The following is a 144,179-nucleotide window of genomic DNA, read 5'->3' as shown; positions in this document are numbered from 1 at the left end:
AAGAACGCCTACTGCGAGGACGTAGGATTACAACTCGAAGGCTCCCAAATCGCGAAAAATCCGTCATACGTTCATATTTTTAACGCTTATTTTTAACGTCTCGTTGTATGAATATGGAGAACGACTTGAAGGAAACACTGAATAGAAGGATGAGAGTAGCATGGGCAGCATCTGCACCCGTCAGGGAGGCTACGGACCAAGATCTCCGTGCCCATATTTTTAACTCGAGACTTCTTCCAGTGCTCTGTCACGCAGGTGAGATGTGGATAGACACCTGGGCCACATCTAGGAAGCTTTTACTACTCAGTACCCACAAAGCCCTTGACGGATGTCTTCTGTTAACCGGCGTTTAACCGGCGCACAATACCTGGCTGCTCTTTGCAGCTCAGACTTACGAGCAATGTCTTCTCCGCGACCAGCAGAATATATATCGAAAGTCAAGCATAGTTGGGCCGGCCACATTATGAGAAGAATCGACGATACATGGGCCGAAAGAACGCCAGAGTGGATCCTAGGAGATGCTGAACGCCCTCGAGGGAGACCGCCGACGAGATGGGGTGATGTGCCCGCTACACGGATGGACCATCTAAGAGAGCAACTGGATACGGCTTAAGGACCTCGTCAACGGCACTCACGAAACTTGAGAACATTTTCGATAACGATGGCGAGGCAACGAAACGAGTGGAAGAGATGTCCAGTGAGGACGGGTCATCTAAATAGCCAGGATCTAAATGCTAAGTCATACTGATTATGACGCGTATTATGATATATATATATATATATCTTAATATAAGGAGTCTGAACGTCCGGTATACGTCGGACCTCAAAATTCTTGTAGCACACACTCCGCTCGCCTTCATTGATCAATACAAATAAAAGGTAGTGGCATTTTCTATAAAACTAAATTTTATTTTTTCTAGCTAGGCTTTCTTGGGTTCTTCTTAGAAGTTTAGCATTAGTGAAACGATGATTGCATAGATCTCATCCTGAATGCGTCAGTACCATATCCGGAGAGTATTCAAAATTCAGTTTACACCTACACCTCTTGATACTGCCAAAATTTAGAAACATTACATTTAAAGTATGGATATTTCTCCTTTTTTCTCAATAACTACCACAGAGAGGCGGGTGTAGCGCAGCCCGTAAGAAGTTCCACTGTCTGCACTTTTGATCGGAGGTTTGAATCCGCCAAATAGTGCTCACCAAGGCTTCCATCCCTCCGGAATCGATAAATTGGTACCAGACTTGTCTAGGACGATAAGAAAAAAAAATTGACTTCACACATCGGTTAGCCCCTGCTAGCTATTGTATAGGCCAGTTACACGTTCGCAAACCTCAAACGATTCTGAATTGATGTGAACGCGGTGGCGCATCCCAAGCGGATTGATTAACGCCAGACACTCTACACTTGGACACATACTTTAATTAGCACATAATTATGTGTTGACATGAAATAACGTGAACCTCATCATCGCACCGATAATGATAAGGTCCCACGTCAGATCACATAAGCTGTTAGCTACCATTTAAAGCCTTCTCTCGAATCGTCCTTTGATCTTGCCTGTGAAATCAGGACATCAAAATTGGCATCAACAGTGTGAAGTCATGTTTTAAACACACCTGGGGACACTACCCAGTAGAAAAACAAAAAGAAAAATTTACAGCAAGAATGAAAGCTGTTTAAGGGCATCACCCCATCGTAGATTATGGAGAGAAGGGTGATTCCATCCATTTCTCTCTAACTGCCGTAAAAAAACGGCCCGGAAGGTACGGCTTCCGGAGTGCCGGCGCGCTATTTTTTACAAGGAGTTCGATTGCAGCGCGCCGGCCTCGTATACGCGCCGCATCTTCCGGGCCGTTTTTTTACGGCAGTTAGAGAGAAATGGATGGAATCACCCTTCTCTCCATAATCTACTATTTCGTATGCGGATACTCCACCTGAAATCCGTACCACCTCAGATTCGTGGGGTGATGCCTTTAAGTGTTTGCAAATGTTCCAAATGCCAGCCATTGCACTTTTCTAGGACCAGTTTTAGACGATTACGGATGCTTTTCTTCTACATGGAAAGGAAAAGCGCTGAAGAGTGAACAGCTATCTTAGCAATCTTCATGCAATTTTCATATAACTGATACAATAGAGGTTTGGTTACTTATAAATACTATATATGTATGTGATTCTTCTGTCACTAACACATATAGATCACTCAACAATATTACAGTATTGTTCATAAAAAATGGAATAATTCGTGCTATTCTCCTTTCTTCCATTAATATAAGACGAGAAACTGAATAACTATTTCAGTTTTCTATTCAAATCTTCAGTAAAATAGAGGAAATATATGTATTGAATCCCGAAAGGGCATATAGCCGGTATTCCACTGTGTTTAGTTGAGCAGATTAGCAGCTATTGTAACAGAAGTACCACAATATTCAGCATTTCTTAAGAAATGCTCCAAATTAAACTCATTTAGTTGGAATAAATTATCCACGGATACACAATGAACACCGTAGCGATGAACAAGCAATATTTTCAATATGAGTTTGTTGTTGCATTTTTTTCTACGGGATAAACCTTTGTTTTAATCCAAAAGCAAAATCTTCGGCATTCCAGCAGTTACGAGTAATCTGCAGTAATTGATTGCAGACTACTGTGCAAATCCGAGGTTATTCATCGAGATATTAGTACAAGAGCGACGAAAACGTTCGACCGAAACATCAAAGGAACTATAGTCGCTTAAAAACGACCTGAATCACAGTATAGTTGCCCAAGTGGTTGAGCTCAAAGCGGCGCGGTGGGCACAGAGGTTGAAATCGAAGTGGGACCATCGCAAAGTGCAGCGATGAGGGTGGTCATAGGAAGGGTTCCACGACGATCTTAACCGTTACGTTCCACCGTGCCGCTTCGAGCGCAGCCGCTTACGCAACTGCACCGTGCTTCATGTCGTTTTGCCTTACTGTTCATTTATTGGTACAAACAATTTGTTGTTGAAGATCTATATATCTAGATGTAAGTAATTAAAGGCAGCATACCGCAAATCTGGGGTATGCTGCCTTTAATTACATTATTACTTACATCTAGATATTTAGATCTTCAAGAGCATCCCTTACTGCCTATCGGGGCAGTCCGAATTGATTTTCGACGAATCGCAGGGCGGAGGAGGCGCAACGGGTGGAGCGTTGCAATAGATGGCGTTGTACAAAACAGCATTCTGGAGGCGGCTGTTTGCAGTGGTGCAGGGAGAGATGAGCGGAACCACCCCGGTTTCCATAATCTACGAGCCGGTATACGGATACTCCACCTGAAATCCACACCACCTCAGATTCGTGGTTTGCTGCCTTTAAATTAACATTTGATTTGTCCCATACTTCCAAGGGATGGATATTGCTACGATAAGAATCCAATATAGACAAGTTAATGTATTCAATTACACTATGTATGATAAATACCTTAACCAGAAATATGGAAAGGTGATCGAGTGCATTTGTAAAATGATATAAATAATGCTATTCTAGACAAATTCGAACTAGAAACGTAACCGCAAAAAAAAAGATTTGAAAGTCCCTTCATGGAGGATCTCATATGTACCACAAGGAAAAAATTGAGCAAATTAAAATAACTAACCTCCTAAAATATTTATAAATATACAAAATTCACTAAGAGCACAATACTACATATTTATTATTTTATTACCATCGGTAAGGCGGAGGTATTATTGTTGTTTTAACGCCCATAGGGAAATGACATAATTGTCTGAGAAGAGAATTTTCTTAAATGCATTATGAATCAGCATTTATATAATTACTAGGTTGCTAAAGCACATTCCAAATTTTTTTCTTATATATATTATAGAGGATAATGTTATGAGGGGGATTGATGAACTGATGAGATCTGCTTTATAACCTCCTTTTTAAATTTTAAGCTATTCGGCGCATAAGGTGATAAATTCTCGTTTTTGATTGTGCTATTTATTAAAGAAGAGCCTTAGAAAAACATGTCGATTATTGCAATCGCACGGTGTTTTTTTTTTTTTTTTGAAGATTTACTCTATATGTACCTAGATCACCCAACACATTTCATCGATGCTAACCTTCAAAGTTCTTGTAAAGCCGAACTTAGATGGATGTATGTACTTAGCATCTAATTTTCCTCTTCCATCTCTCCACAAAAGGGCAATCGAAATTTTCGTCGGTCGTCAAGGACACCTATTTCTTTGCAACAATTCAATACGGGAACTCTAGGTGACTGAGATAAGGCAAGTTGTAGCCACATTTCTCGGTCGCAGCACGTAATTATCACAGATTCACAGAGGAACTCGTGAAGGAACATAATTGGAATTTTTAATTTATATTTTCTATATAACTATTTATTTAATCTTTCAATAACTAGATTTCTTTACTCTGTTTTTTTTTTTCCAGAAAAAGATCTTCGATAAGAATCTTCCATATAAACGAATACGAATAATAACCAAGAATAGATGTACATGCATAACTTTATTACTATACTAATAATTACCTCATATATATTTCTTACTATCAAACATTAATTATATATTCCGAAATCAATACTATCACTTAGTGAAATAATTTGTTCTTTTCTTTAATTTCATCATATCATGAAAATAAAGATGTTGGGGTCTCTGTGGGACGACATAGGTAGAGGTCAAAATGTGGATTACGAGTATGAGCGTGGTCCGGACCCAATTCCTCCAATCTTCCTAAAAATGCTGAAAAATAGCGTTGTCTCACAGACCTCAACATCGTAAATTTTGTGATATGCTCCCTTTAAATTATTTCCTGAAACGAACACCTCTGGAATCTGACTCAGAGATATCTCCACCTTATCACTTACGTCCAAACTTCGTATTAGCAGCGGGTAACTACGAATCGATCCCTTATTCCTGCATGGGAGTTACAGTCTGATAACTGATATATCCTAGGAATCTCCAAGCTAACCATATTGCTATGATTAATGCAGTAATGATAGCAAACTAGTGAACTTCTGGAAACAACAATCCGACCAATCGATACAATCTACATCCAGACCGACATTTGTGCGCCGAAAGAGCACAATTATTGAGGAAATTTTCTATTTTCTACTGCATATGATTGAAAATATCACAATTTCGGGTTTATGCACTAATTTTCAGCGTATCCGCCAATCGTACACCATTCTCATTCTTTTGACTTCGTGGCAAAGTAATCTCCATTTTGGGACCTAGATTGTCCCATGAGGTGCCCAGTGAATCAAGTTAGGCGCAACGATCTTTTTCATAAGAAAACAAAATTCTCATTGAAGATTTTAAAAAGATCCCAAAATAAGAAGAGAATACTAATAAAGCGAATAAATTGGGAACAGTTGACGTTCACGTTGAGACGAATAAAACCTCAGGGTACGACAGTCTTGTATCCCGCTAGCTATTCGTCTGAACGGTGGTGGTCGTCTGTCTGTTGGAGTTTAGTTTTAGAAGGAAAGAAGAAAGGAAAGAGGGAATAAGAAAGTAAAAAAGAAGAAGAGAAGTGAAAGCATCCAGTGTACAATAGCCATTTTTGAACCAAAGGCTGTGGAACGCCTTTTTATCTTATCGCATTTAACGCCGTACAGTTTCAAATCGTGCGTTCCAACATGTACCTGATAAGTGACGGCATGGCGCTAGTTATTTCTTTCTGTTAACAGCAAAGTAGTCCAGCCAAAGAATAGCAGTTAGATGGATAGGTTCCACTACGAATAGGAGGAAACGAAATAGATTATCGAGTGTTCAGCAGCTCAACAACTTGCCGGTCAGAACAGGCGGCGCGGGATGGACGAACGCTGAACTCGATCGGCGCTGGCGTCGCCGACGGCCGCAGCGTTTTTTTCGCCGAAAGAACGCGAGTGTGTCTACCGAACGATGGCCGTCGCTGTGTACGCTCTCGCAACAAAAGACGAAAACTGGATTGAAAAGAGCGTTGCAGCCACGAACGAACGCTCTGCATCCGCCATATGCCGGCGAGATCGAATCGATAGTTCGCTGCATGTGTTCATGCAGTGCCGTTTGTTTGAACGTCGACAAGTACAACTGGGAGCTCAGCGTTATCTTTCGATTGTGCAGAGTGGGAAATGTGAGAATAATAACGGTTAATCACCTTGATCACCGTAGAAGAACTTAGTTAAATACCTCCGGTAAACTACAAAGGGAGAATGACGTTTGAATGAACTTACCCCGAATAATAAATTTTGGCAGCAAATCCCCGGTAATGAGCTAAGTTAAAGACTAAGGATGATGCATGCAATGGTCATCCGTTCCATGCATCATTCTTACGATTACGAGTGCGTGTAAACATTAAAATCATCACATCCTTCTGCTGTAACACAGTTCGCCGAGTTCGATCGCTCATTGAAGTCTTCCATTGGGCCATGAGATTAATTTCTAGTAAAATGTCCAGCCATACTACAACATCTGCTATTGACGCTAATTTTGGTACAAATCACACACACACACTTTTTTTCTTGGATTCTACACGAAACTGTTCTATGGTAAGCAATAAGTGAGCGTGGAACCGTTTCCTCGCCTACTCGATTGATTTTTGCAGTTCGATCTAGGAACACACGGCGATGTGGTGACGATATCACACCACCGAACAGGGATTTCCTTCAATTAGGATAATTTTACATACGTGCTTTACGTTCCGAGAAATCGATTTCGTAGTAAAAGGGGTTAGGTTTCAGACCAAGAGGTTCCGTTGGAACAAAAATTTCTCGTGTCTTTTCACTTCCGTTTTCGAGCAGCCGCTGCTTCTATGAAGGATGTTGTTTTGGTATGGTGGAATGCTTGCATGTATTGCTGATGCTGGGAAATTTCGATAGGCTCAGGAAAATTCAAGGTTTTCTTGCTCAAAAATAATTACGATTTTACCATAATCGTCTTTCATGGAAATCCTTATTCCTCATTAGAAGACCAGTTTTTAATTCATTTCGAACCGCCGTTGAAGTTTACGCGAGGATCATCACAATTATGCCATGAGTTCCTATAGGAATCCAAAAATTTCCTTACCAATTGTTTCCTTATGTTCTCGTGAACAAAAATGAGATTATCTCAAGGATATTTGATTTCTAAATTTGCTTAACCGTTTTTTTGTCCGAATTCCATGATCCGAACATAAATTCCATACGACTGATTACGAAGGCGGAGTAGAGAATTCACACCGACACGCATCGATCCAGGAATTCAGTAATCCAGCGATTGGTTAGAGCAAAATCTATAGCTTGAGATCGAGTGTTTCTCTAATCATTTTTTACATAAGTAAACAGAAATCCTTATCTGTGAATTATTTGGAACTGAAATCCATTTTTTCCAAAAGGTTTATTTCAGTTTAAATTAGTTCCTCATGGGAATTGCCCTACATATTCCAAAAGCTCCATGGGCTTCGAATAAATGGTTTCGTTCGTTCTATTCTCAACTACACTGACAAAGGAATTTCTGAAATTGAATCCTAAGCGTTAAAATTCTTAAAAAATTTTTTTTCCCCAATTTTTGGAAACAATGTGTGTTTAGCTTACATTTCGTGGTAGTCAGTCACAACCTAATATTAAGTTTCGACGTAGATGGAGCAAAAAAAAAAACAGCCGGAGTTGGGAGAGATCGCATGTTATTGCTGTACAGAAAAAAGTCTTTACTCCACGAATAAGAAGATTCTCGTTTACAGTAGTAACCTCTAAGTTATCTTCCTCAATGACAAGGGACAGATAAATTGTTAGAGTATGCGTATATTAGCTCAGCTCAATCCCTAGGGAAAAGTCCAGGCCTGGTAAAACTGGTCACAGGTCAAAAAACAACCGACGTATGCTCTTCACTATTCCCCCCCCCCCCCTTTTGTTCTTCTGAGCTTTTTTGGATGATTTTCAAATAAGAAATTCTATTCTGATTTACTAATAATCAGAAAAAATCTTTAGTGGGCAGTCTGTGATGTTCGTTCGACTAACAGTATCTCCCTTAAACAGAGTAATAAGTAGATAAATAAATTTCGGTAGGAAATTTGAAATTGAACCATGCCTAACGAAGTTAGGTGCATCTCACGACAGACATCCGCAATGACTGCTCTTATGCCTGGCAGTGGCAATCGTGTGTCAGCAGCAATGGAGAAAATCCAAATAAATATTTTAGTGCATTTTCGAGTCGAGATTAAAGGAGCGCAAAGTTTTGCGAGAAGCGACACAGCGGCTCTCTCTGATTTTGTCCGAAACGAGGTCACAGACAGTCTCATCGTCGTCGTCGTCGTCGGTGCCGGCCGGCACCACACGTACAGACGTTGACGACGCCGACAAGGTTGTGTTGCGGAGGATGATCGCTGTTTTTTTCTGTGTCTGTCAGCGAGATGCGGGCGTGAAAATGGAATAGTGCGAACTGTGAAAAACCGCGAACGTTAGACGAAATGCTTGGCGGACGAACACGCGCGTAATGAGTGCGCGTAGTTCACGGCGTGCAAGAAGTGCACTCAAGGTAGCGAAGAACTTAATTCACGGTGAACATGTGAAAAGAAAACAGTCTACGAGAAACATACCAGAATCAGGGAGCTGTGAGTTCCAGATCTGGGGGCTTCCGAACTTGAACCAATGGAATTCCTAGACAATCGCTCTACAACATAGTATAGTAGGGTCAAAACAACATGAAGCACGTACGCAATTGCGTAAATACACGGCAGCCACACTTACGATTCATGTCGTTTCTAAGTACGTAAATTTGTGTGCAGAACCGCGCACCTACCGTAGCCCGACAGAAGTTGCACAAGATGGTTTTCAACTAGGGTACCGTCTCTGACCCTAGTTGAGTTGCTATACGTAAAGTGTAGTTGGTGCGAGGGCTCAACTGCGTCCTTGTCTCTGTACGACGTGTAAGTAAATAATGTAACTAAATCAGTCGGCACTCTGAAACCTAACCATTAGTCTTATAGGATCTACGACATGTATGCTAAAGTTACGAAGAGAAAAAAGGAGTAAAGGAAGATAGAACCTCCAGAAAAAAGGGCGCAGTCCTCGCTGCCTCCCACCTCTTCCCCTCCAACTGCACTTTCCCCCTTCGGTGGCGTCGGTACACCAAGTAAACGTGTCTGTTCCCTCATCTATGCAGATGAGTGAAAGTTGTTCCAAGAAAAGTTGTCACATCGCTAGTCTTCGAGACCCAAAACGCCATTACGAAAAAGCTTAGACGCTAAGATTGAAAGGGAGGGTCGTTTCGCGCCTAATTAGACTATCCACTTCAGATTAGCCTCCCTTAAGGCTTCTCACTAAGTCTACTGTCTAAAACCAAAACTGAGTTGAATACCACAACAAACTCCTGTTATTCTCACCAGTACAACTTCCACATTTACTTTAACGTACCGTGTTTCCCCATCGAACCGGAATTAATGAAAATAATGTTTCAGAAAGCTTACAGCGAAAGCATGCAAATCCGAACACTACTCCCACGCCGAATTGGAAAAGCGCAGCTTTTCTCAGTTGGTCATTTCTGGGGAAATAGAGCACTATTTTTCACTTTCCAGCGTTCCAAACGTTGTTCACATTCAAGCTTTCTTCCTAGAACACCAGTCTATGTGGGATTTCCGATGCTAGACTCTTTCCTCTAATGAATGGAGCTTTCTTGCAGTCTACAAGTATCACAGCGAAAACACTGGACACAATTTACAATTCTACAAAATAGATGGATCGTGAGCAGTGGACCAATCAGTTCAGACAACGAAGCAGCCCTTCGCGTGGGCTGAATCACAGGAAATAAAGTGATAAGGGTGGATTAAGGATGATTTAAAATCATCGAAATAATCAACTCTTTACAATCGTAGGAATAGAATGTACTTCACGTTATGGGACCTCATCTTCCTACAAGCAGCCGCTTTGTTGAGCAAACCAGTCGATCTGCTCCTTCTTGTTTTCTGGATTTGTAGAGGGTGTTCCCATTTTCTTTGTGATAATTACAATCATCGTGAACATTATAGTACGGTCAAAACGACATGTAGGTGTAAGCGGCTGGAATTTGGGTGTGACCGTAGCGAATTGCAGAGATGGGTGGCGGTAGCGAGGGTCCCTACACGATCCCAACCGCTACGTTCCACCTCGCCGCTTCGAGCGCAGCCGCTTACGCAACTGTCCGTGCCTCGTGTCGTTTTGACCCAACTATACTAGAAAAAGAAAACTACACCGAAAATGAAGTTTTCACAAATGTTGTTTTCGACTATTGTTCAATCGTACGAAAACTCATCAACAACTGACAAATTTTTGGTTTTCAGAGTTGGTTTTTGCCTCCGAACATTTGGTTGGAGCTGTATGGAACGCATAGACACGGGCACTTGCGGTGAGCTTTTTTGCAACTATGGTTTTGCACTTTTTTCTGATTTTCATTCTCATTTTTCTTTTAACTAGTGTCCATAGCTAGTAATTACGTAAGAAGCACAATATTACAATTAAGTTAAATAGTAGTAAGTACAATCTAGTTGTTTACAAATACAAAATACAATCTATGCGCAAACCTCTAGTGTCATTTTCCTGCTGGGCGAATCCACGAACTTAGTCCAAGATGGATTCCTAAGTCGGTCATGCACTAGTTCTGTAAATGTCGAAATAAACGATCATATCGATGCATATCAGAATAAGAAAACGATTGAATACGCACACAATCACGAACAAAAAAGAAACAAGGTTGTTGTTAGTAGGCTGCATTTGTGAATATTATTGTACTTATTTTAAATTCCATAACTGTGTATATTTCCCTGTAAATGAGGACGATCTCCCTTGGAATTCAGCGAATTTGGTGATGCTAAAATGTGAAATGAAAAATAGAAGGAAAACTACAGAGGACTAAAAGGGAACGAGAAGATCACTACAAAAAAAAGGGAACATCACAATGATCCCATCCGAATAAATCGAAAGGAATTGGTTTCATTACTCCAGTAATTACTTGCAACGCACAGAAATGGGAGTATATGGCGAAAAGAAAAGGAATGAAAAATCTTTGCACAACATGAGATAAAATCTTTTAAAAAGCACTTATTTAGCAATGATTTTGATCGCTGGTAGGGAATAGCAGTGCACCGTCGTGCTAGTGCCGGAGATCAAAGAACATTCGAGAACATCAGTGAGATCGTGTGACATTGATTTTTCATCGGCACTGATTGATTTTTTTTAAAGAAAAATGACTTGAAATCCTTAATATAGTGGCCTTTTTCTGTGTTAAGAAAACAAAGAAGACAGCATTATTTCTAATTTACGGTTTACTTATAATTATGTATCCTTTTTGACCAATAACTGTTAAGAGTACTTACAAGGTATTTCGGTAACACATCCACGACTGCTTGCACTTTCCAGAGAAGACGCTGGATGTGAATGTTTTTCAAGCTTCTGTTCACGAAAATGCATAGAAACACTTTATCCACTTTTTAAATGTGTACGGCTTTCCCAGTTTTCTCACTAATTTCCAATTGTTTTCCAAGTGTTTAGTTGCTTTTACCAACGTTTTTATCATTCGTATAAGATTCTTTCGTCTGTTTATAGTATCATCGGATTGTTTCAGCTGGTATATGCTTTGTTCCTTCTGTAAAATACGTTTTTCTGAGCAACCCACAAACTATAATCGGGTCAAAACGACTTGAAGCTCGGTGCAGCTGCGTATGCGGCTGTGTTCGAAGCGGTTTGATGGGGAAGTGGTCAGAATCCAGCGGGGACCCTCGCTAGCTCCACTCATGGTGGCAGTTCGCGATGGTCCCACCTCAATCCCAATCATTAGATCCGTCACGTCGATTACGTAGCTGTTTACGTGACGGCACCGAGCTTCATTTCGTTTAACCCGGCTATACTTCTTTATACCGTCCGCTCTTTTTTTTTTGTTGCAACCTTTAGTTCCCACTCTCTGTGAAAGTTCTGTATCTTTCAGCTTTTTCTACAATTTTATCGTAACGTAACTAGTGTTATTGAGGGGAGGCTTATAGGCATACATATGTTGCACATTCTTTTTGATCCTATAACCTGTCCTGGACTGTTTCTGTTACTGTAATGAACGTGAAACCATATAGTCAGGTCAAAACGACATGAAACACGACAGGTTGTGCATTGGCGTACGCGCTTGCAACGTCTCGTGGAGGCAGCAGGTTGAACCGGGGAGGGACCATCGCAAACTGCAGCGATGAACGGAGGTACTAGGAGTCTTCACTCGATCCTAACAGCTACGCTCCAAGGCACCGCTTCGAGCGCAACCGTTTACGCAACTGCTCCGTGCTTCAAGTTGTTTTGACCCTACCATATGTTAATGCGCAAAAATGGCTAACGTCTCACAGGACTTTGTAATTACATTTTAACTCCGATTACAACAAACGTTGATCATGCGCAATTGCACCAAAAAGTAGGAAAGTTATAGAGGCGTCAGGGGCAAAAGAAGCGATAAAAGTAATAGGGAATGTTTCTGTTAAAACTATTTAATCTCATCCATGTATTGCTATATTAAAAAATGATGGAAAATTATAAAAAGCTAGAAAAAAGGCCGAAAAGTTCCTCAGATACTGTAGACAGAGCTCGAAAGAGGCGAGGGTGCGATCATTTAACTTTGGTACAACAGCGACATTCGTCAGGGAAAACCACTTATTGGTTATACAGTACCTTCCGCGTTCTTCTCCTACTATAAACAGAAAAGGGAGAGCTTCTGGAATTGGATATTTCCACAGATGGTTATAATCGACAAGATAAACTCGCGAAGCCTCTCTATCTCTCTCCTCATTCCATTGTAAGTAGTGGGTCTCGATGCAAAGTTCTTCGAAAACGAAGATAGTCAAAGCTGGTGTTAATCCACATATCCCCACCAGTGGACGTTCGAATCGGGTCGTCAGTTGTTCAGACGAGTCTATCTTCATTGTCGTATTCGTGTTGATGAGGACACCGACTCTACCAACCCCAATACCGTTCCTAGAAACAATTCTTCTCCAGTGTCACATACGACGGGTGGCATTGTTTCGTCTCGGTCATTCCGATGACGTCGTAATTAAGCTGTCTAGCTTGCATCACCACATCTTCAATGGCCATAAACCATAAATTTCTGGTAAATACAAAACGTCATCCTAGTTCTTTTCCATTTCAGTAGCCTAGATGACTCCTGCAACTAAGCCTTTCCTTGCCCCACGGTACTAGGCTTTTCTCCGAAGACTTTCTCTGATTACCGTCTCGCACGCATGATTTTAAAAACCGTGGGCAAATTGCTGGTCTCTGGTTATATGGGTTATCTGAGAGAACGTAGTGTGTTCCCGGTTTGAAAAATTTAGCTTGTTTGTGGAGGCGACTCAAAATGCCTCTCTTCTACCACCACTCACTAGATTGCAAGCTTCTGGGTGGACCGGTACAAGGGTCTCGAAGTCAAGACTGGCACAATAGAGCCAAGAGTTCCATCTCCTGAATCAACCTGCTGTCTCAAGGCAGGCACAAGTCGCTTTTGGTCCGCGGTTAGCTTCCTATTCGCTCCGCAGCCTAAGACTAACCGGCAGTGATCCCTCTAACGAAAGAGATACGTGGCGAAGAATATCGTATACGTAGAGGGAGCGAAAGACGCCAATTCATGAAACGAATTCCTAGAACCATCATCGACTGTGAACTCTTCGCTTCGCTAATCGACTTCTGGGATGATACATGATGGACACACTGTCGAGTATTATGAAGAACATATTCACGATTGAACGACGAAAGCAGGGACTTTTTTAAAGCTACCAATAGACATAGGTCTTCCGAAACCCTAGATCCAGCGTGTAGCTGCAAGCAACCACATACTAACATCCGAGCTCAATAGGCGTTGCAGAGGAGCGCTGAAACAAGATCTAGAAGAGAGAATAGCAGCAGTATTGGTTGAAGTAGCAGCGATGAACAAGGGCACTCGCTGTATCCATCGGAACTTTCCCAGTAGAACAAAAATGAGGGCTCTTATGATCTTAGATGGAACAACTACTGCATTGAGAAAGGGATGCAGAAAGTCATTCACGACTTCTACTCGGACCTCTCCGACAACCAGGTCCACTCCTCACATATCTAAGAGAACATGGACATGCCATCCTTTTTCCCGAAGTCCGAGATACATTCAGGTAAAGGATCGCACCTCACCTGGTCTCAACGGAATCAAGTCTGAACATCTGAAGAATCTACCGCTAGTCTTTTCAATACACTAGCGATAGTCTTCACTCGTTATCCGTCGGAATGGGAGCTTTCCGAGCAGTAGAAAACCAACTAGGTCGTGTTGTTGTACAAGAAAGGAGATCCACTTGACACTGGCAGCTATGTCCCATTCTGTTTAGTGTCTGTCATCCACAACCTCTTCACAATAGTAATATTAAACTGTATAGAAAAAACATTAGGTGAAGGACAGCCATGCGAACATGCAGGGTTTCGTTTCAGTGCCCTTAGCCAAATACACACCGTTTCTAACTCATAAAAGTATTGCGAGATTACAGGCTCTGTGATGTGTCTCACTTTTCCATTTGAATAAAGCCTTCGATTCAGCTGAGACTGAAGTCTTGGAGGCCTTGAACATCCAACCGTTTCTGGTCCATACGTGAAGATACTTCGTGAGTTCAATTTCACCACCAAAATTTCGTCATTTATCAATAATGCCACAATCGAAGACTCTCACTCAAAATATTCAGCGCCACCCTCGAAAACTTAATGAGAGGATTAAAATGGGGTGACGTAGGAGTTGAAATTAATAGTAGGCAGTTACACCATCTTCGTCTCGCTGATGTCATCGCTCTGATAACATCAAGCATCAATCAGGTGGAACGGATGCTGGTCGAATTTGATGAAATGTGTACAAAAATTGTTCTCCAGCTGAACCTCGTTAAGACGATGTTCATGAAAAACGGATAGGTTTGAGATGCCCTATTCACGCTCGAGGAAAGGAGCGGCTTTGGGCATATAACAGCAGCGACGGTGTAGTGAAGACGACTGACAGTATCCTCACCTATTCAACACCGCCGTTTTTCCTCGTACTACGCCCCGGAAATCTGGCCCTCTCTCTAGCAGGAGGAAAGTGCGATCAGCGTCATAGAACCCTCAATTGAAAGGGTGATGCTAGGAGTATGCCACTTTACGCAAGTGAAAGAGGGGATTTGAAGTTCAGCCCTACGTCAACGATCGAACATCAGAGATGCTGCCACATACACGAAGGAAAGTAAAATTGGGTGCGTCGGACACGTGATGCGTCTCAACGAGAACCCCTTGACTAGAACTGTAAGCGTGTGGTATACCACGTGATATCAAACCGATTGCAGGAAGAAGACCATCGTCTTGTTCGATCTCTTTACGAGGTCCTTCATAGAAAGATGTGATGCTCTTCGAGTCCCTCGCAAGAAGAAAAGCCACTGGACAATCTTTGCGCGTGATTGGGACAAATGGAAATATTACAGGGGCGCGCTAGAGCAAATCGACGAACAACGGGAGCACAGGTGATACAGGTAGACAGAGCCCGGTGCATTCCTTCAGTAAGGGCGAGTTGCGTTAATGTTTAGCAGCAAGTTCTACGCCGACTGTACGTTCCAGCTAAAGAATTTTAATTTGTGATGGAAAAGGATGTGAACAGCTACATACAATGTTGCGCGAATTGCACTTGTGTTCTCGATGATTGCACTCATTTTCCCTGTGATCGAACGTGACTAGGAGCTGCGTTTGATTTCTATAAACTACTTAATATTTAATGTAGTGATGGACTAATTTTGCACACAAAATCGAAGATAACGGAGTGTGTATCACAATCTCTACCGGAGATTCGTATAATGCAGACACACTGCATAGTGAACGGATTTTTTGATCCGCCTGTGTTTTAATGTTCAGTGATAGTGCGAAGCGCACTGCGGATGGATTCAAGGCGTAGCAAGGATGCCGGTCAACAGTTTTTGATTCGTTGTGTTCAGTAGGATGTCTTCTTTTGATTCTACTTTAACTGGCGATAGCTGGCGCGCAACCCAGCGTAACACACTGCTCTCCATTTCTTCCCATTCCATCAGCACCCACATGTCTGACCTATTAAACAGTTACATGCCAGTACGCACTAATATGTTAAAATTATGGTTGTTCAATGAATTATTCAAGATTAGATCATGTAGTAACATTCCCAATGAACAGCTAATTCTTGTGATATCCAATTGTAGTCGCAGTAATACTTGGAGAATGGAAAGGTTGAAAGTTTTATATTTATTTGAGGAATGCTGTACTTTCCTTCCAGCCTCTCTAGCTATTTAAAGTAACTTTGTGTTAAATCGAATTTAGCTGTTAATTTAATTGTTATTTAGATGGAAAGAGAAAGATGTCTGGGTCCGTTTTTTTCTACAAAATTCCGTGAGAAAGCAAGTGAAAAGTGATCAATCTCCTATAAACAGCTAGAAACAATCTCTCTTATTTGCTTTGATGTTCTTAATCCTGACAAGGGAGAATGTAGAATTGTCTGTTTCTCATCTTTCCCCATCGTTTGCACTTATCCTTGCAATTGTGTTTAGGATCTAATGCTAAGTGCATGTCGGGGAATCTCTGCAAACGTCTCCGCCAAATGTTATGGGCGGTACGACATCGTGCAGCGAGCAGACCGAGTTACCAGACAGGTTCCATAACAGGCTTGAAATTGCAGTCCTATCCCAATGAAGTCGAACTAAGCCTGTCCTGTTACTACCTAGAGGTATTCGCTTTAAGTTGTTAGATGTTACGGCGACATGGATCTCATTTTAGAAATTGTTCGCGGAGCATATTCTTAATTTCAATTATCGTTGAAAGTGAATACATCGATGGGAATCATCCAAAAAAAGAAGAACGGTTGGCTGTAAAATGGGCTGCTACAGTATAAATGCGTCCACTTGTTCCATCGCATGAGTCACTTGATTATGTTTCGCCTTCCCAGGCAAGTCCACATACTGTTTTACATCCAGTGCTTCACCAACATCAAAGATCTCCACTTTTTGCAGGGACATGATATATCTCATTCTATTCTGTACTATTCTTGCGTGCTTTCCAGTCGCACCTGAGTCGGATACTCCAAAGACCAGTGAGTTTATTATATTTATGTTTTGCATCTGTTTATGTCCATAACTTTTATCTCTATGACCTTTTGAACTTGGATCAGTTCAGGGGTTCTTGTTTGCTACAGAAACATTCCTTTCTTTTCAATAGTAATAATGCGAAGATAACAAGAAATAAGGTTTCTATACATTTAAGTTACCGACATGATTAGTTTCATCTCTTGTTAGTCTGCGAATTCCTGTCCGTGTAGTTCATGTATTTTTGTTTCGTACTCGCAGTGACTTGCGTTGCGCCCTAATGCTTTTGCGTTCCTCATCGTACGCTGTAGAACCGGCATTTCTCTTCGTGAACGGTTTCTGAAAACGTCAGTTGGTTCACAAAACAAGTTTTGGAGTTTTAATTACCCACTTTTCGCATGAGTGATCATTAGGAACGAAAGGAGTGAGAGGACTAAGAACTAGGAAGTTCTAAGAACGATTCGAACGATTAATGTGAATGTGAGTATCGAGTACTTCAACAAGTTCGCGATCAGTACTCAATCTGTTCAGTAATTTCAATCATGTTTTGAGTTTTCCTCTTCAAGGATCAGTGTTTTATGTTACACTCAAGACAATCATCATACATTTGCACTCTTTTTTTTGAGTCGTGATTATACAAAGAAAACCCCAAGAAATCATGTTCTAGGTATTATCTCTATATTTATTCCCAAGAAAAATCCGTTATTTGTGTGAAACGTTGCTGTTTTAATGTACTAGGAATGTGTGACGCAGAGCTCATAAATTGCTGTCCATCTTGCAACTTGCAGCGTCTCTTGCTGACGTTCTGCAGATATTTCCAGCGGTTTACACAGTGGTTGTCCCGGACATTCTTTTCTAAAATTTCTTTCCGAGCGCTACTTTCCACAGCAGTTTTACCTCATTTTTTGCACAATAAGAATGAGGAATGAGAATGAGGTACGAGAATAAGCGCTTCCCTTCCACCGTTGACCGTACTCTATTAACAAAGAAAGTACAAGGTTTTATTCTATGTGGGCTTGTAGGGCATGGTTTTTAGCGATGCGTTTTGGATTTTTGAGAAAATATTTAGTTGGGGGATTTTAATAGTTGCAATTAGCGCTGAGCCATCCTTCCTAAAAACTATCTATTCCTGATGACATAGAAAATACCTTTGAGGAATGAATGATCACTCAGCCCGAGACTCTATTAAAACACTTTTTGTTGGTATTCTTCACCATTAAAGTGTTGAAATGGATTTTTGCTCGAAACAATCGAAATACATAAATGAACAACGGCTTTAGAAAAATAGAACATGCACTTTTGATAGTTTGGTTTAAGGCGTGCTCTTACATTTGGACTCCTTCTTTCCAACATTGTCTCGGAACAACTGACATGGCGATGTATTATCATCTTTTTTCTAATCCAACTACTTTATTAGATGTTAGAATTACGGAATTCTGTCTTGTATGCTGTACAAGCTACAAAATGTTGGAGTTATCGGAGAATTTTGTGCAATTTTACTTCCTTCCTTGACGTTTGTAACGAACAACTACTTTTTCTAAACGATTGACTGATTTCTTTGATTAAAACTTTGAGAGGATCTGAAAATCAAGTTCATTTGCGAGGTGAGCTCAGTTCGCTCAGCTCCAAAACAATTGCTCGATTCTGCTTAATTTTTCAAATCTCACTTGTTCCGACGCATAAGAGTAGGGGAAATTTACGTCTTTTTGGGTGCTTTGTTTCTTTTTTGTTAACGCAATGGTTGTAAATAACAATCCTAGGTGAGATTTGAGGGAGGCAACTTTTTTCGACCATTCTAGTTAAGCGTCGATATCTATGATTGCCCGAGATGTGCAGCGAGTGGAAGAAAATTAATGACGTCTCGGAGTGATTCATCCCCTCCCTCACTGGTTTTCCTTGTTTTCTTCAGTTCTTACTATCTAAGACAGAGTTTTGATACAAACTGGTTTTATTCTTAATAAAGTGGACGGTGACTCCGCTAGTCTTCGCCGAACGAACAGCCTCCTCACCACTACGTCATGAATTAAACGGTTCCACACACACACTTGCATTATAATCACGGCGAGATTACGGTGTGTCCAAAAATGCACATCCGTTTCTTGTAAACTGCTAATATTGTTAGTTCGCATGTATCAAAAGAAGTCAGGGAACATTTTTTCCAGAAGTCTACTGAAACGACAGTTTACTTTCAGGTAGTTCCCAGCCTCTTATAACCGACGAGAAAATGAAAGGATTTGGAGCGGTACGTTACTGTTTCCCATTTTTACTGTTATGGCTTAGAAGCTTATGTCGTATCGCCAATAAACAGTTTGGTTATTTAGTTTCAATAATGCTGAGTCGGGTATTCTGGAGTTATGACAGCTCGAGCAAAAATAATACTTTAATAAGACACAGATATGCTGAAGATTCTAGAACGACTACAGTAGAGTAAGATATGAAGTTTCGATTGAAAATATTGTTACTGGTGTTTGAACAGCATTATCTCTTTCATTTTTTCTGCAACAAAACGTTTTTTCTTTCTTTCTTGAAAAAAGCATTCTTGTTTCTTAGGATTGATTTGAAATAATATACTATAATCACAATGTTAGTGATAGAGAAACTACTATACCACATTTCACTATGGCATTATTCAGATTTCATGCAAAAAATCAGTAGTCCCTGAAGATCCACCCTATCTGACGATTAGTATTTTTCAGCTCGTGCAGATAATTAATGAGCTTTCTCAGCCGGAACCCAACGGCGTATCAAATGTTAGTTAATTTTATTCTTCAACTGAACGATACTGCTCGTTTTTTATTCCTTTAATTTTACTGTAAAAGAAGAAGAAGCAGATGGTTTCTCTTCAGAATTCCTTGAATGAATCGACGCATCCAGTGATTGACTTGAACGAGTATATAATGAAACAAGACGCAGCTCCTAAGGTAGGTTTTCTTAACAAGATGGGAAGGAAATTATGCTAGGTAGAACCTTAGTTCCCAGAAGATTATGACACAATTTATCAATCAGTTACTAGTGATTTGTTATGTAGTAGAATAGTTACTGTTACCAACTGCTAGTCGATATGCATTCATTTGATTTTTTTTTCTGAACAGTTGAGGTTTCCATCGACAAATATGAAGTTTGGGGTGTATAGTTGGGTCAAAACGACATGAAACACAGACAGTTGCGTAAGCGGCTGCGCACGAAGCGGTGCGGTGGAGCGTAGCGGTTGGGATCGTGTAAGTATCATCGCTAATCCCACACATCTCTGCAGTTCGCCAAGCTCCCACCTCGATTTCAACCGCTGTCTCCACCGCACCGATTCGAGCGCAACCGCTTTCGCAACTGTCCGTGCTTCATGTCGTCTTGACCCGACTGTAGACTACTAGTTTGAGCGTGGCTCCTCTCAATTCCCTCTAATCGTCCTAAAAGGCGGTGGGAACGGTATTTGTTTTTACGAGGTACGTTAGAATGCGCCTCTCTTGTGTACGCGCTGGTTCGTCAGCACCTTATTCATTGGTTTTAGTTGAATAGGATAGTGAGGAGACCTTATTAATTCTCGACCTCGCTCGTGGACGCGACGCGTACCTAATAGTGGAGCGTTTTCACGTGCCTCGTAGGAACAAACGACGTTTCCCATGCCGTTTTTTTAGAACAATTAAAACGAACCATGGTTTGCCGCGCTAATACTCGTAATCTACATTCCGGACTCCATATTTGCCCACGGAGACCCTGACGTTGTCAATTTCGTGATATGCTTCCTTTAATTTGGTCGTCATTTTCAGTACACTTGACAGCTAGTTGATTTCTTGAGTGTCTTCCTACGTAGTTCTACTTCATATGATACTAGAAACATGAATTTAATTCAAAATATTGCAGAATAAGACGAAAGAACCTGAAATCGTCGAAGTCCAGTTGGATAGCCATCAAGTGAGGAGAACTGACGAGTAATAAGAGTTGTTGCGAAATGTGAACTTGACAATGACGTATCTGTTTGAATACGTTTGCTTTTTTCCAGTTTTCCCTTATATTCATTAGTGAATTTGATCCTGTAAATACTTCGAATCTGACATGAAGAATTGCTTATATGGAATTCTTGAAAGAAAAGATCTGAAAGTAATACTCCCCATCGGTTGTACTTGTGGACTTGAATGGAGTACAGTAATGCCAGTTTTATGTTACTATATAAAACTATGTGCGGTTTTGTGTATAGAACTGTTTTGTGTGAATAAGACGTAGGATTGTTTCCTCGATTCGCTTACTTGGAACTCAACTGATTGCTTTGTCTTAAATACCTGGAATTGCAATAAATATCTAGCAATATTTTGAGCCATCTTAAGACTTACTACGGCAGCGCAAGTTTTCTGCATTATTTCATGCATCAGATGAACTAACTGATCTGCCACATCGATTTTTTTATACGGAAATTTATACGACGGATCATCAGGTAAGGTCAAATTCAACTGGTCATCGACATCAATCGCGTAAAAGAAATGCAGATTTCAAGTAAATATTTAGAAGAAGAATGCAGAAAGAGACTTTCCTTTGGATCATGCACATACATGTTTTTATTTTCAACAGTGGAAAATCCATTTCACAAGAATTAAATCTATCTTCATCTATTTCGTTGCGTTGAGCGTCTTCTTGAATGCTGAGACTGCCTTTAGTTGGAGTAAGTTATTTCTGAGTTGGGCATTTTCTTCCACGATTTTCTGGAATGTTTTAGAGATCAGAGCTGTAGACGTGTAAACATTTCACCACTCAGTGTGGCTTCCATCTTCAACCGCGTTTGACTTAGGTTCTGAAACCTCTATCAAAGAAAAGAAGATTTGGTGTGTAGATGACTTTAAATGTAGACTGAAGATTATTGAATAGAGTTCCTGCGCTATTCGCCCACAAACCACACGCAGTAATACTCTCTCATGATTAATAACTTTAAACTGCAGTTAAGAAATTGTTAACCAGACAGTAACAAATAAGAAGGATCCGAAAAGGTGCCGAATCAAGAGCAGCGTATCACAAAACTGATGATATTGAAGTGCGGGTAGATATGGAGTTCATGGTGTATATTACGAGTGGAAACGTGACTTTTTTCAATTCCCTGACCGGTCCTGAAAAAACGCCTGGGAACGGTGTTTATTCCTGCGAGCTGGAGGTGGCTTTTTGACCACTCCCTCATGGATGCGGCACGTGTGCGACGGCGCCGCGTCCTAAAGTATCTCGTAGGAACAAAAGCCATTTCTCACGCTATTTTTCAGGACAACTAGGAGAAGTTGAGCGAAGCCACACTAATGTTCACTATTTACATCCCGAACTCTATGTTTTCTCAAAGAGACCCCAACATCGTCAATTTCGTGATGAGCTGCCTTTAAAGTATCGAATGAAATATGATTTACGGCATTGCATTTATTCTGCTGCTCGTCATTAAGACTTTTCAAGCAAAAATGCATAGAAGAAACCTTCGTTTTCTCCTCTTCTCGTTCATTCATCCATGCCCATGTTGATGGGTCGAAATAGACTGAAGTAACACTAACACTTTTTGAAGAGTTGATATGATGTTGGAGTGCGGAACGGTTCTGAAATAGGATTACCCATGGAGATAGATATGAACATCATCTTATATTAATTGCGATGAGCTTCTTTCTTGCATTCTCCCTTCCCATATTCGCGAGAAGAAGATCGGTTGCTCATCACACTTGGGGTCCTCAGAGCACAAAAATTAGGTTTTTTATATCTATTTTATTCTTCTGAGTGTTCTGAACATTTATTAAACGAGTTATAAGGCAGGTTATTCTCTAGAACTATTAGGTTATCAGGAAGTACTATTAAGTTGGTGCAAATTTTTTCTTCGCGCTTTCGAACATTCACCTCGAAACGCTCGCTCACCTCAAAATCAACTTAATCAATCGGAATAAGAACCGTTACAGTCCACGCATTTTTTCCAACGAGACACAAGTTTGCTTATTCCCGCCGCATAAAAGTCCGAGCTTTCGGAGTCCACGGACTTTCGGATGTCGTTTTCGGCATCAGCTTGTATCTTATCTTAATAATAATATCTAATAATAATAATAACTAATATCTTAGTTCCTAGGCAGCTGTCCAGATTCCTGAAAAAGTGATAGGTTGGCGAATAATCTGGCGAATATGGTGGGTGAGACAGAGCATAGTAGCCTCCTAACTCGTTCAACTTCAGTAGTGTCACTTTGGAATGTGTGGCTGGGCATTGTCGTGTGGGGCAATGAAGCCCTTTCTGTTCACTAACGCCGGAGGAAGAAGTTGGAGTTTTTGGTGCATTTCGTCCTGTTCTTTGCAGTACTTCTCTGCGGTGATGGTCTTGCCAGGTTTCATGAAGCTGTAGTTGATAACACCTCTGGCACACCACTACACAGTCATCATGGTCTTCTACGGTACATTCTCGGCTTCGGGAAGTGCTTGGGAGCTTCATTCTTGTTCATCCAGTGACCAGGACGCTTTGTGTTGTCGTAAAGGATCCATTTTTCATCGCACATAACAACGCAATTTAAACATGTATCGTTGTTGTGGCGTAGCAGAAGCGCTGAGCAGATCTCAAAAGGGAAGTTTTTTTGAGACCTGTTCAGTTTATGGGGCACCCAATTGTCCTAATTTTCGTCTTTCCAATTTTTTCCAAATGGCGGACGATTGTTGATTGGTCAACGCCTAGTTCTTGGATAACCTCTCGTGTTGTTTTAAGCAGATCATCTTCGAAGATTGCCTTCGACAGGTTGTCAACTTCAAAAGGGCAGCTGCGGCCTTCTTTGTCTTCGAGGCTCATATCGCCACAACAAGACCTTTGGAGCCAACCTACCGTAGATTCCGTGTTGCTTCCCTCACCCCAAACAACGTTGATATTCCGAGCTGTCTCCGCTGCAGGCCTGCTCAGTTTGAACTCAAAATTTGAACCTCTACAAGGAGATTTGGTGAAAATCTTGCCTGGACATAATATCTTCTGTCTTGGTGTTGACCAAATACTGATTATCGTTCAAAATCATTTCAGCACTTATAACCACAATGAAATGCGCTACAAAACGCTATACTGCTTCTATATTAATATTAAAGATGACTGTAATTGGAAGAAATTTGCCCTGAAGATAAGGCAAAGAAAAGAGCGCATTATTTTTGCACCAACCTAATAGCTTAGATTATAGAAAGCAAACAAAGTCGAGTATTCGTACCTTTTGATTAACTCGTCTGTTCATCCTCCGTATAAGCCCTGGCACCATAAGACTGTACACAGGCAACAGTAGACTTGCTTGAAAAGTTATAGTAACAAAATCTAGTCGTATCATTAATGTTATTAGTACACAAGCACCAAAAGAACGGTAATTCGTTGTTTTATAAATGAACAGTCCAACTGGGTAACTACGGTGCGCGCCTGATTGAGAAAGAAGGATTTATGTGCCAAGCGGAAGAAAAGTGTGTGTTGCGGCATACGCGTCGAGCTCACTCGGTTGAACATATTCGGCGACAAATTTGTACGGAATGTTCGACGATATTACAGAAATGTTACGACCGTCGCATCCTCCTCCTTGTTATCGATCGGCCCTAGATGGTACGCAAAGTCGGTACTATGTAACAAGAAAATTCGAGAGAAACTAGTTGTTTAACTCTGCATAGTTGTATCAGTAAGTCTTTCGTGGTTTGCTCTAGCCAAGTGTACATCGAAGTACAAAATCCGTCGTAAAGGCTGGTTCGATTTGAGAATTAGACAAATCTCGGGTAGATTACGTTAAGAAAATTACTATGGTACAACGCACCTTCAAGGAGAGCAAAGTACATCGGTTTCTCAAAGATATGATTGAAAAATATAACGAAGCAGGAGACAAGGGTAAACAATGTCGTAAAGAAGCAGCATGAATAACAAAAAGGAATCACAATGGTTATTGTCCTGAAATTTTCTTCGAGGTTACATCACAAATAGTTTTCTCTACTTGAACTTCAAAAGATATTCAGACATAAACAGTCAATGACTTTCCCTATGCAATTTTTTTTTTCGTGTTCTATCACTTTTACATCAGCTACTAATTCATCAAAGCAGACTTTATTTGGACGGCTGTGAAACAGATATTTGTTTTTTCAAAATCTTTATGACGTAATGTTTGCGCTCAAAGCATCTAAAACATGAGTTTTCGTCTTCAGTGCCGTCAACGCGAACGCGTCAACAAAATCCGCGTCTTTTGTAATGAATTAACAGCTTGTTACGTTTGCTGCACTTAATGATATTTCAAATAACTAACCTTAAGTTTTCACCGACGTTGTAGCGCACTTTTAAATCTGGATTCAGCCGCTGTTCGATTGATCTCTTCTGGAAGTAAAAAAGTCACAAATTCCCAAATTTTCTAGAGCTCAAATTCACTCCGGCAATGACAAATATCAGGGTGCGAGGTAGGCACACACTCTAGCAATGGGTCCAGCGACCTGGCGGCATACTGCAGAGTGAAAGGATAAAAATCCCTAGAACACAAATGCACATAAAATTGTTCTGGTGACGAACCTCCAGTACAGTTTCCGCCGGGGAAAGTAGCGAGTTCCACTATCACCGGTCAAGCGCGCTTGCACCACCAACTGATGAATATGGATGTGGTAGGTCGCTACACGGAAGCGATAGAAAAAGGACGAGTTTATAGATGCCATTGATGCAGTAGCGAAAGACGATGGAGAAATCCTTCTGCTTTCTCATAATCAACTATCTGAACGTTGCATTGCTCGCTTTGATCCGCTGCGCCTCGCTGCACCGCTTCGAACGCAGCCACTCACGCAACTGCACCGAACTTCATTTTTTTTTTGACTTTACTATATTATGGCAGCGCTCCTACTCCTTGACAATGTTGAGAATGCGCCCATATTTTATCATTCAAGTTTACGTAAAGGGTTCGTTGATAGGGTAAACTGATTAGTTTGGGTACGGTTAATTAATCTCATTTGTGGATATATGTTGCAGAACACTCAGAATTGGAAGTCTTTCGTGCTAACCATATCACCGGGTAAAATTCTATCAAGTGCTGGCCAAAACAATATATAAAAGCGGCTTATCTTCCGTTTGTTGAGACGTAAAACATGCAAATTTATAACATTCATGTGAGAAACAACATTTAAGCCTTTTATTAATTGGCTTAGGCTGTAGCTAAGTCTATTCTCTTCTAGACTCCGTCATCCTACAGAAAAATTTGGACTGTTTAGTCATCTCACTCTGTTACCAGCATTTCATTCATTGCTCACCTCACGTGATGAAAACGGTAACGTAGCAAACCACTTCCTACCACAACTTATTCATAATGGGTTTTACAGTGGACTCTATCGGTCTGCCCCGTAGATTAGTACCCGGAGAGGTTTTGATACATGGATAGTTAGTTTGTGATCACAATGCACTCATCCATTCTGTTCATGTTAGAACTTTGGACTTGTCTTGGTAAACACCCACAGCAACTATAAAACACTGAGATTAGAACGCATTTGCGCACCTCAAGTTGATTGATACGCCAAAGACTTTGTCCTCTATCCTAAAACAAGTCCGAAACGCGGTTGCGCTCGAAGCGGTTAGGATCGAGGGATTACCTCGTCACCATCGTTCATTGCTGCGGTTCGCGATGGTCTCAACTCGATTCCAACAGTTATCTCCACTGCGCCGCTTCGAGCGCAGCTGCTTACGCCTCTGACCATGCTTCATGTCGTTTTGACCCAATTATATTTTGTGGTAATCTCAGAGATGGGTGGGAAGTTTTGAGTGCCCGCCCAGTTTCTGGCATATAATCGTCACCTCACGACCTGCACGTGGTATGACAAACCACTCCATACCACTCAATCACCCTGTGTGCAATACGAGCACACCACGCAACTAAGAATTTTGCCAGATGCAGTCATACGCACGATTGCGTACGGTTGTAAAAAATACCGCCAGCAAACCTTCCTTTGTGCCATTATGTAAACTTGCTTCGCGTAGAGAGCTTCGTACAGTTCTGGTCATATCTCAAGATTCATGGATCATGTGTTTTTTTGGACTGCTCGATGAAACTCTTGCCGCTATCCTATACATGTTACCTTTCATTTTGCTGGGTGTGGTGACAGCTAAACGACCAAGATGTTTTTGCAACTGGCTTTTCGGTACCACCTAGTTTTTCATATCCCGTTCTACAAATAAACATGCACATTTAAAACATTTAGTCAAGAAGCCAGAGTTTTCTCTGGGTTTCACTCCTGTGGATTTAATATCCGTATACTGCTAATTGGGAAGATCGATGCCGGTGCCCAATTCTGCGTGTGTTGCACAAATGACGGAAGAACCGTCTATACAACAACAGTACAGCGGTGGTTTACGGTCCAATATGAGTTTTTCAACGTCGACGACGTCGACGTGAAAATGATAGGGAGAATGGGTGTTAGTCTCTGTGGAACCTTTAAAGGCAGCATACCACGAATCTGGGTGGTACGGATTTCAGGTGGAGTATCTGCACGCGTAGCGTCCCTTACTGGCTGTCGGGGAAGTTCGAATTGATCTTCGACGAATCGCAGGGCTGAGAAGGCGCAAGGGATGGAGCGTTGCAATAGATGGTGTCGTACAAAACAGCATTCTGGAGGCGGCTGTTTGCAGTGATGCAGGGAGAGATGAGCGGAACTACCCATGTCTCCATAATCTACGACCCCGTATACGGATACTCCACCTGAAATCCGCACCACCTCAGATTCGTATGCTGCCTTTAAGCTATCGATATCGACTGTCTCGGCCACAGTGAAACAGATCAGTTATTCGACTAAGCCTTCGATGAAATCTCATTCACTTACCGTGTTTTCTCGTTCAGTCACTTTGAGAATGATCATTGCAGAAAATTGCAAGATAATGAGTGTACTAATTGGAGCAATCGTTCTGAAAGGGTGATCTGCCGCTGTTGCGAGGCAATAGAAGAGTCTCGTGTTTAAATTGAATTTTGTTCCCGAGTACATTACGAACACAAGAGTACCAGCAATGATGGCCTGAAGAAAAAGATTGTATGAGATACTTAAGATTAACTAATTCACTGCTTCAGGACCAAACACATCCCTATGTACGAGAGTCAGTGAAAAAGTATTCAGAAAATCCCATTTGAAGCAAAAAGAAGAAGAATTGAACGATTGTTTTTTCTCATATGATCCGTAGGTTTTCAGATGCACCTATCTCAGCGTTTAGGAGTATTTTTTAATGGTACACATCATAATATGTTATATATATTATGTTATGATTATTATATTATTATCATACGTATCCCGTACAATTTTCTAGCACTGGACACTTGAGTTTTCGACACTGTCTCTGTACTTCAAACTGCAATGACCAGCTTTTTCAGGACGTAAGATTTCACATGGTTCAGTCGTACTTAGTTTACTTAGAATCAACGAAAACGCAATGTATTAATTATCTTTCCTTGCTTACTTTACTACTACTTCAGTTACTTCCTTACCTGAAGTCCAACTAGTAGAAATCCAACTGATCTGTTGGATTCGTAAGTTTTCGCCTTGTATGTAGAGACGTGTCGTTCCATTGCAATCATAAGATTCGAGCTAGAATAAGAATTCCGAGAATTACGCTAGTCGTTTACCTTCCTTTAACCTCTTTAGCGCTAATGACGTATATGTAGTGAAATCGAAACGACATGAAACACGGTAGAGTTCCATCAGCGGTTACACTCGAAGCGCCGCGTTAGAGATAACGGTTGGAATTGAGGTGGGACCTATCGCGAAACGCAACAATGAACAGTGGCAGCGGTATCCTCCCTCAATCTTAACCGCTGCGCTCCACCGCAACGCCTCGAGCGCAACCGCTTACGCAACTGCACAGTGCTTCGTGTCGTTTTGACCCGACTATATACGTCATTGAGTGCACTTTTTCTACAGGTGCGCGCTACTTAAAGGGTTAAATTACACGCGGGAAAAATTTAGTTAGAGGGCGATTCAACTGCGGCTTTATTTCTGGAAGTTCTATCTTGCTTTTTTCTCCTGGTATCTTTACCTTACATGTCATAGATCCTACGGCACCGACTGTATTAGTTATTCAATCTCAGCAATAAGATCGCGGTTGAATGCAGCTCTTTCCTCTCTCTCTTCTCTTCCTCCTCCTCCCTACCCTCATCTTTACTCTTGCACCTTTACCAGTGCATTGCTGAGAAGATAGGGTTGATATTTATTTATTTATTTACTAGCCTGAACATCCGGCTGAAGCCGGACTTCAGGCTTTTTTGCCGTTCGCTTCGCTCGCCTTCATCGATCAATGAGAAATAACAGTAGCTACATTTTTGTGAAATTAGAATTGCTTTCTTCTATCAACTCTTCCTTCAGTTTTTTAACCCGAAAACTTGAGCATAGATGAAAGATTTTCCCTAAATGCTCAGTTCTATATTTAGAGAATATGTTTCTCTCAAACCTTCACTATTTGGAAACATCATTTGAAGAAGTTTGAGTTTTCTCCGTTCTCAGCTATTAGCAAGGAATGATGTGCTAAAATGAAGACGTAAATATCACTATCGTAGTGATAAAAACACCGTTCTACGTCGGATCGCGTAAACTGTTGGCTACTATGTATTGCATTTAAGCAGCCGTTCGTACGTGCGTTTCCTCCTTTTGAAGAAGGAATGTTAGCAGCATCAGGAAGACATGCTGGAAAATAGACATGTGAAGGAGCCATAGAAACACATTCTAGTGCGCTGGGGCTCGCGCGCACCATTCTGACCCCGTGGGACCCGTATCACCCAATTTTACCGAGTTGGGACTCCAGCGCACCCAACCGACGCCATGGTATCCTCTCCCTCTCTTTTTGGGATTTCTTGACTGAGACACACAAATAAACCCTCTCTTTCTCCCTCTTTTTATTGATTTCTTGACTGAGACACACATAAACAGATGCACACACGTGACAGAATACGCCCGTTATTATACATTATTATACGTTAATGATAATTTGCTAATTTGGAAGTATACATTCACATAAAAGTTTATTTACCCTCACTAACATATGAGAGAAACTAACTTTTCTTATCAAAGACAACAGACATGTGTATCGGACAGTGGTCAAGAGGTTGAGTGCTCACTTATAAGGTGCATGGCGATGGCTTGGCACCTCAACGGTGCAGAGCTTTGCATCATTATGGAGTATTTTCGTGACACACAGACAAAAACACACACACATACACATACACGTACACATATACATATACATACACATACACATACACACACACACGGACTAAGCGCGTTATTATATAGCATGATTTATTCACATACACCAGTGGTGCACCAGAAAAGAAGATAAAAAAGTGGAACACACTTTGTCTGAGTCAGAGAGTTATACGAACGAAAAAATTTACAAACTTTACTAAAACCGGAACCCAATTTATTGTGAGAGCAAACTGGCGCTGTCTTTTTTGCGGCGGATAACAAGTCAAGCATGTAGTTCTCCTACTTCAGAAGGTGAAGAATCCTCTTTTGACATCTGCTCTCCCATCCAGAGCGCTTATCATTGGTCCAATTATCGAAATATCAGGGTTCGGACAGCCGCATTAGCCCAAGGCATAAGGAGCACGTTTGAACTAGAGGCGAATCTGACGGGGGACCTTAAAGGCATCACGAATCTGAGGTAGAACGGATTTCAGGTGGAGTATTCGTATACGACATAGTAGATTATGGGGAGGAGAGTGATTCCGTCCATTTCTTCCTAATTGCCGTAAAAAACGGCCCGGAAGATACATCTTCGGGCGTTCCAGCGCGCTATTTTGTACAAGGAGTTCGACTGGAGCGCGCCATCCTTGTGAGACGCCGCATATTCCGGGCCATTTTTTACGGCAATTAGGAAGAAATGGACGGAATCACCTTCCTCTCCATAGTCTACTATTCCTTACAAGAATACTCCACCTGAAATCTGCACCACCTCAGGTTCGTGGGGTGATGCCTTTAAGCAAGAAGGTTCAAAACTATTGATAGTGATATTCTGAAACTGGTGTATTAGCGTGTGACTATGAGAGAGAAACTCGGTTGAATGCATAATAGTTGAATTCAGAGAAAGGTTGAGAAATTTTAATTAACGCGGGGTCTGATTCTGTGCAGTTATTTCATCCAAGGATTAGAATTGGAAGTTTATTCATATTTTATCATTTACCCTGTCTTTTTTCTGACAGTGTTTTGTTGTCTATAGTTGGGTGAAAACGACGTGAAGCACGGAAGCAGCTGCGCTCGGAGCGGCGTGGTGGCGCGCAGCGGTTGGAATCGTGTAAAGACCCTCTCCATCGCCACTCATCTCTGCAGTTCGTTATGGTCCCACTCGATTCCAACCGCCGTCTCTACCGCAGTGCTTTGAGCGCAGCCGCGTACGCAATCGTCCGTACTTCATGTCGTTTTGATTCGTCTATAATGTGTCCACTTTTTCTTTACATTGTGGGTAACCCTAAACAAAGTAATAATAAAAGTAAGAGCAGTAATGGAAATAGGTACAATAATAAGCGAAAATGTATCAACTTACGTGCAAACAAAAGTTAGGGAAGCAACCAGTGGAATACGCATCAATAAACATCGCAAGAAAGAAGGGAACATGTCACAATCAGATTCATGTGAGGATAGATAGACGACCAGATCCGTTGTATGCAGCGTGATTCTGAAAAATATTCGCTCAATATCATCTTCGAAAAAGTCGTCGTTTTACGACTGTAACCGTGGTCGCCAAAATGTGATTCCCATCAGAGTTTCATATTTTGTTAGTTTGTTAGTCTCCCTATAAAAGATAGAAAATGATAAAACAAAGTGCATTCTTTCTCTCCTCAATCCATGTGAGTATACTCCTTCGCGTTCTATTTCAACTCAGGCTGGAACCGATTTACCAACACCGAAGTGATGAAGGGTTTGGCTGGCACTGGGGCGGTTTCGAGCTATCAATCGATCGCGGAGTCGCAGCCGAAGCTCTTACTGACTGAGCTACACCCGTCCTAGTCTCTTCACACAGAATGAAAATTTTGTCCCTTTCGAATCCACAGAACATGAACACACGTGACTGTGACTGAGCCACTGTTACAATTTTCCATCGCAAAACAATTCCATAGATTGTATTCCCTGTTTTCGTAAAATATTTTGAGTTCGAATACATGAAAAATGGCGCAAAACTCAGATTGTTCTCACGTCCATTAATTTTTTGTCTTAGAGCAATGGATGTGATGTCTCCAAATGTTCAATCGATATATTCCACATAACCCGTTTCACGCAAGTGAGGGACGGGATTCGAAGTTCTCTCCTACGTCAGCGATCGAAGAGTAGAGACGCCGCCGCGTTTGCCAAGGAAAATAAAATAAGACAGGCCGGACACGTGGACATCGGGACAAATGGAAGAATTACTGGCGTCCGCTTGACCAGTTCGAAGATCAACGGGAGTCAAGGTGATCAAGGTGAGTCCATAGTTCCAACTTAGCAAGAAATTTTCTTTCATACAGAAAACTGTATATTTATGCTCCTCAAAGGTTTACGTGGAGAGAGAAGCTCAGATGATCCGTCATTTATGAAAATGCAAGATAATACAGACAGAATTTACTGTGTATTCGAGAAAAAAAAACGTTCTCGAGCTAACTGCTATTGAGAAAAGTGATATGCTCACAACGAAGACTGATTGGCTGAAAAGATCCAAATCCAGACTGATCAGTCCCTGTCTGGCTGAATTTGGAACGCATCAGCATCATTTTATGTGAAATCCTCAAACTTCACCAATAATGACTTTGAAAAGAACAAGCAAATGAAGCGATAATGGGTCCTTAAAATCGTTAAAGACCGCTAAAGTATTGTTTATTGACTTTAAATCACTATTAATAAAGTTTAATAAAGACCAGGTGAATGTATATAAATTTTCCTCTAAAATATGGATTAAAAACATTCCAAAAATTAATTTATATTTCTTCTATGTCGGATTACTGCACTTGTTTTGAAAGTTCGACCGCATAGCATCAGCGAGTGCCTTCCTCTTACGTATTCCTTTAAATTTTCATCTGGATGGAGGAGGTAGATCAAAATTAGTCCGCTGTCGCTGGCCACCACTCGACGTATGTGATGTCGTACGCGACCGCGTCGACAACCGCGTCGCATTACATCCGGGGCTGATACGGGCGACTTCCACAGCAAATCGTCGCCCTGGGAAGAATTCTCATCACAAGTAACCTCAGAAGAAGAGTTCGCTAAGGCAGCGGAGGTATAGTCTCGTGTCAAAACGACCTCTGACTTGGGGCTGTTACATGCTTGCACCGACTCGGTGAAGCGTAGCGGTTTGGATCGAGACTAGGACCGTTCATCTCTGCAGATCGAGTCGCACGCAATCGGCAACTGAATCGTAGCGCTTCGAGCGCAGGCGCTTACGCAACTGTAGCGAGCTTCACTACACCTTGACCCTGCTATATTTCGCAGGGGAGTTAAATGTAGGTGTAAAAAAGATATCTATGATAGAAAATATATCTGAATATATCTTCCCTAATAAGTGAATGTAATTTTTAAACTTTTCGTCCTTTTTTTCGTAAGAGTTGAAGGTTTATAGTACACGCTATTCCTATAATAGTGTAATCCACTATTATTTGTTTCGGAAATCGGAAATATCCTGGAAAGTGTTGTACAGAAGGGGTAAAACATCGAAAACTGCACGAACCTCGATAATGAATGAACCATTAATCCTCCGATATAGACTATGATAATGAGTTTTGTGTTGAAATGAATAAGTGCAATTCGGAGAACGTCACGAATTGCAATAATCAACAACGGGAGTGAAATAATTGAGATAATAGTTTGTGCGAACAGTACAGCCAATAAATGCGTTGATGTCGAGATTACACGCATTTCACGGCAATCAGATTCATTATACTGTACTGTTGGTGGAGAGGTGTCCATATTCTGAAATGGGTGAAAAAAAAGGAACGAGGTAAATGTGTTAAATTTGTAGGCTACAAAACCCAGCAACGATTTATGACCACCCAATACAAAAACTGTTTATCGTGTGCAAGCCTTGTTTTTTGTATGTTTTGTTCCAAGTTTAGGTATAATTTTTAATTATGAAGTGAAAATTTGTAGATATAGGGGTAACCGGTAAAATGCAATGCTTCGTGAAGATAATACAAATTTTCGGTTTTTCTTTTCAGTTTTCACTGCTCAATTAAAATGCAAACATAGCAAATATGATACTAAGATTGAAAAGTTTAACAGAATTTCCATCTTAAATGTCGTCAAGAATCTTATTGTCATCGGCATTAGTATAAACGCTAAATGCCAACGGAAAACGGAAGCCTCGCAAAATATGCAGAATTAAGAAATATGCGGTGAAATTCCACCGTCTTGTTGACGCTAAGCGCATTCAGTATGTGGAAACGAAGAATTATTTGGCCTACAGTTAAGATTTACATTTGAACGGTAAATTCAAGATTGCATTCAAATATTTTTCAGCATTAAAATTGCTGTATCTTTTTTTTTTATTCATGCGCCTATCCATCGACATATCGATTGAAAGACTGACTTAATTGCAGAGCATTAACTTAACTTATGTAACTTAACTTAACTGCGAAATAGACGTACTGCGTAAGCCCCAGATAAGATGTGTAGACTTCGGGGAGCAGATTACAAGTTTGAACGGTGGGCCCACTCAATCCTCCCTAATTATCCAGAAAAACGGCGTGAGAATAACGTTTGTTCCAACGAGACACGTTAGAACGCTTCAACTTTCTACGCACGATCCGATTCCTTCAGTAGTCTACCCCATAGTTTTATATGAATAGATTGGTGAGGAGATTTCATTTACTTTGGCCGATGATGGCGATGCGGCGCGTGCAATGATGCTGTGTTTCCACGTACCTCGTAGGAACATACCCCGTTTCCCTCGCCTTTTTTTTTCGGAATGATTAGGGAGAATTGGGTGAGTAACCACGGTCATACTCGTAATCTATATTTTGAACTCTATATTTTTTCCCAGGTTCAAGTTTTTCCAAGAACGTGAGCTCCGTCATACGGTGTCTTTAAAAGAATTTTAAATTAATCGCTATGTGCGTCCTCACACTGCAATCCCTGATTTTGGAATGAGGAGAGAAATTTTGATTTTGCGCTCATTTTTGTATTTTGGAAAGAAAAAAAAAACATTCCTAAAAGAACATTAAAGAAGTGTGTGTACTGTCTCAGTTTACTAAACCATGAAGGGGATTATCGATAGTATTACTGTCGCTTTAGGACAAAATAATTAACGATTATCGCTGAATTGAGGAACTCTGAAATCAGCTCAGCGACTTGCAACGATTCCCACCATTGTAGAGTAATTCTACGTGCATATAACCGGTCTAGACGCTTCACAGCGACTGACACAAAGATAGAAGTCTAATTCGTTCTTTCAGATAACCTGAACGTGATTAATCTTCAATCTCTTGGCACAATATAAATCATTGGACTTTGTAGAGGCAGAGGAGGCGGTCTCAGAGTACTGCGATTGGTCGTCGTCATGGTTTTGTTAGCGTCGCCCAAAATTTCCCGAATCTTTTCATGTTTGATATGATATGTGAAAATTTAAATAATTAGAATTCAGTTATTTATGATTTGTTATTAAAATCTTAATTGTTTAAATTCTTGAAAAAAAAAGAACTTTGAGCATCTTACCATATAGCGAACAGCACAGAACAACCAACACTATCCTGAAACTCATCGTACGCGCTAAAGCGACGCCTTTTTCAAGAGCCGGATTTTTTTTTTCGTAAACCAATCTCTTTATCTTTGAATACAAATAAAAAGTAGCACTCATCAAATATTTACATTTACAATCAATCGTTGATCAATTATTTGAGTTATTAAAGTATCAGTATGAGATGCAAACAGCGACAACTGATCTCGACACGAGCAGGGGTCGGGAATGTTTTCAAGAAATTTTCACAAGCAATCAATAACCACACGATGCGGCTAAAAAGTACTGTAAAATCTCCAACTACTACTGACTGATCAATGTTCACATTGGTTTGAAAGCATAGCAGGTGATGTCCTCGTTTGAGGCTTGGCAGTAGGTTTCCGTATAGGCGATATAAGAGAAGTCTCCTTTGGCGCAGATCACGTTGAATTTCCCAAACAGCTTCTCTTCGGCCGCTTTCTGAATTGCTCGCTTCGCAATGGTTGGATCGGTGGTCATGTTCTGAAAACATTAGGTTATCCTTTCACAAAAATAGTACCAAATATATGTTATAGTAAGGCGGATGTAGCCCTGTCGGTAAGAGGTCTACTGTAGCCGCACAATCGACGGTTCGAAACCGCCCTAGAGCAAACCAAGCCTTTCATACCTCTGGGGCCGATAAATTGGTACCAGACTTGTCTGGGAGGTTAAGAACAGTGACTTGGCGCATCGGCTGACCTACGCAAGTCATTGTGTTGGCCAACATGGGTTTCAAAACCCCAACAATTACGAATAGCGGTAACACGCCTTGGCGCATCCCAACTGGATTGGTACGCTAGACTTTATCCTCTATCTTAGACTTTATCCTCTATCTTTCTAATATTTTGTAGTGATAGTGCTTGCATTCATTAATCTCTTTATTTTGTTGGTCAGACGTTCAGTAAAGGGAAACCCTATGCTTTGTAGCGGGTGAACACAGATAGCTGAGTCCAAACGACATGAAGCACGGACAGTCGCGTAATCGGCTGCGCTCGAAGCGGCGCGGTGGAGTGTAGCGGTTGGGATCGTGTAAGGATCCTCGCTACCGCGTCCCATCTCGATTCCAATTGTTTTGAATCGAGGCTATGACTAGGGCGGTATATCGTGGCCCACGTGAAATACGATACAACTCGTCGTCAGAAGAACAAGAAGATCTAATTGTTTCGTCGTTGCCGTATGTGTGTTTCATTTCCTGTACCTTCCATTCCGAAGTGAATTCTCCATGACCAAAACAAATCTGACTTGTTGAAGACGGTAATCATCTTTTTCCATTGCTCGTTCACATTGAAATGCATGTTCCTTTCGGGATTCAGCAAACAAAAGCCGAAAAAGCTTTACGGCAGAAAATCGCGTCTTTGAAAATAATGAAAACAGAGGAACATTGTCCATGATGTTGATAAATTTCGATTTTTCATTTTTTTTTTTGTTGATGAATTTGATTTTTTGGGCTTTCTGATGTAAGGATAGGAACGTTAGGTTTTTGAAAAAATGTTGGATTCGGCCTTCCCACTTATAAATGACTTTTTAGGGGAAAAAAACGGAAAAAAAGAAGTCTTGTAGCTTTTTATGTATTCCGTGAAAAAAAAAACTACCACAGGAGTAATCAGGAGCCAATAGTTGAGACATGGAGAAATCAGAATAGCCACGAGAAACCAGTGATTTGTCTAGCAAAGCAATTCAGTCATCAGGAAGAGTCATTGTTTTTTATTCCGCAGGGAAATCGATCAGAGGAGGAAAATTGTCCCTCCTCTTTTTCTCAGCAGTAACTCCAGTAACTACTTAGATTGACGATCATGCTTTGAAGAAACTCGCTCGGACGATCCAAGCAAGAAACTCGTACTCTTAACGCTACGCTGCCGAAAATAGCGTATTTACATAGTTTTTTCCGGCTGAAATCCTTGCTTAGCAGCACACGACCTCAGCCTAGCCATAGGTCATGAAAAGTAATTGTCATTGCTTTTTTTAAAGTGGAATTTGCAAACATCGATATTGATTTCCGAAACGGAAAGTGACCTTTGCGAACGTCAATTAGATTACGGTAACGCTGCCCGCTGGTGATAAACATAGCCTTATCGCTCGCACATTAGGTGCGTTTTTCACAGTAGCACGCTATTTTCGCGATGGATGGATCGGGTTACGTCACCCGCCACGTCAGGGTCAACGAGGAGGGACGGACGGGGACAACGACGACGACGACGACGACGGCTGGTTTCAACGAAAACGAATGCGATCATTGCGCAATCGTGCACGAAATCTCTAAACACCACAATACCAAATGTCCAACCTGTTTTCATTTGAAATGTCCTAAGCAAATAAAGAGACACACTCACGTCTTCAATGATCACTTTCAGCTTTTTGTTGTTGCAGGTGGCCTCCATCTCTTCCTCAATTGAATCGGCTGCAAAGATCTGCAAAAAAAAATCAATAAAAACGTCTAATATAAAAGTCATATTCATAACATTCTGATCCTCTCGCCCACCTTTGACCCATGAGTTCTGTGCCTGTACGAATACCTGCATGGGACTCCACATCTACAACAGCAATCTACAGCCGGCGGCGCGACGTACTGAAACATAAAAGAGTCGACTGGGCTCATATTTCTTCTCCACGGGTCAAAGCATCCTTCATACCTGCTGATACACTGGCGCAGGTGCGTAGCTCTGACACGGCTGATACATTGGCGGTGGTGGTGGTGGAGGCGGTGGACACATTGGTGGCGGTGGTGGTGGTGGTGGTGGAGGACATAGTGGTGGTGGTGGGCAAAATTGTGGTGGACACATTGGCGGTGGTGGACATGGCAATGGTGGTGGCGGCGGAGCACAAACTGGCATCGGACATGGCGGCGGTAGAGCAACACCACAGCAACCACCTAGAAATTAAGTGAACTTAATTGTTAAGAAAGTTACTTAAGTGTTCCACAATTCGAAAAAAAACTTATTGATGGGAATTTGTTGGTGAAAAAAATTTTGAGAGCTGCTTGGTTATTTTATAGTCTTCTGATGCCTCCGTCAGTCTACGCTATGCACATTGATTTCTTTTAGGTAAGAATTATATGATCTATTTTCATGTTGATTAACATTATTGCTCTTTAGAAGATCTAAATAAAATCTACTGACCACGTCAGGTGGATCTACGGTTTTAAAGCGAACAGAACACTTATTTCTAAGAATTCTAAGGTTTTTAAGGTGTTCTAAAATTAAAGTTTAAGATACAAATCAACGAAAAAGGTACAGAATTATGGAATCGACTATAAATCCTGTTCTTTTCCACTCTATGGTGATAAGAAGGTAAGAAAAGTGTGGACACACCTAGCGGGTAAACACGTGAGGACAGTACCTGTCCCATGAGTGCTCTCCAGGATAATTTCTTAGGCGAAAAAATGACCACATTCCTATAAATAGACTCCTAGGCCAGACATTATTCGGGGGAAATGGGAAAGGATTATCCATACGAATGCTCGCAACTTCATTTTAATAACCTGTACAAAATATTAGTACAACCAAAATGTTATAAATTTTGAATGAGATACCGGATTAAGAACCTGTTGTGCTGTTCCAAAATTTCCCAGATTTTTCCTTTCTTAAAATCCTTATTGTTTCTTAGGATCAACAATTTACGCCTCCTTATCTATTTTCATCCACGAAAAAGCAAAATCTCCAGCAAATCTTCCAGTTGTAGTCAAATTCGCTAAAGGAAAGGATGACTAGTTGATTGCTTGATGAGTCAAAAGGATTGAGAATCTGGATTCGAAAAGATAGACCAGTTAGTTAGTCAGGGTTCTGCTATGGCTCTGAGAAGACCATGCTTTTTTTTGAAAAGCAAATCAGGCAATACTGAGCAGATGGGCATAGAAGGAATAGGAAAACCGCGCTCTCGGCGGTGCTGCACCTCTCGATAATCGAAAATCCCAGAAGTGCAGGGCATTTTATGGAGAAAAGGATCGTCACATCTGCCACAAAAATACAAACACACGTACCAAACGTAGCGGTAGCGGCAGGAATCAACGTAAATACTGCAGCTAGCAGATAGAGCATTTTCCAACTGACGTCGGCATCGTCTTCGTGGTGGCCTTATAAGGCGGGCGGTACACGGTGTCGAGACAGGTTCCGGTGGAACTGAGTCACTCGTCTTCTCGTCGTCACGACACACGACATCACAACCCTGAGCAGTCACAGAAAAGGTCATCAGATCGCTTGATCTGCGATGAATGCTACGTACGTACCAACGGCGATAGATTTGATTTATTTGCTTTGACTGAAAGAGAAATTCTATTCTTTGGAATGCGAAAAATGCACTCATGAGAAACCTGTGCTAAAAGAACGGGAAAATAAACGAAAATGAAAAGTTTTCGAAGCAAAATCTACGATGGGTCCGAATTTTTGTGGGAGGAAATAACAGGTTAAAAATAAAATTCCATGGTAACTCGTTTTGAGCCCATAGGGAAATGAGTGCAACGCGCAAAAACCAGTCTATCGAAAGATTCAAAACGAATTCGAGGCCATACACATTTATCCACGAGAGGGAATAAACAAACTGTTTTTTTTTTGTTTACAGGGAAATACTCGTTCCAAGACATGCAAATGAGTTTGTGAGGAGGGAATTTTCTCGAGTAGCAGCCGGAGAGAGCTTATCCTGACGCTTAAGAGCCTATCCTGACGCCACTGGCATCCTCTTGATCCTAGTCCTTTACAGTAGAATCTGAGAAAAAAACAATCTAATACTGCTGGGAAAATTTTTTATTAATATTATTTTTATTAATTTAATTTAATTTCAATTAATTTTTTAATTAATTTTATTTACTAATTTTATTTCTTTATTAATATTATTTATTAGAATTTGAAATGTTTTGGAGAAGTAGGAGAAGTAAAGCCAAAGTAAACTTTATGTCGGAATGTTCTACGTTATTTGGACCGTAGCTTAGTTGGAAAAAATCCAGAAAAAAACTGAAGATTTCATCGAGACCATTTTCATCCACGTATGATTTAGAAATACTATACGTTGACCCTCTATTCGGTGACATTCAGGATCTTCAGCACCAAGAAGTGGGTGAACATTTTAAAAGGTCAACAGATCCATGCACGTAGCCACATAAGCACTCTGGAACAATCCCAAACTAATTTTTAGGGTTTTTAGGGAAAATCAAACTTCTTTTCCACCTCAGAACTTAATAAATACGATAGATACTAGCTTTCAGAAGAACTACAATAATCTACAGTTTCTCCAAAATCCAGAAAACCTTCCACACAACATCTGTTTACTGTCAACTATGAAAACTTTTACTTGAATATATTTTTCCGTCGATTTGCTTGAGCCATATTTTTACTTTGTATATTTTCCATCCTTACCCAATATTTTTTGAAATCATTACTAATTACTAATTACTATTATTGGTATTATTATTATTTATTTATTATTTCAATTTTCTATTTCTATGGAGAATGCCTTCATTTAACTTTCGTCAGATCACCTATCCAGACGCTTTTCACATTCTCAGAAGAAAAACAGGACGCGAGCTTCAGAAAACTACTCACTACGTTGCCTTCATTGGTGACCCAAAAGCCTGCCCTACCAATCATTTTGAGAAAAAAAAACCTTTTTTTTCTAGGTCTTACTGGAAACCTAAATAAAACTTTCATTGTTCAGAGAAAAACAGTGTTACGCTTCCGCTTTATCGTAGCTTTATCGTAGTTGACAGGTCAATCTAAAACTGGAACTAAGCGTAACATAACATCGCATGCGTAAAGTAGTGACTCACTTTCACGTAAAAGCTGCCCATGGCACCACATCACCACCACCACTACCACCACCACCAAACCACGTTACGGACAAAGCCCGTTATTTGTCGTCAAGAGCGGATGCCGTCTACCGCAAGGTCATCCATCCATCCAACCATCGCACCGGCAATGGCAATGAAACAGGTGTGTGATTGTTTAAACATCAACAGCTCGATACGATTCCATACGAGATCGCTAAAAAGGTGCGAAGGTCACGTTGTTGGGTGAAAAGTAGGCGAACGAAGAGTGGCTTTTGAGTGCACGAAAGCGCTTCGGCAGGACAAAGTCGGAATACAGCAGGGAAATCCGCATTATCTGCTCTATGTCCTGTTTATATCGTGGATTTGCACAGCAGCGAACCTACAGTGCCTGAGTGGCGGGACCCTCACTTAAAGGCATCGCTCCAAGAATCTGGAGTGGTGCGGGTTTCAGGTGGGTTATGGCTATTCGGAGTCGTTGATTATGGAGAGAAGGATGATTCCGCCCATTTCTTCTTATTCGCCGTAAAATACCGCTCGAAAAATACGGCTTTGAGCGTTCCGGCGCGCTCGATTGGAGCGCGCCAGCCCAGGGCACGCGCCGCATCTTCTGGGCCATTTTTTACGGCAATTAGGAAGAAATGGACGGAATCACCCTCCTCTCCATAATCAACGACTCCGAATAGGCATGATCCACCCGAAATCCGCACCGTCCCAGATTCGTGGGGTGATGCCTCTAACCCTAGGTCCTATGCTTGCTGATCTCTTGTGAAAGTTTGAGGACGCTCACGTAACGACCTTCAAAGGACGAAGAGGATAACACTATAAATAAAAATTTAATTTTTAGTTAATTAGTAACAAAGCGCATAATATAAGCGAGTAATTTTAGCGTAGTATTTAATTTAGCAATAATTAATCAGTTTAACCCAGCACTTTTACACCACCAAGCAACCGTACCCATTTCCCGAGGAAAATACGAAAATAAACAACTGGTGCACTAATTAAATAAATAAACCACGAAGAACAGAAAAAAAGTGGCTGGAATGGTACAGGAGTAGCGATGGATGCACGTGGAAAAATGGCGCCAAGCGTAGAGGAACCGCCACTCATCGATTGTTGGTCACCCGAAAAATTGACCTACCATTTCAAACACTTTGCTTCCACGTGTGGTTTTTTTTTAAGAAAAAGGTTGAATAATCGAATAAGTTAGTGGTCAAATGAGTGGATGGACAATTGAATGGCTGAACAAATAGGTAAATAAATAAATAAACAAACAAATAAACGAACGGATGTGCGGTTGCATGCCTAAGAGTGGATGCCGTTTCTATGCTTTGCACATGTGTAACTACGAGTTTTTCTTTGTCCCTACACATAATCCTAGAACTACGCCATGAAATAAATGAATGAGCCAATGAATGAATGGATGAATGAATGAATTAATGAATGAATGAGTGAGTGAAGGAGCTGTTCAAAATATGGAAGTGAATAAATAAAATGAACTAATAATATGAATGTGAATAATAAACGAACACGAATACAAAGGAATTAATCCTGACCATGAAAAGAAAGTTATTTCTTGAAAACATTTCGAACTCTATTTTTTACATTTTGAGAAAAAAAAATAGGGAAACACAGAAAATAAAATTTTATTCCAAAACTTCGTTGTATTTTTGAAAGTTTAAAAGAAAAGAAAGAAAGAAAGATAGTTTCATGGTACCTTCGTGAGAAGAATTTTTTTTAAAAATGTAGTTCCGGCGTTTTGTTTTTCTTTTGCCAGTCTCTTTCTTTTACAGTAGATGTAGAGTTTTAAACGATTTTTTGCATTTAGAAATAAGCGTTGAGTACAACCTAGTCCCCTAGACAGAAATTTGTGCAGTAGAAATCATTTTGATAAAATATTTTAATCGAATCTACTTGATATGACTGATTTTTCGTTTCTTTTCTTTAAAAGGAAACGCTCCCGATTATGGTTTGTTTGTTTTATGTGGTAGCATTGTTTGGTAAAAAAAAACAAATAAAAATAAAAAATAAAAATATAAGCAAATAAAATGAATAAAAAATACCAATTTTTGAATCCGACTCTTTTAATGCTTGCAAAAATTCTTCGAAAAAATTTTGAGCACCCTTCTTCACTGCATACGATGTTTACTTGACGTTGTTTTATATTTCCTTGGAATTATCTGGATGACGTCATCGTTGCGTACGACGTTTCCGTCATTCACTTTTAAAGATTTTATTATTTTCGTGTCTTTTTCCCTTCTCTTCCTTTTCTGTTTCATGGCTAGTGCTGAGCCTGTGGGAGACGTAAGGCAAATCCGACCACCATAACGTGAACCTCTTTAAATCGTGATGACGCGATTTGTGTGGCGTTATCCCGAAGAACATCGTAAAATCCTTGAAGCTGACTCAAACTCGCTACCGTAGACGACCATTTGAAGCGATCAACTGACTCAGAGATGACGTAAGCAGCCGCTTTGCGCTACGACCATTAATTAAACGTCATGCGTAGAACGTTAGGGGAAAAAGTTGTTCGCCTAAATCGCTTAAATTGAAAGGGAACAACTCTTGCTTCTTCTTTTTTCTGCAGCCGATGTGACGACGATGTGGGATTCGCCTCATTTAGCCGACCAGACGAAGACGTGCAGACAGACGAATTTTTCCCGAAAAATTTCTAGACGCGGTTACGTGGAGCTGTGGAGGAATGAGGAACGTGGCGAGAAAAAAACCGCTTTTGTGTTGCTATTCCTTGCCGAAACGAGGAAGAGAGATACGCTTTGATGAGGCCGGTTCCACTACACCACCGACATGATCGTGGATGGCAAGATGAATAGCTCCGAGAAATCCAATCGTTGGTGATAATTGCAGCTAGCTCTGTGCCGCCGAATACGGTACGATGACCTTGGCCGCGTAGACGAGATTGTGGTTTTCTTAAGCTTGGTTAGCTGAAAGATCCAGGATCAACTGAGGCCGTTACAAATACAACACCTAAAAAAGGAGTAGGCTAGAGTATGGTTTTCTTAAGCTTAAATTGTCACTGGTGAGAAACTTCACGATAATCGTTGTTCCGCGGTAAGCACCTGGGATACGGTACAGTCGACTGATATTCTTACAACCTTCTTACAAATGATATTTGTAGCCTGGCGGTCCCTTGAGGAACAAGAGTGGCTTGGCACTTTACCAAGAACCAGCTGCTGCGGCTGCGCCTTACATGAATTACATAAAATTCTAAATTTTTACCTTAATTATAAGCTCACTAACTTGTAGTGATCCCCAGCAAAAATGTAACAAATTAGTTTTTTTTTTTCATTGAATTTATTAGATAGTGATTTTTTGAAGTAATTTTTAAGTCAATTCAAATTTTTAGCGGCGTACGGTCCTGAGCTCCATATGGACGCTCTCTTCTTCCCGTCCGTTCCGTTCTTCTGGGAAAATACGAGCAACAATAGCTTCCTCTTTCATCATTTTCCACAAGTTAGTTTTTCAGGTTTCTGTTTTTTTTCACGGTGGGACGCAGCTGTGCCATAAACTCACTTCATGTCCACTTTATTAGCGACGCTTCCCTCTTTCCTTGAAATCCACGTAAGAACTGGTTTTCCAAAGGAAAAAAGTCTCGAGCATAGCGTCCGCGTATGTCGCGACGTGCTGCAAATCTGCAAATAATCAAGCCTGTCGACCGCAGGAAGCGTCTGGATATCAAGTCTGGAGGTGTTTCCCCACCCCGAGGATTATTTTAAAGGATAAAGGGCTTTGATAAATTCCTGTGAGGATGCGTTCGACTTCAACTCAGACTTCGTTTGAGGTTTACAAACCCCTCACAATGACCTGCGGAGGCTAGCCGATGTCCCATGCAGTGTTTTTATCCTCTCGGACAAGTCAAGTACCAAATTATCGACTGCAGAGGGATGACAGGGTTAGTCTGAACTGAGGCGGATTCGAACCTCCGATAGATCGCAGCCACAGCGGAACCCCTTACCGACTGCACTGCACTGCTCGGTATCTTTTTAGGAATGTCATTGAAATTATTGATATTGATCATTCCTTTTCAGGAACTGGAACAGAAGTTCAGAAACAGTCAGAAACGTGACGCCATGACTCCATATCGATGCGATATTAATTTTTTTTTAAAAAGCATAAGAATTCTACAGAAAATTCTCAGACCTTCTGGAGAATAATTGTGTTCTTTCTTTTCGGAACACATTTTTCCCCTTTGGTTTCCTATCACTATGCAACTTCCAGAGCAGTTGGAGAGTAGCGGAGTTTCTCGAGACACACTATTTTTCGATTCTAGTCTTCTATCTCGTACATCTCTCTTTTTTTTCTAGCACTCATTTCAACGCATGATTTTTTCAAAACTCTTTAGTAAATGCCTCATAATTTAATTTGATTATTTTAATTATTTTGTGTACACTTGCGATGTTATTGGCATCGTCGCCAGCGCATTTTCTTTTAAAACTTTTTATTAAATACCTCATAACTTAATTATTTTAATTATTTTGTATATTTATTTTATTTGTACTCTTTATTATTTTATTTATTTTATTCCCTTCTTTTAGAACTTTTTATTAAATGCCTCATAACTTAATTATTTTAATTATTTTGTGCACAATCGCGATATTATTAGCATCGTTGTCAGTCATGTTCTTCCTTTCTTTTCGCACTCTTGATGCATTTGAATAAATAAATAAATAAATGATTCTCAGTTTCAAAACCAATTCCGATCGATTGTTTTTCATTTTCTGGATCAATGCAAATGAAAATCTACTTTTCAGGAAACAATGGAAAAGGTCAGGATTCAGATTCAAGACTCGCCGCTCAAGACCCCAACACCTCTGAATCTATCCGTATCCAGTTACCCACTGCTGAGAGAACACACCGCGTCGCTCCTTCCTCGTATCCTCCTTACCCTCTTGAGGGAAACAATCGAACTGAAACTTGCATCACTATGTATGTGTGAGCGAATAAAACATGTTTTGTGGCTGGTATGTTTGCCTCTTCTCATCCGCTCTTGGTTCCAGAGTTTTACACGACGTGCCCAGCCAATCTATTCATTCGAGTTTTATGCCGTAGGAAATTTTCTGAGGGAATCCAGGAGTTTTTCGGGACTAGTTACATAGTTTCCTTTCGCGTTTAAGCCGTAAAAATTCTATTAACCCCATGTTTATGAGGGTAATTTGGTGAGCTCACGTTTTGCCGTAAAAAAAGAACTCTATGAATCCTATATTTATAGTATGAGGGTAGTTTGCCGGAGAAAAGCGAAAATCCAAGGAAAAATGAGTTTGTTTTTGAATTAATGCGGAAGAAAAGGGATTTGATGACCAGCGACACGTACATACATTCAGAATTGACCAAATGCACTAAAGTACGATGTACTGCATAAATGTGACTATACAGTACGTCATGATTTAGCGTATTGATTGATTTTTCTCAAATTCATTTCATCACGTTCAACCAGTATTTAAATGTGCCATGGTGATGATTTAAGGTATATTCTCTATGAATTAAATTTAACACAAAAAAAATTAAACACAGAATTTCAAAATTTGAATTGCTTATTGATTTCTTTGCTTATTGATTCCTTCATTTAAAAAAATGAAGTGGAGAAATCAAGAATTTTCCACCGGAACAAACGCCTTTTTTGCTCCAAAAACACAGTTTTTGGTTTATTTTTGAACCGAACAGGAAAAAAAAACTTGCATTAGGATTGAAGAAACATGTGGTCGACTACTCTTAGACCTTAACGTTCTTAGAGCGATGTTCATTGTTTGTTTTTTTAGCAAAACAAACTCCAAACGTACCATAAAAACATTTTAAAAAAACACAAATAAAAAGTTTACAGCTGTCAAAATAGACGAATCAACAATTGAAAGGCAAAACGGCAGACGAAACTAGTTCGAGGGAACAATAGCCATGATTTCATCCATGTAAAAAAAAAGAAGAAAAAAAGTTTCCAAAAATTACAACATATCGTTTCAATCGGCATGTATCAATGATTTGCCAGCATCGTTGTGGTGAACTTCTAGGACTTGTGCCAAAAAAGTGCCAAAAAATACTAGACGCTATAATTCAGTGCAATTTTCCCTTCTAAATTGAGTTTTGGAAACAGAAGTATACTGTAAAAAAAAGTATTTACCGTATTCCCCAGACTTGGCTGCATCGGATTACCTCCTCTCTTTCTATCTCCAACGTCATCTGAATGGTAAAGACTTCCAAACCCGCGACGACATCAAAAAGGCACTCTAGCAGCTCTTCAAGGAGCAGTCCCTAGTGTTCTGGAGCAAGGGCATTCACGATCTGCCTAAACAGCAGTTAGCAGAAGACCACCGATGCCCAATTGGTTAATACTTCAAATGATTTAAGGTTATCGTTTAAAAATTGCAAAATAAATAAGAATATTGTTAATTTGTCCAAGAAGTTTCGACTCAGCCTAATAAATTCTAGTAAAATCACTCATTATCCATTAATACCGCGTATTTCAAGCAATTCTACAATTCCAGCCTGGGAGGCTACGATATTATTTCGAGAGAATCAATTTTCCCGCCTATTTCTGGATTTCCTCTTATTTATTTGGAAACAAAAAAATGTAGATGTGTTTGTTGGTCTACGGTGTATTGATCAGAATATTTGCTAATCCGAGAGTGACTGGAGACTGGAGGGTACTGTATTCAGGATGTGAGAGTTTCTTCTATCCAGACCTTCTATTTTTGGAACACAACTTTATCCTTATATCTTTAAATAAAGTTATATTAATCTTTTAAAAAAAATAGATCACCTTAAACCTTTTGGAATCAACATTAATTACAAATACTTGAATGAAATAGAAACTCTTAAGTAATCCTCAAGTATACTTAATACTCTTTTTTTGTGAAAAGAATTCTATACATACACTTTCAAATTAGTTTTAATTAATATTTTAAAAATAGATCTCATCTCAATCTCAAAAAATCCCCAAAAAAAATCTCGATCTCAAAAAATAGATCGGCTGTCGGTAAATAAAAATTCCAAAAATAACAACGACAAATCACATAATAATAAATACTAACAAAATAAATAATATTTTTTAATTGTTGATATTAACTTTAGCGATAAACAACTAGAAACCCAAGGTTACGGTAAGATTTCTGAATCGAATGCATTTCCTGTGGGGACCCGTCGAAGTGAAAAGACTTTCAAGGGACTCCCATCCGGATCCACATATGCTTTTGGTCCAAATATACACATATATGTCAGTCAGTCAGAAGTATGTAGTCAGTCGTGCTTCGGCCGAGTTTTTGCCACATTTCGTCGCATCGATCTCCAGACATTTAATGCGACGACAAAAATGCGTCTCGATTATCTCGCGGCACATGTTTGGCGGCGCCCCGTTTGCGGCTCTTCTATTCTCGGCTCCATATGTCATTTTTTCCCCCCGATTTCCTCTGTGATCTCAGAGTTCGACAGAAGTCATTTTTTTCAGGAGTAAAACTAGCTGCAAATCTCTTACAACACATCCGTCTATAACTAACAAACTGTGAAGTGTTTCAAATTTCAAAATTTTCGGCATTTCAAAGATTTTCAAATTTTTCGACAACTTTTTCAGCATTTCAAAGATTTTTTCCATTTAGTTGCCTGTCTGCATATGTTACAATTCGTTTATTTTTTGTATTGTTTTTATTTATTTCCCTGTTGAGGCGCAACGAATGTGGACAAAACTAGAAAGAAAGAAACTATTAAGTTGACTTAATAAAAATAAATAACAATTGATTTTTGGAAGCGAAAGATTACAGAGTACGCCTCTTCCCATCCAGGAATTTCTTCTAGAAATTGTCCCCATTTTCCGGCAAACAAAACTAGAAAACTTCAAAGTACTTTATGCACTTATACTACTTTTTTCCAATTGAATGAGATTATTATTTTCCATTATCAACATCTTTTGGGTGTACACACAACCATAAAGAACATTAATTTCTTCCAAAATACGTTAGCCAACAGTTTTCATTGACGATAGTGATGTGCTTTTAGCCGAGCTTCAACTTTTTTTCTTGAGATTTTCCGCTAAGATCCATGCCTCCCAGTTTTTTTCCCATAATAGGAAATTTAATTAAAGTCACATTAGAAGGTCTGAGACAAAAAAACCATCTGTATACTTTACTGATTCTTGCAAAAACTAATTAAATTGAAAAAAATCTCTTAACTTAGACAGCTGCGGCATTAGCTGCCTTTTCAAAAAAAAAAAAAAAATTCAGATGTTTTCATCCTTGATAATTGAAAGCATTTAGTCCATTCATGGTGTTTCAGACATTTCCTATTTCTCCCTCTTTCTGTTTTCTTTTCCTCTAAACTCTTCCCGAAAAGGTTTCATTATATTCCAAGGTCGGCGTTAAGTGTTTTTGTCGTTTATACTATTTGTGTGAAGGTTAGAGGATTATTGGGCGAATAGGTGAAAAACGGAATTTCTCATGAAGTTTTAGACGAGATTATCCTTGAATTCACCGACGCCTCGAAAAAAAACCAAGAAATTCATTTTAGTTCCAAAAAAGCCATCAAGCGTATATGTCTATGGCTCAACCTCAGATTTTCTTTGCTAGGAACATTTCCCCGAAATAACTCTGAACAATCTCCATTTAAAGTTGATTCCTTGCTTCAAAACTTTACTATAGTGGATAATTGTGACAGTTGTCCATGGAGTACTGGAAACAGTTTTTCCAATAACAGCCATCCCATAATAAATACTAAAGGGATTCGCAAAGATTTTTTGGTTTTTTACATTTTTGTTTTGCTTGAAATCTATGCTCAGTGAAATATGGCAGCCTAGGAATCGCACCCATGGGAACGCTGACAACAAATAGCCACAAAAACACCACTGTTTTGAAGGGAGCTATTCAAAAAAAGGACAAGGATACAAAAGAAAGAAAAAAACATTTATCTGAAGTCCTATTTCTGTTTTACAATCTCCAAGATATCTTTGGAGAAGTTTTACGTATTTCTTCTGTGATGTTCTACCTCTGTTCCTTTTTTTGTGGAAGTGATCCAAATTAATTTTATTTTCTATTTTTTCCTCTTAAAAAAAACTTCTGATAGGAAGAGAAATGTGTGAAAATGTGAATTGTCGCGATTTGAATGTTAACCACCATAAAAAGATGAACAAGAAAAGAGAAGAGGAAAATGAGATATCAAAAAAAAAAATCCAAATTTAAAAATATAAATTTGTTTTCGAGTTTGTGGGTTATGCTATAAATGTGAGTTTGTTTGAATTTCACTTGTCGACTTTCGCATGCGAGAGAGATGGTGGAAGTGGAGGAGGTGAGAAATTTCTGAAAATTTCAAAAAAAAAATTAAAGAATTGCATATGGATCAACGAGCCAAAAATAAATTCAGGTGGTAGAGGGTTGAGGGACGAAAAACGAGAAATAACTGAAATAACTCGTGCTCGGACATTAGGTGAAGGTAACGAAAGAAAAATAAAAATGTTTATGGTGTGAAGAACTTTATTGTTCGAAATAAGAATAAATAAAATAATTAATTCAATTAATAAAAAATAAGTAAAAATAAGTTTTTCATAATTTTTATCAGTCTTTCCCCACGAATTTCAACAAATGAGCTATGTTATAGATTTTATCTCCTGTAGAAACGCAATACGTTGTGGGGAAACCAGACCTTTTTCTTCTTTTTCTCTCACATTTGGTCTGTGCGAAGAAAATTCCACTCTTTTGTAGTCGTATTGGAAAATATGAGTCATAGAAAAATAGAAGAAAAAAGAATGAAAAAGAAAGAAAGAAAGAAGAAGAAAGGAAAAAGGAAAAAGTCCATTTAAAATTATTATTTTATGTCTGTTTCTATTATTCTATTTCTATTATTCTATTTCTCCTTTCTATTTTTATTTTTGTTATTAGAAATTTATTATAGAAGTATTGTATCTAAAAAAAATATACTGTGAGTTGTGACGATGCCTACTCGCTCAAACTCTTTAATTAAATTCCCCCCATGGCAGAAAATCCGCTAAAGAACTTTTTTTTAGTTGACGGCGAATATTTCTCCTAGTGATTCACCACTATAGTTTTGTTTCCAGCCGAACTTCCACTGTTTTGTGCGTATGTAAGAAATTATCGATCGCATAGAGGTCACTGTCTTCTTCTCCTAACTGTATGTAGAAATATTACTATAGTAAAAATAGTAATACGTAAAAAACCGTAAAATAGCAACGGTAAAATTAAAAATAAAAAAGCACAGTATTCGTAAAAACCATAGATCAAAGACCATACTAAGATCATACGAAAAATTGAAGTATACCTTAATTAGACTCTCTCTATGGGTTTTCTTAGCATAATAATAACATTACTTTATTAATATTATTATAGTGATTTTAAATGAAAATTTTTGGAAATTGATACATCAATTGCTACATATTTACATTTCACCTCTTATTTTTCTTTTATTTTATTTGTTGTTTCTATTTTGCTGTATTTAGAGTTCCAAATGTTCCCATTCCTACAGCTATGTAGTTTGAAAGTAACTGAAAATATTTCAATCACCTTCAGCCGTGTCCAAGGTCTGAGGTCCACTGATTGCTGGACGGCGATGTAGTTCCGGAGAAGTGCATGTTTTTAACCGCAAAATGCAAATCATGGATATTTGCATAGTGGAAGGAAATCATTCGAAATGCAATAAATTTTATTCAGATTCTCTCCTAAAAATGTCAAAATGCAGAGTGTCTGGAAGAGCTCGAGTTAATGAACCTTAGAAATCGAAAAATAGGATTTGACAATGAGCGCATCCACTACAAATTTCTATTCATATCGTTCTCCGAAGCGCTAAGTTCACTGAAAAATCGTAATTTCGTTTTTAAAAACGATTCTTGTTACCGATGGAGAAATGGTTCTAATAACGTGAAATAACTTGGTAGAGATTATTTTTGTAGAGAAATCACAGCTGGGATAAATTTCTCTGAATCCTATCATAAGCCTCAATTCATTATTTCAGAGCTGTATTTTTTTTTACAAAAATTATCATGAACTTCACAGCTTTTTCATTTTTCAGTGGCGCAAATGGAAGAAAGAAAACTGAACTAAGTTTGTAGGAGGATAACACTTAAGAGTCTCCGATAGACATTTTTCTTCAGCGTTTATTTTCTCAAATTTTCTTCAGGTATCACAGAGCTCAACCTAACAATCTTAGGCAAAGGCTCATACCGGAAACCGTATGAAGTGTAACTGTATTTTCATTATACTGAAGTGCAAAGTATGTCCGGATAACAATGAGGATGACTGCACGAGTTCATGGGTTGTTCATTTGATTTTTTTTTGTATTTAGTGCGGTGACGAATACATAGGAGAAACAGCTGGATCACTATGTGTTCGAATCAAAGAACACCTGGACGGCAAGAGCAAATTATGTGACTACACTGCAATATGTGGTCATAGGGTTCGCCGTTCCGTTATAACGGAGAAGCTTTTGAAGTTCTGATCACGAGATTGGCGCGCGAACGTAGCAATGCGGCGCGCCATGTTCTGGGAACGTTTTGGACTTCCACTCCAAAAACCCGAAGATGAATCGCAAAGAGGAATGCTTCTTCATTACGCCGGAACTCGCGCCATATTTAAAGGCATCACTCCACGAATCTGAGGTGGTACGAATTTCAGGTGGAGTATTCGTATACGGGATGGGAGACTATGGCGAGAGGGGTGATTCCGTCCATTTCTTCCTAATTGCCGTAACAAACGGCCCGGAAGATACGGCTTCAGTCGTTCTGGCGCATTATTTTCTACTGGGAATTCGACTGGAGCGCGCCAACCTTGTGCGGCGTCGCATCTTTCGGGCCGTTTTTTACGGTAATTAGCAGGAAATGGACGGAATCTCTCCCCCTCTCCATAGTCTCCCATCGCGTATACGAATACTCCATTTGAAATCTGTACCACCTCAGATTCGGAGTGATGCCTTTAAGGCTAATATTTTATTGCACTAGTCATCTCACAACAGGCATCTAGCAGCGGCAAGAAAGTCATCCGAGTCTAAGCTGCGATCTACAGTTCTACTTGTAACTATGAGACCCAACAGTAGACTTAGGATTTTCTTTGTTGAGAGGTATTTGCATAAATCATAATCATAAGAACACACATAAATCATGTTTGATTTTATTCTTTCAGGCTCCGAAAAAAGCAGGGTCGCCGGAACGTTAACCATTAATAACTTGTTATAACAACTAGAAGACTCAATTTAAGGACACAACTACTGAATCATCAATCGTCTGGCACAAATCATCAGGTTTATTAAAAGTCGCACATGGAGATTTTTCCATCGATTTCAGTCATCCAGAGCAAATAAACCATTAAAAGGATAATCCGCTTGGGATGCGCCACCACGTTTACTTCGATTCAGAATCGTTTGACTTCTACGAACGCATAACTAGCCTATACAATGAGTTGTGGGGCCCACCTGATAAATCGCGTTAGTGCTTTTATCTTCCCAGACAAGTCTGGTAACAATTTATCGACCCAGTAGAGATAAAAAGCTTGGTTGGGACCAGCGCCGAATCGAACTTCCGATCAATCATGCTGCAGCGACACCTCTTACCGACTGCGATACACCGTCCATCCAGAACAAGTAGGATAGCAATTATTGATACGAGTATTATTTTAGACACGCTAACATTGACTTGATTGCTACTAAAATTAACTGGGAGCACAAGAATCGTTATGTTCTAAAGGCAGCTTGTCACGAAACTGGCGTAGTTGGGAAACTTGAGGGAAAATCTAGATTCCGGAGTGTAGATTACGAGTATAAGCGGAGCTCCGCTCACTTCTTCCTTGTGTCCTCAAAAAACGGTGTGGGAACCGCTTTAGTTCCTAGGTACGTTAGAAAGCGCCACCATTGCACACGTGCTGCATCCACGAGCGTGCGGTCGAAGATCGATGAGATCTCCTCACCACCCTATTCACGTTAAACCAATGAATAAGCTGCTGAAGGGACCGGAGCATTTCGAGCATTTTTCAGGGCGATCAGGAGGAATCGGCAGGGGGGGGGGGGGGGGGGGCATCTACAGCCTGAACTGTATATTGTCCCACAGCTGTCATAACTACGTTAATGATACGTCGCTTTTAAAGGCGACGGCGATGTAGACTGTGCGTCTGGCTAATAGACGTCTTTTTCAAAGATTCCGAGAAACTCTGAGAGAAAGATCCCAGAAGAAACAAAATAGGCCAGCTATTAGTGAAAAAGAAGCATAAAAATGTGTAATTGTAGATATGAAGTGGGGAGAAATTTCCCATACATTAATTCCTTGAAAAACTACAAATTCTAAGAACGATTAAGCAGACCGGACAACCTAGAAGTACGGCTGAGTAGCCGCAGTGCATGCTTTAACACGTGCGTTTCATGCGCCTACTAGCTTCCGCTTTGTACGTGACTACACACAAAGCACGTTTTATTCGTCGTTTCCTTCAAATTTTAAATCATCGAATATTTTAAGTTCTATTTTCACTCAAGAGTTATCGAGAACTCTTTCAATTAATTTTTAAGGTGTTGTCGATAACTGTGGAGGAATGCTTTGAGGATTTTTTTCTTTCTGACTCTTTATCAAATTTTTTTCTCGCTTTCTGTTACATTACTGTAATGTCGTGAGAAAAACAGAAATCAACAGTTTTAGACGTTTTTTTAAAGTTTTATTTTGATGAAGCTTAGTGTTTTGGCGAGTTATCCAAGACAGAGTCATGCATGTTTATATTCAATTACCCCTAATAGTTCTTCGCAAAGAATTTTCTTAAATGAAACGACACTTCTCCGAAATTTCTTCATCCAGAATTTTTTTTCTAAAAATATTTTTCTGCAATTAATTCCTTTTTTGGATAAGAAATTCCTATGTTGACAATTTTTTTCCTTTTTCCTTATTCCTTAGTCGACATTGCTTTCCTTTGTCATTCATGCTTACAATTTTTACTTCTTATAATTCATACTCCTAATTCCTCATATACATATAATTCCTTAGTGGACAAATAATCCCATACCTCCTGAATTTGGGGCCCATTCCACAGCGTTAAGGATCCATTTTCCATTAGCGTATTGTGTGTGTGTGAGAGAGAAAGAAAGAGAGTTAAGCCATTTCAAGCCTTCTTAGCAAATGTTATTACTCCACAGGGTAATCAGGCTTGGGACGAAATGTCTATCATTCATCTGGAAATTGTAGCCCGTTAGGCTATGCGTGTATGGGTAGGGGGTAGGGGATTTTAAGCACAGCCGGGTCACAGCCGCTCGCAACCGCCGCTGGCTGCTGCTAATTAGAGTATTCAGTTTCGCCAACCCCACGGAAATAATCCGCACATTGAACGTATTGTTCTGCGAGAGAAAAGCCCCTTTTATCCGAACAACGATGAACACTTAGAACATATGTCCGAAATATGTATATTGATCGAATTTTGTTTACTATTAGGTTGGTGCAAAAGAGATGCAGGTTTTTTTGTTTATTAGTTTCAACACTATTTTTTTTTGATAAACTAAGGCTCTTTTTTAAGAGATATTATACAATGTTGGAAAGCTTATTATATGAGTTTTCTAAATATGTATATGGAATTTAATTCAAGTCGCTTATTATAAAAATAATTTGGTTTTTATTTTCAGATGTCTAATCGCATTTTTCGTCAAATTTACTTCTACGAGTTCAAACTGGGCCGGACTGCCGCAAATAAAAAATACAATGAAAAATGATTTCGGGAAATATCTGCGGACCTAGGAGGACCTAGCATCCTTAACTTTATGGTATTCCTCGAAAGAGTCCTGCACTTAGTTCAAGATAAAGCGCTTAAGCTATCTACCTGCCTAAAGGACGAGAAAAGAGAATTAGGTTGAGAAAATTAGTAAAAAAAATAGAAGGTAATCTTTGATTCTTCAAGAAATTAGAGGATTAATCAATCCGAAATCCGAAAATCCGAAATTTTTAAGAGTTCAATTTAATTTATCTCCTGCAGGACATCTACTGTGGAGTCGACATCATTTTGCTAACGCTGAGCTCAATGTAACACTCATTTTCTAGACTTAACGAGTGATTGCAACTCGAAAAAGATTGTAACTTTAATTTTATATCACATTGATTGTTGTTACATTATTCTTTTGTTTTTTTATTATTATTTTGTTATTTTGTTTTATTATTATTTTGTATTTATTATGCAAGAGAAAGCGCAGGAAATGTGGTAGACATACTGTATTCTTTTTATTGCGATTACATTACTTAGTTATTATTTAGCTAGTTATTGATTATTTGGTTACTTATTGATTTGATTATTTGGTTACATTTCTACATAAATTTTTTATTCTGAGGTAGGGGATTTTTCTGATCCACTGGATGGTTGCTTTCTGAAATGTGTTTTTGCTACAGTAATTTATTACTTATTGATTATTTGGCTACTTATTGATTTGATTTATGGAAATATTAGTGTCGCTTAGGAAATACATTTGATCACCTCATTGTTTGTGATCTGTCGGAAATAAAAATGCGCTGTTATGTGGTATAAACTGTTAAAAACCCAACGCTTCCGCTCCGTACGATTTTAGAGTTTGAAAATACGCGAAAATAAAATGTAATATAAATAAAATAAAATAACAAACAAAAAATAACTATCGCGGAAATATTGGGTTTGTTGATTGATAGATTACCGAATTCTAGGATCAATGAAGACTCTATTTACGTCTCGCAAGTTTTTTTTCTTATTATTTGTTAATATATTTTGTTTTTTTCTTATTTCTATTGTTTTTATTTTTATTTTTCCTTATTATTATCTTATTAGTCTTCTTATTTTTATTATTTATACACTCATTTATTTTACTATTCACTAATTCATAAAAAAAATCCGTCCGAATTTTTCTTTTCGACAAATCCATACAACTAGGGAGGATTATTAATTTTTTTTATGCTGATCACAGAAAACCCTGCGGCAACATCCATCACTTGGTTTATTCATGGGATGTCTGCTAAGTCGTAATGAGTTTTAGCGCTTAAAATTGAAAAAATTGAAATTTTTGGCGTGAGCAAGCCCTATAGGGTTAGGCCTCTATATTACTGTTGTTCGGATAATAATAAGAGGGGTGCGAGCTTCCAGAGCTTTCGTAAACCACGTTTAGGTGGATGAAAGTGAAATTTTCCCAAGAACTACAATGTGGGAAGTAGAAAATGTAAAAATGGGGAAACATTGCCTTAGGAATAGGATCCATATTGTGATTTTTGGACTCTTCCCCCAGCAATCAGCGCAGCATTTAGCCATGGGATCCGTGAAACGAGCAGATTTTTCTCCCCGGCAAATCTTGCTTGGTTACTGATCCAATTTTCTATTTTGCAAGATCGACATTTGTTTAGGGGTAACGGATCCGGACATCCCAAGAATGCCACCAATTAGCGTTCGTTTTTTGCTGTGTTCGACGAACGACGACGCCAGCCCGTTGAGGATCCACTGATGCAGAAGATGAGCATTGCAACAAATCTGGTGGTAGATGTATGTACACCGATGAGGGTGCGATGAGTTTAACTCGGCGCCGCCCTCGGATTTGATTTATTTCGGCAGGCGCGTGCTCGCCTCCGAACCCACCCAACGACTGGATAACTTCCCCCGGACGATGACAGGTGTCTGCTGTTCCGAATCCACGCTCACCGCTCTTGTCCGTCCATGTTTTATTGTTGCTAATTTTTATCAGATCGAGTGATCGTAGGGTTCATAAATATTCCCAATAAAGGAGCGAACAGGAAAGAGGTCTTGAGGACTGGTTCAAATTTTAACTGTATTCAAAATAAAAATAAAATATATCAGCTTCATCGACTTCTAATAATTTCGGCTTTGTGATAATTTTTATAGGAAATATTTCTTTGACAATAGGAACTAATTTAATTTCTTTTCCAAATAGTTAAACTTACAAAATAAAGAATTGGTGATTGATTGCAATTCAGAAAAGATTGTAATTTTAATTTTATATCACATCAATTGTTGTTACCTTAATCTTTTGTTTATTTGTTATTATTTTGCTATTTTGTTTTATTATTATTTATTATTTTATTAATAGAATTATTTTTCCACTGGGATTCGATCAGTGCCCTTCTACAAATAACGCTGAGGCACTCAACAAATCCTATTCACAAAGTGATTTAGTTATACTTTCGAATTGCTCGAATATTCGAACATTCAAAATTTCTTCTCGCTTCCGCCTATTCGAGGAATTGCATAGATACTGCGGCTCTCAGTGGGCCAGTAACTGTGGCTATGCGTTAATTTCTAAGCTTTGCTATTCAATAAATCCCGATTTAGTAATACTTCCGAATTGTTCGAATATTTGAACACTCGAAATTTTCTCCCGTTCTCATTTTTCGAAGAAGCCTGAGGACACTCGACAGGGCAGTAACTGTGGTTCCGCATTACTTCCTAGTACATCTGACCCCCTCACTCCTTAAATCAAACAAATTACTGGAAATTATATGGGTAGTACTGGAAATTTCTGGAAGATTTCCTGAAACTGGACAAAGACATAGATTTTACGGAGATCTTTTTTCTTCTTGTAGGATCCAGAGCCGGTGAACAGCTGCACCACCACCACCACCACTAGTTCACGGGTCTTCCAATTCGTACGCTCTCTACGAAGCGTTTTTTTAATGGCCACTATTCGACAGCTGAAAACAGCTCATAAAATCACACACACCGGGCGAAATTCGCTTCTCGCGAAACGTCGTGCGAGTTGTTGCTGCGTTGCGTGCGCTTACGTTTTTCTTTTCAACGTGAAAACGTTTCTTCAATGTTCTTCTTTCGTCCGTAATGATGACGAAGGGTGTGTCCTGGTTGTTCCGCGCTTTTCAATGAACTTTTACAAGCACTCAGACACAAACAACGCAAACGTAAGTACAGCTGTCGTAAACGTTTTCATGTTGATTTGATTTGTTACTCCTCTTGTTGTTGTTTTTTTTTCTTTCCAATCCTCATCTCTCTTTGTGTATTTGACTCCGCCTCCATCGGAGAAAAGATGGCATTGTCGTTGTAGAGTCCACGAATCTGCAGATGTTCTCCCGTTTTCTTAAAAGTAAACAATATTTGTTGTTGATTTTCACACCACATTTCTTCATGGTATCGATGTCAAACCGGCTAACGGAGCTTCTTATCGTTGCCGCATCGTTGTTGTTGTTGTCAAATTTATCCACATTTCTAGTTTTGATTCTAGAAACAGAATTATTCAGTCGTTCTTCTTCGATCGAGTCTTTATTGATTTCTTATAAATTCGAATTTCTGATAATTTCTTACAATATATATTTCATTGAGTACTCTTTCGAACATTTTCTGGTTGCAACACTTTTCATTATTAGTTTCTAGAAATAGAATTTGCAAAAATAAATAAATAAATAAATAAATAAATAAATAAATAAATAAATAAAATGATTAAAGTAATAATGATAATTAACAAATGCAAGTAAATTTGGGAAAAATATGGATTGAACTAAGTTTTTGAAATTTGATTTAATTCAGTTTAAAATTTTGCACTAAATAGAACATGTGGGCAAACACAGATACATGCTTTCAAACTTGGGCAAAAAAGGCTAAATTCAGAAAAAAAAGAAGAGAAGAAGAAATAATGGAACTAGACCATAGAAAGTAAAGTCTGAAACTCCTGAACGCTCATTTTTTCTCTCACACTTTCACTTTTTCTTTTCTAAGGGTGACGCAAGGACTGCAGTAATTGCCCAAAATGTCTCACCAAAAAATCTCAGGATTTTCTTTATGGAAATGATTTTTAAAAGCTTTTTCGTCAAAGTACAGTTGTAAGTTATCGCTTTTGCGGTTGGTGCTCGTTTTGAGACCAAGCATATCCACCATGGAGACAGTTTTTCGGTTTATACATTAAAGCTTCTCCGAATCTCTGAAAAGTCACCATTTTTTCAGGTGAAACATCCAAATACGGACAATTTTCAACTCGCTTCACATTTTTCGGATCATTTATAGTTGAAATACAACGAATTGAGTGATTGTAACTAAATTTACCGCTCGAAGCTAACATCTTCCGGAAATTTTACCATGGAAATTTGTGGTACCTTTCGAAAGCTAGAAATTTCTCGAGGAAAAATCATACAGTAACCACTGACAATATTTTTGGTCCCCTAACAACATTGAACTCTTGCTAACCAGGATTGGTTGATCTAAAAATGAGCTGATTCTAGAAATACCGAAAATTTCTAACATATTCGTCATTTCCTCTGCAAATACGACCGTTGTGGATGTTTATGTTATTTGAACTTGAGTCATTGCTTTGAAAACCCGGATGAAACTAGACAATTTAATGTATGCTGTCGAATTTTATGACAGCCTAGTAGGTAATTTTGAGTTTTATGAATCGTGGTGTTCTTTAATGCCACAAAAAAAAACTCTAATGAATAGTTTTGTGAACAATGAACATTCGAGTTCTCGATCCGAAAGTTGCCCTCTCTAAGTGGTTCTGACCACTTTTTCTATCCATTTCTTCGAATTATGCTCTTAGTCTTAGAATTTCAAGAATTTCCTACGCCCTTTTCTTCCTTTGTGTCGATCCAAAGACTTTCTATAATGTATTGTTTTTGCAAGAAATAAGGTGCTCGGATGCGAAATGATTGTCCCAAAGCAAATACTGTGATTAGCAGGCTTTTTAGGATTGATTAGCGCTGTTTTGTTTTTCTTTCTTAATTATTGGTGAAGGTTTAGTTATGACAATAAGCCAATAATTCTTGGCAAATGACTTGGAGTGCTTACTATGTACTACTACTACTGATAATAATAATAATAATAATAATAATAATAATAATAATAATAATAATAATAATAATAATAATAATAATAATAATAATAATAATAATAATAATAATAATAATAATAATAGTGATGGTAATAATAACAATAATAAGAATGACAGTAGGAACAATAATAAATCAGATAGATGTTCGGTTGAAAAATAAATTTGTCCTATTTTGTTCTGCTAGAAAATGGATCATAGATCATAAATTGAGTGATCTATGACTTTAGTTATTTTATGAAATAGCGTATTCTGTGAAATTTGGGGCAAAATGCTGCACAAGTCTTCAAAAATAAGCGATAAATATTTCCTATTAGTGTGCCTACTACCCATACTGAAGGTTTTCTTGCAAAAGTCAGTAGCGCTGTGGACTTATGTTTAAAAGGGCAGCCGCAACGCATCCGCTGCAATTCGCGCGTCCACTGCGTTCAAAACAAACCTCCGGCGGCCGAGAAATTGCTCCAATTTGAACATTTGTCGTGCTCGTTCAAGCAAATACAACCCCGTGTGTTCGCGCATCGTTGAATGATTAGATCATGGATGGAAGTTGATGGTAGACGATAATTTCCGTGCAAGTTTTCCGGACGATTCCCTGACGTGGGAAGCTACATAGCAGCAGAGTTTGTAGCTGAAAAATCGCTGCAAACTGTACGAACTTTCTTCTCGGAACGTTCACACATTGCACGTTTTTCCCAGCGCCGTCACACTCGAATTATCTTCTCGTTAATCAAAAGTGTACGAAGTCGCAGGAAAACGTTTCGTTTTTGCAAATTCTCATTGAATGAACTGGTTCCGGTGATTTTTTTTTTGCCTCGACTATTCACTGTGACTCTTGCGTGAAATCTAAAATGACATAGCATTTCAAGCGTTTCATCTTCATTTCCTGATGTCGATGTGACCGTGAATCGTGTTACGGAATTTGTTTTAGAGAGACAGAGAGAAAACGCGGACATCTATTGCATTCTCAGGATAGCTTCCCGTGCTTTTTTTTTCTCTCTTCACAACGAGTTAGCGCATTAAATGTAAAACAACACAAAAAGAAGGCAATTTCGCCGAAACAACAGAACAGTTAACGAATTCGCGAAAGAAAACGGTCTTCTTACGCTAAAACTCTTCCAAAAAATATTTTATTCTAAAGAAACTCGGGAGAAATTTTGGAAATAGTTACTACGAAGACAACCATGTGTAGATCAATGTCAGTAAATTTATCATCAAATTTGTCAGAATAGTTTTTTTCCATGTGGGCGTGGTTTATTTACAATTTCCTTTTCCTCATCTTGTTTTCTAGCAATTTCCTTATAGTTGTTGATTTTGACGTATAAAAAAAAATTCCTGCACCTCTCATGACTTCAGTATGTATGTTTAAACATTTTATACATTCATTTTCGCCTTAATTTTTTTTACTTATTATACTTACTCACATTTTCTCCTTATTTTTTATTTAGTATACATTTATATATTCATATATTAACTCAACAACGTAACCATATACTAAGGAGCCACGTACAAGTTCTGATTTTCTAAAGCTCGGACTAGAGAGTAGTGAAATTTCTGACTTCCCCTTGGAATTACTTGGATAAAAGCTACTAATTTTCTGAGTTATACGTTGAAGTCGAAAGAAAAAACCAAAAACAAACAAAAAAAAACGAAAGTCCACCTGCAATTTACAAATTTTTCTAAATTTCCGTTTTAATTCCCAAAAGTCCTCATTTTTTATTTACAGGAAGAAGCAGAAAAGTAACACTTGGAATTTTATCCGGATTTTGGCAAGAAGGTAGAGATGAGGCTAGAAAGTGACTTAATTTCTGACATTTCCTTAGAAATTAAATTAGAAAATTAGAAATAAAATCAAAATTGGATTAATTAAATTATAAATTAGAAACACTCAGATAAAAGTTTCTATTTTTGTTGTAAATTGTAGCTTGAAGACGAAAGAAAAAAGAAAACCACCTAGAGGCCTTGCAATTTTCCTTGTTTTTTTTTTTGTGCTCCGATTGTTAATGGTTTTAGCCTTGGAGCTCCTGGACTTGTGTGTGAGTTTTATTTCTTTAGAGAAGGAGGAACAGCTAGCTACGGATCAGCAATTTTTTTTCGAATTCCTGTGCTCATAAAACCGGCACAAGTTCTTTCGTTTTTGACCCTTATAAATCCGAAAAACTCCATCCACCTGCAGCAAAGAAACTTAGATGGATTTGCAGCAATTATCCAGCAAAATGTGTACTTGAACTAGCGACATGCGACTCTTGAGCTGACTGTATTTGCCATCATTTGCCTCACATCCCGCACAAACCCTCATAGACACTAGTTTGTTTGACGTTCAACACACCACAAGCGAGCGCACCACACATACTTCAAGATGATTCTTTCGCTCACAGCAGCAAGAGGTTACTCCCATCTAAGTGTACATTGGATGCATATTGATTCATTTCATTGTAATCATAAAGTTTCGTATAAATGTCGCGTTTCTTCTAGCTCTATCGGTTAAGGAACCGGTTCGTTGAGCGGAGGTAATTCGTTATGCACGTCGCAATTGCACACCGATCGACAACCTCCCCCTTCCCCCTCCTCCCCTTGGTCCACCTCTGACTGACTCTATTATTTGGCTCTTCTGGTGAGAGGCTCAACGTTAGCGGGGTTAGCGTTTCTGTTGCCGCTGATGCTAAGCCGTTCATCTCCACATCGTCCGCAGTAAGGCAGAGTTTATGTGTTGGAGGGGGTTTTAGGAGGGAGAGGAGTTAGTTAGGAAGTGACCCTCTGCGCCAGTTGTTACTACCGCTGCTGCTGCTGGCCGTGTACGTAATCTGCGACGACCTCGTCGTCTCACTAACCGATTCCCACCTCTTTTTTTACAGCTGGATAGACAGACACACTATCGACAATATCGCCGCTGATGTCGCGACCAAAACGACACTCATTAACCTCGCTCCAATCGTTCCCGATACCTCATTATCTCGTATATCTCGTAAATGTACTCGGTGGTTAAATTGTTTGCAGAAATTTACACTGTTCTTCTGGAAAGAGCCCGGATGCGGATGCATTTTCTCCTGACCCTATTACAGCAACATTTTTCAAAATACTTGTTTTGGGAATATTTTTCAGAATATGTCTTCCCCAGTCGCTAATTTCCTAGCAATTTCTATATAATTTCAATTTCTCCAGAATTTCTTGACAAAAATAAAGATAATAATAATAGTAACAATAATAATAGTGGTAGTAATAATAATAGCTATATTCCTAATAATTTCCACAATTCTTTAATGATGATAATAATAGTAATTTTCCGACGATTCTTTTTAATTTTATAACAATAATAAATATAATCAAAATAATGATAGTCACTATTTTCTTGATAATCTTTCTATAGCTCTGTGATAATAATAATAATAATAATAATAATAATAATAATAATAATAATAATAATAATGATAATAATAATAATAATAATAATAATAATAATAATAATAATAATAATAATAATAATAATAATAGGTTATAACGATTTTTTTTCCAAAAAATCTTTATAAATTGTTCCAACAATGGCTTGGTTCTGCTCGCACTCTCAATATTCTATGTTTCTTTCATCACTTTTCTTTTTTTTTTCTCTTTTTTTTTCCTCTTTTTGGAAGTAGCCTGACACCCCCTCCTCCAATCCTTTTCATCTCGCAGCGCCTGCTCTATCATTGGTTTATTTCTTTGTGATAGGATATATATTATATTATTTCTAATTGGTTTTATATTTATTTTTATTACTGTTTATTTATTCTTAATTTTGCATCATTATATAGTATATACTAAGTATTTTCCTTTACACTTCCTCTGCAGACCTATTTTTTCAGTTTTTTCGAAATTGCATTTTGCCGCTTATTCGGAGGTTCCCGTGCCTTGGAACCTCGGCGTATTTCTATTTATTTTTTTCTTCGAAATGAACGTGAGATTTTCCCAATCCAGCTCTATTTAGGCTTCTAAAGACGACGAAAAAACAAAACGGCGCGTTAATGAATTTTCCATCTAAAAAAACCCTCGCAAGGACACTAAAAGAAAAACATTTATTGCTTATTTTTGCGCTATTTATTTTTTCATTGAACTTTATCAGTTCTGATAGAGATTTCTGTCTTTATATTTTTAAATCTAATTCAACTATTAATTTCAATTTGCAATTTGCAAGTAGATTTAAGTAAATCTAAAGTGACGTCATAGTGGCAACAGCCCTTATTACTAGTATTTGGTTCCTCATACTAAGTTTCTTTTCTTTTTCTTTTTATTTTTTTGCTATTCGGCTTCTTTTTTCTTCATTCTTTCCTTATTGTAGCTAATATATGTATTTATTTCCTACAAACTTCAAATAATTAAATTCATAGTTGATTGGTTTATTTTTCAGTACTGTGTAAGTGATTTTTGCTATTTCTTCATTAAGACCTACGTCTGAACAGAAAACGTTGCGAGTCATTTTTTTTTTCTGAGGTGTAGGTCTTCACAAAAAAAAATGAATTAAAAAGAATACGGCTGTTTGAAGTGCCGGCATTTTTTTCATCGAATTGAAGCGAATAGGTCAAATTTCACTGGAAATTTCCAGAAGGACAGCTACAATTCACTTTTCGCTATGGGGACTTTTCCTGTTAAGACTTAAATAGATTGCTTGTTGGTCCTGGGAAGAAAAGCTTGAAAAGGCCTAATTAGTTCTCGTCCTCGTACTATTAGAGAAGAGAATAACCATTTTGTGGGTTCTGGAAGAAGTCTCTGCTTTTCTTCACATTTCTTGAAATCTCTTCACACATCTTTGCCTTATTCAGGGAATTCTTCAGGATTTCTTCAGAGAATTCCCCCCGGACCTCATCGGAACCTACTTCTCCGTTGTGTTGATCCGTATTGATCGAGTCGTTGACCATTTGCTGATCTGATGTCAATTAGATGCACGGGATCTATCGTTAATCCTCTTGTTTCCCAAGTATTATTGTCTTCTACGGAACAGCTGAGCACATGCCGATACCTCTCTGGTCGTCTGCACTCTAACCTCTACGTCCACTCTACGTCTCTGTGCCCGTCGTTCAAAACATTCACATTAGTGTAGCAGTACAACCCCGGGGATAGGGGGATTGGTTCAAATATTCCCCCTCCCGAATGCTATGCGGGTCCGCTACCGTATCCGCCGGTCTTTGATCTACTTAACCAGCTAATTACAGAGTAATTTATCCGGTAATTACACTTCGACGGTTAGGGAATGCGGTGTAATTAAAGCGTTGATGTTTAACAAGCAGACGACTGGTTCCTAGTTCTTCTTAGTTCTGATGTCGGGTTCACAAGTTTTTCTGGAAATTCCCTCTGTGAAATGTCGACAATTTCCTGTCGTTTTGTTTTTTTTCTTTTTCCTATTACGAAGTGCACACACACACCCGCATACACACATTCAATCGAAATGTGTTCGGCTCTTTATCTTTCCATCAATTTTCGCCATTATCGATCGATTTGCTGCTTCGAATCCCCACCGACGGATTCCGCGATTCGACGTCCCAATCTTTTACAGATCGTGTACGAAGTGTTTGTGTCTGTAGGATGTCTGTAGCAATCGATTTTTATAATTCCATTTTATAGTTCAAGTTAATGACGTCATCCATGGGTAGTTTTTCTACCGTATTACAGACAGATCCGTTAATGTTGATTTAATAGCGAGTTCAACGGCGATTCGATCCACCTCCTTTTCTTATTTTCTTTCAATCCACCGAGGAATTCATGTTTCTTATTCGAGAGTTTAAAGGATTTCTAGTGTCGCATAGAAACACAGCCGCAGCGTATCTGGCCACTCAATGATTCAAGTGCCTTCGTCGTCGTATGTACAGCGGTCGGCAAAGTTTTGTCTGGATATCCGTGGACAGCAAGTATTTTCTCTTTCTTTTTCTGTTTGTTTCTTTTATTTCTATTTTTCCGTATGACGTCGTCAAAACGTCAACTCTCGTCAAAGTAAGCTTTCGACAAAGTTCTTTCTGGACATTTGTAAATGGCATGTTTTGGCAATGTTTTTTTTCCTGTTTATTTTAATTCTATTTTTCTCTCTAACGTCAACAAGACTCTAATTCTCGCCAAAGTAGCAGCGCTGTCCTATCAATTGATTTGTGTACATTTTACTAAATGCACTTTCGCTTAACGGAGCGATTTCACCTCGTCGCTAGATTTTCTCCCTTTTTTTTCGTTTTAAAGCAATGCCCCGTGAAATTCGCTATTTCCTACACTTAATGTGCTCTTTCCTTATTCGGATAGCAAATCAAAAGTACATCAGAACGGTGCTGCGCTAAAAGAAAAAACTAGTTCTTGAAATATGGACACCATATCGTTCCGATATTTCTTTCCAAAACATTTTTGGTTTTCTTTTCTGTCTTTTTATGCCATAATCGAAATCATTTCAATGGCGTTAAATTTTGATAGTTTTTGAATGTAAATTTTATTCTTTTTCTCACTTTCTCACAATTCAATTATGCATTTCTTCCGACCACATTTTTATGCGATGTGATGATGCGTGACGTTGATCCGTGATTTGTGCAAAATTGCGCCAAATCCATACAGCGTTTTTTTTTTCATTGCATTAATAACTGCCATTAATAATTACATGGTTAGTATTTATATCACAATTGCTATTGAAGGAATGAGAGAGAAGAAGAAGATGAAAATTCCATCTGTTTCTAGAATCGCATCATATCGCTCAATAATTGTTGGTGGTGCCGTCTGCAATCTGCACAATCAGCATTTTAGTGCCGCAATTCTATGGGAATGGTCACGTTCTCTCTCACGTGATCATCTAATTCATCATTTTAGTGCAAATACACAATCTCTCACTCTGACTGGTACATGGAGAATTCGATTATATTTACCTCCAGTGCTTAAGAAAAAAGTGCTTGCGTCAAGACTTGGGGTGAAAAAATCGGTTCTATCCTCTTCTTCTTCTTCTCCTTCTCTTCCCACATTGTGTGCAACCAACTGCGCCAAGTGCAGTCGTTTGCAAAAATGTGAGAATTTCCTGTGTTTGTATATAAATCCTGCATCGTGTTACGTTCACTTTGTTTACAACTTCGCCATTCAGATGTGATCGGTTCCGAGCGTATACTCACATGTGTGGCGTGATTTCAAGCTTTTTTTTTGAAATTCATTTCTTTTTCTTTGTGAAAAGGTTGTACTATATGATTATATGTCTTTTATTATACATGTACTATACAAATTATAGTATATTATATAGTTATATACATTTGTGGACATTATATATGTGCTTATTTTGGTAGAATAGAAGTTAATCAAACTCTATGGTTATCCAGCAGATATTATGTGTCTCTGTTTCCAGACTTTCATGTGCCAAGATCAGAGGATCGCTTGGCCGTCGTCAGCACTCACTTCATTCACTTTTCCAATTTTTTTCCTGGATTCTTTTGAGTAGTAAAATCTTCGGTGAACCTTTTTCAACTGATTTGATCATACTGAACTCCTCGATTGTTTTTTTTTTCCTGATGCACCAATGTCCTTTAAAGGCATCACCCCACGAATCTGGGGTGGTACGGATTTCCGGTGGAGTATTCGTATACGAGATCGTAGATTATTGAGAGAAGGGTGATTCCGTTTGTTTCTTGCTAATCGCCGTAGAAAACTGCCCAGAAGGCTTCGAGCGTTAAGGCGTACTATTTTCTACAAAGAGTTCGGTTGGAGCGTGCCAGCCTTGTGCATGCGTCGCATCTTCCGGGCCGTTTTTCACGGCAATTAGGAAGAAATGGGCGGAATCACCCAATCTCCATAAATTACTATCCCGTATACTCTACGTGAAATCCGTACCATCCCAGATTCGTGGGGTGATGCCTTTAAGTTTGTGTCCTGTGTTTCGTTCTCCTTCATCCATATACTTTCTGAATGTATTTAAAACTCAAATAAGCAGCTATTCTTTCGGCAAAACTGCATTTTTTCACAGTGTTTGTTTGTTGGAAAAACTATAGTAACGTGTTGTTAATCAATCAGCACATCCTAACGGGCGTATTTAATTTTTTCTCTTATTTTTTGTCCAAGATTTTCTAGTTCATTAATGATTTCTTATGTCTGCTGACGAATCAAACACGCAACTTGTACTATTTTGCCGGAAGTCATCGATAAGCTGTTAACTGCCCTTTTTTATACTCTTAATACACTTTTTCTGCACCACTGCTGCCAAGTTTAATCGGTTTATCTCACACTTCTTCCACTTATCTTCTTATGTGGTCATTCAGTGTTCAGGTCATATTTCCATCGTTGAAGGCCTCGAAATTTATTGCTTTTCTTGTTTTTCTATGTTTTCTGCATTTTTTTTTGTTTTGTTTCTGCTTTAATGAGAAGCAGGTCTTCGAGTACCACATGTTGACGTATTTTCCATTTCTGAAGGTTTCAGAGTTCATTATAGTGTCATTCCACGACCTCTCGCGTCATTTAAATCTTTCATTTTCTCATTGGATATGTCAGGTATGGAAATATACTCCAGAGTTAAGAATAGGGCAATATTTTGTGACTCTTTGCCTCCACTGGTCACTTTTTTACGCAGAATTTGCACAAAAAAAAACTTTTTTCTTCGGAAAAAAGTGCACGGAACGTAATCGAATAGGGCGCTTTGCCATTCTACTGAATGGTGGACTTGCACTAGATAAACTCATTGATAAGGCATTAAGTTACTTCTAAGTAAATAATTTGTGCTTATTTGTATTAGTTATTTGAAACAACATATGAATGTGATAATAGCACCAAATAATAGCGCTAAAACTGTAGTAACGGTCTTATAGTCGTATCCGTCTGTCATTTTACAAAGTTATTTGTTTTATTACCTCTTGATTTATTTGTTTGTTTAGTAGTTTTGTTGGAATTCCATTTGAAATTACTTTCCGCCCATACTCCATAAAGTTTATTGCCTCATCGTTAAAATTTCTCTCGAAATTCATTCGCGAATACATTTTCAAATTTCACCAACTGTTTCATTTTCATTTAACCAATGATTGAATGATGATAGCCTGATTACTTCATAAAACCATATGTAGGACTCGTGAATGTATTTATATCTCTGTTTAGATCAGTTCCATGTTTTTGCTGCGTACTTCTTTTATCCGCCTGTATGGAATTTCTCATACTTTCTTTGACGTATTCTTTTCCTATCACGTTGGTTATGTACGTGTCCGCGAACTATTTTTTATTTACTCATTTTGACATTGATGAAAACTACTTCGCAGAGGTCCATTCTCCCCAGGTTTTTTTGAAGATCGGAAGTCCCGATTTTATGTAGGTTAACGATCTGAAGCGATTCCGATTCCATATACATTCATTTCCATAAAAGAAGATGATGATGACCTGCTGCTGCGGAACTGTGAATTTGAGATACGATTTCGTGCAAGAACCTCACTATAAAATTCCCCTGATTGGTGCGAATATATGCGAGGGGCGGAGAGAATTACGAAATCGTGCACAAACTTACAAATGGCTGTCCCTTCGACGTGGACTTTATTCTGTGAAGTAACTTTTTTAGTCGCACAAATCACTATGAAAATGTATTGTTTGCTTAGTCATTCACAAGTGAACGTGACAGTGAACGATTCAGACGATTGGGGGCAGTTTATTGATCGGGGTTTGCAAAGTTCATTATCAATCACTCTTGTTTACGAATCCCGTGCATATGAACTTAAATTCCTCTTGTTTCGCTTTCTTTTTTCACCTGAATAATAACGACACCACATGAGGTTTTCTCAGGATATAGATCTTTTTTTTTGCCATAAGTAGGGGATTAAAGACGTAAAAGGTCGGAACTATAGTTCTCGTTTCGCAGTTCTTCCTCGGATTAATCCATTGTGAATTGTTACGTAATCGTCCGTGTTGGCTCCGCCCCGAACCCCAGCCTACCTTCTCTTTTCCTCTTCCTATTATGGGTTTCGTGCATCCCCTAATTGCCGAGTATTACACTTTTCTTGACCTGCCCTGTGTCGTACATTCTTTGAACATTGATCACGCCTCACTGAAATAGTGTTTGTCTAGTATTTCTCGAAATTCTTATACGATTTCAAAGATTCCGCCATCTTATCACCGCAGCCATTATCAATAAAAACGTAGATTTGCACAAAACCTGCTTTGCGATGAGTCATTTTCCGATATCTCTAGGCATACACAAAACTAGACTCAGATTTGGAGGTTATTTGAGAGTTTTCGAAGGATGATATGATTATATAAATTAGATAAATTAATATAAATAAGTGAACAATATAAATAAGTAAATGATTTAAATAAGTTAATAAATTAGATATATAAATTTGTTATTGTTGATTTTTGACTGCTTGTTGATTGTTTTCTTTGCTTTCGGCTTGTATTTTGTCTGTAATAGTAATTGTAATAGCGTAATAATGATAATGATTTATCTGTAAAAGTTTGCCAATATTTGAAAAATTCTCAAAAATTGTTTCAATACAATGAAAATACCTTTGGAATAATGCTAAAGCGTTCTATTTTGAGTTTCATCATTTGCATAGTTTATAAATAACTGATAATAATAATTAATAATAATATTTCTAAATAGTAGCAGTAGTGTTAACTATTTATAATGGAGAAAGTGTGAACGTAAGATACTATCTATTTTCTTCGAAGATTCAGCTCAGAAATAGATAACTTCTAATCTTATTTATTTATTTTATCATTTTTTAACGTATTTTTTAATTTTTATCATCGTGAGAGAAAAATCCGCATGAAATGGTCAGTTTTTCATTCAGCATATATATGCTATCTATCGGAAGTCCTGTTCAGTTCGACTTTCTATGAAACGCTGCATTTTCCTCGTTTTCCTTCGCCAATGATTCCTTTCCTCCTTCACTTTTTGCATCGCAAACTCATCCACAGGAAGGGTTTTCAACCCCGGAACGATCTGTGATCTTTTTATAACCCTAAAATCCCAAAGAAAAGTTCTCTTGACAAAGCTTCAATTAATTAAACCTTGATGATGATGCCTCCGAAACTGTATACCTTGGTTGTTTTTGTTCTAATGTTCTGCTGTTTAAAATATTTTTAAAAAATTCCTAAGCAAAAAGAAGGCGGGGTAACAAAACCCATGCGTCTTTTCACAAAAATGAAAGCGGACTTATCTATGGGATTTTAAAGTTGTTTCTTTTTTCAGGACTGCTTTTCGATTCCTAGTTCAATGCAATTAGGCCTCATTCATAATATCTTATTTTGTTTACATTGTGTATTGATAAGATGTGTGACCAGTCCTATTTCTCGCCGAATCCAGAACTTTGAGGTTTTAACGCCTAGCGCTTACATATATACATATATCTTTTCCCATATGCCACTGTGTCGTATCGATGCTCTATTCCATAATTGCAGACCTTTAGATTTTCCCAAAGAAATGACATTTCGTAGCAGCAAGCGATCATCAATCAAATTGCGTTGGGAACGTTCCTTTTTTCCGGAGGAAAAAGTAAACATATCTCTTTTTTTAGTATTCGTGGACCTTATGTCGTATAAGAGGACATCAGAATTGCTTTTCTTCTTCTTTAATGGTACTGGAGTCGTTAAGAAAAGCGAATGATAACTCCTAATATTTAACGAAGCTTATTTTTGTTTTGTTTTTATGTTTGTTTTGGGTTTTAGTTAATTTTCTATGCGATTACCATGGACTCGCTTCACTTGTTTGCATGTACCGTGATTCTTTTTATTTTCAAATATTGCATATGTGAATTTTCTACAGTATCGTTCTCTCACTGCTAGTTGATGTTAAGTTTTCCAATCGTATTCTCCTAACTTTCCTTTTCTCGGATGGTTTTTTTGTGAAAAGTTCTTGTAAAAAGTGTGAGTTTTCTTTCGAAAAAAAAGTGAAACGTGGTTATTTTTTCTAGATCCTGAATGTTTTTCCCTTTTTTCCTCGTCGATTATGTTCAGCCATTTTTACCTTCCTATAGTACATGCATGTATTGCAGAAAAAAATGCCGTGATGCAGCGTACGGTCACCGTAAGTGTGATCGGCGTCAGCGGTAGAGAGGCAGTGAAAGGTTCGAAAGGGGTTGGGAAGTCGTTGATCTGCAATCGATTTGTTCGTGGTGATTTCGACGATTTCTTTCCGGAACACTGCTCGGTGTTATCACAGGTTTGTCATCTCGCCTCGACTAGCAGTTCAGACATTGACATCAGCATGTATCTGACTCGGCTTAATCTCTCTAATGAGCTCGCGATCTCATGACGTCGTGCTGTTCGAGTTGGAAAGCGTTTGTTTGGAGTCAACCAACCAGCTACAAATATCATTAGCGTCGGCCAAAAATCGTCCCAGATTCGACTATGCACTTGTTTTTCCCCCGATTTTCTGGCGGGGGCATCTGCTGAATTAGCCGCAATTCTATGTTCGTCCAAACTTTCGGCAAAGACGGAAGTGTTTTTTTTTTTGCGATCTGTGACAACAGACAGCGAAGAAAAACCTGGTACAAGTAGTAGAGAAGGTCCCACATTTGTGAAATAGTGGAAAGAATTTGAGGATTTATGTCAGAATTATTTAGATCAAGATGAGATAGATAATTAGATAATTAGATTAGTGGTAGTTACAGGGGTCTTCTTTGGGTATTTAGTACTATTGGACTGAAACCTAAGAAGATTTTCTTAGAAACATAAAACAGAAACGTAATAAACACTGACTAACTCAATAATTTTCTCAGTTATTTTTTTTCAAGAATTAGGTTTCGAAATTCTTTCGGTGTTTGAGTTTGAGAGCAATAAGAACTCTATAAAAAGAAATAAAATATATAAAGCTCCCATTTTGGAAAGCACACCGTTTTCCAGTTCTAATCTTTAGGTGTGCATAGAAAAATCGCTATTTTCGTGCTCATATTAACCGTGTTACTCTTAACCACCTCCGTAAGAATTCTTGTTACTTTAAACAAAGTATTGAAATTCTCAATTAAATTAGAGTAGAAGTAAAGTATTGAAATTCTATTCTAAGTTCTGAATTTAAGCTGTATTATCTGTAAAAGGGTCAATTTATTCGTACCACCTAAAAATTTGAGGAAACTAACTAAAGTTGAGGACATCAAAGTTGAGGCGCATCGTTACCAGGTCACCGACATCAATTAGTGGCGAAGTGATTAGTTATCACATGTTCTGCTCGTTTCAGCATTCATTTCCGGAGCGAATTCTCAATTTCGAAAGAGCATGTCCCTAATTTGCTGCGCGTAATGACTGGCTTAGTCGCATACAGTGTTCAACGAGAAAAAAAAAGCATCCAATTATGGGGGAGTTTCAGAGGTCACCACCACCGTAGACACAAGCGAGTTAGCTAGTTGGTAGAATAGATGAAACATCCCAGAAGATTCCAAAATCTATCTGATATTATTGTCTTAGATATATTTTAGACTGATTTCGGTGGTTCGCCTGTGATCAACAACGATCATTGGTTGTACTGGGGTGAACGACAAATTAGCCTTGACGATGCTAGCGCCCCAGTTACCATACGGGTTATCGAACAAACAGGTGAGAGTTCGGGTCTTTTTTTCATAGAGTTCGAATTGAAAACAGGAATTGAAAAATGAAATTGAAAAAGAAATTGAAAACAATTTTTGCTACCATCCATGTTTTGTAACCATCAGCTCCTAACATTTATGCGTAGTACGGCTTGAGAAGCACACATGACCCCGCAAATATCCAGCTTATTCAATTACTCGTCTGTTTCCATTCAATTACTAGTCGTTTTGTAGAATTTCTGGATGACGAAACGTATGAGCCGATCGCTGGACCATCCACATCGGAACCGTACGTGAAACGATGCTGCCAGATTCGGCTCGAGAGTCGAGACAAGCTAATGTACATACAAAAAGTGAGTTTTCGGCCTGTTTTTTTTTCTTCCAGTACGCATTGTTGTTTTTTTTCGCAAAAAAAAAAGCTCAAGAACATTTTAGATGAGACAAACATGTTTTATTTGTTTATTTTGTAATAAAAAAAAATCCATTTTTTTGAAGCTTGTTTTGCTGGACTTCTGGAAGAATGAACCCTTCTCCTTGGAAAAGGGAAATGATTCATCGTTTAAAATTGTTAGCTTCCATCCTTGTTTTTATGATTTCATTTTCAGGAACAGCTTGGTCTTGAAGCCGAATTTGATCAACATATCCTGCCCGATGGGAAATGTACAGTAGATGCTTTTATATTCGTTTTTGATTCAAGCAGAACTGAAGGACGGACGTTCGAAAGGTGATCGCATAGTTACTATTTCCATATTGAGCAAACAATAATGACTTGTTGGTCAGCTCAAGTATGTTTTATATTTTTTAAATTTCTTGAAAGTTAATACTGCGGAAAACCTTGTTATCTCCTCTCTTTACTTTTTTTCTCGTCATTTTTTGCCGCAGTAGCAAATTCTTTTGCCGGGATATTGAAACGCTTACTTCTCACCTGGCTCTTTTTTTACTACCTTTATCAGATGCAAAAAGAAAGTTGTTCGGAATATTTATTTATTTATTTATTTATTGGATGGTAACAGGTGATTTGGTTTGAATACGGAAAATATACGGGAAATTAAATCTGACAATTTCATTATTTGTCACGTTGTGGAGCCAAATTCCATCTCGGTTGGACTACATAGTAATTCTCTTGTATACTTTTTTCAGAATTTATTTTCTGAAACATATTCTTGGTAGTCTTGAAGCTTTTGTCTTTAATTGCTCTCTCGTTAAAAATTTCATTCATTTGTTAGTTTTTCATACGTACGAAACTTTAGATGGTTCCATTAATTTTTCTTCACATTTCCTTTCAATATTCAGTTTCTAAGCGATTCTGGTTTGGAGTAGAGATAAATACTATTTTCGTTTTCCCTCATTTCTCCCACCTTTTATTGTTTTTCTCCAGAATCTATATTTAGCCAGAGGGGTGCGTGTTGCGCGGTGATAAGAGGTTCCGCTTTGAGAGCACGGTCGATGGTCGCTGGCTGTAGGCCAACCAAACCTTTCACTTTTTGAATTCGATAAATTCCCACAAGATTTTTGTGTGGGGATAAAAACAGTGACTTGATACATCGACTAGCCTCCGCAAGTCATTTTCTAGGTCCCATGAGCGTTCATAACCCTTAAACGATCCTGAAATTAAGTTGAAAGCGTTGGTACATCCCAAGCCTGACAAATAACACTGGACACTTTATATTTTATATTTTATTTTTGTATTTTCATATTTTTATTTTATTTTTACCTTTTATATTTTATCCTAAAAATTTAGCCAGTGCTCCATTGCGACGTCGATCCTGACAAACGTGATCAAGACGAAAAAACCGGTGGTGATCGCGTTTAGTCAGGCGGATAATGCCGACGAAGAAGCTCGGAAGGCGCTCCACTCTCTTCTCAGCAAAAAGGACATCAAAAGCACACATATTGCTGTGGTATGGTGTTATTTTTTTACATGCGAGAAAGCTATGAGCGTTCTTTTTGCTTCAGGTTGAAGTATCCGCTTTGATGAATGTGAATGTGGACGAGTTGTTCGTATCTGCTGCATGTCTGGCATCCAGAAGCAAGTTACGTTTGAAAATTTTGCCTTTCTCTGACGCTGTGAAGACGGTTACTGAACGAAATCGAGAAGTGAGGTAAGGATTTCGTGACCTCTCTAAATTTTGCTCTTCTTGGATTTTGCTTTCCGTTGCGGAGCAATTTGCGCATGCATGCCACCAGGCTGGTTTCGTGTGTTTCAAGTGTCGACTGACGAAGGGTTTTGCATGAATAATTAGCCACTTCCACGAGGTAATTACTGAGGGTTTGGTCGGACAGCCGCCACCACGAGACGGCAATGAATTCGAACCCCATTTGAATAGCTAAACGCTGCGCTATCTGAATCAGAGCCTAGGAAGGTGACGTGCCGAGCTGCAACCCATTTTGTCGCAGTTCGGGCTTGTCGATGTAGAGGAAATGAGACTTTTTTGAGGAAAGTAGAATATGCACCGTAACTGTTTATGATAACAGAGTTACAGTAAGGGTTTTACAGTAATTTTGAAAAGGCTGGTTAGGTGAACGAAGATTTGCTGGCTTCTCTTTACAGATTTATTTGGAAATAAAATGGGCTTACTCTAGATATTTCCAGTAATGTGAGTGTAATCGTCGATCTGCAGAACAATACAAATATTAAACTGATGCAAAAAGAAATACGGGTTCCGGGTTCCATCAGTTTCAACACTCTTTTATAACAATAAAGTAAGGCTTTTGTACGAAGTACAGTATACATTGTTTGGAAGCTTTTTATGCCCTCTCTGAATATATAAATATTCACATATTTGAAATTTAATTCAAGTCGCTCTATTCAGAATTATTTGATTTGTATTTTAAGATGTCTAATCACAATTTTCGTCAAATCGTCCTCTACGAGTTCAAATTTGGTCGAATCGCCGTCCAAATCGCAAGAAACACCAAAACAGTATAACAGAGGTTAAGGAAGTGTCAACAAATGCACAGAACAATGCATTCAGTTGATTGTTATCGAGTGTTTGAGAGTGTCCACCCCAGGATGGGGTTCGTCTTCCAGCTTGGTGTTGCTGGCGCGAAATTTCCGGAACCAGGGTTGCACCTGTACATTCTTTGACACCTCCCCGGGTCCAACGGTATTGTGTTGATGTTTCGAGCGGCTTTAGCGGCAGTTCGGCCAAATTTGGGCCATGGAAGTAGACTTGACGGGAATTGTGATTGGACATCTGATAGTAAAAACCAAATTATTTTAGAAAAGGCGACTTGGATTATATTTCATATATCTGTTATTTATATTTATTTATTTATTTGTTTTTTTATTGTATTTATATTTACTTAGAAAGGGCATAAAATATCCAACAATGTATAATTCTTCGTACAAAAGTCTTGCTTCAGTATTATAAAATGGTGTTGAAACTGATGGAAGAAAAAACCTACATTTCATGAAAACCTACGTTTCTTTCGCATCAACGCAATACAATGGAAAAACCGTGCGTAACGGATGAAGACAAGATGTGATAAGCTTGAAAACGCAGGGTTTGGATCGTTGCCATGAGTTACGATTGTATTCCGCATAAAATAAATTATTTTCGGGAGTAGTGACCCCAGAAGGGGCAAGAAAAAGCTTTCTAAGAATAAATGTACAGGAAATGTGATATTATTTTTAAAAGTAAGACTTTTATCACTTTCAGACATTTTATATCTGAAAGAAGCAAAGGAATTAATGGGCTGGTTTTTATCTTATATAGCTTGCAATCTCCGAAGGTACAGAGTGATGTGAGAAAACTACCAGTCTTTAAAGAAAAAAAAAAAACAGAGAAAAGCTTCTTTTCAAACTGGTAACATGTTTTATCTCATGTTTATTGTTGAGATGCATGTATATAGAACTAGGAGTCGTTCCGGCTCTGTTGGGTGAAAAGTTGCTCTTGGTCTCTTACAATAATCACTTAGAATCGCTTCCTCCAATGCTCCAAGTTGTCCTCTGGAGGTTACGGTTTCGCTTCCTGGCGTTTATACTATTGGATTGTTGCTTTTCTACCTTTGCAACTGAAATCGTCGCAAAAAACGGCGTAGAAGACCGTGTGCCTCATCCCTGTGCACGCACCGAATGCAGAAGCGAGCGGTCGAAGATTAATGAGGTCCCACCAGCAGCTTATCCAGGTAGAACCAATGAAGAAGCTGCTGAGGGACCAGAACGTGTACATGGAGCCGCCGCCAACACACCTCGTCGGAATTAAAGCCGTTCCCTGTGCCTTTTTTTCGACGGTCAGGTAAAGATGAGGTTCCGCAATCAACACACGAACTCTGTACTTTCGTCATTGGTTCCTTACCATATCAAAATCGTGATACTTTGCTTTTAATGAACTTTTTTCAATCGTAGACCGCTCTGACGTCTACAGTAATCCAAATTCTCTAAGCCATTTCAAGTTCTAGTCTGCAAATTCAGCATATTTGACTTTTAGTCTTTTTGGATGCAAGCCAACCAAATAGGTAACGAATTTCACAGGTTTGTCTGTACGAATTGCATTTTTTTTTTCCAGAATAGCATTCACTCGTCTGCTCCAAGCACTACTTCCGGTGGAAAGCTGGCCATCCGTACGCTTGTCGTGGTCTAGGTGCACAATTCCCCATAATTATCCTGCTCACAATCCACATTACCCTAAGTGCTGTCTATTTAGACTTGTCACTGAGCGATGTCTAGAACGGCAGCCAGATTACTGCAACTTTGTTCGGATTTATGGTGAAGCGACGGCAAGAAAGGTCTACGACACTCATGTGAACGAGGCACGAGAGCATTGGATGGCTGCTAGGTGAGGGTCTGATGAGGTGCTATGACAAGGATTCACTGAGAATTGAGTCGTACTTGAGGCTTCGCGCCCTGCTACCGAACCTTCCTCGAGTCTTTGCTACCTTGCTTGATAAATCCGATGTCGCACAGTTGAGTTGGTCAAACGCGAATCATCTGATCCATTCACATCCACTTTTCGACGAATTCTTTCAACCTTTGGGTCAGCTTGGTAAGAGAATTCTATCTGACGTAGATGTTCCTGCTTGCCATGTAGACGAGGTTTCGTTCAGGAAAACAACTAGATCCCCTTCCTTCTGATCAAGAGAAGCGCATAACGCAGTCGACATCCGTGGACCATCGGATACCGGCCGAGATTTTGCTTCGGAACGAGGCTCGACAGGCGTTCGAAGCTTATAAGGTGAACTTTTGTTGACTTTTCCATGAATTAAACCATTATGTCTATCTTTTGGATCAATTTACTTCCTCTTTTCCCTTTAGATCTTAGCACGAGATTGGAGAAGAGGAGTTCCTCTTTCATATTAACTTCTTATTTATATCTCTGCCGTGGTGCTGGCTACAGACCTTTAATTTCTATGTCATTTCAGAGTGCTGTCGAAACAGAACAACGTAAGGAACGCCTGGAAGAAGAGTTCGAGTTCCTGCTTTCTGACACGCCGCAAGTTACTCCAGGAAAGCCTCTACAAGACGTTAGCATCTTTCTACAAGTGAGTTTTCCAGTAGTAATTGAGAAAAATAAGAACAGTCGATTCATTGTTGCAGTAGGGGAATATCCTAAGAAATTATCATATTTTCTTCCTTCAGGGTTTTTCGGCTTACGAATCACTGCCTCCAAGCCAAGCCGCTATGGTCTACGATCGATTTCAAGTGAGTGATTTCAGAACGCATCCGTTATGCTTTGCTTTAAGTTTTTTTTTTGTTTTTTTTAAATTAACTTTAAATACTGCCGTTTACAGCACGACCTATTAAAGCGGGCTGAAGTTGAATTTCGCGAATGTTTGCTGGAAAACATTGAATTGTTCGTTGATGTTGTACGAAGAAGTCGAAGCGAATTCAAAAATGATCACTTGCTGATATCTGAAAGGGAGATGTTGCGAATAAAGGATTTCCTGCAAGATGACTTTAGGTATTTGTATTGAATTTTTGTAAATTGAACTGACAATGCCCAACCATGAAATATTTTGTACGTTGAAGATATCGGCAGCTGTCTCGGTTGTTCGAGCTACGCGATTCGATCATTCGTCGCTTCATCACTTTCCTTGCTCGTCCGGCTGTCAACGATTGTCCGGCGTTCTCAGCATGCGCTCAATCAGCCATCCATGAAGCGATTTCCATGTTCTTTCAGAGGTTTCTTTTACATTTTGTTTTTGTTAGAAACTGTTCTTGAATTCACTCAATCTTTGAACCTTTATTCCATCCTCATAACCATGGACGCGATTGTCGGATCCGACCCCTTTCACTTTTGGCGGTTGGCGAAGGGACCCCTTTTACTTTTGGGCGGTTGGCGAAGAGATCCTCATCACTTTAGCTATACCCCATGAATTAGACCCTCTTCTCCTGACTAGGGGTCTGGCTTCTCCCTCTCGCACCTATGCCTATAACCCATACACATAACACAGAACGAACATTTTCTCGCTTCTCCCATAAATTTTTGAATGAAGGACTTTTCTCCTGCCATATTTAGTTCCAGCTTCGGAAATAAAAATAACAGCAGTATTTTTCCAGAAAGAAACAATGCGATTTCTCGGCGAGCCACCTTATTGACATTTCTGTGCATGGCGAAATGGCCATGGTGGCACAATTCATTACGGATATCAATGTGAGTGATCGTTTTCAAAACTGTTGCACATTGAGTGGAGTCAGTTGGTTACATATGAATTTTCTAATTAGGTCCTGCTGCATAACGAACCGTTCTTGACCGCTAGCGGTCCTGCAACCATTCGTTGTTACGGTGCTGAAGAAGTTACAGATGGAGAGAACACTGGCAGAACGCAGCTCTTCCTATTAGGTGGATCTTGCCTTCTTCCAGTTTTTTTTTCACATATTGGATTTTTGCTACATGTTTCCGAAGAATTATTGCATCATCCTGTATGTCTTAGATTCGGCAGCCTCTTTGGACTATGCAAGAGAATATTCAAGTAAGTTCTCCATTAACTCAAGCACTGGGACGTTGGGAAGTTCCTCAGATCCATTACCGCCGGTTTACGTGCTTGTCTGTGATCCTGCACACTACGATCTGCTACCGTTCCTTCATCAACAGGTCAGTTTCGCGCATTTCGCCATTATTACGTTCTTTTAGGGCTTAAAATCTCGTCCTTGCAGGGATTGTCGCTAGCTGAGAGCACCTGCGGTATTTTCATAGGAGCTGGCTCTGCGGACTCCGATGGTAGCTGGAGCCGAGCGAGTGACTGCAGCAGTATATTTGGGTAAGTGAACATGATCGACGGCTAAATATCGGCTATCCTTCGTTGTTTCAGACGTGACCAACTTTTGCGGATATGTGATACGGTATGTGCATCACAGCTGGACCGAAGAGGTGGCCTTAAGATACAGGTGTTTTAGAAGTTTTATAACATCCTATGACTTGAATTATTTTGATTTATTTGCCGATATGTTTACCTTTGTTGTCTCCATGACTAGTTCAGCATTTTATTATTATTTTATTTTTCAGCTATCATTGCTGTGTGGAGATCCATTCCCTCTGGACACGTTACTTATATCGGTTCTTGGAGTGGACAGTGAAATCCTAAGAGCCATAAGGGATCCCAGTCAAACAGGAAGTGAGTCTGACACAGCTGGTGCTCACGAAAATAGCAAAAGATCTATCGTATATGATTTAGTTGGTGTAGTACCAATCGACGTTCACTGGAATGAACAACGATTCGCTGTGGATTTACACTTGGGCGCCTATCATTCATGGCTGACGGCTAAGGCGGTAAATTCCACGCATGGTCACATCGTAGTCTATTCTGCAAGGTTAGTTCTGATGAGTTTAAGAGCTCTCGCTTTCTTTCTGCATGGGTTTATTGTTTTATTTGTTATAAGTAGTATTGTAAATGATAGATGCCGACTTTTAAGACCATACATACGATAGTCGGAGCCGATGCTCCAGCTCCCTCACTTTACGGTGGTTGGCGAAGTGACCCTCATCACCATAGCTGTTAAATGATTTCGATAAAAGTACTTATAACCCCTCCTCCTACTACTTTGTCAATAACCCCTCTTCACTTTGGACTCACCGAGATGGGGTAAACCCTCTTCACCTAGGAAGGGTTCGGCTCCAACCTATCGGAACTAGGTTTACTTAAAATTGACTATGTTAGAAAAGCGGCATTTTCTTCATTTACACTGACAGTGCAGTGATTTTTTTTTAAATAAGTTCTTTAAAAATCCGAGTACCATCATCCTCATTTCCGACTGGATCTTTTCAGAAGAGCCGCATCATTTGCTCATGCCAGAGCAGCTGTTTCACGCGTTTTGGACGACGGATGTCGAACCTTAACGGGAAAAGCCATACTGCTTGTTGCAGTCGCTGATATGCAGGATTATTTCAGTGATGAGGTAAGCATTGCCATCTATTTATTTTCTATTCGAATTACAATTTGAATTTGTTCTGAGTTGACTTCCAATTTGCCACGACCTCGATCTTGGAGTGATGTGGTTACTTTCATACATACTTGCACACAATAACTTCTTCTGTGAAATTTCTTTGGCTTGAAAACTTTGAAGAAAACACTTCTGCATGTTCGGTCGCTTATGATTACTTTGCTAAGTTGAGCGGGGCAACTCATGATGATTTTCATTTCTGCGTTCTTATCAATGGGAGCTACTAAATTCATAGTATGGTCAAAACGACATGAACTACGGTGCAGTTACGTAAGCGGCTGCGCTCGAAGCGGTTTGGTGTGGCGTATCGGTTAGGATCGAAGGAAACCCCTTCCTTGCACAATTCTTTGCTGCTAACTGCGCGGTCCTAGCTCGATCCCATCCTCTTTCTCCACCGCGCCGCTTCGATCGTAGCCGCTTACGCAACTGCATCATGGTTTATGTCGTTTTGACCCAACTATATCCAAGGTTAATTTAAAGGTGATTTGGGGAATATAAGGATTTCATCTGGTGCTCATATTTGGAGCATCCGTAGCCGTCACGCTTCATTCACTTTCTTTTTCGCTTTTTAATATGTTCGGAGACCTGTTTCATTGCGTAATGCACTGTGAAGGACAGTAAGGTCCCATGCTCCTGTTCCACATAATTTACTAGTTTCCAATACAGAACTCGTCGGTTAGATCTTTTACCTCTCCCAGATCTCTTTCCTACAGTCCTCTCCTTGAACATCAGCCCTTTTCTTTTCCGATTTCTTTCATTTTGTTGTCTTCAAAGCAGACGGTTTTTTTTGTATCTTATGCGGGTAAAACTTGGTTTTTGGTAGCGTGTCAAGCAGTTTCTGGCCGCAACCCTTGGAACTGTTTGGCTACCTGCTACTAGTTATGCGTCTACTACTCTTGAGAACCTGCCCATTCCAAGTAGAATTTCACGGTACACTGAAATTCAAATTCATTAAACTGCACAGTAAGAAACTCAACATTTATCTATGTGGTTATGTGGTGAAGCTTTCTGTATAAGTTACTGTCCAAATATACTGTATCGTTTCTTTTTTCTGATAAGAAAAAGCTTTTTTCTGTGACGTAGTTGGTGTAGGAGTGCTTTTGCTTCTAAAACAATCCGTTTAGAGCGTCGTCTGACGTTTACAAACTATGATCATTCACTGTTTTTGAAATGTTTAACAAATGACTAATTTTTCTTTTTTCTGTGCCTATCCGCCCTCATATCCCATTTGGTACATATGTAATTATGCCATAATAATCACTCTGTTGTTATACTTCTTAAGGGATCAATTTTCTATGAATCCAATTAGTTCGAAAAACGGTATGATTGTATCTCTTTTTTTTTGGTACGAAACTGGAAATCGTAATTCTCCTTTCGCCCCGTTCAATTGCAAAAAAAAAAAAAACTCGAAGCCGTTAATTGTGTTCATTCATATGCACACGTGGGCGTTCGATTCATTCGTTCGCTTCTGATCAAGAGGGAATAGAAATGTTTATGTGCACTTTCACATCTGTTCTGTATTGCGGGGGATAGGCATAGGCTAGAACAAAAAAGGACATCCAACGAGCCAGGTGTGATGCTGAGCGTCGAAATGAATCCAGTCCAGTCCAATTCTATTAGTCATTTCATCCAGCGGCGTGATGCGGCTAATTGCTCGATTCATTCGACAACTACGTTTAGATAGTGAAAAGGTAAATTAGAGTTAATCTCCTTATTCTACGATTACTGAAAACCATATATTTTTCGAAACGAAGATTTTGAGGGCTTAAGATGATGGTAATAGGTCTTCAGTTTCTTTTGGTAGCGATTTCTTTTCTTTCTTTTGTTTAATTTTATTTTCCTGATATTTCTGATAACGGCGCCTATGAATAGAATCTCGAATGTGAATTTCTAAGTTCCCATGGAATTTTATATCATTTCGATGGGAGTATGGAGAGAAAATGGAAAAGAGTTCCCAATTCTTATCTATACTAGCATAATTCGATTTGAAACCCAAGTCATTTTGGGGGAATTTTTTTCTGGATGCATGTAGTTCGTACGGAGCTTTCATAAGTCTTTTCTACTTCGGTTTCTCAGCCGATTTCGATGCTGTTCGTTCCGTTTTGTTTTGCAAAAATCCTCACTTTTTTTGCTTTGGAATTTCGTAATGAATGATTTTGTTGCGTGACTATTTCTACTTACTTGCTATCGATTAACTATTAATTATTTCGTTTAGGTGCTTTTAAAACCAACATTTCTTATTTTTGGATTTCTTAAGAAAGTTCCTAAGAAGAGTAAGGCAGAAACAAGACCGAATCATGTGTTCCACTGTTCCACTTCAAGCTTAACTTGATTGACTCTTGACGCAACCTCTTCAGCTCTCATTAGTCATTTCCCTTATCGGATAAGGGAAATTGCGAAAGAATTTCTCGAATTTTCCACCTAGGAAACATCTCGGAAACCTAAGATGTTGTAGTTGCTGCACGGCGTTCAGTGCAATATGCTACCGCAATCTTATGCACATTTCATTCATTAGGTGTCAATGTCATGTCATTTCATAAAGAATGATCGCTTAGTCATCCAGAGGGAGGCACTTATGTATGATAAGAATCATTTCTTTGAATCCAGCTTTGCGTCACTTTAAGTATTTAAGTGAATAAGAGCGTAGAAATGTGACATACATAGTTCACTTCTGCATTTGCGGTTCATTTTGATGTATGATTGCTCCCATAGCGTAGACCTTGCTGGTTCTACTTCGTGGATTGCCAGTTCAGGATCTAGGCGTGGGCCGAACTGTAAAAGCTTCTTATTTAACTCTGCATCTCAATTATTTATCAAAGATCTGGCGTTCATTTATTTTTACTTTTTTACTTGACGTAATCGATCATTTATTCATCATCTTTGATCATCTTTTATTTCCTTCCATCTATTTTTTTATTGCAATAATGTAGAAATAAGAACAGAGAATCAAAGAGGGAGAATGAGGGAGAAAGGAGAGAGAGAGCGGAGACCGTCGTATTGCACCCTACGTATGCTTTTATGTGTAGTCGCGTCGTAGTGTACCAAAAAAAACAGAAAGTTGTATCAGAATGGTATTTCCCTATACTTTAGTGTGTGTTTACATGAAATAGCAAATCCACATGTCGAATGCAAAACTAATGGTTTTCAAATTAATTCCGTTGTGTTTCGTTACAGTATCCGCCCACACTTTTTTTTTTTTTTTTTTTTTTTTTTTTGAGCGCAACATAATGTGAACGCCCACGAAAGGTATGCTAGCACCGCAGCATTTCATTAATGTATTCTCTCTCCTTTCTCTGTATTCTCTCCTTTTCTTCTCCGGAATCATTATATTTTTCTTTCCTACATTTACAACTTACAAAATTTATTGTTGTGGTTTAGTTCATCTAGTTTTCTGCGGGGTTTTCTAAAACATCCACATTTTTCTTTCAAAAAGAAGTAACCATTGAGTTTACTTATGTGTATTCAGTATGAAAACTCCGAAAAATCAGTTTCTTTTACTTTTTCTTCCGTGCAGGTGTGATTCCACTTCAAATGTGCAATGACTTCTAAAGACATTATAATGCTGTAAAGGATTTTTTTCTTCCTTCTTTTCCATCCACTAATGTAGTTTGCTTCAAAATGTAGTGAAATCACGTGTAGATAAACCATTTTGTATTCCTTTTAGCAAATTCTCTTTGTTACTGTAACTATATTGCAACAATTGTTTTTTTTTGAACGCTCCCGATCTCCAAATCTGAGGTTTGTGTCAAACGTTGCTATCTATCCCAAAAATCAGATCTCACTTACTATAATTTGATTTTTTTTTGTCACTAAGTTACCTTCCTTACTAAGATAATCATCTCTTCATATGATGTGTGCAGATGTTTTTGTGCAAAAATTACGCAGGAAACCGGTTGTATGGAGTTACATAGTTCCGTAAACGTCCAAATTATTGATGGATTAAGTTGCAGGGAATTAATGGGAATTTTTACGGTCTCGTTTAGTAGTGATTTCACCAAAAAAGTGGTTTGGTAGCGACGAGGACGTGTCATGTTTATACAGTTTGTTTGCGCATATAGAACACCTACGCATTTCCCGTTTTTGATACATGCAGGCCATTAAGAGAGAGGCATACATTTTGGTCGTTGGGAATTACAGGAAAAATTGTAGAATATGATATGTAATTAGGAAATAAATATCGACGCTAGTAGATAACTGGTGGTGTTTTTATCTCCCCGGTTCCCTCCCTCCTCTCTCTCCCTCCAACCCCATTAAAGGATCTGAATGACGTCCAGATTAATACCGTACCGTAAGGATGACGTTATCGGGCGTGGCGCTGTGCAAAAGACTCGTCGAGAGCTGTTTGCAGTGGTATTGAGGGTGCACGTCGAGCGGCACTTGACATGCTGGTTCGTCATTTCACCACCCGATCCACTTTTTTCCACTTAGTTAGTATTAGATCTAAGGATACAACCTTCGAGTTACTGTACATTTAGTATTGTAGTTCTCTTCTTTTTTTCGCGCTCTCCGTCTGCGGTCATCGACAGTCGCGTCAAGAGGAGTCAGGGTGGGTTTTTTTCTTGTTCCGGTGCGCTTTTGCTTCTGCAGCCGTTCTCGAAGGATGTTTTCCGAAGCTTTGCACTACTGCAAAATGCCGTTGACGCTTCGTGCCAATTATGTTGTTCAGCGCATTTCTTCATGTGAAAGAAGCGCAACATGCAATGAATTCTTCTTCTTGCGAAATAAGAAACTAATTACGAAATGAGAAAAACATAACCTTACACAGGTGATTTTTCTGTTTGAAAAGAGGTTTCAGTAGTCGTGGACCATGGGAGGGATTCATCCTAACCGGTGCAGCTTCTTTTCAAATCCCAAGAATCTTTCCTCTTGTTTTTCTTTTTATTATATTATTTTTTATTTTTAGATTATAAGGATTAGAACCTTCGTTTTATTTCCATCTTTGTAATTCCTAGCCAAAATCCAGTATTTGTTCTCTTAAACTGAATCGGGCGCGAACAAGTTCTTATAATATAATCCTGTAGTCGAGGCTAACGTTTCGCGGAGTTCGCCTTCTCCAGAGTCTGAAGGATTGGAATCGAACGTGATACCAACACTAATGCCTCAAAAGCCCTGATTCAAGAAAAGAAACCGTTAGATTTTCTCATGTTTGGCGTGTCCCTGTGCATATCTTCTTCTCTGAAGCTGTTGTGGATATCAGCTATTTCGTCCAAGTACCTTCCTATAAAACGAGCTTACTGAATTACCATCGTGTCGAGGTTTATTGAGAATCGTATATGGAGACTAGGCGACATTCTTTCAAGTGAGACTTCTCAGTTGTCCATAATTTGACAATCATGAACTCCAGTCGACAGAAATGGAAGTGAGAGTGACATTAGTTAGTTCTCAGTAGCACCGCCACCTCTATTTAACAATATTCCTTACCACCTTGTACTTTGGCTTTAGTTCCAGTTCATACTGAGAGTACATCGCTTCATTGCAGTAGGTTAGCAGCAAAATAACTATCACAGCTGATACAGATGATCCTATCCAGCTGATCCCACCTATCACAGCTGATCTCTCCCAACTCATTTTGCTCTGAAGAGCCATTCTACTGTTTTCCAGAAACTCGTTAAAATTATTTTAAGAGGCGTTCTATTGTCTTTAAGTTGAACCCCTAAATCCACATAGTTCTGGTGCCTTTTCTAATTTCTGCCTGAACCCAAGAGAATATCGAGAAGCGTAGTTGGGAGTGAAATTTGATGCGATCAGGTGAGGTGTGACGGGACGGAGCGAAAACCACATAATTTATTCGTTTACGTATTTATATATGCAATAATATGATCAACGTGGAACTTTAGGAACCAGTCAGCTTAGCCTTGGGCGGCATGGTAGTTACCGTAGTAATAGAACTAATGTGGATATTCCTACAACTTCTTTCCTAGCAAGTGGATGCAGTTTAAAAGGGGTTTTTGGAAAAACGTTGCTTCAGAACTCTAGATGTCGTTTAGATCCTTAATCTATGTTTCTTTCCCTCAATTCGACATTTTTCTTCGAAAGTCAATGATTTTTGTTAGAAAATTAGTTACAGTCCTTAGTTAATGGTAGTTACAGACCAAATTATCATCAGCTATCTAAGCCAGACGGTCAAGAATTCATCGCATCGTCGGCTGCAACTTCTATTATTGTTGAGTAATTGTGCTCATACTTTGAAGCGTAGCGTTTAATTAGCGCTTGAGCGGACTAATACGAGAAAATTTCGAACAGACGCTTCATGTTTATCGCATCGCTTCAAATTTACCCTCGTTCCTCCTGCTGTATCTCCCTCGAGACGTAGAGCAACGAACGAGAGCTGTAGTCTAGCCTAGCTAGCTAGCTAGCTGGAGCTGTTTGGGAGGTAAAACACGCAGCCGTTGTCGGGTTGATTAGAAAAAAAAATGAACGGCGCCTACGTTTTCCACTTTCCCACAGTCGCGTCGCCTCGAATCGCTATTCTTTCACGCAGATATCAAGTGTTCTCATGACAAATGCACGCAGTTGAGCGTTCATTGTCAATAAGTTCATACATATGTGCATCCGATGCGAAAGAGGTGGAGCTTTAAGATCATATCTTTGAATTTCTCGCATTCTCAGCGATGTTAAAGCTTTTTATTGCGTTAAATAGAAAGCTGAAAGTTAATACTTTCACTCTAACGCTTCACTTCTTTGCAAAATTGAATAATAATCTGTTGGGGCGACATCTCGTCCTTCGAGATACTGTATAGGTTATAGGACGACATTGCTCTAAGATACTGTATAGCTTTGGGGCTTGGTTATAATACTATTTCTGCTTTTTTTTAAATTTCTTTTCCATGAATGTAGTAGCAATGGTCCAAAACATCGCGTTTCATTCTTTCCGACCGCAATTATCTGATGATGTGCTCGTAATCCTACTTAATCGTCGACAGATTGGAGCGCTATTGCCTGTTTCTGGGCTCGTTTTCTGCTTATTTCCACACGCAACTCCCTTAAATGCGGAGTTCAGCCGAAGTCGGGCGGGCACGTCAATGGCGATAGTTCGAGGGTGCCTGAAACGGGTTCTTTGTTTTTTTTTGCAACCCACAAATCATCAAAACTTCCTCATTCCCCATCACGTCATAATTTCCTTTTTATCATGGACCATGAGAGTTCATATGTATGATGCTTTTTTTTCCGGTCACGCAATATTACGTGATTTCTATAGATACTAAAGAGCAATAAGCTGAAATATGATACATGAAAATGCTAAAAGTGCATGATGACGTTATTTCCGTGATATTGAGTCCTTTTTTTTTCCAATCGCAGCCGCACATTTGTACACTTGGTTGCGCAGCTTCCGCAATGTCACCACCCACATTGATGAGGATGGCGTCGGTCGCCGAAATGGCCTCTCATTCCTAAAGCATAGCATTAGTATGCATTGGAAATGTTAGTCGTACGCATAAAGTCGTTTCGGTTTTCGGTCACAATGATGGTTTCAATGCCGCCGGTTTTCACAGAGAGAGTGAACCTGTGCGTCTGGGATTACTCTATTGCACCTATTGCAATCTATCTTTCCTCTTTCCTACCTTCATCTTTTTTTCCTTTGACAAATAGTACCTTTATGTGTTGGATTTCCTCACCTCAAAATTCTTCCTTTCTTTTGTTTCTTTTTCTCCAAAGTTCTACCATTGATGAATTTATTCTTATGGGTTTTCTTTTGGTTTTTTCTTTTCTTCATCTTTCTTACACTTCCACAAGTTCTTCATTTTGTTAGTCTCCCCGTCAGCGTGTATGTCTACTTTCTACTCACCTCAGCGTGTCGTTGCTTCAGTCTGAATCCTTGCTTTCTTCTTTTTTGCTTTTTCTTTTCTCTCTATATCTAAATTTGTGTCGATCTCTACATAATGTTGTATCTGCTTGAGTGTAGTATCCATCTAGGGGCGTTTTTCTCTTCTTCCCACTCCTTTTTGAAAATTGAATAATTTTAAGTTCTAATAATTGATTTCATAATAATCTTAATATAATATCTATCTAATATAATATCTATATATTTTCATAATTCTTTATCTTTTTTCTTTTGTACGATTAAGCAGTAGATTCTTCGAAATTAGGACACTTTCAAATTTTAAGCTATTCGGGCCAAGGAACGGTTTTTCAGCAGGCACATTAGATCAGAGATTATAGAGGATCTCTGTGTTTTGCTGCTTTCATAAGAGCGGGTTTAAGGATTATGCTGAAGGAAGCGAGAGTTGAACAAGCGTGAGGTTCTAAAAATCCTACCTCTGTCCTTTATCACCCTCATTTTTACGCGTATCTCTGTCAGCCTTCTCTCTTTGCTTCTTCTTTTGCTCTCTTTTGATCTTCTTTTGCTTTTCTCGGAGTTCTTGTGGGATTGTTGTCCACTTCTCAGCATTCCCGTCATTCTCTTTTCATACGGTGGTTCTTTTGTTTATTTAATAACGACATCTTGACATTGATATATGTTTATTTTACAGTGCACAGATTTTCTGTTTTTGTTCGTGTCGCGTTTAAAGTGTCTGATCGTCGTTTTATCTGTCCATTCGAACACTAGTTCTCTTCATGTATCACCTGTTCATCGACTAGTCCTTTCTTATTTTTGATTTGCGTTTAACGATGCTATTCTCTGGTTTTTTTTTCTTGATTTTTTTCTGTAATTATGTTTCTAATACCTCTGTTAATCTGCACTCTCTGCTGCCCTTATCTTTTATCCACCTAAGTGTAATAGATATAGGGAAATGTCCATGGCTGCGCTTCTCCTTTCCCCCTTCACCCTCCCGAAAGCAAGGGTCATCAAATTCCCCGTAAATTTTTCACTTGCCTCAACTCTACTATTTTTAAAAATATTTTTGCTCGTTTTCATTCACCCAAATTTATCTTTTACTAACCGGCTTTCGGGGACAACATAACTTTTTTCTTTGCTGTGCCTTCCTTTTCTGCCGCCCGTTTTCTCCAATAAAAAAAGTCGCACAGATGAACCTGCAGTCTACCAACCGTGTATCTATCCGTGCATTTTTACACCCTAAACTTTCTGGATCTTTTCTTTTAATCTTTTCTCTTCAAGTGTTTGCCTTCTTTTTCACTTCGCATGCGAATTTCCTGGACACTCTGCTATATTTCAACATTTGTGTTCTGCTATTGTTCTGTCCTGTTTTTTTCCCTTATTTTTTCATTCCGTTCACTCAGGGGGAATTCAGAAAACCCCGTTGCTGGCACTTTCGAAAAATTTTTGTACTAAATCTTCTTAGCTACTATTTTATGTTTTCTCAGGTTTGGTTCTACTATGTTACGATAGCAGCTAGGAGCGATATTTTAGAAATTTTATCTTTAATTTTTCTTATTCAGTAGCATTTCAGGAGACAAACCTATTGCTCACTGAAGGAAGCGAACTGGCGACGAGTATCGGCGCATCATTCATCACAATTCCACCGGACGCAAGTAGCGCGCAAACCGCCGAACTAGCACGGTTCTTCGAGCGTGTTCGTGCGATGGTACCGAAGACGTCCACCTTGGAGCGAGCACTGAAAAAAGAGAGGTGAGCAATTGAGGCCTTTGTCGCGAAAAAAAAAATCTTCACCTCCTCCTCGTCCGTCTGTCCGGGCTTTGTCCTACTGTGAAGGAGAGTTTAGAAGAAATTGAAGTGAAGACTGGCTGACATCTATGACGTTAGTTCGTGCAGAACTTGCAAAAATCATTGTTCTACACACACTTATGCTTCTGTCCCATAGCCCGTCAAACACTTGAGCTGTTTGAAGTGGGGTTCTCTCAAACCGCATCGCTATTTCCCGGGTGTTGAGTCATTCCTATGAGTTAGAATCTCTGTCGATATATGGATCGTGAATCGATATATCGATCACCGCTAACGTTTGCTTATTCAGTGACCCCTATTCAACACTCAGCGACTACCCGCATCATCATCATCGAGTCGGTCATCGTAAGGATTCCAGCAATTACAGTATGTACGGAACGTATAGAACAAGCCGTAAGTGTCCACACCATACAATACTTTTTTTACATCTCTTCCCACTTTTCTTATTCATCTCATAGACTCGGCGGGGACGCTACTTTCGGATTCGTCCGCTAGTGAAGAGTCGACGCCTTCTATAGATCCACTAGAGAGGGTCACCTCGGCTGCGTCAGCACCAATATTGAGAAACTCCAACTCGGCGATGAGTATCAGCTACAGGTGAGTGAAATCACCATTAATTCGATTATCACAAGCTAATCGATGGTGTAACTTCAGCTCAGCAGCAGCGGCAGTCCGCCCACGCAGACGTGTCGCTCCAATGATCTCCCCCTTAAAGCTACCGATCACTCACGGTATGCCATTACCGGCACCATTGGCGACACCAGAAATGGTCGACATCGCTCCGGAATATTCAGTGGTGCAGGTGATTTTATTTTTTGCACTTTTATTCAATTGTGGGCGTGGTCAAGACATTAGCGATACTGTTGCGATGCAGCCAACTTTGAAAATACGAAGGGAGTTTGAGCGGTTGTGCTCATTCGCTCTTTTTTTCGTGCTTTTTTACCATGGAAATTCCATTTGATTCTGTTCTTATCGTTTTCTGGCGTCTCCACTATTGGAAATCCTGGAAAATTGCGTAATCAACTGATCAGCGTTTTATTTCATACGGTGTTAAAACTGAACTAGAAATCTTTTGCTGTCGTGACGGTATCCATAGTTTTCGAGTGTTCTTTGAGAAACTACCAGTCCGCATCTTTCGAAATTACCGGACCGTATCCTTCTTCTCTTCTTCTGATCAGTTGATTATGTCATTTACTAAAATTTCGAATATTTCCTGAGAAAGCTACCGTAAGCACTGCTTGTCGATCTATTTTACTTGGAGAATTACACGTACTGTTTCCAGGATGCGCTAGTGGATGACGAACACATATACGCTACGTTGGATTTCTCATCGAAACCAGTTCAGAAGATCCCAGACAAAGGAGAAAAGAAACCGAACGCGAAAAAGGAAAAGAAGGTAATATCTAAGAAAAAGTACGCAGTACAGTAGTTGAAGACGCTTCTGCTTATCCATTAGTTGTGAGGAAACGGAACAGGAGTGATAAACTACGCGCTTGGGAATCCTGTTCTTACCGAATAATACTTCTTTTTTTCTTTTACTGGCGCTTTTAAGTAGATCTAGTACTTCTGTTTGAGGTCTTCTGGAAGAGCCGTTGTTTATTTATCATTAGTGCCTGCGTTCCTTGCTTTTTTGGCTTTCTTTAATTTGTTCAAATGACTGTAGATCGGCATTATCCTAATTTCTATGTGACCAGTCCTCTAGTTAATGCTAGGAGCAGTCTCACATTGTAGATAACATATTAAAATACCATTTTCTTCAGCGACCATTACGTTCAAGAATGTTCTCGAATCACTCCAGCACCGAACCCTCCTCCTCACCGTCGACAGCAGCAAGTCAACCATCATCAGCCGGTACGTGACACTCTACTTCATTCCGATTCTGACTCACATTGTGTTCGTGGGCCTTTGTTGCTTTTGTTTCTCTCAGCTTCTATGTTGTACAGTGTTGTGTTGTATAGGTTCACCAGTATCAAGCCATCATGAAGACATCGATCACAAATGTCCTTCACAACCACCAATCCCACAATCACGACCTGAACGTCGTTGGCTGCCGAAATCCCCAATGTCTTCGCGACGTCCGGCAAAAACCGCGCCCATTAAGCCGCGAATAGCGCCAAAACCGAAGAACGTTACTCCTCCAAAAATGAGCACCTCAATGCCGGCACGATCGATAACTATGGATGTGATCAATCGAGATTCGGTGGTACGAGCGAGGCAGATCTATGCTCAGGGAATTCAGAAGCAGCCTACGTTGCGACAGTCGCTGAGTGTGGAATCATTTGCCGACTTAATGGAAGAAAAAAAGAAGAAATTTCAATTCGTTAGAAAAGTGGCAACGTCATTTCGATTCAAGAAGCCTGCCGAGAAAGAACCGGCTGAGGTGAAAATAATTACGCCACCCTCAGCACCACGTGTTGGAGCAAGATCGCTTCCCCAAAGCCCTCAAGTTGAGAGGAAACTAAAGAAGACGACTTGTCTCGGTAAGGAACAGTTAAAAACATATAATATCATTTTAGCATGTCTTTTTTTATTGCTTCGTCCTGCTTGCAGTGAGTGAAATGCATGATGCAAGAAATATCGGCCAGGATTGCGAAAGATTTAGGTCTAGGATATCAGGTCTCGATGAATTCCAAGGGTTCCATAGTTCTTCGTTCTCTAAGCAATTTTGCGGAAATACACCTTAAATACTTTTTTGAGCATAGATTTTAAGTAATTCACTAGAGGACCTTTTTGTGGTTTGTCTTTTTGGAGTCTTTGGGGTAAATCAAGGTCCCATTTGTAAGAGAAATTACCAGAGGCAGTATACCACGAATTTGACGACGTTAGGATCTCTCCACGAAAAGGTAGATTTAGTAGTATAGATCATGAATGTGAGCGCGATCACGATGATTTCTCCCGAACTGTACTGAAAACGGCCTGGAAATGCTCTTGTCGATCAAATTTCTCTACGAGGCACTCAGCAACGTGTCGCGTATGCGAGCGCAGCTACGTGCACCGCATCTGCAGTCATTGAGTGGATAGTCAGCGGGTTGCCTCCCTCGTTCGCCGGCGTACATAGCACATATGCTCGCACTCGTACACGTAAGACGTTGCTAGGTGCATCGTTGGGATTTTCCATCGACAAGGCTGCTTCCAACGCCTTTTTTCGGGAAAATTAGAGGGACGATTCGACGTGATCGCACCCATACTCGTTATCTACTCATCTCATCGTATAACGCATGTAACTGCTAGTTCTTTGGGTTTCTTTGGGTACCGAATGCTTTTTTTCCACACAATAGCAGGAGATGAACAAGTAGATAGAGGGTTTGACTAGGCAAGGGGTCCCATTAAGCAGAAGAACATGTTTCCATCAGCTGAAGCGAAGGTTTCGGTTGCGGTATTTGAAATAAGAAGAAAATACGATGTTTCTGCATCTGACTAATCAGCGAATTAAAAGGATCGTATCACAAAACTGATGATATTGGGGTTGCTGAGGGCAAGCATTGAATTTTGAGTGTACATTACGAGTGTGAGCGTGTCCTCACTCCATTCCCCTTAATCGTACTGAAAATTGGCGTGGGAAACTGCGTTTGTCCGTACGAGGTACGTTGGAACGCGCCGCATCCGCAAGCGAGCGGCTGAAAATCAATGAGGTCTCCTCAGTGGTCCATCCAAGTAAAACCAATAAATAGTTTGGCAAGGGAAGCGGAACATGCGCAAGAGTGCGACGTTCTAACGTATCACATTGGAACTAAGTAGTCTCCCACGCCGTTTTTCAGGACAATCAGGAGAAAATCACCTCTTAGAGATTCACCAAACTCATGCTTATAATCTACGTACCAAAATCTTTATTTGCTCATAGATACCCCAACATCTTCTATTTCATTATCCGCTCTGCCTTTTAATGGACGAAGAAAGTGTCACTGTCAATCAACTAGAATTCGAGCGAAACGAAAAGATGTAGAACTTCTTTGTGTCCCCTGTTGCCCCCGCCTGACCGCTCCGATCTAATCAAGCATGTTTTCGTTTTTATGTCAAGCTTTTCATTAATTATGTGATGAAGTGGTGAAATGCATGAAAGTGAGAGAGGGCGGAGACTCTGAAAATTACAGTAATTAGACAGGGATCAATTTTTTTTTAGTTGATTACTGTGGAGTATTTTAGCGTCTTCCGAGAAGGCTTCGAACGCATTTTCTTGGTTGCCATCGAGATCGCCAAAAAGAGGACATAAATCCAGTACTGAGGTCATTTATTTTGTCATTGATTGTGCCAAAAAATTTCTCAAAATTTCAAAATTTTTTCCAATAATCGATTGATGGATTTTAGAGCGTTCAAGGTGTAATCGGTGCAAACGACACACTTCAATCGTTAGCTGAGAAAAACGGTGGTATACCGTTGTTCTTGCAGCGTTGCATTGATTATATAGAAAAGGTAGGTGACAGTCGATATCGATCGATAAAGTTGTCATGCAGTCAGTCAACTGTAGTAACTTTTAGAGAATCGATGAGGTAATAGAGGTAAGTGTATGAAATGTGCTACCGTAGTAAAATGTAGACGTGTGCAGAGAAAAAAATAAATGAGATGCCATAGAATATCATGAATAAAATAGGTGTAACATTTCCTATTGCTGTTAGTGTGAGTGGTTTTTTCATTTGTGGGCGGGGCCTGTTTGATGCATTTACTTTTTTTTGGTGGGATTTCACTGGAATTGTTCTCAGAGTAATTTTCCAAGATGGGATTTTCCAATTAATCCTTCCCACAAATATTACCTCGAACATTGACACTTTAGCTTTTTGCAATAGCCATGATCGCTTTTACCGCCGTGATGTATTTTTGGAATGTAAATTAACTTTTCGTGAAATTGAAAACACTATCGTAATTTTTTTTAGGAAGGTGGTCTCGAAATGGAAGGTCTTTACCGTGTTCCTGGCAATCAAGCACAACTTAATGAACTTGAAAAGGTTTTTCGGGAGAAGGTGCGTGGTTTAAAGTTTCATACCATGTAGTATTCCTGGATTTTCCCTTCAGTTTATTTTCATTCTCTTTCCGTAAGCTGCCCGCTTTTGAAAAGCTTGCGTTTGTTTTTTATAGCTATTCGCAAGTTTTTCTAGCTCTTTTCGCTGCTTTTTACCACCTAAAATCCGGGAAATATTTCTTGCAACCTCACCTTTCAAACCTTCGCAGGTTCTTCACATTCAACATTTTTTTGTGAATCAAGAAAATTATTTCAGGTTTTCTGATTGGAATTTATTTGCTTTTGTATTTGATATGTTTTCTTAATCTTTTACTTTTCATAGATTAGACAATCGTTTTTCGTTTTCAGCCCTTTCAAGTTGTATGGATAGTTGAGAAATTTTATTTCCTTTTTTGGAATTATTTTCTAGAGCTAATTTTTCTTCTTCCTGATCTTTCTGAGAAGAGTTACATAAGAATCAGTCTTAGCCATTAGCGGTTGTACTAACTCCATCTCCCTTCCTTCTTTCATTCGACCTTTATTCCTCCTTCTTTTTGTGACCTTCGCACTTGCTTCTTTTCTGAATTCTTCATTGTCTCTCTTGTCCACCTCTCCCCGTTCGATTCCTTCACTCGTGTAATCCGAACCTGACAATTACCTCCCATATGTACATATTAGTTCTCGTTTCCTTTTTACAGTCATACTTACTTCAATTTAATGGTGAGATTTCGTTCCTGTTGCGTTCCTGGTACTGCTGGCTCCGTGATTTTTTTCCTAATAAAAACCCAGGGTGGGTGTAGTGTAGCGGTTAGAGGTTCCGCTTCCTGCACGATCAATCGGAGGTTCGAATCCGCCCTGGTGCTCACGAAGCCTCTCATCCCTCCGGAGTCGGTGAATTGGTACCAGACTTGTCTAGGAGGATGAAAACACTGACTTGACACATCGGCGTCCCAAGCGAATTGATCAACGCCAAACACTTTATCCTTTATCCTTTAATAAAAACCATATACAAACATCTTTCAATCTTTATACGTCCTTTCCATGTACTTCTTCTTTCCTGCTGCCCAAATCCCATCATCATCAAATGAAGCATTTTTCCGGACAAAAACTAGTGAACTACTTTGTTCCAGGGTGATGTAGACATTGCAAGCCTTGATATGCCTGTACACGTCGTCGCAACCGCGGTGAAAACCTTCTTCAGTTGCTTAGCTGAGCCGTTAATCCCCACAGAACTCCATAACAATATCCTCGACAGCACGGGAGAAGTTGAGGTGGGCATTCGGCAGGTCTTTTTTTCTTTGACATTATTTTGAAGCATTCATAACCAACTGCCAGCACAACTGTTTTAAGGATATTGAGCGACTTCATGCGGTGATGACCAGGTTAACCCCAGCGAATCGAGAAGTTCTATTGTTCTTTACTTCGCATTTGCAGAAGGTGAGCTGGCCTTATCACCAAAGATTCTGAAAAAAAAAGAAAGACCGGCCTTTATCTGAACTTAACTCATCATGTTTTTTGTTTCATATTTTATTTTATTTTTTATTCGTTTCATTTCAAGGTCGCTTCTTCCCCAAGCACCGCCATGGACTTTCACAATCTGTCGAAAGTGTTGTTTCCCACGTTATTTAGGTGCGTTTAATGTCAGTTATGTTTTTCATTCACAATTTTCCTTTTCGCCCCACCTTGTTATCATGTTGTATCAAATTCTTTGCTATTCGGCCATTACTGAGTTACCTGGAACATTTAGATTTTAGTAGTATTTATATTTTTGAAGTCCTCTTGAAGTTTCTTATGTGAAGTTTTTTTTTTGAAGAGGCTGCAATTGGCCAAAAAGATCGCTTTGCCTCTGGATTTAGATGACGGAGTCGATGGTTATTTATTGTATTTTGCTGTCGCTCTCTCGCTACTCAGTATAGATGCGCGTTATAAGTTGAGATATAACTGTAGAGCAGTTCAGTACTACTACTATCTAATTCTCACTAATCCACATAATTCTCACTATTCATATCTTAGCACTATTGTAAAAATTACGTATTTGTACATATTTGTTGGCTGGGAACGAAATGATAAGCAAGCTAAAAAAAACTGTGAAAATGGTTCTTACAAAGTCTGAAGTGTTGTTTAATGAAGCATTTAAGAAGTGTCAAGGTAATTGTAGATGTACAGTCGAGCGATATGATGTGTTAAACGGAAAAAAAGTCATCTATTGTGCATGGCGCATTGAATTAAAAGTGGTTTGGATTGCTTGAAGGTGGATGTAGCGCAGTCGATTAGAGGTCCGCCGTGCCCGTCCCAAATCCCAAATGGGTTGATACGCCGGAGACTTTATCCTTTCTCATCTTTTGGTTCGCATAGGTAGTGATTAGCCCTACCAAGTCCTGTGAGTAAATAAACCATCGTACACTGCATTCCCTTGAAGAACGTCCCACCTCATTCCCATGCTTCGATTTTGCCCGACAAATATTTTTAACTGTGAAAAGATATCGGCGACCAATCGGAATGCGTTCGTAGTCTCATTTCTTTCCATTCTTCGGTGCCACTGAGCTAATTGAACGTAAGATGAACCATTATCGATCGAATTCATTGATTTACAGGCCTCAGTTCAACGACTTTGTCGAGATGTCATCAGGAACAGCGAAATTCCAACGAGCTACGGAAGTAATTCTACAGAACGCTCAACAGATCTTACAAGCGCAACAAGCACAATCGATGCGGGTCTAACGCGCATTACGGGCATTTCTCACTACTTTTTTTCTATTAGAAAATAGATTGGTATTGATTGTAACAAAAATTAAGGTCACCGGTTAAAAGGCGGTTGTGTATATCAATTTCCTTAACTTTTAAGAATAGCCAGAATCCAATTTACAGTAAGAAAAAAACGGTGATTAACTAATAATAGTTGTACAAATGTTGGGCGTAGTCGCAACCAATAATTTGAACAACTTTTCCAACTTTCTGATTGGTTTCTGTATGCCATAAACAAGCTTCGACACTCTTCTAGTTCATACCTCACTCCTTTATTTATATTCTCCTTTTAGTTAATTCGATTCAGTTCAGAACACATCAATTTGTAATTGATTTTTAAGCAGAGCTTACTGATTTTTCTTTTCTGGAAATATAATTCATCATCCACTTGTACTTGTAAGTCATGCATTTGCTCTAGTCCACAACAGACCATTTAGGTCCTTCTGTCTTATATTATTAATTCCTTAGCAATCGGTATTTGCTGTAGTTTACTATCCTGGTCACATTGTATGTTTTATGAGATTGTATATGAAACTTTGAAATTTGCTGCAGAATTATGAGTAATTATGAGAATTAATTAAATGATTTCATGAAAAAAGTGTAGCATGGAAAGGCATGACTACAAAAATCCCTGACTTGAGGTCTTTTCCGGCTCTCCATGTCTCTTCACGAGTACACTCCAATTATTAGATGAGACCAAAAAGATGTGATAGTGCTAGTACAAACTATCGAAGCCGTGTAGAGGAATAAGAAGGACGTGTTCGTGAAGTACTATTAGTAGTATTAGTAAGGAAAGGAAAGTATTAGTGAAGTATTATTAGTAGCATTTCAGCAGTATGTAACTTAATATATGAATTAATCAATCCACCTTGCTATATATGATTATAGCGAATTAGTATGATTATAGTAACGATGAAAGTTCACTACTTTCATGCCAAGTCTATTTCTAAACAGAGTCAAACATATAACAACTTCCGTTTCTTCAGTGAACATTTATAGCAGGGTCAAAACGACGTGAAACATGGTGCAATTGCGTAAGCGGCTCGGCTCGAAGCGGCGCAGTAGGAATCGAGATCGAACCATCGCGAACTGCGACAATGAACGGTGGTAGAAGGGATCCTTACTCAATCCAAACCGCTACGCTTCCCCGCACTGCTTCGAACGCAATAGCTTGTGCAACTGCACCCTGCTTCATGTCGTTTTGACTCTACTATATATTAGAAAGGACTACAATTGAATACAAATGACTTCCACTGGAAGCAAACTACAAGGAGGAGTGTCGCTTTCACTAGGAGTTTGGGGTATCCGCAGAGTTCCGCGCGTGTGGGTTCAACGAGCAAGCAGCGCAACCTTCGATAGCATTGGCAGCTGCCGCAGAATTCGCCGGCAAAACGGATGCGACCGAGGATTTAAGTAAGGACCAGTAATCCAACCTTTATTGTAGCCGTGTCCAACCACATGAAGTTCGGTATAGTTGCGTAAGGGTTGCACTCGAAGCGCTACAGTGGAGCTAGCGATTGGAATCCAGCTGCGACCATCGCGAACTGCAGCGATAAGTGGTGTTAACATCGATCCTCTTCGATCCCAATCCCTACGCTCACTTCACCTTTGCGAGCGCAGCCGCCGACGGAACTGTACCGAGCTTCGTGTCGTTTTGGCATAACTATAGCAATATTCAGACAGTCGAGTGAGAATAGCAGGAAGGTCGCTCTATTCGCAATTTCTGCCCTATTGCCTCGTTACGGCATTCACAGGTGACCGCAGACTCGTTCTTTAGCCATTTCTACCAAGGCACCGCCAAACGGCAAATATTCATCCTATAAATGCGTGTACACGTGTTCTAATGACGCTTATTGGGGTCTGTCGGTTAAGTATAGGAGGGTCAAAATGACCTGAAGCTCGGACCAGCTGCGTCAGCGGCTGCGCTCAAAGCATAGATCCACACCGCTTCACTAGGGCATGTGGAACTTTGCGGGAACTCATACGTTTTCCCCTCAGGAACAGGTGCGCTATTTCTTTCGACTGTAGCGAATGTGATTGATCTCGTTGTTATAGTTTTTACTGCAAGGTTGTAATTACATTGTTCAGTAATATTAACGAATTAATTGAAAAAGAAATTGAGGAACTATGAGCTTAAATGAATTGTAGCCTTGCTCTACAGTTGTGCACCTATGTATATTATACACCAATCTGCAGCATACCATGCTTAGAAAGTATTTATGAAGTGTATCATGCCAAAAATTCTCTAGCGAACCAAACACATCACGACACCATGTACCCAAGCAAAGAAGGGATATGAAAGGAGAAATTCCACACTGTCGCCTTGAAAAAAAAAAGTTATGAGATACTTCATTGAGTATCAATAACAAAACCATGATGCAGAGTCACATTGATTTCCTGGTACACAATGCATTACGACATGAAATAGAAAATCCGCGGAGTATCCGGATTACAGAGACAGAGAACCAACAAAAAAATTAGCGAAAACAGTCACAAATATGAACAACAATGTCTTAGAACAAAGGTTCAAGATAGGATGAAAAATTACGGGGATTCACAACGTCCAGCACTGGTACGACATAGAATAATGGTAGGAATAATAGTTTAAATCAATCCCGTGCTGAAACCCCTTACACGATGACAATTATAAACACTTCAAACATAATTAGTAACCTTCTCCCTATCTTGATAAAGGCGACCAAAACCACCACGGTCTGGATCGTACTGCTCACGATACTCATCGCGAACCTTAACTTCTCCAATTATAAACGTGTTTTTTAAAGATAATTCGCACGAATGCGTACCTGTCCACCATGTTTTCCTCTTCCGTATTGTCGTCCCTCCACAAATCCTGCATCATAATCTACTCGAATCATTCTTCCGTCAAGCATTGTACGATTCAAAAAACGGACTGCATTCTCTGTGTCTGCTCGAGTATAGTATCTAGAAGAGAAGGGCAATTAACGTGAAATTAGTGGACAACAGATTTTTTTCATACCATAATAACAGTTTGAAACCGAATAGAAGTTTCATTGTGTGAACGTCACTTCAAATTTGAATTTAAAAAAATCTGATTTTAATATCAACAACTTACATAACAAAGCAAAAACCGCACGGACTTTTCTTGAATCTATCCAATCCCATAATCACCCTCTTCACTTCGCCAGCACGGTTGAATAGCTCGTATAGCTACAACTTAAGTATATTCGAGTACGTATATGGTCAAAAGAGAAAGTACCTGATCTTCTGATGTATAGAACGATAAATTCCCAATATAAAGGGTTGTGGATGTGCGTAAAGCCAAGTCTTGCTCTTTTAACGACCCCTGAAAAAAACCGCAACTTATTCAAGTTCTAAAATCGTTGACTGAAGATACACATCGTTGTTATAAAAACCTGAAATCTTTGGTCACGATATTCACTGATGTTACCACCAACTTCAGGGTGACGCAACTGGAACATCTCTGAAAAGAAAAGGAAAATAAAAAGCCATTTAAGAGAATGATGCAATTGTTTTCATAGAACGGACCTGCTTTCGCAGCATTTCGGGCACGTACTCTTTCGTCAAACGGATTCATACGACACACTGCTTCACTAGAACTAACCACACCACCTGAGTGTCCAGAGATCACAATTAGAAAATTTTCAAAGTGAAAAAAAAACAATTACGATACGATGAGATAAAATTCGAATTAACTCTAATTTACTCACACAAGCAGCGACAACTAGTTGAAGCTTTTATAACAATTTTGCAAACATCAACATAACTATCTCAACAAAAATATTCTTAACGACATATTCTGTCCACGTATAAGTATGACAGTTTTAACTATACAAACAATTTCAATTGTAACTATACAAACAATTCGACAAACTATGTACACTTAACGTACTTCTGATACGATAAACTCACATCCATATTTTTATAAGCGCCAGAACTTATGCTGCACCGGTAAACTGTATGTACTTTGTCCAGAAGCACTTTTTTTTTTTCTTTCCATTACACACCTTTCTACTCTGTTCCCTGCGTATTGCACTGTTTTACACGTTAACTGCACCGAGGTTTGCAAGATGAGAAGTTTCTTGTTTGAGCGCATCGATAAAATGCACAGCAGAAGGAGAATATCCTAGCATCTTTTTCAGTAACGTCGTGGACGGTAGTCCTCCTCCATAGGATTGAACCTTCAAGTTGAAATATCAGCAATTTCTGATAAGATAAACTCAAATCCATATTCTCAAACATTTTTTTTTGAATATTTGGAATAACTCAATACTTGTTCCAATAATTCAATATTCTGAAACTTTATTTATTTCGGTGATTTTTTTCTGTTCTACGGAAATCCATAAAAGAAAGGGAAAGAAAGAAAAGAAAACTGATAAATAAAATTGAAAGTTGAACAAGTACAGTACTGCAAAAAACCACACGTAAATCATTATTTCGCATTTTTTTTTGTAGCAAATTTCCGAGCAATTATCATAGTGTCTTAACATACAGTGCAGAGTCTTACTGAACTCTGCTATTTTCACAAAACATGAAAAAATCCCATAACCACCAATTACAACAGGAAATAGGAAGCGGATCAAAATTGTGCTCACCTCTGCCCATTTCGCTCCTTCAACTTTATTAAAAGGAGCATCTCTAAACTTTGAGTTCCATATCAGACTAGCCGCCGACCGTGCTACCAAATACGAATAATATCTAGCTCCATATTGGACTAAATGATGGAACCTGAAATTGTTCATTTAAAAAGAAACCATAGCATATCAAGGCACTGTCTGCACGGGAATGAAGGATCAAGCGAAAAATCCTGACCTGTGTTGGAAAGCTGATTCTCGTTCTCGTTCAAGGTGAGGAAGAGCCTGAAACAATCACAGACCGATGAAAATACAATGAGAAATCTCTCTAATTCTCTTTTTTTTGTCAGTAGGGAGGGTGACACGTACTTTAGTGACAATGGTATGGAAAAGGTCAGTGGTAGTAATGCGATTTTCACGGAGAAGACGTGCTGCATCCGGACCATGAAGCTCCAGATCAAATAACGCATATGATGCCTTGAAAAAACGGTTGCAAGTACATTTGACAACATGTGTTTGCAAGACAGAAAAAAGAACTTATAGTTTCGACGAAATATGATAGAATATTGAGAATAACAACTGTGCAGCTATTTTTTGTAAAATGGACGAAAGAGAGATCAAATAAACGCAGCATTCGTATTTCAATTGTCACCTGTTGCATAATTTCAAGGGAAGAGAAAGCAAATCGTGATGCAATCATGCAAGCAGCATCTTCAAGAGGAATGCAGTCACCGTTTGGGCTGCGCAAAGTGGATTGCATGACCTGAGATTAACAGATTATTAGAAAAATATTATAACATTGAAAGAATGTGATGTGAGCCAGCAAGGGGAGATTGGACAAAGTGGAAGAATTACTTTAATTGGCTAACCGTTAAATCATTGAAGAAATACTCCATGAGAATAGATGGGATTTCAGAAAAATCCTGAGGACATCGTGTTCCTAAACAAGACATCTCAAAACTATAATCATGATTATAATTTAATACGAACTAATCGTAGAAAACTTTTCCATGGAATAAAAAGGAGATTACCCGCAACATGCTGGTATTTTGTCCTCCCCAACATACTATGCATAGCATGACCAAGCTCGTGAAATGTGTTTTCCGCTTTGTGTAGATCAATCTAGCAAAAACTAGATTAGATTTTACAGTATACTGATTTTCACAATGACCTACCGGCAAGTCTTTCCAGTATTCATCATTCCCATCACATAGTGATAGAGATAGGACAACAACGGGTGTTTGCCAGCTACCATCTTGCAACTGGAAAAAAGAAAAATTCCATAATCACATGTCAAAATCCTTCCATAATCACATATCCAGTTCTTTATTGATTCCTTATCACTGTTATGTGCTATGAAGCATAAAAAACTTAGCAGCGATGAATTTCATACAAATATGGGAATTGTTTTGAAAATGTGTGAAGTTTCACGTCAAAGGATCCAAAAGTAACAAATAAGACAGTCATCGTCACATATCTCACCTCTTTTGAACATCGAACAGTGAAATGACAATCTCCAACTGCCTTCATCTCCCTTCGATCAATATCAAGATAAACTGTACCCAGCGATCGGTCAGTTGCGTCAAATACACCCTAAAAATACGCTTCCAACTGTGCGACTAAACATAATTGCAGACCAATAACTGCAAGTTGAGAGAAAATGAAAACTGTAATGCCAGCTGAGACAAAAATTTTGCAAATCAGAAGTCAGGGAATATGAAAGTTTTGAGTAAGTTTCAGTACTGTATAGTTGAACGCTTCATAGTACAATGATGCCAGAACCAGACAATAAGAAAGAAATTACTTCCAAAATACATCTATATCATGTAAAAACTGATGTTCTCGTAGAAATTAAATGATACAACTTCGCTATTCTCCCAAATATGAAAAAAAAAACACTCACCAACTTGATTATGTGACCTGGCCACATTTCTCCTTTCTCTAGAAGCTGCTCTTCGATACGTACACCGTACAGCTTGTTAACAAGATTTGCAAATCCAGTAAGAATATTACCCAGAGTAAGGAATTTATGTGCTTCACGATGATGTGCGATACCATAAGCACGTTCCTGGAAGATATCGTCGATGAATCTTTGGCACTAAAAAAGGAGAAAATTTAGAACGAAAATAATAAAATTAGTCATTAATATATTAATATATGTAATTGTAATGTATTAGTACTAATAATAATCCAAAGATATGTAGAAGTTAATGGCAAATGCGAAAATGCTATTACTACAAATGAAGTAATAAGGGCTACAAAACCTAAAGGAAAAAACCTTGTAAATCTCTGTGAGGTAGTGAACATCCCATTCTCCAATCGTGCCACTATACGAATTACATTGTGCCTGTACATCCAATAAAACGGCCAACTCTCGTTCAGCAGCTGGGCGACACGCCTGAACATTTCGGAAAATCGAAAAAGGGTCTGCAACAAAAAAAAATATAATGTACTGTAGAAAGAAACCTGTATCACACCCCACAGGAAATCGTGAGCATTTTCGTAAGTGCCTAAAAGTGCGTTATTCTGAGCTCGATGAGAGTATGAGGTGTAACCTGTGAGCCTTGCCAGTTCATCGCGATAGCAAACGAGCTTTCGCAGTTCTTGTTCCTATAAAAGAAAGTTTACGATTTTTATTCATTTCCAGATCATTTGGAACTCCCTAATCTTCAGTGCTTATTCCTTTTCATGGGAACGATCCACCAAAGAAGAGATTTGTTCTCTTAGAAAAGGGTGTTCATAGCTAGGCTCTTGATCTCAAATGATATCGACTTTTTTGGAGAAGGTAGAACGTTTAATTGCTCCTTTTCTTATTGATTCAATGACCAGTGTCTTCGTACATGATTGAAAAGTGCAGGGCATATGATAGAGTCTGAGATCTGCAGTGGGGTCCTTCAAAACGGAAAGTACAATAGCGATTTAATATGTAGTACTCATTTATTTGCTTGAGCTGTACCCAATATTGGTATTGATCCTATTTATTAGCTAACAGATAAATTGACGTGGTGGTTTGTTACGCCACCAAATTTCAGCAAATGATGCTCTGGCGAAGGCGATAACGATGAAACATTAACTATTAGTGTTAGTTAATAAAGAAGATCAATACCAATCGTGGCCACAGGAAATAAATCAAAACTACAGACTAAATCATGCCAAAATTCAAAGACAGTCTAACATGGTCACTACAATAATGATTACTGTGTTAAGATAAGGCAATCTTACATTTCATAAACTAAAAAAAGGCACTGAACTAAAATAAACTGTTTAACCATCCAACCACTTCTTAAGCCCAATAATAAATACAATAAGGAATGAAGTCCAGTCGCAAAAGAAAAACCAAGTATAATTAATGTGGGGAAAGTGCTAATGCTTACCTGTTCATTGTTATGACGATAGTAAGTCGTGTAGATAAACTTCCTCTTCTTCTGTTCAATACAGTTCGAAGACGGAGATTTAATTCTCGTTGATGGAAGACTGTACTGCTTTTGCAATGCCCTTAAAATAAAATGTCCATATGAGTCGGCACAACTTTTAAGAGAAATTTTATTGAAATGACAAGATTCAAAGAGAACCTGCTAACAATAACTTCACGATCGCAACCAGCTTGAAATTTTGCACTAGCATTAAATATTTCACCGGATAACCTCACAAATTCAGCACGCTAAATGTTGAAAATCGTGTAAGATGTGTATATGGTAAAGATGGATAGTCACATCACATACAAAAGAATTTAAGATAAAAAATTCACCTTCTCATCCGGAAGATGTACGCCAGAGAGTTCAAATTCGTCCAAGAACAAATCAATAGTTCGTGAATCCACTTCATCCAAACGATCAGCCTCTGTTAGTTTTGACTTTTTCAGCATGTGGTAAAGTGAAGTGTACGTATTTAAACTGAAATCAATTTTTTTTGGTAATTTCCAAAAGCAAAGGAGAAAATTGGAAAACAAGCATCTCAAACATGGGCATACAATATTAAAAATATATGGGAAATATCCCCTAAACTCGCTAAACTAATAAAACAACCTTTCAACAAGTTCACAAAAATCGCTGGCACTGTGCTGTGCTGCTTCTGTGTATGATGGATCGCTATGGAGCTGCCGCACGCATTCTACCTATGTTGTCACGAGTTTTCAACAAGAATGAATCTCTAAATAGCAAAACAAATGTAAAAAAAGGAAGTAAAACCTACTAAATCGGCTGCTTTACATATAGTATTTGACAAATCGTCAAAAAGTTTAACAGTGGTCCGTTCGTTGCTTCCAAGTTCGATCTGCTTCACAATATCTGCACAATCAGCACGGACTCGTTTGTTTAAGTCTGCGAAACTACTGGCACTCTTAAGATGTGGATCACCAAAAAGGCCCTTAAAGGTATATTTACAACAACAACAACAGCAGCAACAACAACAACAACAACAGGAATTCAACGCAAGAAAGAAGACTCAAAACACACACCTGTGCAAATTCCTGAGCCGGTTCGGTGGATTTTCGAAAGAAGTGTCGTGACTGACACAATGGGAAGCTGCGTAGCAGCCTCCTTGATAAATACATCAGATCTAAGTAGAAATTTAGTAAAATTATTAATTAGAAATCTAGAAGTTTTATAAAATCAATAAAGAAAAAACGCTGGAAACAGGTAATGTTCACGATACTCTGCATACAATATAGAGAAATGAAACCACCAGACACCAACGCCAAAAAGAAAACAACAAGAAAACAAAATTTCAGAAAAAAGCAGAGATAGCAACACCGATGGAGTCCACATCTGACCCCTCGTAGATCAACCGAGTTTCAAATCACTCGTGTGCGCAGGATGCCATGATTTTAACGGCACGATATTTCGGGGTTTCTGTACCGGCCCAACCGTCCGCTAATTTACGTCTGAATTTTTTTTCCTTAGTGTTCAAATTCCTTCCTGGATCCCGAGGGGTTGTGATTGTGTTTCTGTGGTCATGTGTCATTGTCCCTTCTTCAAAACTCGATGCCAGAAGCGGTTGAGTGTTTCTTCTAATGGTGTTGTGGCAAAACGTGGTGCAATTCTCCACAAACTCAGCGAATGCAGCGAATCAGAGACGAAAGAGGCGGTGTAGCTTGTAATCCAAACTTTCTCATCAGGTCCTCGTTTGTCTTTGCCTGTTTTCTAACTGCCAATATTCTTATAAATTATTCTTTTTATGAATAGGTTCGGCTCGATCATTTCACTGTATTATTTGCTTGTTGCTCAAGACTTTGTGTTGACTTGGTCTTTAATTGTGCTTGAGAAGAAGAATATGACAATAATGAAGAGTCCCGGCGTCGAATAACCTCGGCCCATCATTTCAGGGTTTCTCATAGACGTCAAATATTTGAAAACAATGAGAACATAGCAAATCTCGTGACTCCGAGGTGCATCTCATAACATTTGCCTAAGATTGCACAACCCTACCAAAAAGCTCATAGGCACAATTTTCTTGCAGGTAATGGTGGGATTTGTAGCCACAACAAAATTCACTGATGATGTTGTCGAAAAAGCAGCTACTGAACATCAGACTCGTGAAGCTTCGTTCGTTCGCAGATTAAGGGGATTTTTTTTTCAAAAAAAAAGTCTAAAGTTGAAAAGAAAGCTCAAGATGGATGCTATAACTATTGATCATTGATCATCATAATTATTCATAATCATTATTATTGTATGAAGAATTCCTAGGAAGTCCAAGAAGAATTAATATTTGGTAGTATGCTTAAATATTGTGTGTTACATTCGATTTTCTTTATGTTGTTCCAAAATTTTTGAGGAACTTTAACAATTGGAACATCAGCCGTCGTCCTTCTCTTTTCATCCACGCATTTCTTGCCAGTACGATTTTTCACGTGACATCCTACTCCTTTATCTGACATAAAAGTATTCATTATAGGATAATCGCGATGTTTTCTTCGTTTCACCACGATTTTCCATTCGGCGCAGCATTTAAGACGCCTTATTTACTTTTCTCCTTGGGATTTCTTTTGGCAAATGCATCTTAAGTCTTTTTTTTTTCTGGTAAACATCTCTCCACCATCTTCTTTCTTTTGTTTTTCTTTATTTGGCTAACCTGATTACTACCTAAAAGTTTATCAATTATTTGAATTCATTGGTCCTACACTGTATTTTGTAACGGTATCATTTACATTCACCGTATGTACATACAAAAAATCGCTATCGTTCGATAACGCCTTCCTGTTTCGCATCAACCAGCTATGCGATTTGTATCGCAGTTCGTGCGAACCACGAGCGGCCAACCAGATTTTTTTGTGCTTTCCAAACTCACCAAACTTATTTGAAGAATTGTTCATCCTATGTACAGATATTTGTTTATATTCACAGCACATTTGGAGAAAAATTCTCTGGGAAAATGTAGTTGGGGAGGTACTCAGTGGCGCTCTTATTTCTGGACGCTCTATCTTACTTTTTTTCTGTGAATAACTTTAGCATACATGTCATAGATCCTCTAAGACTAGTGCTACATTTTACCCAAGTCCCCTCTCCAGATACTGTTTATGTATCACAAGTGCAGTGTGAGATTTATGAGGCGAAAAATTAAGGTGTTTGGTGCATTTACAGAATTAGACTAGCGTCTGCGTGTGATAGTGTGGAAGTGCTTTAGCGTCCACTGAAATGCTTATACGGATTTCAATCGACATTAAATCGCATCTATACGCATTCTTACTGTAACGGAAATTTCTTCAGTGATTTCTGCGATTTTCTGACCCGATTATGTAGTTAGGAGTCAGCTGTCTATAACCAGCTGCAGGATGTTGGAAAATTTCAAAACGCCCACGAAGCCCCGCGTCACCGTGATCGTGACGCGAGCACAATGGATGTAGTAGCAGTTGTGTTGATTTTTTGGTATGTTTGTTTGTCTGTTTATTTATTATTTGTGTATAATATCGTTTCGTTTAGCTGTTTAAACACGAGCTATTGTAATTTCTGTGTTAAAAAAATGGCTACTTTCGTTCATTCACCGTTTATTTGTTTGTACGTCTCGTGCAGTCATATTTTTCTGGTAATTTGAGATTTTCGATATTTAAAATTTCGTTCAGAGGTCACGCAGAAATGTACTTTGACAGAGGAGTTTCGTATTTGTTACAGTATAATCGATAACTGTCTTTGATCGCGGTTTTTAAAAAAACTGAAAGGTGTTGTCTGTCATGTGGCAAATATCCGATGGACCAAAATCAAAGACTACAAAATAATGGGCTTGCCAGCTGTCTATCGATTTAAGTTCACTTTCATACGACTGCACGCCAACTGAACAACAACTGATTTGTTTTGAAATCGAAAGACCATTTTCAGCCTTCGATGATGGCTTGTTCGCCGAACCAGCCAAACTGGTTGTTAGGTTGGGTTTTTATTTATTTTTTACACACCCATGCCTCTTACAATGTCATAGTTTCTTCATTATACATTGATGATATCATCTGTATTGATGTATTCACCATGAGGGTCTATCTTAGCCCCCCAGCTTTTGATCCCAGAGAATTGTAACCCTTTCAGAAAGATTGAACACTAAGACAGACGCTCAAGGTGAACACATCGACGGATAATTATCAGTGTGTGATTAAGAAACTGAGACTGTAGAAGGTATGCATATGTAAAAAACATACCCAACCTAATAAAAGCGACGTATATAATAGGGTCAAAACGACGTGAAGCACGTACGCAATTGCGTACGCGGCCTCTCTCGAGAAGGTGCGGTAGAGCGTAGTGGAACCCTAGCTGGCACCCATAGATGCGATAGTCGGAGCCGGTGCTCTGACCCCCTTCACTTTTGAACGGTTAGGGAAAAGACCTCCTTCACTTCTAAACGGTTGGCGAAATTACCTCCTTCACTTTTGGACGGCTATCGGAAGGATTCCCTTCACTTAAGCTGCACCCCATGAGCTGAACCCCCTTCACCTGAGGAGGGTCCGGCTTCTCCCTATCGCACCTATGCTGGCACCACCCATCGCTGCAGTTCGCGACTGTCCCACCTCGGTTCCAACTGCTGCTTCCACGCATCGTTTCAAGCGCGTACGCAAATACACCGCAACTATACTCGTGATTCATGTCGTTTTGACCCGACTATATCTAAAAACTTTTTCTATGCACAAGCTGATTGATATATGAATGGTTGTTCTCATCTTCTCTGGTTCCTCTCATATAAGTTGATAAAAGCACGTAGAAAACATCATTGGTTTAGGTCAAGTATTTTTCAAGTTAGCTTTTGCTTTTGCTCGTTGTCAGAATTCACTTGCGCCATATGGCACTTTCCGATTTTTTCTTTGTGGTAGGATGATCTGACTTGCCAGCGTTGTTCGAAATCATCCTCAGTGTCCTTGAAATCCGAACTCTCATTCCAGTCCAGAAATATTTTGTCAGAGGAATATCATTATATAGGAACTCATTTTATCCTCTACATCTAACAAATATTGCAAAGAACTCTTTATATTACTCAAAAATTGACATTTTCGGTTTCTTCGCTTCGTTGGAGTTTTTTTTTTTTAGTTTTCTTAACGTTTCCTTACTATTCTTCGTATCAGCTATTCATGACCAGTTTGAAAGAAATGGAGTTGTAGGTCGGATTATTTTGGTGTAAGTTCGAAATTTAAAATTAACCCTTAGTGTAAAATTCCAGTTGCTCCTTGCAGAAGACCATAAAATTGTTGGTTGATAATTGAATGATAAAGGTTAAACTGTTGGCGTTATATATTGGGAACTATGGCGAGTTACTTCTTCCATGACTAGCTTAGACGTTCTGGTCGTTCTTTGAGTGGTTTATTTGAGGTCTCAACATCACTGCTGCAGAACCTCTGTTCTATTCCGGGCACAATACATTCATTACACTTTATTTTTTCCTGCAACTCTCTAAATCCATTAAGTATTTTTAGTTCAGGACGACGTCAAGGAAAATGATAAAAGAGTGTGCACCTAAGCTATAAGGTTTTATGAAGAACACTTGGATGCCTTTTCTCGTTTTTATTCACTATTTAGTTGTTTTTATGGATGTGGGGGTGTTCATTCAACTACGCTTCTTTTCATTTGCCATTCTACATGGATATTTTCGTTATCTATTTTTTTTTCTGTTCTTTCGGAATTTCGCTGACGTAACACTGCTAAAGGTTTAGGCAGCTGTTGAGATCATAGAGTGATTCATCTTGGAATGTCTTTCAGTCTGATGACGAATGAATGATCTCTCAAAAGATATTGTAAAAATAGGTTTTGCCTTTTTAAACTACGCAAACATCCATGGTTATGTTTTGACTTGCTGATGTCGTTCCAACGAGATTTCTTCGAGCACTAAATGCTGTTTTTTTTCTGCCGTTCTTGATCATATTTCTTTGTAGAAGAAGAGAAATATTTGACCAGTGACTGTTACAATTTTGCTTCTTCAAAACGAAATGAAGTGAACTAAAAATAGTCAGCAGTCGGAAGTTCCCTAAATAGTTTAATGTTTTCTACATTCTCAGTACAACATGAGATTCATTGTGCCAATAATACGTGGGCGATGCGTCACCGAACTGATGTAACTGTCATTTATTTACGTTGCCATTATTCTGTCGTTTTCGTGATTATCTAGATTTTCTCGCACCAGCTTACTCCCTGCATTATTTCAGTTTTACTTCCGGTAAGGTTTTTATATGATTTTTTAAGGGTTTTTATATGATTTTTGAAGGAAATTGTATACAAACTTTTAGAAGAAATGGAGTCTCCCTTTCCGTGGTTTCCCTCCCCTATAAAAAAAAATCATTTAAAATTCTGATTGTGGGTTTAAAGATAGGTAGTTGTTAGTTTAACGAGGATTAGTCATGGTCTTTGTGTCATAAGTGCCCTGATCTTTTAAATAAAGTGAAGATCAACACTTAGAAAAGCATTATACTAAACTGTAGAAGATAAGAGTATCAACAGATGGTAGATAGTATCAAAAGGTATAACTTAAATTTATATTTGAGATTGCATAGTGAATGTATTATTTATTTTTCAAAAAGAAAAGTGGTAAAATAACTAAAGATAGTCCCAATTTTTTTTTCATTTGGCTTCCAGTATCCTCCCTAGAAAATAATCTTCTTCCTAGACAGTTTTGTGTTTGCGCTGTAGTTTAGCTTATGGCACCGGGAACTTGTTGATAACGACGTTTGACTTCACACATATTGGAATCAGTGTTGATTTTTTTTTTCGATAATTCATTTTACGATCTTTTGATTCGCTTTGAGTAATAAAAGTTCCCGATATCAGCGACAACCGCTGGCTCGGTCCAACGACCGCGTTTGCTTTCCACATATTGCGTTTGAAAGCAGACTAAACATTCAAACGTTGAATTATTCATTAATTCTATATATATTTCTCTTGTCCACGTTTTGCATCTCTTCATTGCGCCAAATGTCGATTTTCTCGTTGATGTATTTTTCGAATGCTGTGCATGTTTTCAGCTGCATACCTGTGGTAACGAACTTCTTCCTTTCACATCTTTTGAATTCGTCCGTTTTATCCTTTATTTTTTCGTGGTTTTATTGTTTCTATTCTTTGGTTTTTTGTACTCTTCTACGCTTGTCCTGTAGACTACAATCATAAAACAGTTCCCGACAGGAATTGTGGTACTGAATTTTAGCTGATAGTCCGTTGGCGACTAATTTATTGCGTCATCGGAGAACCATACTACGCGATCTGTGAAGAACGTTCCGTTTTGCTTAGAAACTTAGGCGACTTTTAGAAGGTGAGGATGATTCTTTATAGACGGATGGCTTCCACCACTAGGCGTTAAGATAACGCTGATAAGATTTTTTCTGCTACATTTAACTTTTACTTTAAAAAGGAAGGCGTTCAGTTCCACTTTTTTTCCTCTTCTGGTGCATGCACTTTCTACGTAATGTATTAAAATGTGTTCTTTGGTTGGTAGAAGTATGCAGCTAATTAATATGTTTGCTTTCCGCTTCGGTTGTCAGTTCTGAGAGGTTTTGTTTCCATTGCGTAAATGTTCGGAGAACATTCGGGGACAAATACCGTACTGTAATCTGGTGAGCAGTGGCTCTGTTCTTTTAAATTAAAATCAAGTGATTTTTCTTGGAAATTTCGTAGTCGCGCAATGTTGATTTTTCCACGTTTATCTGATTCGAATCTTTGTATTCGTAACTACAAATCGGTTACGATTTTGCTGTTGAACCAGCTAGCAGGTGTAAGAAATCTGAAGATCATTATCAACACTCTACGTCATTTTTATGCTTGAATGATTGAGTCAGCGATTAGGAACCGGTTTCTCTTGATGTCTATGAGTTCTGGATTAGCTGTAACTCTCCCAATGTAATGAACGTGACATCTTCCTATTTACATTATTGATGTGGTATTTTTCTGTAACCGTGTTCTGCGTGTAAAACGCTACCATCAACATTTTCCGCGTTGAATGCAATTAACAACTTTCCCAGTACAAAACATGTTCAGGCTATTCAATATAAAATATTGAACAACTTCGACAGGATATTTTTTTAGGGAAATTTATTAGTTCACTCCCAATTCATGATTCTATAGTGATCTGTTTCTTAAGTTTTTCTGTCAAACTTTCGAGCTTAATTCTATTCTTGTCTTTCATTAACTAACCAGTGAATAACTTGGTGGAGGACTGGTCTGGTTCTTGATTTCTTCAGTTTTCTGTCTTCTTTTTTTTTAAATTCAGCATCTCTGTGTTATTATTTATTCACCTGATTAATGCGTTTCCGCTACGAAGATTTCATGAAGAAGGCGCAGTGTAAGCATAAAAACTTTCTACTAGCATTTCCTCCCTGTTTTCTTCACATCCAGCTTTATCTACTGGAGTATTCCTAAATAAACGCTCTAATCAGGGACTTGGTCAGGTTCGTCGTGTTGTTCTTGTTTTTGTTTTGCCTTACTCTTTAGTAACTATGCACTTATCATCATGTGCCACATGAAGATCCATGAAAGCCATCAACTAATAATAACAAGCTTGGAAGCGGTACTTCTCAATTCAATTTTTTCTGCTAGGTATTGATCAAAGTAGAATTAGCTGCGTACAATCATAACAGGCCCGTATGTGTATCCGTGGCGAGGATTGGGGTACGGCACCTCAAAACAAAAGCACTTGTTTGTTATCCAAAATACCTCGTGATGGCTTATTATGGTAGCAAATGTACTAGAATTTAGTTCATTTGATTAAGGCTAGAAACATTTTATCCGTACTAAATACCGCTCTTAATCCGTTTATTACCCTGGAATTTGGTTTAGTGTTCGTATCGGCTGAATACTACTGAATATATATCTCGTTCCTTCACATCGATTTCTTTTTTTTTTTTGTCATAACTATTTATTTTTTCACTCTTCCACAAAGAAGGGTAACTGTTTTCTATCATCATTTTTCTAAACAACATCTATGTTGTTCTGTTATTCATGCACTTACTTTAAATGATTTTTCTTCAACTCTTTCTGTGTTAAAACCGGTTTCTTGCACTCTGTTCATATTATACTGAGAGTTGCAAAGTGCTGTCGAACTAAATACATAACTGCTGGAGATTGAGTTTTATGTGAAAATGTGCTATTGGCCTCACTGTGAGTGCTGGTGTTTGAGCTACGGCACATTTGATTGGTCTTATTTTCATAAAGGCATACAGGATAGTTTTCTGGATACTTGTGGATACAAGTGTACAAAAAAAAAGACCAACATTTTGAGCAGTTCCGTTCTTCTCACATTCAAGTTCTTTCGCCGGATGGTCCGCTAACAACGCAGCAGCACGGTTCTACTTTGACGCAGGTGGTGCCGCCAAAATCCTATCCTCAATAAAAACAGTGCTAGTCTCAATCCTCACATACGTCATCGAAATGTAATCTTCGTGACAAATTTCAAGCCAGATCGGAGCTTACCGGAATTTTGGCCTGGAGATTAGAAAAAATGTCATCAACGCATGTTTCCTCATTATTCTCTCTAACTAACATCTGCAGGCTTGGAAAACAGATGTCAGAGTTGTAGTCCTTAGTTTCTCTAAATAAGAGTAGAAATTTGGAAATTCACCATATTTCGATCTATTGTATACTTTGCCTTGTCCTTGCTCTACAATATCGAAATTAATTGACCACCGATCTTTGCCTTCCTAGCTTTGTGTTATCTACTCCATCAGAAGTCAACAGGTTTGCTTTTAGTTGACATGCGAAAAGCAAACAAAAGAGATCATGTGGGTAGAATCATGTGTTATACTAATAACAATTATTGGTTGTTGTCGCAGTGACAGAATCGAACTGATTGATTCGCAAATATGCACTTCGATCTCCCATTTCTCATCACATTCCCTTTCGAAAAGAGGAGTGATCATAGATGAAATTAAAGGCATCACCCCATGAATCAGAGGTGGTGCGGATTTCAGGTGGATTATTCTTATACGAGATAGTAGATTATGAAGAGGGGGTGATTCCGTTCATTTCCTCCTAATTGCCGTAAAAAACAGCCCAGAAGGTGCGGCGCGTGTACAAGGCTGGCGCCCTCCAATCGAACTCGTTGTAGAAAGTAGCGCGCCGGAACGCTCGAAGCAGTATCTTCCGGGCCGTTTTTTTTTTCGGTATTTGGGAAGAAATGGACGGAATCAACCTTCTCTCCATAATCTACGATCCCGTATCCCAATACTCCACCTGAAATCCGTACCACTCTTGATTCGTGGGGTGATATTTAATATAAATATACTAATAAGACATAACTTTATTGAATTACAAATTGCGTCAACACTGTTCCTGGTGTTCTGTCACAGAAGGAACAAATAATAAGATATAAAGATACAGATTACCCCTCTCCATAATCTACTATCCCGTATACGAATACTCAACCTGAAATCCGTACCACCTCAGATTCGTGGTGTGATGCCTTTAAGTTACTGTCTTTTTTTTCGGTATTGTTGCGTCATCATTCAAATGTTTTGTAGTGGATTGTTACACTTTGAAGTTATCGACATTGAAAGTTTCTGTGTATCGATTTTTTTACTTGATAAGTAACTATCCTTCCATCTAAATCCTCACCCTGTTCATTCTTACGCATTTAGTGGCGATTATTGATGACGTAATAGATATTCGGCTTAACGCATTCTTTGCTTATCATTCGTTATGGTGCATTGATAATTTTTGTGAAGGTTACTTACTGAGCGTTCCGCCTTAGCACCACATTAGAGCTTATTTTGTCATTTTCACATCATTTATAATTTTATAGTGTATTTACTTGGCAACTGGGCCCACGGGATCTGCTCGCTAAATTGCCTTCATCCGTATTTTTCATCATGTCTGTGTCGAATATAACTGAAAATAACCACGTCATGTTATCAAGTATCGTGATTTTAGAGATGATTGACAAAATCACGGACCATGTATATCTATCTGGTGCAAAAGATGTGCTTACAGGATATACAGAACTGCGAAAGTTAGAGGTGAGGTGTGTTTAGTTGATATGCTTGGTGACTAAGACGCTTTTATTCCATTTTCTACTCATTTTCTTGTACGTTATCTTAGAAATAGTATTTTGTCCGAAATAAGAATAAATGAGTTCTCCAATTCATTTTTTTCTCCGAATAAATGCTGAAGATCTCAAAAATGCAATGAAACGGCTTATTTTTTATTCTTTTCTATTTAATGGCTTTTAATAGTCTAGTAGCATTCATTTTCTCAAGTTCATTATGTGTTTCGCTTAAAGGCAGCATACCACGAATCTGAGGTGGCACGGGTTTCAGGTGGGTCATGCCTATAAGGGAAGGGGTCGTAGATTCTGGGAAGAAGAGTGATTCCGCCCATTTCTTTCTAATTGTCGTAAAAAAACGGCTAGGAAGATGCGTAGGCTGGCGCATAGGGTTGGCGCGCTCCAATAGAACTCGTTGTGGAAAATAGCGCCCCGGAACGCTCGGCGCCGCATCCTCCGGCCGTTTTTTATGGCGATTAGGAAGAAATGAGCGGGATCCCACCCGTTTCTGCAATCTACGATCCCGTATAGTCTCTGACGATCGGAAATCCGATATCATTAGACTCGTGGGTGATGCCTTTAACCAGATTGTACTTTCGTTCGGAAAAGGGCTTCATTGGAAAAGAGAAGGAGAAATTGTACGAAAGTGAGAAGTGTAAACTATTTTTCTTGTCATTTTGATAACTTCAGAGAAAGTTCCGAAAATGGATGGGATAAAGTGTTTGAGAATCAATTTCAGCGAAATCATTACTGAGCTGATTAGCATTTGATGTTGTTTATTCATGTAACTTTCAAATGATTGCTTTGTGCAGATCACTCATATACTGACCGTCTCAGCAGTGGCTATTCCGGTGGACAAACGAATTCCTAACATTGAGTACCATTTCATTTTGGCTATGGATCTCCCTAATCAAGATCTGCTTGGAACTGGACTCTTGGCAGATGGTTTGGCATTTATGAAAAATGCCGTGCAATCAGGTGGAAATGTATTAGTGCACTGGTGAGTTGGCAATTCGTGACGTTAAACGTTTGTGATTCATTACTTAATCAACTTTCATTATTGTCACATTGAGAATTCTTGCTTACGCGAAAGTGAAAAGTGCAAACATTTTTTTGTCATTTTAATTACTTTGCTAGAAGCTCTGGAAATTGTCTCGGAAGTGACGTTACCTTGACTGGACTGACACTCGTGCCTTGGTGTCCAATATTAGGGAGATGTAGCCTTAGGATGTGGATATGCCGAAGGAATTCACGTACGGATATTGAGATCTAAAGTTGAATACACATAATTGACGTTAGATTTGCGATTTCGTAGAATATCTACAGTGCTTATTCAACCTGGTGCAGATCGCCCTTTTGCCAATCAGCTATGTAATTTGAATTAAAGGCAGTGTATCACGAAATTGACGTATCCCTGGGAACCCGTAGAGTTCGAGTTGTAGATTACGGAACTCATCGTGGCTCCGTTCAACTTCCCCCTTATCGCCAGATGGAACGGCGTGGACATTTTTTCCTACGAAGTACATTGGGACGCCCCACCCTTGTGTACGCGCCGCCCCTACGAGCAAATGGCGAAAATCAATGATACCTCCTCACCATCCTATTCAACTAAAACCAGTGAATAGGTTGCTGAGGGGAGCACAAGGGACGTGCTCTTACGTATCTCGTAGGCACTAACGCCGTTCCCACTCCTTTTTTTTACGACGGTCAGGGGAAGCTGTGCGGATTCACACTGGGTTCCGTAATCTACGAACCGGGTTCCCCTCGCATTTCGCATTACGTCAATTTCGTGATGTCTTTGAATATTGAGTACTCGATTTGTGACCCGACAACCAATTTAGTAATCTATCAATCAACCAACCAACGAAATAATTGGGTTGATAGATTGTTCACTCTTCATGCACAAATTTGCAGGAAAACTGTCTTTGGCTGTTTTTTTTTTAAATTGAGTTGCTTGAGTTGTAGCTAGGATTGGTATTGATTTTTTATTAACAGTTATATTATCCTAGAGCTTTTGGATGCGTCACTTTTAAGAATGGACAAATGATTGACTTTTATATGGAATTAGAACTGTGCAGTAAATACAAAGAAAAACTAAGTAACCTAAACAATTAAATTTTGCTCGAACTTTCAATAGCTTTACCGTTCATCAAGTTAGTTGTTTCAGCGAAGTTGGAGTTTCACGGAGTGTAACCGTTGTGGCTGCTTATATTATGCAGAAATACAAGTTTTCACCAGAAAAAGCTCTAGAATTCATTAAAAAGTCACGACCTATAGCTTTGTAAGTTTGACAACTTTCCATTATATGCAACAATTAGAGCTGCATTCTGATTGTGATGGTGTTTTTCAGTCCGAACGAAGGATTCTACGCGCAGCTCCAGATTTTCGAAAAACTCGACTATAATCTTGATGATGCTGCATTATCAGCGAGCCGTGCTTACAAGGATTGGTGTGTAGCATCCGGAAACGTGCCGAACAAGGGTTAGTTGGGGTCTGTTCAGGTCCGGTCTTGTGCATGTCGATGTTTCATAAGAAACTGATGCTTTTTAATAGTTTCATTTATTTGAATTATATGTTTTTCTTCTGTATTGTGTTCTACAACTCTGATTTCTATCGGAATCCAGAAGAAAGTTCCAGTTGAAATTGACTTGCCCAGCGAGTATGGTCTTGATTTCTTTGTTGCGTCAGTAAACCATAATATATGTATTATTTTTACAGAAAACGTGTAATCTCATGCTCTCTATTAAAAATAGCTATTTTCACTGTTGCTTTATATCTTAGAATGTTGCAGTATGCTATTTTACAACTAATTTTACAATTTGAATGGTGTTTTATAGGAAATATTGTGATACGTCGACGTCGCTTATGTTATGTTTGCTCATAGTTCTAGTCGAATTATCTGTCAGGTTCTTGGTGATATGGTAGTATCATCGGGTTGCTCATTTGAAAAATAACCAGCATTCTACTAACTCTTTATTTTTCATAATAAAAACAAGCATTTCTGGCTGCTTGAATATATCCCAAAGCGAATAAATTTATTGTAAAAAATACATTGTTATTGATTTTGTAAGTGCTACCTCTCACAAAATAGGTACGTGTTTGTTTAGATTTTATTCGTTATGTTTACTAAATAGCGTAAGTGCCCCATAGCATCATGAAAATCAGTTAGTAGCCCCGCATTTATAAATTATGAGTTAGTAGTGGATTCCGTCGTGGAATTATCTCGCAGCCTTCCCTTTTCGTGAATAAGGATACTGCTTTTCTCTGTACTGTAGTACATATGGGGAACTCGCTCTATTAAAGATTCATTTTTTTCAAGGATCAGATGAGAGAGCAACAACATTCATAAGAAACGTTGAAAACAGTGGTACAAGCGGGAATCGAGGGAGTAAATTCAGGTGAGACCGTTTCTAGAACTGAATTTTTGTCGTTCAACCCCAAACACTGGGAGTTTTTGATTTATAAAAACGGCATATCGGCCTATGTAGGCAGACCGGATTTCTTTTTATTGGTTTCATAAAGAACCGAAAGGTCGTCTTACACACATGGAAACCTAAAAGCTCTACTCTGTGGATTTGCTGTGTCATTCGTTTAATGCTTTTTATAAACTAAAGATTTGTTGAACCGTTCGATGTTCCATATTGATGCCGCAAAACAATGCTATAATTCTGTAAAGAGCTGAAATTTTGTGCTGTTCCCCTGGTTTTCCACAGTAAGCTCATCCTAAGATGAAATTTTTATTCATTTAGTAGCGTAAATAACTTTTTTCGAAGTGAGCATATGTGCTCATGTCCGTATATGCACTAACTGCTTGAGCTTTGTCTATTGATTGATCACTCATTGATCTATTGATTTATGTGAGCCAGTTGTGTGAGATGAGTTATTGATTCATTTGGACGTTATTTTTACTATTATACATCTTTAATTGGACTGTTAAACGATTTCCTTCCTAAGGTGCGGAAGATGTCGGCATGTCCTATTCTATGGGGAGCATTTAACGAGGCATAAACGTTGTGACGGTGAGGTGAATGTGATTTCTGAATCATTGGTGAACATTGAGAAAGGTTTTATCGTGCTCATAAGTACCTGTAAATAATACTTTCGATTTAGGTATGTAAATTCGGATATTTGATTGAGCCAATGAAATGGATGGATGTTTCGGAATTTGAAGGCAAGGTTAGTATGCTCAAAATCTTCAGAATTTTGAAATGCTCAATACTACTGCTAATTATACGAGTATATATTTAATAGAGTGCATAGTTCTCCTATTTAAAGATATTTCATCTGTTATGTAGTGTGTAATATGGAGGACAATCCAATATAAACGACCCTTTTGTTTAAAAATTCATTTCATAAGAAACACCTGCATTTCTACAAATTGTTTTTCTGAATAATCTCCTTCTTTTATGATATATGTTTTTTCCTAGCGTTTTGATATTTTCCACACTTCGTTTTCGAAGAATGAAGTTGGACGGGTACCTAAGCAGTTGCGCACGAATCCTTCCACTTGATCGTTGGCCTCAAATCGCTTGCCTCCAAGTGCTTTTCTGAGGGGTCCAAACATATGAAAATCACATGGCGGAAAGTCTGGGCTGTAAAGTGGATGATCAAGCGTTTTCACTGAGTTTCTGCTGTGTTACGCCTGAGTGTGTGGGGTCTGGCGTTGTCGTGAAGGATCAACACCTCGCAGATACGACTATCTTCTTTTCTCCCTCGATACTGAAGCCTACGTTGATCCAAGAAACTACAGTAGTAGGTTGCGTTAATGCACTAACATTTGGGTGAGAAATCCACCAGTAGCACTCCCTTCCAGTCTCAAAAAACCGTGGTCAATACTTCCCCATATACAATCTAGTGTTGACTTTCACGGAGTTTCCTTTCCTTCTCCATCCCATGCTTGCACGCTTTCACTCCAGACTTATCGCAACGCGATTTTCATATGTTTGGACTTTTCAAAGAAGTGCTCGGAGGCAAGCGATTTGAGGCCAACGATCAAGTGGAAACAATCGTGCACAGACGCACTGACAGATTGTGGTTAGATACCTGTCTGACTTTATTCTTCGAGAACGGACTAAAGATGTTACCAAAACGTAGGGGGAAATGTATCATGAAAGGAGATTATTTGGAAAAATAATTTGTACAAATGGATACGTTTGCTAAAATTATTAGGGTGTTCGGAAAGTATCTGCCGAAATACGGCAAAATTTCAAAATAACACAACTTTTTAACAACATTTTATTATTCGACGAAATAATTTCCATCAACATCGACAACCTTCTGCCAACGTCTCACAAGATCACGGATTCCTTTGGCGTACAACTCCGGCGACTTGGAGGCGAAGAAAGCCCGAAGGTCATTTTCGAGGTGGTCACGGTCATCGTACCGCTTCTCCTTCAGGTGATGCTAAAGCGATCGGAAGAGGTGGTAGTCGCTCAGAGCCAGGTCCGGGCTGTACGGGTGTGTGCGGTAGAACTTCCCATCCGAGCTACAGAATTTTCTGGGGAGTCTTCTTCGTAGAAAATTCTGGAGCTCGGAAATGTGAGGGCGCGCGTTAAAGTGCAGCAGGCGAACGTTGCCGAGCTTCGGGTGCTCCTTGCGGATATTGTCGGCCAGTCTTTGTAGTTGAGCGCAGTAGACCTCGGCAGTAACTGTCGTGTTGTCCGGCAGCAGTTCAAAACGGTAGATTCCATGAACTCCCCACCAGACGGTCAGCATGACCTTCTTACGATACTCTTGGAGTCTCCATTCCACGGGGCATGTGCCAAAGAGGAGTGCTGAACTTTTTTTTTGCTTCTTTCTTTCTTTTGATTGTATTTTATTTTTTGACGGATTGTAGAACGCATGCACGTGCCGTGCTGGATAAACTTTTTAGCGTTAAATGTTCTTCACTGCAATTTGCGGGAAATTTGAGGGATTTCAGAAGCGGGTGTAGTATAGGGGTTAGAGGTTCCGTTCCTGCACGATCGATCGGAGGTTCGAATAAGCACTAATGCTCACCAACCCTCTCATCCCTCCGGGGTCGATAAATTGGTACCAGACTTGTCTGGGAGGATAAAAGTACTGACTTGACACATCGGCTAGCCACCGCAAGTCATTGTATCGGCCAGATACACGTTCGTAAACCTCAAACGACTCTGAATTGAAGTGAGCGTGGGGGCGCATCCCAAGCGGATTGATTAACGCCAGACGCTTTATCCTTTATCCTTTGAGGGAATCCCATGGAGTTACTGCCACAGTTTACATTCATATATTCAGATAAGCTGCCCATCATGTTACTCCAAACTTGGAAACTATTCGTGGGGTGGTCGACACTGCCAGGGCGAGCCTGGCGCCAGATGCGCAGAACATGGTATTTGCACTTCGGTATAGTAATTTCAATTTTTTAAACAACAACAATCTAGTCTAATTCATTCAGTTACTCCATGGGTGCATTTGCACCGCGCCAAAGTGGATGAAGTGTCGTCAGAATCGGCGATTGAACGGCTACATAAACCTCCACAAATTCCAGCTGTAATCATATCATAGACCTTATTAAGATGTATCTGTTATTTCTGAAATGCTGTTGACTACCTATTGATCATCTGGTTTCCAAAATTCATGGTATTGTATTGCATAGAAATATATTCCATTGAAACAGGGGAAATACTAAGCCAGATTCACTTTCCATGCAGAGTCATATGAACGCCGGTATTTATATTTCGCCTTTCGACCACTGCGCTTCTGCAGGAATTTGTGCACTGCTTGCGTACCACACTCCTTCTTTCTCTACGCCTTGTTCTTATCTAAAACTTGCTGCAGTTATTCGGGCAAACATGAGCCGAACACATGTTTGCGGTCTTACCTTCTCGTTTAGAAGACCCGTAAAAATGCTTAAGATTAGAGTTCTATGACTTCTTAGAGCTAATTTTGCATAGAAGCAATAAAGTATTCACTTAGAATTTTGCAATTTGAGTGCTGTTTAATCTGCCGTCTAGATCCTTGCTAGCTGCGAAGCTTTTTTTCTGCAACTAATTTTTGTCTCTCTTAAACTATATCTGGTGTTTCGGGAAACTTGGTTGCTCCTTGAAACATTCTTATCACCGAAAGAAGTCAGCCGGTTAACATCGCCACACTTTATTTGAAACATTCTTTATAATATTGGGTTGAGGAAAAAGTCCTGAATAAAATTTTCCTTTACTTCAGATGTTTCATACTTTAACTACAATATACTGCTACTACAATGAGACCTCAATCAATGATTTAAGTTTCAATTTGGTCTATAGCTGCACAACAGTCCAGCAGTTCAAGAACATTTGGGTGGTAAAAGCCGTGGAAGCTTGATGACATCATTAGGAACAAGAATTACAAACATGATGGAAAGGAGTTTGAAATAAAATGCACGACGTTAGTCTGCGAGAAAGAAGTGTCTGATAAGAAGGCACTAGAAGCATTCTGGATTTCCGTCAGTAATCCATCCATGAATAACAGAAAATGAACACTAATCAGTTATTAATGGTTTTATGCCATTTGAATCCTTGCCAGCTGCGAAGCTTTTTTCTTTTTTCTTTTTTCTTCAACTAACACTTTCTGAGCTATAAGATTGTCGCACGCGCAGTTCCTCAACACTATCCAGACAGCAACACTTAGGGATACTGGGGAGTGCTTAGATCTCACCGCTTTTGGTGAAAGTCTGTAAGAACGCGCTGATTCACCAGCCTCGCTATTTGGTGAGACTGCTAAGTTTGTTTTCCTGTTTGCAGGTTTTGCCCGATGTGTTTGGAACGATATCGAGGCTTGGTAAGGAGAGATGTGTTTGATCGGATATGCATAGCATCAAAAACTTCGAACCATTACTAGGCTTCGGACAAAGACGAGGTTGTCGAAAGGTCACGTCACAATTAAAGTTGCACTAAAACCTCGTTGGCACAACAGGAAAACATAAATTCAGCAGGTTTTTGATTAGGTCCAGAGTGGCGACTGCGAGTCGAAGAAGCGAGCTATAAAGTTTCAAATTTTAACTTAACGATGGGTTTTTTTTCGCGGGGTGATTCTTTAGGTCACGAAATAAATGGCACTGAGAAGTAGCCAGGTCGGAAAAATGGCATTGGGTGGGACTTCTTATCCGAGTTCGGCAATCTTGTGGTGGATCCGTACTGCACCGTGTGTGCAGACGTTGTCCTGAAATAGACAGACCTAGGTAAAACGCATTCGCCTTCCCGATCCTTTTTGGGGTGGCTTCACGCAAGAAAGCTACTGGCGGTGTATAGTTGACATACAGGAATCAGCCCTCGCTCCCAGTGACATTGAGAAGGTTCTTCCTGGGCGGAGATGCAGTATTTCAAAGAGTTAGTGATTCTTAAAGCTTTGTGCGAATTAGGTGGTTCATGACGAGACAACTTTATTGTAGCTAAGATCGAGGACATTTTTGAAAATGGCTTTTTTTGCTCACACCATCTGTCTTCGACAACTCCCGAGTAATAGTACATATTGGTACGTGCGATGAGAAATGGATCTTTACGACAACAGGAATTTTTCTGCTCAATTGATGGACGAAAATGAAGCTCCCAAGCACTTTAGGAGAAGATTCACCCGAAAAAGGCTATGGTGACCGTATGGTGGTGTGGTACAGGTGCAATCCACTACAGGTTCATGAAACGTGGCGAGACCATCACCGCAGACAAGTACTGCAAAGAACTTGACCAAATCCACCCAAAACTCCAAGGAGTTAGTGAACAGAAAGGGTCCACTTATTCTACACGACAATGCCCGGCCATACATTTCAAAGGTGACTACTGAAGTAAGTCGAATTAGGCTACGAGAGTCTCCCTCACCCACCATATTCGCTAGATCTTTCGCCAACCGACTATCACTTTTTCAAACACTTGGGCAGCTGCCTAAGAGGTAAGATGTTCCAAAACCAAGGTGATGCCGAAAACGACTTCCGGAACTTCGTGAATTTCAAAAACTCGGACTGTTACGCAGCGAGAATAAGCGACTTTAAGTCTCGTTGGCAGCGACTATAATGGTTCTTATTTCGATTGGTAAAGTTGATTTTGAGTTGATTTTTTTTTCTAGCATTTTGAAGTGAATGTTGGAAAACGCTCATTTCTGCACCAACCTAATAATTTGCCGACTCTCGAGGGACAAAGTGGTTGGTACTAGGGGGGTTTCGAACTGTTGGTCGTGGAGAGCCTTGTCTCAAGTGTTTCTCTCTCTCTTCTTTATGTTCTCTTTGTTTGCTCTTAAAAAATCCAAGCCAACAAGATACAACTCAAACTAAACTTAAGCTCAAATTAACAAACAAATTGCTAAAGTGGTTAAGAACTATTCTTGCCTTTTTCCTGCTCTAATGCGCATTTTTTCCAGCGTTACGCCGCAATCTGAGTTTTCCGTAAGAGGCCTAAAATTCTAAAATCAGCTTCATTTCGGAATGAGGTGAAGGGACGAGGCACACACACGCATTTACTCAGGAAGCCAATTTATTCCAAAGAAAACGACGATACCTTGAGGTTAGTCGTAGGTGGATTTCTGTAGATATTTGAGTCTACGCGCTCTTTCACCTCTGTGTATCCACACATCTTATGTGTATATGTATGTATGCGTGTACGTATGTATATAATATGAAGATATGTTTATGTATGCACTAAAATATGCATGATCGCCTTTCTTTTTCTTTTTTGTCCCTTTTTTTGCTTGTGTTGTGTTCTTGTCTAATATTTTTCTAATAAATCGTACACCACTCACTGAAAAAAAAACTGTAAACTTCTACGACCATCACAGCTCGACTCAATCACCGAACATCGTGTGAAGTCCATCATTAATCATAATCCTCTCTCATCATTTATAATCAGAAAGCGGTTATCATACGGAAGGCGACTAAACCACCATGCGATCAAACAGTGAACTGGCCACCAATTCGTTAATAGTTGGCGCGCATTTGGGCGAGAACTTCATGGAATGACCGATATGTGATGAATGGTGTAAAATTGGATTCTTTGGTTTATTAGCGATGATATCACGGTGCACGGAAACGTAATAGATAGCTGTATTTCACTTCTATAATGGATGATAAAGAACATTTGATGCTTTTATGGAGGTGGATAGATCAGTAGGGTGCATTGTCCACTGATCAGTCCAGAAAAAGGACGAAAATTGATGGCATAGGAAATATTTTGTGGTTTATTTCACCTTATATGTCATTCTTCGAATAATAAATAATGAAAGAGTCAGAAAAACACTTGCGGTACTGCAACTAGTTATTTTCTTTAACGATTTCCTACCTGATCTACGTCGAAAACAATCTTTAGGTGAGTTTTTCTACGATGATTGAACGGCTCGATCATTTCTAGGTTTTCCTTCATACCACCGTCAAAATTCCTTATTGGCCCTTAACTATCGAGCTTTTTGGTTTTTTTCCTGTGCACGATACCGTAGTATCTTTATTTGTAAAAATAAACAAAATTTGGCAGCCACAGTCTGTGACCTCTCCTCATTTTTACCATTTCTAAGAATTCGGTTTCTAGAAGTGTGAAATTAGCTATATTTTTGAGAAATAATTTTTTTTTCGCGTAGACGCTCATGTAGGACATCAGAAAACTTTTCAGACTACTTCCGGATCTTCAGAGGAATCTCAAATTTTGTCATAAAAATCATGGTGCCAAGATCCATGTTTAAGTTTTTGGATAGAAATTAAAACTAAGTAATTTGGAAGGGACTTGTCCTATTTTTCGCTCCCGCTGGGGTTTTTGGTTTCGTGAGGCTATCCGTGCGCCGAGTTTCTTCAAAATGATCGCAATGCCAGTCTTTTCCGTGTGAAAAAAATGCGCCAAATGTTTTGTGCTGAATTTTTCTTCCTCCCTTGTATCTCAATTAGCCAACCTAGGCCTCATTAAAACCTGTGATTACCGATTATTTTTTCGAGATCTTATTATTGGTCCTCTACTGGTTATCTGTGCTTGTAATTAACTTTTTCGCTTCTTCGTTACCGTACTGTACAGTCAGAGATTGTGTGTGAAACGAACTCATTCTCCTTCATTCTGTTGACATATGTTATAAATCGTTCAATCACATCTAATGGTTTTGCTTCAATTTTCCTCGCAGTAACGAAATATCCTGGAACTTCTCCGAGAAAATACGATACTTTACGACTATCGCAAGGAGATTTTCGGATTCGACCGAATCTTGTTCTTGACTGGTATGTTCTTCCACAATGACATCGACCGTGCTAACCGTGCGGGATGTATGGTAGGTCAACATTTAGTACAACGTGATGCCATTTAGTCTGTAATTCTCCTTAAAAAAAGAACTTTCTATGGCTTCTGAACATTTCTTTTTTCTCTTGGCCTTAACAATCCAATGGTCAACGGTCGAGTATCTTACGGTCAGCAAACGAACACGTAGATTACAATTCTACAGATAAATTAGCTTCTTGTCTATCTAAATTTTTATCATGTCTTATCTAAATTAGTTTAGAAACGAGCAGAGTCACTGCTAAATTAGGCATTAGGATTATTTGGATAATAATCTTTACGATATTTTAACAAAATCATTTACTTTCCTCAAAATTCTAATAACCCACCAAGGTAGTTTTAAGATGCAGTTTATTCATTCATTACGTTTATTATTGGGTCGCACCAGGAAAAAGATATATACATATGTTTGGATGAACTATACTACAGTAATCAAATCTGCCTAGAATCGAGTGGATAGAAAAAAGGCTGCTGCATGTGAATTTGGTGGAAAGGTCCTCCTCTGGCTTCTACACCTGCGGGAAAAAAAAAGAAAATAAGAGTGAAGGAGAAAAAAAAAAAAGAAAATCCACTTGTAGATACAGGAAATTGTCCAGGGAAATCTGTTCCCAAGGAAGTGCCGTAGCTCTTTTTCTTAAGGTCAAAATGTTGGCAATTTACTTCAGTAATCATATTACTATTTTCTACTCCTTTATTGAATTTATTTACATATTTTCATGATTTTTTATAGCTTATTCGAGCAGTCATTTCAATATTTTTGCCACCTTTAGAATCATAAAGCTTCCAGATCAAGTTAGGTTAATTTTTGTAGTAACATCCATAAGATTCTTGCTTTTATTTTAAAATTTTATTTTATTCAGGTGAAAATTCAGTCTTCAAAATATCTCCGCAGCACGGACTAAAATTTATAATTAAAAAAAAAGCGAAATCGTTGATGAAAGAATAGTCAGAGAGAACTGCTTGAATCGAGTGTATGAATTTCAGTTAAAAATACCAGCAAATAAAAATGAGACCAACGAGAAGAAGAGTTTTTGTTTTTTTTTTTAACGAAGGAACTTCTTTTTATCTCCACTAATAAAATAATATATGGAGCGAAAAATTTGCAAAATGAGCTCTATTTCCGCTAATTCTAACCTCTCATTGATTTTGCCATACTATTCTAATTCCTTCACTTATATCTAAGTATCCATGAAGACTACGGATTTCTCGAGGGTTCACCTTCTAAAATGCAAACCAAAGAGGCTTAAATGGAAGTTTCTGCCTTTAAAAATATAAAATAAATTAATAAAGAAAATGAGAAAAATGAAAATTAATAAAGGAGTAAATTTTCGACTTTTTTCGGATTGAACATTGACTACGTACTTGATGTAAAATGCTGAAATTACACTGTTCCCTTAGCAATTCCTTGATAAATTGCAGCTGTTGTCACTCGGAAACATTTCAGATTTTTTTTCTTCTTCGGCTTAGGCTGACAACGAATGGATAGGATTTTTCATTGTGAAATCTTCGGTGCTAAATCTACGGGAAAATCCAACTGATTTCCCTTGCGATGTTCATTCGTGCATTATTCAAATGAAATCAGGTGCATTTTGGTCTTTTTTTTTTGGAATTGCCTCAGCTTCGAATGTCAACGTGAGAAATAAATTTTTGTGAGAAAATGATCCTTTTAGTTTTTTTAGCTTTATTCTTGTATTTTGTTTTTCTTTTGTACTTCGTTGTTTCTTCTCTGATCATTTTACATAAACATAATTACTCGACTTTTTTGCACATTTTTTTTATTATATTTATTTCTTCTATTTCTATTCTATTATTTCTAATTATTCTTTTATTTTATTTCTTGTTTGTTTTTGAGTAGTTTATTCTTCTTTTACGATCCGCTGCATTTTCTCTGATTTCCTTGAAATTTTTCTCCAAAATCTTTGTTGTCAGATAAATAAATGAACAAATAAATAGGCAAAGATTCCCCTCGGCAATTTTTCCTCTTCTTATTTTCCATTCATTTTTCTTTTGTTCTCTCACAAAATGCTATCGATAAATCTACATAGCTGTTGTTTTCGTACGTATTCGCTATCGGTCACCATTACAAATTTTCATAGTCACTTTTTATTATTCAGTGACCGATTACCAGTTCTCCGGCGGCGGCCGGGAAATGTCATGTGACCCGCATCGACGCATCTGTACCTAAAACGTCAGACGTTCGAATACCGTTTTTTTCCGCATTCGTGCGCTATCTCAATGTCTCGTTATCAAATCGTTTGCAGCAGCGCATTCTCGCCACGCATCGTCGCAAACTCCGAAATCTCTCCCCGCTTCTTCTTCGTCTCCGTCGTCGTCGTTCTCGTACTCGTCGTTACACCAAGACATGCACTGTAACTGCACCCCAAATTATTGTCACGTGGTGTCGTTCCAATTTGATAGTAACTACTTACATATCAACAGTTCTTCATCAGAAATTGTCAACACGAATTATTTGGAGTGTTTTTTTTTGTTTTTTTTTTTGTTTACTTGAGTTCTATTGTCATTCCTACACACATGCTTTTGCGCTCTCTCTTTCTATTGGTTCCTGAAAAGAATACGGAACATATGTACTATCAATTTTTACTTGTTCTCATCATGGAATTCAACCGAATCCATATTTTCACAAGTTTTTTTCTCGCTTGCCTAAATAAACGATGAACTTTTTACTCTAGTTCTAACTTTTTTCTCTTTTCTCATTTTTTTCTGAAGTCAACTAATTCACGAGAATTGTCTGCTTCTTTTATTTCGTCGTGCTTCTAGCTTATGAAATTTTTTATTTTTATTATGTTTCCCTTCTGGATTCAATAAATGAAACCACATGTATGAAACTAGATATGGTGTTCTTTTTGCTGCTTTGTAAGAAAATTTCCGGGAAAAATCTCGATTCATAATCATATGACTGATCTGAAAACACGAAAAAAAGGGGTTGAAAATAAGCAAAAGCTAGAAAAATACCACAATAAAAGTTTTTTTTTTGACAATTTTCTTTGATGGTAGTTTCGTTTTTTTTTTTCGTTTTTTTTTTCATTGTTATTGTATTTTCGCTAGAGACAGCATGATTTTATTTCTCTTTCACCTGGAAGTTGAATAGTGGCTATTTGGGAAATTTTTTTCTATAATAATGAACTAAATGTAACTCGCAAAATTCCTACCATTTTCAATTTTTCTTTTTGTAAACAAATAAATAAAAAGAAGAAATCTTGGGAATTTGAGGATGTTCTATGTAAATTGTTGGTGGGAGATAGAGTTTCGTTCTTGGTAATGTCCCTATTCCCTTATTTTCGTGTGCATCCTATCTGATAGATGACGAAAGTGCAAATTTTTCTGTAAAAATTTTTAATATCATCATTCTCATCGATTCTCATTGTTCATCTATCTATTTTGCTCTTAATTTTGATCTTTTCTGGATTGTGATCGAACAATTTGAAATGAAATACTTCATAATTGATATTTTTAAATGTTTCCTGCCAAAAGAATTTTTTTTTGCCGGTGATCGATGCTAATTCTAATAGTGTACACTAAGATGAATGTTTTCCATAGAGTTTTCCTAATTTTTCAAACCCAGTGGTTCCTTCGCTTTGTCCACTGATATTTAACATAAACCGTCGATGAATGGTCGGGTCCTGAAGCAATAAATACTATAAATAAATATAAATATAAATATAAATATAAATATAAATAAGTGCTCGATAAATGTAGATGGATGAAAATTCGGCACATTCGACACGGCTTCTAGTTCCTTTAAGATTAGGTAGGAGTATGAAAAGCCGTGCCCTGATGGATTTTGAGGAGAGAAGGAATTGTGGAGTTCGCTACCTTTCGTACTTCGAAATGGCCTGAAGCTATGTGTGTCACGTTTCCCTTTTATGGTTAATTCCGTAATCAAAGTGAGATTCCTTCAGGGCAGCATATCACGATGTTCCCGATGTTTGGATCTCCCAACGAATAAATAGTCTCGGATAAATAGTTTACGTGTTTGAAAGCATCCATGCACAATTCGCCGACACTAATCCAGAAAATTGCGTGTGAAACAGCCAAGTGTGATCCCATTGACGCAACGATGCAACTTATTACGGGCAATAGAATGAGGGCAAACCGCAACGCGTCCACAACTGTCAATTGTTTGTGTGGGTTATGAAGCTTCTGCTGCTTATCTGGGTCATATTGGTTGCTTCTTTTTCTTCATTCTTCTTCTTCTTCCTCTTTCTCCTTTTCTTTTGTGAAGCATCTTTGAAAGGGCAAAAAGTGCAGTGGGCGCGCAGAATTATCAGAGCTCCATAGTCTAAGTTTCCTAAGAAGCAAGAAAAAATGATTATTGATTTGGTTACTGTTTTTTCTTTAAAAATTAAATCATAGCTTCTGTCCTTAGTTTCGACGCTTCCGAACTCATTCCTATAAAAATCAAATTGTCTTGTTTTCGGTCGCATTACTGTATTAAGGCGTTTATTTAATGCTGTGAAGCTTATTTGGCCACCTCCACGATTTTTTTTAAGATATTTTTTTTGCTACACCTCCAGTTTGACTACTACTATACGACAAAACGAACGGTTATGAAAGTGAAGACAAGTCCCGAGTGAGTTCAGATTCAGTTCTTTTAAAAAATTCCGTTTCACTTTTATAAGTAGGACTAAAGCAAAAGGAACGCTTCGGAACAGTAAGTTATCAGTAAAGTCCTAATTATAAATTGGAAAGAGAAGAAAATTAAAAATTTGCGTTCGCTGCAACAGTAAGCGTATCCTACCGATTTTTGTGCAATTTTATATGGTTGGATTAAGAAATGAAGAATGCCAAGTTCTAGAAAGTGATTTTTCCTTAGATTTTTTTTTGTTTTTTTTTAATTTTCTTCTATCTTCTTGTTCATAAAGATGTCTTTATCGTAGTACGAACCACGATTTTGTATTTTTCTCACAACTAATGGATCGATTACATCCACGTCTGCGGATTTTTTTTTCTAGATTTTTTTTTTGAAAATGTTATTATTATTATATTGTTATTTTGAAAATGATTTTTACTTGAAAATGTGATGTTATTTTTTCTGGCAAGCTCTAAGATGATGTTGGTCCAAGGATTTTCCTGAAAGCTACTCATCTACGTTCTGTTTCCTGCACTTGTGAATGTTCCAGCCCTTTGACATCCGATTTGCGCCTGGGTACATAACTACGATAAAAAAAACCAACTACCGTTATAGTCGATAAGATCACTCTAGAAGGAAAAGTCTTCTTTTAACACGCGTTCGTGCACTTTTTTCAAAATGTAATGTGTTTTTTTTTCATGTAGAAGAGTAAATGATAGGAGAGAATATGATAAACAAAAAAAAGAGAAAAAATATTGAGACATACATTGTTCAGGGTTGAAAATTTTTACCTCTTAGTTCGAACGAATGTTAAAAGTTAAGTTCTAGAAAGTGATTTTTCGTTGTACGGTGAGGGAAACCATGGGAATTCCTAGTCCGACAAAATAGTTTTGTTACACGCTATTGATTGGATGAAAAAGTGATTGAGGAATTAGTGCCGTATTGACAACTTATGATGATATATTGCTAACGACATTTTGGTGATTGTCGTCTAAGAAAAAAAGAAGAGGGGGGAAAGAAAACCTTCATGAAATATTGGAAGATCAAAAAAAAACTCTCCTACTAGAATATTCGAGTATTTGAAAATACCGAATTTAAAAAAACCCCTCTATGTCCAAGAAAGACTCGAGAAGAATGCACTCGGATGCGAAGCTAGTCTAGTGTGACTCATCTATTCCTTGAAGAGGATGTATTTCTCTGGAAATAAGTGCATGAACTACTTTTTCTATTGTCATGCACTCAGTTACGTGAATTAATCCACGTGTGTTCTCGGTAATCAATCAGACGTCCTTCGTTCTCACGTACATTGCTAAAGATAGGTTTTTTTCTTGTGCTAACTGGATTGTTAATGAGTTCAGGGAGGAAGGTTTTTCGTTATGTTTTGCGTGAGAAATTGTATTTACCACATATTTCGACCTTGTTCGAAAGTATTCGTTCTGCAACACGAATGCAGATCTAATTTCAGTCACATTTTCTCAATAAAGCTGCTAACGTTTATATGAGTCGAAGTATTTGGATTTTTTTCTTGTTTAAATATGTTTTTGTGATTTTTATTTAAATAGAGTATACCACGAATCTGACGTCGTGAGAGAATCCACGGAAGGAGCTAAGCCGATCCGGCTGTAGATCGCGGAATCCGTAGTAGTTCCGCTCATCTCTCCCTAGTCGCCTTAGAAAAAGGCATGGGAACCGTTCTATTTGCTTCGACGCACATTAGAACGCGCCTCTATGCAGACGTTACAATTCCCAAAAGAGTCCACTCATTAGGTTTACTTGAGTAGACGGGTGAAGAGACCTCATTGATCCACGACCGCTCGCACTTGGATGCGACGCGTGCACAAGGCTTAACCTTAGAGGCATCACTCCACGAATCTGAGGTGGTATGGATTTCAGGTGGAGTATTCGTATACGGGGAAGTAGATTATGAAGAGGGGTGTGATTCCGTCCATTTTTTCCTAATTGCCGTAAAAAATAATTGCCGCACAGGGCTGGCGTGGTCCAATCGAACTCTTTGTAGAAAATAGTGCGCCGGAACGCTCGAAGCCGTATCTTCCGTGCCGTTTTTCCGACAATTAGGAAGAAATGAACGGAATCACCCTCCTCCCCATAATCTACGACTTCGTATACGAATACTCCTGATAGCGGAAAGCGGAATTACCCGCTTTCGTCCTTCACCACAGATTCGTGAACCAGATGGCATGGATACATAGTTCACTACGTTCTACTAACTGTAGCGATTTATTGAAGAGCCATTCAACAGGAAAGCATATTTAGAAATAAAATCAGATGATCGAAAAATATAACATTTATGCTACTAGGATTACGTCATCCAATATATATGCATATAATATAATCGAGTTTTCCCAGTAGGAGTTATTTTTTTGTGGCGAACAAATGAATTTTGAAAGAGGTCCATTGAAATTCTACCAGATACATGGAAGTGCACTGTAGAAAAATGGAGAGCACACATTTCGGATTTAAAAAAAAAATTGGTTTGTCTCATTTTTGAAGCACAGAATAGGCATACAATATCATTATCATTATTATTTCGTCGATGACCCAGTTCTATGACTGTGATGCTAGGAACCATGATGGAATTGTTCCGCTAATAGCTCTCAGTGGTCCTGGCACAATGGGAAGAACTTGTTGGCCACGGTGACGCATTCTTTCTGCCTGTTCATTCGTAGAGTTTTCTGCCGTTATCCGTAAGTTTTTCGATATTCTACGAGCTGTGTAAGATTTCTAGATCGTTTTTCATGTTGCGATCTCTTCCTCGATTAGATAAGACTAAGAATTTGGCACATGGATATGAGTATGACCACGCTAATATTCTTCGTAGCAATCCAGAAGATGGCGTATGAAACATACTTTTGTGCTCGAGTCTCCCCTACGATGCAACTTTTTACGGGCGATAGAAAGCGGGCGATCCGCAACGCATCCGCGATTGTGCTGGCGGCGGGTGTTCTGCCGGTTTTTTGAGTCCCAACATATCAGTTAGATGTTGGACGAAGGCGTAGTTGTTAGCGTTCTTTCGATAAATTTGTGCAAAGAAAATTATACTGAGGATATTCTTTACGGTAGTTCTTTGCTACGGTGAAAAATTTATTCGTTGTGATTTTATGCCCGACACGTTGGCTTCTTCCCGGTCCTAAAATTGTTGTCCTACTTCCGATTTAAATCACTTATTTCGTTTGGGTAACATGTACATCGATTTTGGCCTAAACTCGCTATTTTTAAACCTTAATTATTTTTTAAATTTCAATTTATTAATTTTTAAATTTTGAGTAATTTTTAAACGATGCACGCGTGGAATCTACAGTTTCTCCTGATGTTGTTATTTCCTCTTCTGTTGTTTAAGTTCGAATTTTTCACTGAAATCCAATGTTTTCTCGCTGTAATTTCAATCACAATATCAAAAAAAAAAAAACAGTTGGTTCACAATGGACTATATGAAGAACGTGTTTCGCTAATGAATGTGTGCTATATGATGGTATACGGTAGAACACGTGACTGCACGGAATTTGTAGTGCTATTTTGAATTAATGGTTGACTCGTTGCGGCTACGTATATGTAGATCAAATAAGGGAAGAGCTGAATTATTTCTAAAATACATTGCATCATTATTTAATTACAGGTGACGTCGACTGAACCTCCGTATCAGCTCAGACCTATTTTCCCGTACACTTGTAACGAGTACTAGAACACGTACCATCAATTTAGTAATTTTTTTTTCATAAGCACTAACAATTTGTTTAAGGTTGGTAATCATCTCATGAACTTCTCTGCTTGTTTACACGAAGACTTTGTGACTGTCTTTTTTTTCCGGTGATCTTACATGAAAAGACAAAAGCAACTACGTTGTCGAGAAAATGTTTGAAAGTCGTATGATCTTTTAAATTTTCCTTTGTTTCGAAGGTCACTTAATCTGGATGTTGTTGATTTAAGAGAGAAAACATGTTAAGAAAGATCAAATAAAAACTTTACGAAAAAAAACAATAACTGATAGTTTATAAATCTAATCTTTATTAATTTAGGTTTAACCTAGATGTTGTTGATTTAAGAGAGAAAACATGTTAAGAATTCTTATAAAAAAATCATGAAAAAACAATAACTAGTAGTTTTTATCATATCCAATAAGTTCCCTTTAAGTTGGTAAAAGCAAGGACGAAGTCATTTGTTGCTCAGCTTCAATTATGAACACTTTCAGAATTTTCTGGATGATCGTGCTGAGATTTGAAGAAGTTTTTCCTCCAAATTTCTTTGATTCTGCTCTTGTAGTCGTTTTCGCTTGAATACTTTCTGAACCATTCTGAACTCACTTTGCTTCCACAACAAATGGAAGCAATTCTCAAGAAGGCGAAAAAGTCTCTCTTCTTCCAAAATCCTCATTTTCAGATTTTCTTACATTGAGGAGAAATTTTTCTAGTTTATGCTATATTGCTATGCTATATTTATATATATTGGAAGCCATTAATTTTTATACCCTACCTATACTTTCTTATTTTCCAAGACTCTTAATTCCCACCCTTTTTTTTTACTAAATCGTCCCTTGCTTTACTGTTCGCGTGACTTATCCCTGCTTATTCTCATTCTACTCCTTTCTTGTTGCTGGATTTTCTATTGTTTATTTCTATTCATTCCTTGCCTCTTATTCTGGGCACGCCTTTGAGCGTAATAAATAAATAAACATTTATTGCGTTTGAAAACATATTTTGGAGAGCTACATACCATGCGCAGTTATATGGCGCAAGGTTCCCATACATTGCCGAAAGGTCGACAGCCTGAATGGAGCCTGGAATTTTTTGCAACAAACATTCATTTTTCACACTGAACCGCCGAACAGTGTCGAGTGAATTAAAACAAACTACCTTGTCTAAGCTTCTTCGATATTTTTGCGTGCCGTTTGCTGCCCTACAGGAAACATGCATCAAAGATCGGCCCGTCATCAATATCGGAGACTACACCACTTACTGCAGCGATGCTGATGAAAAGAATATAGGAGGTCGCGAGTTAACTGTGAGGAACGACTGCAAAAGTTTGGTGGAGAAATTTGGTTCAACGTTAGCTCAGTGTGCCGCTATGCGACTGCGGGATCGCAGAGGACGTAAATTCAGGATCGTAAGTGTCCATTCACCTACTGAAAGAGAACGATTAGAAGGACACCTTCTATGATGAACTCAATGTGTTGATGTCTAAAATATCCAGCCAGGAGGTGATCATTGTCGGAATCAACACCAATGCAAAGATGGGAACTGAACACACGTCGGACAACGGTGACCGTTCGGTCGGTTTTTGTGAACAGACGAACCTCATAATCGTTTCCACATTTAATCATCGAAGCCATCATTAGGTGGCAGGGGTCAGCCCTGTTAACGCCTGAAGAGCACCTTAAGCAGAAGATTAGAACCTTGGACTTCACCTCGACTATGTTCTGACTGGGAACAATCTTCAGTTTTATCTAGAGCTGTTTGGGACGTCGCATTTGACTCTGACCACAGTTGAATCCATCTCAGCTTAAGATACGCTTCCAGAAGAAAAGCTGAAAAATGCCTCTTCAACCGAAAATCGACTTCGCAGATCCGAAAGACGAAGAATGCAGAATGAAATTCCGCTAACGTGTGTCTATCCATATTGAAGTACGGACCAGGAAGAAGCTTTGCGATGTGGATTTCTTCACAAAATGCATCAAGGACGCTGCAAGCGAGAGTTCCGGTCCAATTTTTTCTCAAACTCAAAGAAGAAGCTTTTACTTCCTTCAGCGGAGACAAGATCCACGTATAATCCTGTATGTGTCGCAGCGTTGATGATTTCCACCAAGAAAAGTGGGGCTGAGAAGGAAGATAAATCCTCAACTGCAAAAAGAAAAAAAAAAGAAAATGGATGGAACGTCGAGAACGAAGTAGTTTGAAATTGCGTGGGAAGCCTATGCAAAGAGAAGCAGTACAGCGGAAAACTGAAGAGATGTTCTGCTATTCTCAACACTGCCAATGGAGTAACTGTCGCTGAGGCGACTCTATCAATTTAGAGGGATCACTTCAGGACCATTTTTAGCAACAGAGAAAGATACTCCTGCAACTCTCTACAACAGCCATTAATCACTCGGAAGTTCTTATCTGTATCTAAAAGATGGAAAATGGAAAATCTGGAAGAGATGATAGGATTAGTGCAGGAATGCTGAAGTATCTTTCTCTGTCTAGAATTCGTAAGATTACAGCGATCATCTATTCAGTATAGGTGGATGAGAGGATATCTGACTCGCGGAGAATCGCTATCATAATACCCCTCCGCAAGAAGTTATCGATTAAGAATCTCAAGAATTATCAAGGAATCTAATAGCTGTGTGTTATGCCCAAGGTCTTGCAGTGGATTATTCAAACACCGCTGAGCAACAACGTACGATGAGGACTCTTTCCTTCTGGAAGCTATATGACTGACTGAGTGTTGTTGAGGGTGAGTGATCGAAATCTGGCAGGCAGCGGTATTCGAAGCCAACGCAATCAGCTTTTCTGGGATTTTCGGTGCCACTTTTGACTTTCTTGATTGGGGGTCGTCTTTTCCACGCGCTTCATGTCAATCAAGTGCCAGAAAATGTTCGTTCGCTTGCTTGATAACATGAACCAACGAACAACGGCTGCAGTTCGAACACCAGTCGGATGTACTCCATCATTTGAAGTGGCAAAGAGGAATGGCAGGACTCTTTCTCTTCGACTTGGTTGTCGATGACATCATGCGAGGGACACTCGATTAGTGTCCTGCCGACATCGACTTAGCACCATTGGGGTGCCCTATGACCGATTTCGAGTACGTCGACTATGTTCTCATATTCGCGGAAAGCAGCGTGAAACATCAACAAGTTGTCAACCTTGCATGGAAGCAAGCTGCAGCTTATGGAGTGCATCTACGCTCTACAAGTGCAAACAGATGTGGGTCTCTTTAAGGCCCCGAACGGAAATCTCATCGATGAATAATGTTACCAGGACTATTTGCTAAGGAACAACGGCAGGTACAAGAACGATATTCACCATAGATGCACTGAGGCCACTTCTGCACTTGATCCTTTCATGAAATGGATGTATTCGATCTTCATCACCAACGAAGTCAATCTGCTAGTCTATCTATCCGCTATTTGCCCCATCATGATGTACGGTTCAAAGACTTGGGCAACACCATTTACGGTGATGGAGAGTCTTGATTGCACGGAAAAGAAGCTGTTTGGACGGATGCTAAGCTACTTTTAGCCTAGGTTATGCCACAATCAAGATCTGTATGCAAAAATCGATATAGTGTAACGACAAATGGCAGTGACGTATGGTGGTACGACTAATGACGACAATGTGGAAGCAATAAACATTTTGCAAAGCTATCGAAGGTAGCTACAAAAAAAATTGTCTTCGCTTCTTTGGTCAAAAACTTAGGAAGCGAAGAGATCGCCTTGTTCAAAGTGTTCTGAGGAGTTTATCGGGTTCAAACTGGAAGAGGCCAGCTGGCCGAAAACGGAAGTTTTGGAATGAGGTGGTGAAAGAGGAAGTGGGACACTCAGCGTGGATAGGCGGTTCAGCGAGACGTAAGATTTTGCAAGATATGGAATAGCGACGAATGGATTGATTCTGTGCAAACCCTTTCTGGATATTGAAGAGTTTGGGCAGAGCTATGCACAAGGACGACATACCTCGGCGAAAACGCATGTAAACGCGTCAAGCGACGATATCCGCCTGCCGATTAAGGCAACGTCTCATCAAGTCGTTCAATCACTTATCCATCCATTCATTCGTTCAATCATTCATTCATCCACTCATACACTCACTCAATCAACCATTCAATTTTGCTACAGCTATGTACAGAGTGCTTTATTCTGACATCTTGATCTTTGACGAGAATCAATCGATTCTGAGATTTACATGGAACAGAAACCGAGGTTAATGTGTCTTTTCACTTCATGTTTGGATAGATAAGCTGTCAGTTTACTTTTCAGACACCGTATTTGTTTATTTCTGACTTTACTATATTTTTTCACGTGAGACGGCATTGAGCGTAATAAATAAATAAATAAATAAATAAATAAGCAGTACTTCGAACTAGTGGAAGGATTTGTCTCTTTATATTTGGGTAGATTGGTACTGGACTTATATGGGAGGATAAAAACGCTGAGTTGAGTGCTGGATTGAAGTGAACGCGTTGGTTTTTCCCAAACGGATTGATTAACGCCGGACCCTTTATCCTTCACCAATCTGAACGTCCTGCTAACGCCGGACATCAGACTTTCTGGTGTTCGCTTCGCTCGTCTTCACTGATCAATAAGAGTTGATAGTAGTGGCATTTCATGCAAAACTAAGGTTCTGTTTTTTTAACAACGCTTCCTTCGTTTTTTTTACCACAACGTCGGCCCTAGACGATGGATTTCAAAATTTTCCTAAACGTATCAGTTCTACACCTGGAGAACATTCTAACTTGATTTTACATCTAGTTTCATTGAAAAATCCACAATTTGGAGACATTATTCAAAGTATGAGCTTCTTCGTTTTCTTCTCAACGATTAAGACAGAATAGTGTGCTAATTTGAAATGGCGTGAATACCATTACCGTACGGTGACGTACTACGCCGTACGTCAGATCAAGTAAACTATTCGGTTCTATTTGAGCAGCCGTTCGCATGCGTGTTCCCACTTTCCGAAGGAAGGACGTTACCAACCTGAGGCAAACGTGATAGAAAATAGATACGCTGAGAAGCCATAGAAGTGAAACGCAACACGCACACTGATTGTGGCTGTGAAACGGATTTTTATTTCACGTCTCGTTTCAACGAACGTTCAGAACGTAATACTTACTTCTTGCCAAATAAACCTGAAATAATCGCGCGATACTACTGCACAGAACGGGACGCAATCGCACCAATTCGTAGCTTTCGGGGGCCGTCGCACCCAATCGACTCCACTGTACCCCTCACACCCCATTTCAACGGTTACTGGCGCCTGGACACCAATTTGACGCTGTTGAAACAACTACTTTCTGGAATTTCTTTACATACATACATACACAGAACACATACATACGCATACACATACATACATAGACGCACACATACA

General features: G+C 39.0%; 12 protein-coding genes across 18 annotated transcripts; 8 read left to right on the top strand and 4 right to left on the bottom strand.

Moving 5' to 3' along the window:
* Positions 1–328: 328 nt before the first annotated feature.
* Positions 329–613, top strand: RB195_003660 (uncharacterized protein; the record flags this gene model as incomplete). Its single annotated transcript, XM_064201408.1, has 1 exon — positions 329–613. The coding sequence occupies one exon, from the start codon at positions 329–331 to the stop codon at positions 611–613; it is 285 nt and encodes a 94-aa protein (XP_064057289.1).
* A 9,681-nt stretch (positions 614–10,294) lies between these two features.
* Positions 10,295–16,750, top strand: RB195_003659 (uncharacterized protein; the record flags this gene model as incomplete). Its single annotated transcript, XM_064201407.1, has 3 exons — positions 10,295–10,322; positions 16,483–16,658; positions 16,709–16,750. 3 exons carry the CDS (start codon positions 10,295–10,297, stop codon positions 16,748–16,750), a joined length of 246 nt encoding a protein of 81 aa, XP_064057288.1.
* A 95-nt stretch (positions 16,751–16,845) lies between these two features.
* Positions 16,846–20,943, top strand: RB195_003658 (uncharacterized protein; the record flags this gene model as incomplete). Of its 2 annotated transcripts, none has more annotated exons than XM_013447388.2 (6): positions 16,846–16,877; positions 16,942–17,021; positions 19,206–19,255; positions 19,710–19,763; positions 19,860–19,934; positions 20,872–20,943. In XM_013447388.2, the coding sequence occupies 6 exons, from the start codon at positions 16,846–16,848 to the stop codon at positions 20,941–20,943; spliced, it is 363 nt and encodes a 120-aa protein (XP_013302842.2). The 2 variants fall into 2 exon arrangements, with proteins under 2 accessions (XP_013302842.2, XP_064057287.1); XM_064201406.1 differs by having other exon boundaries at positions 16,861–16,877.
* Positions 20,944–21,156: 213 nt separating this feature from the next.
* RB195_003657 (uncharacterized protein) lies at positions 21,157–21,741 on the top strand (the record flags this gene model as incomplete). The annotated part of the gene is made up of 4 exons (XM_064201405.1): positions 21,157–21,187; positions 21,333–21,439; positions 21,511–21,664; positions 21,719–21,741. 4 exons carry the CDS (start codon positions 21,157–21,159, stop codon positions 21,739–21,741), a joined length of 315 nt encoding a protein of 104 aa, XP_064057286.1.
* RB195_003656 (uncharacterized protein) lies at positions 21,612–33,879 on the bottom strand (the record flags this gene model as incomplete). 2 transcript variants are annotated; one of them, XM_064201404.1, is made up of 10 exons in its annotated part: positions 21,612–21,704; positions 22,452–22,568; positions 24,186–24,262; positions 24,768–24,898; positions 25,248–25,315; positions 27,790–27,978; positions 28,443–28,542; positions 31,490–31,621; positions 31,679–31,738; positions 31,845–32,002. In XM_064201404.1, the coding sequence occupies 10 exons, from the start codon at positions 32,000–32,002 to the stop codon at positions 21,612–21,614; spliced, it is 1,125 nt and encodes a 374-aa protein (XP_064057285.1). The 2 variants fall into 2 exon arrangements, with proteins under 2 accessions (XP_064057285.1, XP_064057284.1); XM_064201403.1 differs by lacking the exons at positions 21,612–21,704; positions 31,679–31,738; positions 31,845–32,002 and adding exons at positions 22,281–22,358; positions 33,641–33,879.
* A 2,086-nt stretch (positions 33,880–35,965) lies between these two features.
* On the bottom strand, positions 35,966–41,438 carry RB195_003655 (uncharacterized protein; the record flags this gene model as incomplete). 2 transcript variants are annotated; one of them, XM_064201402.1, is made up of 7 exons in its annotated part: positions 35,966–36,145; positions 37,993–38,070; positions 38,142–38,228; positions 38,293–38,531; positions 39,639–39,674; positions 39,751–39,823; positions 41,418–41,438. In XM_064201402.1, 7 exons carry the CDS (start codon positions 41,436–41,438, stop codon positions 35,966–35,968), a joined length of 714 nt encoding a protein of 237 aa, XP_064057282.1. The 2 variants fall into 2 exon arrangements, with proteins under 2 accessions (XP_064057282.1, XP_064057283.1); XM_064201401.1 differs by lacking the exons at positions 39,751–39,823; positions 41,418–41,438 and having other exon boundaries at positions 39,639–39,696.
* Positions 41,439–59,293: 17,855 nt separating this feature from the next.
* On the bottom strand, positions 59,294–66,052 carry RB195_003654 (uncharacterized protein; the record flags this gene model as incomplete). Its single annotated transcript, XM_064201400.1, has 4 exons — positions 59,294–59,425; positions 61,134–61,349; positions 64,506–64,682; positions 66,011–66,052. 4 exons carry the CDS (start codon positions 66,050–66,052, stop codon positions 59,294–59,296), a joined length of 567 nt encoding a protein of 188 aa, XP_064057281.1.
* A 7,067-nt stretch (positions 66,053–73,119) lies between these two features.
* Positions 73,120–100,252, top strand: RB195_003653 (uncharacterized protein; the record flags this gene model as incomplete). The annotated part of the gene is made up of 36 exons (XM_064201399.1): positions 73,120–73,272; positions 74,525–74,642; positions 74,867–74,985; positions 75,238–75,356; positions 76,374–76,533; positions 76,589–76,734; positions 79,144–79,218; positions 79,282–79,413; positions 79,472–79,620; positions 79,682–79,809; positions 79,997–80,116; positions 80,214–80,276; positions 80,366–80,535; positions 80,604–80,756; positions 81,135–81,228; positions 81,300–81,417; positions 81,509–81,669; positions 81,732–81,835; positions 81,887–81,962; positions 82,081–82,189; positions 82,250–82,385; positions 82,841–82,970; positions 92,366–92,544; positions 92,888–92,991; positions 93,057–93,195; positions 93,253–93,400; positions 93,881–93,994; positions 94,359–94,449; positions 94,557–95,078; positions 96,742–96,821; positions 96,904–97,008; positions 97,467–97,553; positions 98,662–98,802; positions 98,882–98,968; positions 99,090–99,160; positions 100,126–100,252. The coding sequence occupies 36 exons, from the start codon at positions 73,120–73,122 to the stop codon at positions 100,250–100,252; spliced, it is 4,728 nt and encodes a 1,575-aa protein (XP_064057280.1).
* A 2,679-nt stretch (positions 100,253–102,931) lies between these two features.
* On the bottom strand, positions 102,932–109,402 carry RB195_003652 (uncharacterized protein; the record flags this gene model as incomplete). Of its 3 annotated transcripts, XM_064201398.1 has the most annotated exons (24): positions 102,932–103,024; positions 103,081–103,219; positions 103,371–103,465; positions 103,515–103,601; positions 103,672–103,739; positions 103,805–103,888; positions 104,334–104,457; positions 104,872–105,004; positions 105,089–105,135; positions 105,220–105,327; positions 105,503–105,613; positions 105,720–105,790; positions 105,882–105,972; positions 106,026–106,112; positions 106,333–106,443; positions 106,754–106,918; positions 107,129–107,248; positions 107,317–107,460; positions 108,225–108,345; positions 108,423–108,511; positions 108,599–108,743; positions 108,876–108,964; positions 109,042–109,215; positions 109,307–109,402. In XM_064201398.1, 24 exons carry the CDS (start codon positions 109,400–109,402, stop codon positions 102,932–102,934), a joined length of 2,592 nt encoding a protein of 863 aa, XP_064057277.1. The 3 variants fall into 3 exon arrangements, with proteins under 3 accessions (XP_064057277.1, XP_064057279.1, XP_064057278.1); XM_064201396.1 differs by lacking the exons at positions 102,932–103,024; positions 103,081–103,219; positions 103,371–103,465; ... (1 more) ...; positions 103,672–103,739; positions 103,805–103,888 and having other exon boundaries at positions 104,317–104,457; XM_064201397.1 differs by lacking the exons at positions 104,334–104,457; positions 104,872–105,004; positions 105,089–105,135; ... (13 more) ...; positions 109,042–109,215; positions 109,307–109,402 and having other exon boundaries at positions 103,805–103,853.
* Positions 109,403–115,263: 5,861 nt separating this feature from the next.
* RB195_003651 (uncharacterized protein) lies at positions 115,264–125,802 on the top strand (the record flags this gene model as incomplete). 2 transcript variants are annotated; one of them, XM_064201395.1, is made up of 11 exons in its annotated part: positions 115,264–115,286; positions 115,544–115,557; positions 119,166–119,251; positions 120,090–120,277; positions 121,445–121,558; positions 121,628–121,758; positions 122,597–122,675; positions 123,232–123,301; positions 123,388–123,453; positions 125,533–125,626; positions 125,693–125,802. In XM_064201395.1, the coding sequence occupies 11 exons, from the start codon at positions 115,264–115,266 to the stop codon at positions 125,800–125,802; spliced, it is 975 nt and encodes a 324-aa protein (XP_064057275.1). The 2 variants fall into 2 exon arrangements, with proteins under 2 accessions (XP_064057275.1, XP_064057276.1); XM_064201394.1 differs by lacking the exons at positions 115,264–115,286; positions 115,544–115,557 and having other exon boundaries at positions 119,168–119,251.
* A 2,103-nt stretch (positions 125,803–127,905) lies between these two features.
* On the top strand, positions 127,906–132,878 carry RB195_003650 (uncharacterized protein; the record flags this gene model as incomplete). Its single annotated transcript, XM_064201393.1, has 3 exons — positions 127,906–127,997; positions 132,634–132,693; positions 132,767–132,878. 3 exons carry the CDS (start codon positions 127,906–127,908, stop codon positions 132,876–132,878), a joined length of 264 nt encoding a protein of 87 aa, XP_064057274.1.
* Positions 132,879–139,881: 7,003 nt separating this feature from the next.
* Positions 139,882–140,268, top strand: RB195_003649 (uncharacterized protein; the record flags this gene model as incomplete). Its single annotated transcript, XM_064201392.1, has 1 exon — positions 139,882–140,268. One exon carries the CDS (start codon positions 139,882–139,884, stop codon positions 140,266–140,268), a length of 387 nt encoding a protein of 128 aa, XP_064057273.1.
* Between the last annotated feature and the right edge of the window lie 3,911 nt (positions 140,269–144,179).

The sequence above is a fragment of the Necator americanus genome, chromosome IV, assembly GCF_031761385.1.
Source record: "Necator americanus strain Aroian chromosome IV, whole genome shotgun sequence".
NCBI classification, from domain to species: Eukaryota; Metazoa; Nematoda; class Chromadorea; order Rhabditida; family Ancylostomatidae; genus Necator; species Necator americanus.
Note: the sequence above shows the minus strand (reverse complement) of the source record. Positions and strands in the feature narration are given on the sequence as shown.